Raw genomic sequence first — 131,448 nt, 5'->3', positions numbered from 1 at the left:
TCGAGCCTTGGGCTTTGCTGAGACTCCTCCAGGACTCAGTCCGCGGTGAGAGCGCCTGCTGTGTTCTGCAAGCCGCGAGGGGCACAGGAGCCTCAGGGCTGTGCTGGGGCGTGAGGAATGAGAGCTGAGGAAGAGCCACCGTGGAAAGCCGGGCGAGGAGTTCTGATTTAAGCTGAGAAGTCTTTGCTCACTTGACTTCTTCGACAAGGAAAGTGCATGCTGCACGTGGCTTCTGTGAAGTGAGGAAAACGTGGGAGAACTGGAAAGAGCCTTCCGAGCTGTGTGGACAGGGAGACGTCTGCCCCAGAGGGCCTTGCAGTCTGTGTCCGGGCCTGGAACCCCAGCTTCTGGCTCAGTCCAGGCTGCTCTGGACCCAGAGTTCAGCTTCTGCCGGCAGCTGGAGATGTCTGCTGTCCTTACGCACACGGCTCCAGGCACATCTGAGAGAATCACTGCATTTGCCTCCTGAAGTCTGTTCTCGTGGCATTGTGGCACTTACAGTCCAGTCTCCCACGAGAGTTCATTCTGCATGCCTTATGGCCGTCCTCCTAAAGAAAACTGCTGCCGGGCACAGTAGCTCACACCTGTAATCCCAGCGAGCTCTGGGAGGCAGAGATGGGAAGATCACTTGAAGTCAGGAGTTTGAGACCAGCCTGAGCAACGTAGCAAGACCCTGTCTCTACAAAAAATTAAAATAAAAAAATTAGCAGGGTGTGGTGGTGCACCTGTAGTCCTAGTGTTTGGGAGGCTGAGGCAGGAGGATCGTTTGAGCCCAGGAGTTGGAGGCTGCAGTGAGCTATGATTATAGCACTGCACTCCAGCCTGGGCGACAGAGGGAGACCCTGCCCCCCCAAAACAAAACAAAACAATAAAACGAACAAAAAAGAAAAGTTGCTGAAAACCATTCACACCCACATTCAGAATCCTTCCACGCTATGTTGTTTCAGCCTATTCTATATTTTATGTTTTGTATGTGAGGCTTCAGTGATTCTGGGATGTCACTCAGCCAGGGCAGGCAGCCTTGTTACCTACCAGGTAGCAGATGCTGGAGGTGAGGGGGGTACAGTCTCCAGAAAGGGGTTCCCTGAGACCGTTTCTGCCTGTTAGTGGCAGCAATCTTCTCAGCCTTGGTCACAAGCCTGGGACACCACACCTGTGTACTGAAAGCAGAGCTGTCGTTAGAATGGCACAAGCAGAAACTTACTCAGTTACAGCAGCAGTGGTGCAGCGAAGGGCTGGCTGGCAATGGGAGGAAGTCGGCTTATTTCAGGACGAGGTGTTCAAAGGCACACAGACGACAGCCGTGTGACGGCTTTGTGCTTTCATTCAAGCTCCTTCCTGGCAGCAGAGTCTGGGCTTGTCCTCGCTTTCTAGGAGTGGCTGAAGCTCAGGCCACCCTGTGGGTGCCGAGGACTCACTGGCGCCAGGGAGCTGGGCGTCCCGTGAGCACACACATCCCGTGAACACAAATATCCCCTTTCTCCAATAGAGAGCTGCAGGTCTTCGGTGACTCAGACACAGCTATGTGGACCCCTTCTTGAGGCATTGGCCCTCAGGCCTCTATGAGCCCAGGCGCCATGGTAAATGTCTGTTCAAGTGCCCTCATTTTTGTTTTTCTTTAAGAGACAGGGTCTCGCTCTGTCACCCAGGCTGGAGTGCAGTGGTGTGATCACAGCTCTCTGCAATCTCAAACTCCTGGCCTCAAGTGATCCTCCCGCCTCGGCCTCCTAAAGTGCTGCGATTACAGACGTGAGCCACTGTGCCTTGCCTTAGTGCCCTGATTTCATGGTGACATTTTCAGATATAAGAAAAGGTTGCTTCCTCACTTTACCTCAGTTGGTTTTGTACTCTTATGATGAAAACATTAGAGCATTCCAGAATCTCGGCTCTGGATAGGTGCCCTGGAGGTCTCTGGTTAGCCCATGGCTGGCTGAACAGAGTCTTGATGCCACGGTTTGTTGGGTGATTGGCTGGGTGGGCACAAGAACTCTGGCAGGCTGTGGAGGGGTCTGTGCAGCTTAACGGGCAAGTTTGGGGCTGGCGTACGGCAGCATTCAGCCAACGTGGACGTGTGGCGAGGAGGCCCCGGTCTGGGGCGTGTGGAGGGAGCTCCGCGTGGAACGCAGCACGAGAGGGAGGCTGCTCTAGGCTGTGCCTGGGGGATCAGCTGGGTTTCCTGGAAACCCGCTCTTAAGACCTGTGACCTTGAGGGTGCTGTGCAGGTAGAAGTGAGGGTGTTTCCTATTCGCAGAGCGTGTGTGCAGCGTGTTTCTTCTTTAACTCTGACAGATGATTGGAAGCATTTTTCTCAGCACCACCCAGACTTAGGCATTGGATTTTCTTGTTCTTGGCTCTGTTTTTAAGTCTTTTAGAGACATCTTTAGAGAAGATACGGGATCCTTGGGTGAACATGCCCTTCTTGGTAACGAGTAGGCAGACCTTGCTGTGGGGCCACATCAGCTGGGCTATGTGACGCGCCTCAGGGTGGCCCTAGGAGGTGACTTAATGTGTGTTCTCACTTCCAGTCTGGTAGAACAGCCCTTCAGATCGGAGACAGCCTGAACACTGAGAAAGCCACGCTGATTGTCGTGCACACAGATGGGAGCATCGTGGAGACCACCGGGCTGAAAGGCCCAGCGGCTCCCCTCACCCCAGGTAAGGTGGCACGTACGCCCAGTCCTTTAGAGGATCTAGAACGCATTCTGGAGATTTACTTATCTGTTTATTTATTTTTGTGGCAAATTTAGAATGTCAAATGTTAATAGATTTAAGGAGAAAAAGTGGATTTATCCAGGCTGAGAAGGAATGATTCCGCAGTCGAAGAAGACAGTGCTGCTGCATTGGGCCGGCTGAGCAGCTCCGAGACCCAGTGTTGGCGGAGTGTGTGGTGCTTCCTGGTGACCCGGCAGCATCTCTGACCTTCAAAATACTTTCTTTGCCCAAGGTCCTCAGTCTCCTCCAACTCCTCTGGCTCCTGGCCAAGAAAAAGGTGGAACCAAATACAACTGGGACCCCTCCGTGTATGACAGCGAGCTGCCCGTGCGGTGCCGGAACATCAGTGGCACTCTGTACAAGAGCAGGCTCGGCTCAGGTGAGGGCAGTGCCAGCCGCACGCAGGCCGCTGTGGCTTGGGATTTAAAGCTATTGTTCCTTTTTGGAACCCCTACACGATCAATTTGGGGCAAAGGAAAATGATGTTGATGGCACGTACAACTAGGTAAGAAGACAGACGCAGCAGGTGACGCCCAGGCAGGGAGAGGCACGGGGCGGGGACAGCCGGAGAGGGTTAGGGGTAAACTGAGAACCCATCGTGCCCCACAGGACAGAAGTGGGAGGCAGGCAAGGCTGGAACTGTTCTCTTGGGACTTGACAAAGGATTCAGGAGAGGCAGATGCTCGGTGTGGAGCACGGTTGGGCTTGCGGTGACCGCAGGCAGCAGGCGGAGAGGCCAGCCTGGGGGAAGACGATCACACGGGCCTGGCCAGGAGCCAGAAGGGAGGCGGGAAGGGGAGGAGAAAGCCAGAGAAGGGCCTGGCCTGTGTCGGCGAGCTGGATGTGCTGGCAGGGGCGGTGCTTTCCCATGATGGGCCACCTTCGTTTCAGGAGGCCGGGGCCGATGCATCAAGCAGGGGGAGAGCTGGTACAGCCCGACCGAGTTTGAGGCCATGGCAGGCAGGGCCAGCAGCAAGGACTGGAAGAGAAGCATCCGCTACGCAGGCAGGCCGCTGCAGTGCCTCATCCAGGTACCTGCCTCCGCGCCCCACGCAGTGTCTGGGCCTTGGTCCACAGCTTGCAGGTGTCCGCACGAACCAGTGTCAGAAGGATGCGAGGACGGGCACAGACTGGGTCAGGTGGGGTGGATGACTCGGGGCACTTACCTTGTCTGTCCTCCAGGTTCCTGGCCTTCCACAGGGGGGGTGCTGACAACATGGACCCCACAGGATTGTTGTGAGGGGTGCATGAGCTCACAGTGCCTGCCATGGAATAAGCACAGAAAAGGGGAATGTCCAAGGCAAAAAAATGGAATCACAGAAGTCAAGATAATAGCAGCTCACTTTGGGCGCATGAGACTCTAGCAGGCACCTGACTCCTCTCTGTTCCAGTTTCCTCGTAAGAACGGAGGATGTCTAGTCCTTATTCCAGTTAGCTCCCTGGGTGTTGTGGAAATAATTCCTATAGAGTCTTTCACTTTTTGGAAGGAAATAGGTAGGTCCTGCCACCGGTAGTGGCATTGTGAACAAGAGAAGGCTCTGGAAATTATTGTATTTGATTTCTCAGAATTTTTGTCTGTATGAATGAATGGCAGATAAGTGGTAAAACTAGTTGAAATCTTTTAGTATTAAATGATTCACTTTTTAAGGGCTGGGGGTTTCTAATGTATCGTGGTACTTCTTACACCGCAGGACGGGATTTTAAACCCTCATGCTGCCTCCTGCACCTGTGCCGCCTGCTGTGACGACATGACCTTGGTGAGTTGCCAGCAGGTGGGGAGTGCTGGGGGGCAGAGAGGGGGGCCGTGTGGCCCCACAGCCCCTGCCTCTTGGTGCTCTCTCTCTCTTGTCCTCTGCCTTGGAGAGACACTGTCCTTACTTTTCTCCGGGGCTATTTGTCCCCTGTCCCTGACACATCACAATGACTACTGATGTCTCAACTGGGGCATGTGCCTGGCCCTGAGTGGCTATTCAAAGAATATTAAACGAAACGTTCTTAAATAATGAAAAGCTCTTATATCACCATCTTAACTCTAAAACAAACACACATGCTTCTTTAAATGGTTACAACAGGTGTGTATGTGTCATTTTATATTCTGCATTTTTAACATATCATAAAAATACTGCTGTAAACTTATTCATGTATAGAACTTTTAATGTCTTTTTAAAAATATTTCCTTATCCTGAATTGTTAACTGCTTCAAAAAGAAACAAAATCATTTTCATTGATTCTCCCCCCACCCGAGACAAGGTCTTGCTCTGTTGCCTGGGCTGGAGTGCCGTGGCGTCATCATAACTCATTGCAACCTCAAACTCCTGGGCTCAAGTGATCCTCCCACCTCAGCCTCCTGAGTAACTGGGACTACAGGCATGCACCACCATGCCTGGTTAATTTTTCTATTTTTTATAGTGATGGGGGTCTTGCTCTTGCTCAGGCTGGTCTCGAACTCCTGAGCTTGAGATATCTTCCCACCTTGGCCTCCCAGAAAATGTCCTAAGTTTCAGAACAACGAGTCAATTTGATGAGCCACAACCTGCTCCTTCCTCCTTTCTCCCCCAGCTCCCTGTGAGGCTCTGCTCTAGGTGGATGTGGCCAGGAAAACGGGGCTCCCTCTCCCCTCGGCTCCCAGTCGAGGGATGTGGTGTCTCTCTGGGGCACCACCAGCCCTTCTCAGCCCCTCCAGCTCCAAGTTGCAGCCCCCACGCAGATAGCAGAGGCTTTCCCTGGGCCTGGCAGGGTCAGCGCATGGGAGCCCCGACTTTCCTCACCCCAGGGTGTCCGTGTGTGAGAGGCAGGCCGGGAGGATCAGAGGCTCCTGTAGCAGGGGTGTCGCTCACTGGCAGAGAGCTCCGTTCCCACCGCACTCTGGAGCGGGGGCTCAGGTATTTAGCCTGCTGCAGAAGCAGGCCGTGAGAACAGAGACACAAAGCTCTGCCCAGAGGAGACTATGGGAACTCTCAAACATGGTGAAAATTTTGGTGGTAAGGATTAAAGGGGGCGGCAGCTCCGTTAGAGCAGGAGGCTCAACTGTGAGTCAGCTAGTTTGCCAGGGAACCAAGGAAAGCAGCAGCGAAGAGGAGCCCGCCAGGGGTGAGAACAAGCCTCAAAGGTTGCCTCCAAAACGGCCTCTGCAAAGAAGCCCTAATTTAATTGGCTCAGACAGTGGAGCAGTTTATGCCCCGGGGCATTGTCGGGAACAGGGGAACAGTCAGTGGGCAGTTAGTGGGCCGGACACCTGGCTAAGCCAGCAGAGAGGGAGAGACAGATAGCCAGGAGCCCCGGCAAAACCACTATCACCAAAGCTGCCTGTGCACCCCCAAGTCTGCACCCTCAGGAGAGCAGCCCAGGCTGTACCCTGCAGGGAAGAAGACATCAGCAGGACAGTCCAGCCAAGTCCCTAGAGAAATAAACACACAAACAGCCAGAAGCCCTGGAGAAAGGGGGACTCGGTGTGCACCGTTGCTATACTTTATCTCACCTAAAATGTCTAATTTTTAGCAAAAAATTATAAGACATGCAAAGAAATAGGAAAGTGTGAACCATACGTAGGAAAAAATGCAAGTAACAGAAACTGCCTGTGAGAGGCACAGGTGTTGGGTTTAGCGGACAGAGGCTGCACCATGCGGTAGAAGGGTCAACCCTTGAGGGCTTGGGGGCCTGGGGCCTCCTCGTGGGGAGGGCTTTCATACTTTACCATTTTATTCTGTCCTTATGGTCTATTCAGGTTGTTTCTTTAACAGATTATCCCAGGGCCGCCTCTTGTCCCGCGCGCTTGCCAGCAAAGCTGTGGGTGGCTCCTGTCGCTGCTGCCGGAATGTCCTTCTCTGGTTTTGGGCTGTGGTTTCTTCTCATTGCTTTACTTTGTCCCCATTTGTCTTCTGTCTCTTAGGAATTCCTAAAAATTTGATATGTTGATAATACTCTTTCTTGTTTTGCCGCACCGTTACTCATATCCTTTTTCTTTTTTTTTTTTAATTGTTTTTAGAGACAGGGTCTTGCTCCATCACCCAAGCTGGAATACAGTGGCATCATCACAGCTCACGGCAGCCTCAAACTCCTGGGGTCCAGCAATCCTCCTGTTTTAGCCTCCTGAGTAGCTGGGAGGCATGTGCCACCACACTTGGCTGATTTTTCTATTTTTTGTAGAGATGGGGTCTCGCTCTTGCTCAGGGTGTTGTCACACTCCTGGCCTCAAGAGATCCTCCCACCTTGGGGTCCCAAAGTGCCAGGATTACAGATGTGAGCCCCTGTGCCTGGCCCGGAATTTTTTGGAGGGTTTATCAGGGCACAACCATGACCCCTGCAGATGTCCACCAAGGCAGAGTGGAGACTCCCCCACCCAAGATGGGGCTGTGTCCCTCAAACCACCCCAGGGCTGGCTGTGTCCCCTGGTCTCCTTTTTTTTTTTTTTAATTTTTTTATTTCAGAATATTACAGGGGTACAAATGTTTAGGTTACATATATTGCCTTTGCCCCCACCCAAGTCAGAGCTACAAGTGTGCCTATCCCTCAGACAGTGTGGGCACCATACCCATTTGGTGTGAATATACCCATCCCCTCCTTCCCCCTCCCGCCTGCCTGACACCTGATGAATATTGCTACCATATGTGCACATAAGTATCGCTCAATTAGTACCATTTCATGGTGATCACTTTTCCATTCTTGTGATACTTCGCTTAGTAGAATGGGCTCCAGCTCCATCCAGGATAATACAAAATCTGTGAAAAATGATGTTGGTATTTTAATAGGGATTGCATTGAATCTGTAGATCACTTTGGGTAGTATAGACATTTTAACAATGTTGATTCTGCCTATCCATTGAGCATGGTATGGGTTTCCATGTGTTTATGTCCTCTGCTATTTCCTTCCTCAGTGTTTCGTAGTTCTCCCTGTAGAGGTCTTTCACCTCCTTAGGTAAATACATTCGTAGGTATTTTATTTTCTTTGTTGCTATTGTGAAAAGTGTTGAGTCTTTTATTTGGTTCTCAGTTTGACTGTCGTTGGCATATATGAATGCAACTGATTTATGTACATTAGTTTTGTAACCTGAGACTTTGCTGAATTTGTTTATCAATTCCAGTAGTCTCATGGCAGAATCTTTGGGGTTTTCTAGATGTAAGATCATGTCATCAGCAAAGAGCAATAGTTTGACCTCTTCTGCCCCCATTTGGATGTCCTTGATTTCTTTTTTTTTTTTTTGGTAGCAAAATGCTGTTTATTTTGAGCATGTGAATGCAAATGGGGAAGGCCGAAAAAGGCCTCCACCTGGATGTCCTTGATTTCCTTCTCTTGTCTGATTGGTCTGGCTAGGACTTCCAGCACTATGTTGAATAGAAGTGGTGACAGAGGGCAACCTTGTCTGGTTCCAGTTTTAAGTGGGAGTGCTTTCAATTTTTTCCCATTCAGTATGATGTTGGCTGTGGGTTTGTTGTGTATGGCTTTTATATATATATTTTCAGGCAAGTCCCATCTATGTCTGTTTTGTTGAGTGTTCTTATCATAAACAGATGCTGAATTCTGTCAAATGCTTTTTCTGCATTTATTGAGAGGATCATATGGTCTTTGTTTTTACTTCTATTTATGTGGTGAATTACATTTATAGATTTGTGTATGTTGAACCATCTTTGCATCTCTGGGATGAAGCCTACTTGGTTATGATGGATTATTTTTTTAATAAGCACCTGAATTTGGTTTGCTAGGATTTTATTGAGAATTTTTGCATCTATATTCATAAGGGGTATTGGTCTGTAGTTTTCTTTTTTTGTTGAATCCTTTCCTGGTTTTGGTATCAGGGTGGTGTTGGCATTGTAAAACGTGTTGGGGAGGATTCTTTCCTTCTCAGCGTTTTGGAATAATTTCTACAAGATAGGCACCAGTTCTTCTTTGTAGGTTTGGTAAAATTCGGGTGTGAAACCATCTGGTCTGGGACTTTTTTTTTAGGAAGGTTTTTTATTGCTGCTTCAATTTCAGTACTTGATATTGGTTTGTTCAGGAATTCTATTTCTTCCTGATTGAGCTTAGGAAGGCTGTGTATTTCTAAGAATTTGTCCATTTTCTCCACATGTTCAAGTTTATGTGCATAGACATATTTATAGTATTCATAGATGATATTTTGTATTTCCGTGGTATCAGTTGTAATTTCTCCTTTTAATTCCTGATTGAGCTTATTAGAGTCCTTTTTTTTCTTCTTCTCGTTAATCTAGTGAGAGGCATGTCAATCTTGTTTATTTTTTCAAAGAAGCAACTTTTTCTTTTATTAATTTTCTGTATCATTATCAATTTCATTTAGTTCTGCTCTGATCTTCATTATTTCTTTTTTTCTGCTGAGTTTGGGATTGGTTTGCTCATCCTTTTCCTGTTCTTTGAGACGATTCATTAGATTGTTGATTTGTGGTCTTTCTGTCTTTTGGATATAGGCATGTATAGCTATAAATTTTCCTCTCAGGACTGCTTCAGCTATGCTCCACAGATTTTGATAACTTGTGTCCCCTTTATCATTTGATTCAAAGAATCTTTTGATTTCCATCTTAATTTCCTCCTTGACCCAATAATTGTTCATCAGTAGGTTGTTTAGTTTCCATGACTTTGTGTAGAGATGAGAGTTTCTGTTGCAGTTGATTTCTAATTTTATTCCACTGTGGTCTGAGAAGATGCATGGTATAATTTCTATTTTTTTGAATTTGTTGAGACATGTTTTGTGGCCTAGGATATGGTCAATCTTAGAGAATGTCCCATGAGCTGATGGGAAAAATGTATATTCAGTGGTTTTTGGGGTAGAATGTTCTGTAAATGTCTGTCAGGCCCATGTGTTCTAGAGTTCTGTTTAAGTCCATTGTTTCTTTGTTTATTTTCTGTTTGGGGGATCTGTCTTGTTCTGTCAGTGGGCTGTTGAAGTCCCTGGTTATTATAGTGCTGCTGTCTATCATTTTGTTTAGATCAAGTAGGATTTGCTTTATGAATCTGGGTACACCTGAGTTAGGTGCATAAATATTTAGAATTGTTATATCTTCTTGTTTAATTGTTCTCTTTACCATTATATAATGATCATTGTTGTCTTTCATTACTTTTGTTGATTTGAAGAGTAATTATCTGATATGAGAACTTCCACACCAGCTTTCTTTTGGTTTCCATTTGCGTGGAATGTTGTTTTCCATCCCTTCAGCTTGACTCTGAATGCATCCTTGTGGGTTAGGTGTGTTTCCTGGAGACAGCAGATACTTGACTTGTGCATATTTATCCATTCAGCCAGTCTATGTCTCTTTAGTGGGCAGTTTAAGCCGATCACATTTATTGAAAGAATTCATAAGTGGGGCAGATTCTCTTCATCCTGTTGAGTTGAACTTTGTTTCTTTGTTTTCTCTCTTGAGCCATTGTGGTATCTGGCCTTTGACCTTTAGCTTTTGAATGATTTTACATTGGTGAGTGTGTATTGAGCTGACTGTTCTGAGTACTTCCTGGAGGGCAGGTCTTGTCTTGATGAATTCCCTTAGTCTTTACTTGTCTGAGAAGGTCTTTATTTCTCCTTCATATAAGAAACTTGGTTTTTGCAGGATACAAAATTCTAGGTTGGCCATTATTCTGTTTGAGAAGACTGAGAATGGAGCCTCCATCCCTCTGGCTGGTAAGGGCTCAGTTGAGAAGTCTGCAGTTAGTCTGATGGATTTCCCTTTGTAGATTACCTGCTGCTTTCACCTTAAGGCTTGTAGGACGGCCTCTTTCGTGGTTATTTTGGTCAGTCTGATGACTATGTGTTGTGGTGGCTTCCTCTTTGCAATGAATCTCCCAGGAGTTCTTTGAGCTTCTTGTACCTGGATATATAGATTTCTAGCAAGGCCAGGGAAATTTCCCTCTGTTATTCCCTCAAATAGATTATCCAACCCTTGTGTATTTTCTTCTTCACCCTCAGGGATACCTATGATTCTCACGATAGGCCTCTTCACATAATTCCTATTTCTTGTAGGCTTTGCTCTTTTCTCTTAGTTCTCTGCTCTGTCTCTGTCACTGACTTATTTAATTGAAAGGTATTGTCTTCAATCCTTGAGATTCATTCTTCTGCTTGATCTAACCTATTCTTGGGGCTTTCCACTGTGTTTTGTAATTCCTTGAATAAAGTTTTCATTTCCAGAAGTTCTGTTTGATTTTTCTTTAATATTTTAATTTCTTTAGTGAATTTTTCATTCATTTCCCGCATTGTTTTTGTGGTTTCTTTGTGTTGGGTTTCCATTTTCGCTTGCATTTCATTGAGTTTTCTTATAATCCATGTTCGAAATTCTTCCTCTGTCATTTCAGTGTTTTGATTTTGGTTGGTATCACTGCTAGAGAGCTGGTGCTCCCTTTGGGGGTGTCCTTTCGGTCTGATCCTTCATACTTGCGGAGTGCTTTGGCTGATTCCTTCCTATCTGGAGCAGCTGTTGCTTCTTACCTTTGGATTTCCCCCTGGTCTCCTGAGTAGCTAGGACTACAGGCATGTGCTACCATGTTCAGCTAATTTTTTGTTTCATTTTTGTAGAGACAGGGCCTCGCTATCTCTACGACCCTGCCCAGGCTGGTCTCAAACTCCTGGCCTCAAGCGATTCTTCTGCCTCAGCATCTCAGAGTGCTGGGATTACAGACATGAGCCACTGCGCCTGGCCCATATATTCTTTTTGAAACTATTTTTCTCTCATTTTCAGGAATTCGGAGCCTAGAGAGGGGTGGGCTTTGTGAGTGAGCTTAGCATCTCAGCAGTCGGCCGGGTCCTCGCGCGCTCAGAGAGTGAGGAGCAGGAGGCACGAGCGTCTTTGCACACGAGAGTGGTGCAGTCCGCCAACGCTGCCTTTCTCCCACAGAGTGGCCCGGTCAGGCTGTTCGTGCCTTACAAGAGGCGCAAGAAGGAGAATGAGCTGCCCACGGCTCCCGTGAAGAAGGATCCCCCCAAGAACATCACGTTGCTTCCAGCTACAGCTGCCACCACCTGTGAGTAGAGCAAGGCTCTATGTCACCGAGGGAGCTAAGTGCATTTCCCTTAGCGCGTCACCGCTTGGTACGTTCGACTGTGGGATTCTCTTTTCTAAAGTGCACTGTGGAGCTGGAAGGATAGTCGACACCTTCCGGGCTGCGGGGTGGGGACGGGTCCCCAGCTGAGCTCCGCCTTCCTTGCCTGGGGACATGGGTGCCAGGCGCCGTCTGCCGTGTTCTCAGCTGTTTCCCAGAGCCGAGAACAGTGGCAGGCGTGCGGCACACGCGGTGGACACCTCCTGACATGCCAGCCCTGGTCCCTTAGCGAGTGCTCAGGATGTGCCTCCCAACGGGAGGGGCGAGGGCTACCAGGGCTGCTGTTTGGGAGACATGTCCCGTCTGCCACCAGGCTTCTTCAGAGACGCCAGTGGTCGTGACACCTTCCTGCCTGAGAGTTCTTCATTATTAGTGTCAGTGGCTTTTAGGTACTCTCCTGTTCTACGTAAGCTGATGTAGTTGTCTAGGAAACGGTGATTAGGGGAACGGAGGGAAAAGTCTGCTTTTTTAAGACTATAACGGGGGGGAAGGATTTAGGGCAGGGAGAGGCGGCAGCAGGCCTCTGAGGTGACGTGGCCTGATTGTTGGCACGTGCAGAGCAGGGTCTCTAAAACACCTGCTGGCTCTCTGCGGAGGCCCTGGGTGGTCAACGGAGGGACAGTGTGGTGGCCGCAGCAGCATGCCTGCTGTGCGCACGTGGCCGCTTTATACCTTCGACTTTGATGGAAGTCAGCTTCTGAATTCAGGTTACAAAGTATTTTTAAATCATTTAAAATTTTATTATATTTTTGTTTTCTGGCTAGGTAGCATGTTTCCACGGCACACAATTCCAACAATAAATGGCAGTGATGGCCCACCCTGCCTTTCTCCCCACGGGGGGCCACGGTCATCTGTTCGCACAGGTCCTTGCGCGTACGTGGGGAATGGGGCCTTGCCCGTGCTGTGGCCTGGGCTCCCGAGGCCTTTCTGAGACCAGTGCCCCTCGAGGAGTGGCTGGTGGGGGCCCCGCGAGCCGTGGCCAAGCCACCTGGCTGAGCCCTGTGTAACATGTGCTTCTGCTCTTCCAGTCACCGTGACCCCCTCGGGACAGATTACTACCTCTGGGGCACTGACCTTTGACCGGGCATCCACCGTGGAGGCTACGGCAGTCATATCAGAGAGTCCTGCCCAGGGGGACGTCTTCGCGGGAGCCACAGGTGAGTTGCCTGAGCACCTGCCTGATGCGCCTGACCATTCCGTCGCGTCACAGCTGCTAAGTTGGGCTGGGTCGGCTGCTGACACCTCGAGAGGGGGTCTTGGGCAGGGGCGTGTTTATTGGTGGGGGCAGTGCAGGTGCCATTAGGGGCGAGTGCACCAGGCAGTTTGTGCCAGCTGGCAGGGCAGGCAGAGTGGGAGTTGGTTGATGGTGACGGAGACCGTACGGCTGGGAGAGCTAGAAATACTCCCTGTCTGCCACCTCCTGCTTTAGAGTCAGACTGGCTAATAGAAATGTGAGCCAAGCCGTGTGTGCAGTTGTAAACAGCCTGTGGCCATGTATAGGAAAGTAAATGAAATAGGTGAAATGAGTTTTTGTTATATATTTTATTTCATGTGACATCCCAAATCCCATCCAGACTCAGCACATTTCAGGGCCTCAGTAGCCACGTGTGGCCAGAAGCTGCTGTGTACAGTGAGTGCGGTAGCTGCAGGCGGTTAGGTTTAAAATCTGCCAGCACCGGGGCTGAGGCTACCTTGTCCTGTTCTCACCGACAGTCCAGGAGGCTGGTGTGCAGCCCCCGTGCCGGGTGGGCCACCCTGAGCCTCACTACCCCGGCTATCAGGACAGCTGCCAGATGGCACCTTTCCCAGAAGCTGCATTGCCAACGTCACATCCCAAAATAGGTAAGTTTGAGAGAATTCACACACATACAGGTTGTTGTCCTTAGAAAGAATTTCTAAGTGAAACAGGGTTTGTTTTGGTTTGTGTGGTGTTTTTTTCTTTTCCTGTTGATGCATTAGATCACAAAGTGTGGCCCCCTGCCTGTGTTTGTAAATAAAGTTTTATTGAAGTACAACCATGCCCATTCATTTGTGTGTTGTGGAAGCCTGCCTTGGGTACGGTGGCAGACTACTCCCATCAGCTCTGGCCCGCACAGCCTGAAGCACTTGCTGTCAGGCCCTCGTGGAGGAAGGGCGTGTTGGCTGTCATCTTCCCCACAGGGACACACACTGCCTGGTGGTGGGGTCTTGATCTCAGAGCTGGCACGGGCACTCAGTGTCTGGTGAAAGAATGAAAGCACAGGCCGGGCGCGGTGGCTCATACCTGTTATCCCAGCACTCTGGGAGGCTGAGTTGGGAGGATCACTTGAGCCCAGGAGTTTGAGACCAGCCTGAGCAACTCTGCGAGACCCCCCTCTCTACAAAAAATAATAAAAAATTAGCCAGATGTAGTGGCGCACCTGTAGTCCCAGCTACTCAGGAGGATTGCTCGAACCCAGGAGTTTGAGGCTGCAGTGAGCTACGACGACGCCTCTGCACTCCAGCCTGGGCAACAGAGAGAGAGACTTTATCTCAAAAAACAAAGTTAAATAATAATAACAATAAAGAAAGAAAGAATGAAAGCGCCAAGGTGTGCATCACATTTGACATCATACGGTATTTGCATTTAGACTTTGGTTTTCATTTAACTACACATTTTGGACATATTTCTACGTCATTAAGTTTTTTTAAAAGGTACATATAATCAACAAATGATTGATAGAACTTTTCAGTGCTGTGTTTTGTACATTTTTCACCATTATAGACAATACAGCAAGAAACTTATTCATAAGTTTAGAAAAAAACGTATCTTCTCATTCGCTTGTTTCCTTCGTCTCTTTCTTGCCTGTTTAACCTCTTTCCATCCTTGTGGCAGATCACCTCAGGTTTACCTCCTTGCCCAAGGCCCACCCTTAGTTCCAGCCCCTGGGTCTCGCGCTGTTTACCTCGTCCTGATGAATCTTGGCGGGGCCGGGGGTTAGGGGGAAAGTGTTCTGCCCTGGTCAGGGTTGTCCTTGCAGACTGCTGTTTGCTCAGGTGGCAGGAGGCCTGCAAGGTATTTTATAGAAAGTGAGTTGCAGGCCGGGTGCAGTGGCTCACACCTGTATCCCAGTAGTTTGGGAGGCCAAGGTGGGAGGATCACCTGAGGTCAGGAGTTCAGACCAGCCTGAGCAAGAGCGAGACCACATCTTTACCACAAATAGAAAAATTAGCCAGGTGTGGTGCGCACCTGTAGTCCCAGCTACTCGGTAGGCTGAGGTAGGAGGATCGCTTGTGCCCAGGAGTTTGAGGCTGCTATGGGCTGTGATGACGCCACCGCACTCTACTCAGGGCAACAGAGTGAGACTCTGCCTCAAAAAAAAAAAAAAAAAAATGAAGTTGTAAATACAGTACAAGAAACTTTTCAAAACCCTGAGCCATTTGCGAGTAAGTTCCTGACATCTCTTGGGATGCTTCAGTGTGTTTTTCCTGAAATAAAAGGCAACCAACATTAACATCAGTGAGTAAAGGTGGCCTCTGTCCTGCCGTCTGGGGCGTCGTCATTCAGAACCTTCTGGATGGTCATCTTTCATCTCCGCCAGGCCTGGCTTGGGGCCCTGATGCCTGGAAGATGGCAGGAGAGTTGTGCTGTGGCACGTCCCTCACCTCGGGGGGTGTGTCCTTGTCAGTTGCAGCAGCTGTGAGGCTGGCTCTGCCCAGGGCTCCGTGACACTGAGTTCCTCTGGTCCCATCCCTGTAAAGGTGACACAGACTGTGAGGGGAGGGTGGTGCCGGCCAGACTCCTGTGACATGGTCACCTATTTCTGTAGTCCCCATGTACCTATGAGGGGTACTGGGTGCCGCAGAGGCCCACGCCTCCTCGTCACACTTGCCACCTGTTTGTGAGTGTGGACGCCGCTTCCTGCTTTGGTCAGTGGGTGACTTGTGCCCCAGTCGCCTTGGACTTGGCCAGCAGGGCCCCTTCCTGAGCATCTGGTATGACTGGATGTTGGCGGCTCATCTCGGTTCCCTGTCTGCTGGGAGGCTAACTAACCCTTTTAGTGGGGAGTGGTACTCCCGGGCCTGGTCACCAGGGCTGGAGCCTGTTACCAGGGCTTGTGCTGACTGCGTCCCGTCCCAGCCCGTGTCCAGCCACATCCCGCTCAGCACCTCACCAGGGCACGGTGGGCTCCTTACCCCAAGAAACGGGCACCATGACACAGCTGGACTTTTCTTCACAGAGGGCTGGAGGTTACCGTCAACAGCTCGTCTCTGGGTGGGAGGCGTGCGCGCTGCCATTGTGTGCGTCTGTCCCCAGGCCCACTCACGCACTCACGCGCACATCTGTGTTCTAGATCCGTCTGTGTGTGTTGAAAGCCGTGAGTTTGCACCCTCTCTAGTTCAGTCCCAAACCACCGGGTTTGTTCTAGTTCCCTTGTTTCACTTTGTGTAACTTTCTCCTCAAACTGTGAGAAACCCGACTCCCGTTATCCTTAATAAATTCCTCCATGTGACCACAGACATCCAGGAAGATTTTCTAGGTGAGCAGAAATGAAACCAGGAGACTTTAGTTCTTTTGTCTGCTTTGCTCTTGTTGGGCCATTGTGCTGACCCCATCATCGTCCTCACAGCTGGTTCTATAAATGTTTCTTGGCCACCCCTGCACCAGGGGGACAGCTTGCTTCCCTCATCTATGGACACTCAGCTCTCAGCCTGTATTGGAGAGGGTCTGGCCTTAGCAGGTGCTTTTGGGTGGCAGCATTGGGAATTTTACAGTGTGGAGCGGGAGGGACCAGGGAGGTATAGACGTCTCCATCTCTGGAGCATGCTAGCACGTCGGACACTTTCCAACATCTGATGAGAGTTTTCATGGAGGCCAGTTTGAAGCTAGGAAATATATATTTTTTTTTTTTTTTTTTTTGAGATAGAGTCTCGCTCTGTTGCCCGGGCTAGAGTGCCGTGGCGTCAGCCTAGCTCACAGCAACCTCAAGCCCCTGGGCTCAAGCAATCCTCCTGCCTCAGCCTCCCGAGTAGCTGGGACTACAGGCATGCGCCACCATGCCCGGCTAATTTTTTTCTATATATATTTTTAGTTGTCCATATAATTTCTTTCAATTTTTAATAGAGATGGGGTCTCACTCTTGCCCAGGCTGGTCTCGAACCCGTGAGCTCAAGTGATCCTTCCGCCACGGCCTCCCAGAGTGCTAGGATTACATAGGAAATGTATTAATTTCTGGTTTATTTTGCTTTCCAAATGTTCTAGTGCTGACATCCCTGCCTGCCCTGGCTGTCCCACCCCCCACCCCCACCAAAGCTGCGTCCCCCGCAGTGGTCAGTGGGCTGGAGATGTCGGAGCAGCGGAGCTGGCTGTACCTGGAGGAGATGGTCAATTCTCTGCTCAGCACGGCGCAGCAGCTGAAGGTGCTGTTCGAACAGGCCAAGCAGGCCAGCTCCTACCGAGACGCCGCCGTGACCCAGGCCAAAGTTCAGGCGGACGCAGAGCGGAAAGAGGTAACATTTGCATGCGCAGAGACCCAGAGCCGCGGCCAGGCCCACCTGTGCCTTCTAGTGGCTCTGAGGCCAGTGCTGTGGCCTCTGCATGGCTCATGAAGCCCGCTGTGCCCCAGAGTCATTTGCACGTGCAGCCTTTCTTGTAGCAAAGTGACAGCTGTTGTTGGTAAGCTGTTTTTGGTTTGTATGAATAAGATGGGTTTATTTCAAAATTTTTATTTTTGAACACTCACCTTGTACAGACACTGTTTATACCCCCGGGTTATCCTCATGTAGTGAAAGCTGCCATATGTTTTATTAAATGTGGAGAAGCATCATTTGGCATGTTTCTGCGTGCGGGCGCTGGCAGGGTGCTCGGGTGCCCCTGCCTGGCAGCTGAGCTCTTTCCACCTGCTGTCACAAGGCGCCACTGTGGGCTGTCCTGGGCATTCTGCTCCTACCTTCTGGCACATTCTTCAAAGGGCGGGCCCTGTGCATGGCGTGGAGCATCAGAGGCATCCTGCCAGCAGGGTTTCCTGCAGTTTCCCCCTACTGCAGCACGGGCAAAAAGTCACTTGGGCCCCTTCGGCTTCTTTTGTGCGAGCCTTTAGATTCCTTGGGGCTAGAAACGTCCAGGTAATGTAAGGGCTGGGGTGGGGCCAACGCTGATCTGCCAAACACAAGTTACTGGGGTCAGTAACTTGGAGAGAAGGTATTGGTATTCAGCGCCTCTTCATAGCTTCACCCCAGCAGGACAGATAGCGTGCGCCCCAGGGTGTCGGGGACTGACGGTGAGGGTGGCGGAGTGTCTGCTCGGCAGTCAGGAGCTCCCCCCGGGGATGCTGAAGCCTGTGGAAGAGGCTGGGGCAGTGGCCCTCGCCTGGAGTCCCAGCTCTCCGGGAGGCCGAGGCAGGAGGACCCCTGTGGCCAGGAATTCGAGACCCCATCTCTACGAGAAAAAAAGAAAGAATGGGAATGTATTTTTTAATAGCTGCTTTTCTAGTGTTCATAAATGTGCACTTTGGTTTATAAACAAAAGTCAAATTGATTTTTTCCTATCAAATCTATAGGAAACTTTTTTTCCCTATTTCTTTCTACTTTTTATAGACCAGAGGAAAGAAGAGCTTTTCAGGTTCTTAGTTTTCTAAATGATTTCTCAGTATGTGATTAATGCGCTTTCAAGAAAGAGAAATGTTTCTACACCTGAAGATAGGAGATAATTTAAAAATACTTTTAAAAAAAGTATAGTCCCAAACTAATACATACTTATGCTGAAATTTATAGAAGACTAGAAGGCTTAAGGGCAAAAAGAATTCTATAGCCCTGTACAGAGTGTCTGTTTGGTCTTTTTTTTTTTTTTTTTTTTAAGTTGGGGTGAAATGTATGTACAGTGAAATGCTTAGATCTTAGACATAGAGCTCAGTGAGTTTCTATGAGTGTACACACCCAGTCCCAGTCAAGAACATTTACAGCCCTCCAGAAAGTTCCTCATGTTATCTCCCACTGGTGCCCACCCTGTAGACAGCCACTGTTCTGACTGCTGTCATCAGAGATTCAGCTGTTGTAGAACTTCCTGCAAATGGCGTTGTACCATCTGTACCCTTTCACGTCTTGCTTCCTTTGTTCAGCATAACTTTTTTGAGATTCAGTGTTCATTTTCTTCTAGTTGTTCCAGCAACATTTGTAAGAAAGACTTTCCTTTCCCCATTGAGTGGCTTTGGGAGATTTGTTGAAAACCAATTGACAGTTTAAATATAGGTCTGCTTTTGTACTTTGACCTGGATTATTTAGAAGCGTGTGTGAGGATTTTCTAGACGTTTTGCCATAACTGACTTCTAATTCAGTTCCAATATGGGTAGAGAATATACTCTATCAGATTTCAGTTCTTTTAAATTTATGATGATTTATTTTATGACCAGTATATGCAGGCTCAGTGAGCATTGCATATGCACTTGAAAAGAAAGTGTTTTATTCAGGCATTAGTTTTTTTTGTTTTTTTTTTTTAAGGCTGATAACATTAGTTTAATTCAACTGGACAGGGTGCAGGGGCTCACGCCTGTAATCCTAGCACTCTGGGAGGCCGAGGTGGGAGGATCACTTGAGCTCAGGAGTTTGAGACCAGCCTGAGCAAGAGCGAGACCCCATCTCTACTAAAAATAGATAAATTAGCTAGGTGAGGTGGTACACACGTGTAGTCCCAGCTACTCGGGAGGCTGAGGCAAGAGGATCACTTGAGCCCAAGAGTTTGAGGTTGCTGTGAGCTAGGCTGACACCACTGCACTCTACTCAAGGCAACAAAGCAAGACCCTGTCTCAAAAAAAAAAAAAAAACTTCAGCTGGACAGCTTGTGTGTAAAGGTTACATTTGTTGAGAATTGAAAGTTAGAACAAAGAACAAGAGACACGAGGCTTAAAGAAAGAGGTAGGGTCTTTTTGATACCTAGATACAGCTACTAATAAGTTATGTTCCACTTTACGTCCATACTCACAAAAATGCACCACAGGATTCACTTCAGTTGTGATACAAGAAAATGTCACACCGTGGAGATGTTAGTCCGTGAGTCTATTTTTTCAGGAGCGTTAGTCTTTTGCTTTATATGTCCTTCTTTCTTGTTTTGAGTGTTGGTTCATGTCTTTCCTACTTTCCAGTCCGGCTCATAAGTCTTTCATTCTGCCATTTTTATCCCTTAAGTAGATGGATTGTAGGATTTTGTTTCATTATGTGTATTTCATGTTTTCTACCCACTTGACTAATTTTGAATTAGTACATTTTCTTTCTCTCAACAGATATATATAAACTGGTTACTTTCTCTTTTTTTTTTGAGACAGAATCTCTCTCTGTTGCCCGGCCTAGAGTGCCGTGGCGTCAGCCTAGCTCACAGCAACCTGAAACTCCTGGGCTCAAGTGATCCTCCTGCCTCAGCCTCCCGAGTAACTGGGACTACAGGCGCCCGCCACCACACCCAGCTAACTTTTCTATTTTTTGTAGAGACGGGGTCTCACTCTTGCTCAGGCTGGTCTCGAACTCCTCAGCTCAAGCTATCCTCCCTCGTGGGCCTCCCAGAGTGCTAGGATTACAGGCGTTAGCCACTGTGCCTGGTCAAAACTGGTTACTTTCTCCATCTATCCTGTTTCTCAACTGAATATTTTAGTGTGAATCTTTCGATGATGACAAAGACTCTTTGCTTGGTCAAAGTTCATTCAGGCCCAGGCCTGTCTGTGCACTTAGTTGTAAAATCCAGTTTTAGCAAGCACCCCCATCCTTGCTATCTGATCAGGTTCCTCATCCTCTGCCATCTCTTGATCATGTCTTCAGTAAGAATTCTGTTAGGTCACTTAGGCAGGTTCTCCCTTACCCCTGTTTTATTGTTAGTAATTTTCCATCCACTGACCCCCCCATCCTTGCTCCTTGGCTATAAATTCCCATGTGCCCCTGCTGTTTTCAGAGTTGAGTGCAGTCCCTCTCCCCTACAGCAAAATCCCACTGCAGTGGTCCCGGCACCTGCTGTGACATCCTGAATAAAATCTGCCTACCATACCTTAACAAGTGCCGTTATGTGATTTTCTTCTTTACAGGACAGGGAGATGCTGTGTGTCCTGCGTGCTGGCTCAGAGGTGTGCACCATCCAGCCCACTGTCTTGTTAATGTTACAAACATTCGAGTACTGTGAGCAAGAACTGTGCTGTGCAGACAATGGAATAGTGAACACTTGCGAGGAGACTTCAAAAGTTAGAGAAATGATCTGAAACGTCCCAATTTTTCTTAATGACAGATAGGATAAAACATGTCAATAACAAATTTATCCACAACGTTTAAAAACTTACATATGTTTTCAACAAGTTCATCCTGTGGGGAGAGACTGCAACGTAAAATGGCTACTTATTGTGTAAAGTTGGCAACTAGTGTTAATATTATCTCCTTGGACTCGAAAGAGCTCCTCCCAGCTCTGGGGTACAGGTCCACACTATATCTGTAGTTCTCTGTTTTCATCTCTAAACATCTTCTAGATTTCAATCATAATTTCCTTCTTTCCATTAAAACAGAGAACAATCATTTGTCATAAAGATTGTCTACATGCCCCAACTTCTTGACTTTTATCTAGAAAGTAAGTGTAATGGAAAGACCAGACTTTGGGTCTGCAGACAGATAGCTGAGTAATTTTTGCACAAGTCAGTTCCCTTGGCCACCTGAATCTCATTCTCCCCCTTTCTGAAGCATGCCATAGTACCATCTCATAACATTTTTCTAGAGGCAGAAGGAGATAGAGCATCGCCATTACCCAGCACAGCACTTGGCATGAAATGGTGTCCCAGCAAAGCAGGAGGTTCTCAGCTTCTCAGCGCCCTGAAAGTCAGAGCACGTGTTTGCTTCCATCCTGCCCTCACACAGCCAGCGTGACAGCCCCACACGGCACACACTCGTGACTCCAGGGGGCTGCCGCAGGAGGAAGTTTCTAGCATTTTGGCAGATACTTCACTTCCAGTGCTTTTTGTGAGATGTCCCATGCTCCACAGGTGTATTCTAGTTTCAGATATACCAGGGGTTTATACAGAAGTGTTTTAATGATATTTTTATTCTTTTAATTAACCTTTCAACAGCTTTCCATGGTTCCTATAGAATGCAACTTCTTTGTGATTGAATTGGTCCCAGCTTCTTTTCCCCCTAAGATGTTCTAGCCACACCTGCCCTCTGGCTGCTCCCTGAATACCCTAAACTTCTTCCAGTTTGGAAGCCTATTTTCCTCTAACTGGAATGCCCCTCTCCCCCCTTCACAGGCTGGGCTGCTGCTCGAGCCCGGCCTCCTGAGGCAGCCCCTCCATGGACTCCTCTGCCTCCCCCGCTACTCTGTTCTAGTCACGTGACAGCACTTACCACCACCCCCACATTCTCTGTTTCCGAGTGAGTTATCGCCTCTGGACTGTGAGCTTCTTGAGGACAGGAACTGGGTCTGTTCTGTTTCTAGGCGTTTCCCTGTTGCCAGCTCTGTCCCTGGCATAGAGCAGGGCAGTGACCCCTGCACTAGTAACTCATCCAAAGCTCCACATTGGCTTTGAAGCCGGGGGAGCATTCACTGTGACGGCGCTAATGTCCTCCCAGAACAGACCCTTTTCTGGGTCTCAAGGGCAAGTCCCCAAAAGAGACTTCGTCATGAGTGTTGGACGCTCACCCTGTTGAGTCGAGTGTGAGATTCTGGATTCTCGGGCAGGAGTGGGTTTAGGTTTTGGGAAGTTCAAGTGGCCGCAGCTGCTGCCCCTCGAAAGGTGAGTGCTGGTCAGGCGGCTGCACTCACAAGGCTTCTGTTCAAGGCTTCTGGAACACCCATGAGAGCCGTGAAACAGGTCGATGCATCCTTGTGCGGAATCTGAGCTAACAGGGCTGGGGAGCATAACAGGACCCAGCTCATCAGCCTCCAGACCCCGTCAGGAGTCTTTAATACCGACTTCAGGAGTGAGGTGTCGGTCAAGAACGTGGGCCCCTTCTCAGAGTAGCGAGAGAGAGTTGAGAACTCATCACCACTAAACAGCTTCCAGGGAACCAACTAGAAAACTCACTGGAAAGCGTTGGCTGCACACGCACCCCGAGGGACTCAGGCTCCACACACGAGCCAGTCATTAGTTTTAATATTCTGTGATACTGTAAGTCGAGGTGGTTAATAGTGTTTTTCAAATCTAGTTTTTCTTCAGCCTAAAGAGCTCCTTTAGCATTCTAGTAGTTCTGGTCTGCTGGCCATGAATTCTCTCAGCCTTTGTTTATCTGTAAGCGTCTCTATTTCATCTTGATTTTTGAGGGACATTTTTGGGTGACAACCCAGAATTCATTCTGCACTTTGAAGATGCCATTCCATCGTCTTCTGGCCACAGTAGTTTCTGATGAGAAGTCGGCTGTGCTTGTGTTGTTCAGCTTCTGTGTGTCACATGTCTTTACTCTGGCTGCTTTCAAGAATTTCTCTTCCTCTTTGGGTTTAGCAGTCTGGCTATGACGTACGTAAGTATGGTTTTCTTCATATTTAACCTTTCTGGGGTCAGCTGATGTTCTAAGCATACCTGGGACTTTTCTTACTCAGGCATGGTAAGACATGAGACATGGCAGTAGCTGTCACACGAAGTTTGTGCTCGTAGATCCCTAGAAACAGGAGCCCGGCACACCATGCAGGCTCCCACGGGGAAGCACCAGGGTCGGTCAGGAGGCGGGGGGTGGGGGCTGTGGGCAGCAGCCTGTATTGTGCTTTCCGTGGGAAGGAACAGGCGAGGCAGAGTAAGCAGCCTTAGGATTGGCTGGTTTGAATCACTTTCGAGGCCTCTGGGACATAGGTGCTGTTCCTTGTCTGCTACCTGTGTCTGAAGTGATTTGGGCACATGGCTGGTGGCCTGGAGGTGGTGGGTGGGCTCTGGAGCAGTGGGTTTGCAGCAGGCAGGCAGTTCACTATCCCTAGGGATTAGCTGGCGCAGGGAAGGGCTGTTCGTCCACGGTCAGCAGGGCCCCAGATGCCAAAGCTTCAGCACACAGGAAGTAAAAGTCGTGGTCGATACAGCCGAGCTCGGATCTCTAAGTTGGTTTCCACCAGTGTGGAAGATTTTCAGTTCCTATTTCTTTAAATACTTTTTATGCTGCATTTTTTCTTCTCTACTCCTGCCAGTATGTATTGGCTGCTTGATATTTTCTTGTAGGTCGGGAGACTCTGGACTTTTTTTTCCCCCAGTTTTTTCCTTTCTGTTTTTCGTGTTGGTTAATTTACGTCGCTCCACGTTCAGCCGCCCAGGTCCTTTCTTTTGCTGTCCCCAGTGTACCACTCAGCTCTAGTGAATTGTGCATTTCCGTTATTGTGCTTTCTAGACTTAGAATTTCACATTTTAAATTTCCGTTTGGCTCTTATAGCAGTAGTCTAAGTCCAACCAAGAGATAGGAACAATAGGTGAAACAGGAGTTTAATATAAAGAGTTATTAACTATGACAAGAGAGTGACTATAAGATATAAGGAAACTATATGGTACCTAATTCTGATAGGAAATACCCAGGGAAGAACAGATTTGGAAGGCAACCCCTGCTCCAAGGCTTGGATTCAGACCTTGTCGGAGAAGGTGTGGTTCAGCTCACAGGATATCAGAGAAATTCACTGGTTTTGTCAGGTCCGAGCTGGTCTGGAGTTTCTGGGCAAGTAGGAGGAAGCCCTCCAGGGTGTAGCCTGGGAAGCAGGTGAGCAGAAGTTGGTGGCATGGCATACAGAGGGCGTCTGGGCACCGACACGGGCAGGGGCCGTCAGGGCGTGCAGGGGCTCTGGGCTCAGGATTGGGACGGCTGCAGGGTGGCAGAGCAATCATGTCCTGGGCCCAGAGCAGGCAGAGCCCAGCTGGGTGTCCTGACACCCACGTGACCCCTGGCCTGTGCTGCAAACTGCAGGAGAGGCGCTTCCCTCTGCATCGTCCCTGTAGTTCCTCTGTGGAGAAGCTTGGTTGGCATCATGCTCACTTTGAAGGAGAAATGTTTGAGGGAATCCTGTTATCCCAGAGTGTGTATTGCAGGGTGCTTCATTGTTGAGAGGCAATAAATTGAACACTAGACAGTTATCTTATATAGTTTCTGTTTCTCTACTTATATTCGTCAGCTGTTCACTCATTATGATCACCCTTTAGTTGATTGGACATTTCCTAATAGCTTCTTTAAAATCTTAGCTAATTGCAACATTTGGGCCATCTCAGGATCTGTTTCTTTTGTCTACTTTTTCTCTTCACCATGGATCCTACGATCCTCTCTTTACATGTGCGGTAATTTGTGGTTTTTTTATTGGACATCGTGATGTGTATGTGGTAGAGATTCTGAATTCCGTTGGATTCTGTTATCTGCCTGAAAAGTATTGGATTTTGGATTTCTAGCAGGCGGTTAAATTCCTGGCTGACCATCTATCTTGGAGACGCTCAGTTTTTGTACTTTGTCGGGGCAGGTCTGTCTGGCTTTTTCTTCTGACACATCCTTAGTCTTGGATCTGGGAAGATGTGGTTTTTCTGAATTTTGCTGGGCAGCCTGAAGTGTTTACCAAGCCTCTCTGACTTGTTAAGACTCAGACTCTTCCTGGTGGTGAACAGCAGCTGCATCCTCTGTCTTTCAGCGGCTGCTTTGCGCTGGGCTCCCAGGGCTGCTTCCCTCATACCGTGCAGGTGGTAGGGGCCTGGCGAGGACTTGAGGAGTTCATGTGCCGTGTGGGGCGTTCTCGCTCCCTGGCTCTCCTTTCTGGGGTTCCTCCCCTCAATTTCCAGCCACTGGCTCAGCCGGGCTGAGATGACTGCAGCCCCTCGGGAGACAGAGCTACCCATACCTGTGGGCAGGGGGCCGTCAGTGGAGGAGCCATCCTGGTTCCATTGCCCTGAGCTGTCACAGGTGGCCTCTTGCCCTGTGTGCTATAGGGCTCTGGCACCTGTGTCCCTTAGATCAGCTGAAGGGACTGCCTACTGCTGCTGGGTTGGCTGAGTCCCCCACCGCCCGAAAGGCTGGGCTTTGTGTTTTATTTGTAATTTTATGTATTTCTAAGAAAGAAATGTGGCATGAAATCCCTTTATCCATAAAATCCCGTTTGGCAGAAGAACGCTAAGCCTTTCAGTTAGCAAGGGCTGCGCCTCTCTCCACTGCAAGCAGGTTGCGTTCAGCGTCCTGTGCTTCGGAAAATGCCAGCAGCCGTTGCCGGCCACGCTCGCCCTTTCTCTCAAGTGGAGCGTGGGCCGCGCTGTGTTGAATCGCTGAGCGTACAGCTTCGATGAAGCCAAGTGAGAGGCCTCTGTCCCCACTTCAGCGTCATGGAAGGGGTGGACTTGCTTACACACCCTGCCATGTGGCTCAGACACGCTGAGTTTCATTTTCTGAAGTTTTTTTTCTTGATGGTATAAAAGCAAACTTTTATGGTTTATAGGAAAAAGACAAATTCCAAATTCTAAACTTCACTAGAATGGAGGGAAATTATCATTTTTTTTTTTTTTCTTAGAGTCAGGGTCTTGCTTTGTCACCCAGGTTGGAGTGCAGCGGTCATTCAGAGGTGTGATCACAGCTCACTGCAGCCTCGACCTCCCAGGCTCGAGCAATCCTCCCACCTCAGCCCCCGGAGTGGCCGGGACTACAGGCGCCCACCATGATGTGCTACATTGTGTATGTTTGTTGAATGTCTGGGACTTATTGAAGCTCTTTTTATCTAAGGAAGTGCAGAAATTTTCTATTTTTTCTGTTTTCTGAGATGTTTTAAATAACTCCCAGCTAGGAAGCCCGTCTCACAGTGTGGAGACCTGTTAGAGTCCAGCAGGCCAGGCCCTTGCGGGGAGACGGAGCCGGAGGGATCAAAGCCTGCTACTGGCTCAGAGGTGTTCTTTGTATGTAATCAAGGAAAGGTTGGATTTTTATGGACATCGTAGCCGGAAGGAGCCCATTTTAGTCGTAGCAGGAGCTCTTGGGTCCTGGGAAGCGTGAGTGCCTGTGAGGCTGACGGTGTGAATTTGAGCCTTGCCCCCAGCCAGTGGTCAGGCCCAAGCCTGGAAAAGTAACCCATTATGGAGTATCAAGGTGGCGGCTGGTCCCGGTGGGGCTGGGGGCTCTGGGTGGGCTGTCTGTGCCCCTGGTGACGTGGCGGGTGGCTGCTTGGCTGGGGAGACGTTCACTGTGCAGAAGGGACTCGGGCCAGGGTGAAGAGCCCACCACCACTCCGCCCCTCGGGGTGGCCTGACAAACAGCCACAAGCACCTCCAGACGTGGTGTCCACCTTCGGTAGCAGGTGCCTTTGGCCTTTCCAATGTCACTTTGACCCCTGCGGTGACGTGATGGCCATAGTACACAGACAGGGGCAGGGTGGCCAGGCCCTTGTGATGTGTGATGGTGACTCTGAATTAGAATTGCGGACCCTTTCAGCGTCTCCCTCCAGGTATCCTGTGGGGTGAGGCCTCAGGCCCTGGAAGGCCAGCCTGGATTGGGGCGGGAGGGAGTCGGGAGGACAGAGAGGTGGGGGGACGGTGGCCACAGTGGAGGGCACGTGTTGCAGGACGGTGCCAGGTGCCTCCTTTTCACCTGCAGAAAGGCCTGAATGGTTTTATGTCGAGGCGTTTCTGTAATGCTAATGTTGAAACATCCACTGGGATTAAAATGAATTTTCATTCCCTGAGCCACTGGGTGACAGGAAGGTTTGTGCCATTCACGTGTTATTTGCAAGTAGTGCCCTTGCTTGACCAAGATGGGGCAAGTCGGGGTCTGACAGGCAAACCCTGATAACTGGCCCTTTCCACATGGGCGACGCGAGAATAAGAGCAGCTTGCAGGGGCCTCACTCAAGAGCCCCTGAGAACACAGGTACTTACAGCAGAGGGAGGGGGCCTGAGGCCACCTGGCATTTTACCTGAAACTTTAAAAAAAATCAAATTTAGCCAGCTGAAACTATTAAGAGAGTTTTTGCCAATTTTAACCTTGGAAAATCTGCATCCGTGTGTACGTAATTGGCTCTGCAGAGATTAAACAAGGCAGAAGAGCACATGCCCTCGGCTGTCACGGGCACAGTGTCCAGCAGAGGCCGGCCAAGCGCCGCAGGGTCTTGGGCTGACTGCCATGGCCCCTGCTGGGGTCGGCCACGCCGCCCCGGTCTGACCCCTGCTCCTCCAGCCTGGCCCTGTTTCTTTTAGCGCTTTCTCGGCCTTTCTCCAGTCTTCCTAACTTCCTTTTTAAGGGTTAAATACAGCATAGCGTACTAGTGCACAAAAGGAAGAGGAATATGTAAATTTAGGATGAATTGCCACGTGGGTGGCTCCTAGAAAGCTCAGCAGTGGGTCTGTGCTTTGTCTGGACGCTGGTCCAGTGCCCAGCCCGCCGGTGCCAGGAGCAGCGTGCCGAGGGGGGCTTCCTTGCTCGGATGGTGCCTCCTTCAAATCCAGGCACAGGGGTTCTGAAAAGAAGGGCTTTTGCCTTTTTCTTTAGTGTAAACCTGGTGTTCGCGTGAGCCAAATTGGCCCAGGCAGACCAGCGACACGTGCGTCGCCTGTTTTGTATCAAAGCTGGATTTCATCGCCAAGCCAGCCTCCCTCGGTGGCCAAGGGAGCGTGACGGTTTGCTAGCGTCAGTGTCGGGACACTTGGGGGTTGATGGTTGAATAGTCTGATGCCCGCTGCTGCACCAACGTCCCCCCCAGAAATGCTGCCTCTGGCGGGAGCCTGCAGCAGGTGCACTGCCGGGGACAGCTGGCCACCAGCGCTGAGTTGGGCAAGGGCCACGCATGCTTTCTCAGTTCCCTCAGGGCTCTCACAGGGACATTGCTGCTGCTGTTGGTGGCCCGTCTGCGGCCCCACGTCAGCCAGACCCAGCCTGGCCGGCTGGACGAGATGCTGCAGGAGCTTCCGTCTCCAGTGGGTTTGTGACTTGGTTTTTGTCCACTGCCACCTCCATGATCCCCACTGTGGCGGTTTCATAGAAACAACAAACTCTGGCCCTAGCCCAGAAAGATGCTATTAGACTAATCCTTTCATCTACTTATGTGCTTGCATTCGGTTCAGCTTTCAGATAAACCTGCCTGATTTTCTGAGGGTTTCTTCGTATTTCGATTGCTTCCTCTCAGGAAGACAATCCAGCCTAATTTGCGCTTCTCATCTTTGGGCTGAGCTGCTGCGGCCCTCGCAGAAGCGCACTTCGGTCACCCCAGGGACAGCCCTGCGAGGAGTGCTCTGGGGAGGGCGGCCCCAGAGCCGGCCATGCCAGCAAACAGGAGGGGACGAGGGAGTGGAGACGACCCTCAGAGCTGGCAGACCTGGGCAGGCCAGTGCTAGTGACACCAGTAGCTACGACCACCTGGAATCATTTCCATGTGCTGTGTCGGGGCGACCACCCGGCACCACCACTTGCCAGGTCCCTGGGGAGGGCGGGTGGTCAGAGCAGCCCGTGGGAGCACAGCGGTGGCTGCTGGCCACAGCCCACCCCGACCAGAGCCCTGGGCCTGGTGGCCTCTCAGCACCGTGTGGCCCAAGAGTCCCAACCCCACTCACACCTCCCTTCAGCTCGGGAAGGTGGGTGTGGCACTCGCACATGGACACAGGCACACGCCCATGCGCTCCTAGCAGGTGAGGAGACGAAGCCCAGGATGGGACCTGGCCAAGGCCTCGGTGCTGGGAGACGCTGCCGCCTCCCTCTGGAGCTCAGGCTGCGGCTGCGGCTGTTTGATTCTTCTCCACCCGCTGCTCCCGCCGCTGCGCCCCGGGAGGGCTGCACCCCGAGAGCTTGCGTCCAACACCCTGAGGACTGATTAGATCCAGCGTCCTTCCTCCAAACTTATGTCGGTAAGAGAGCCGTCCTCAGGGAGGAAGATGCTCCTGGAGGCACATGGCGCCCACTTCCCTCCCAGCGCCTTATCGTGGGGGCAGCTCAGCCCCGTGGCAGGTCACAGTCATTGGGGACAGGCGGGGCCTGGAGCGCAGAGGCCAGGATGCTGGGTGTGCACTGACCGGAAGCATCCTGGAGATTCCAGAGGGAGGCAGGGCCGGCGGCAGATTCGGGGCAGTGAGGCCAGACGGGCACTCTGGGCAGTTGTCCGGGCTGGGTGTCTGGTGAGCACAGCTCTGCCTACTCGGGGTCATCCACGGCGCTGCTCGGTTCCTGTAAGGTCATGGGGTTCAGGGACTGACCGCGGGGTCTGATGCTCTCAGAAATGATGGGCTTTCCCGGAGACCACAGCCTTGAACCTGCCCGCGAGTTTCCAAGTTAGACTTTTTAGTTTATTTGCAGAAAGAATAACAAATATTAAAATATATTATTAATGTATTCCTTGATAGTCAAAGAATTAATGGGCATTTTATAAGTGATTCCATGGTCTTATTATTCTTGGTTGGCTCTTTTCGGAGAAATTGCTTTTTCAGTTACCTGTCATACATGGTTTGTAGAGTCTAAAACCAGCGATAATGAACTTGCTCAGGTACTTACAGGCTTTTCTCCAGATGGGTCCCGCGTATGAGGGTGGTGTTCTGACTCGGCGTCCCTGCTGTGTGATGTGCAGGGGGACGGCCCCTTCAGCGAGGGCACCAGGTCTGGAGGCCACTTCTCATCTCAGTCCTTGTTCCCTTGCCAATCGCTCAACATCTAAGCTGCAGTGGGCCTTGGGGGTCGGGGGCTGCAGCCTCGTGAGCAGGTGTGGTCCCTGTGCTGAGGGGCTGCCCTGGCGGGTCTGTCCTCCGTGTGGTCCTCAGGCTTTTGGAAAGCAGAGTGGGGTTCATTGATGCCATCCCGGCACTAACCTTCTGCAGTGCGCACATTCCTCTTCCATGGTGCGAAAGGCTGTTTGAAAGAAGAAACTTACTTGGGGAAACTTTCAGGTTTACACAGAAGTTGCAGAGCTAACAGAGGTTCTTCCTCCACCTGGTCGGCCTCCCGCTGTGATGTCTCTCAGCACAGGGCGTGGGTGTCACATCTCGGTCTCAGCTCCAGACTGTGTTTGGATTTCACTGACAACGTCCTCTTCCTGCTCTGGGCATTCCTTGCGGCGTCTCCCCAGCACCCTCCGGTCTGTGAGGCTTTCTTGGTCTTCCCTTGTTTTTCATGCCCTGCAGCTCGGAGGGGAGGGAGTCTGGCCGGGCTCCTGTGGACGTCTCTCCACTTGGGCCTATCCGGGTTTCCTCATGGGGAGGCGGGAGGACAGGCCTCGGGAAGGAGAACACATCCCGTGGGTTCCTGACATACAGGTGACATCACAGGCAACCTTGACACCCCTCTGCAGAGGGGTTCCTTCCGCACATTTAGTCACCAAGCAAGTCTACATGGGGGTGCTCCCCCTGCACGGGGCGGGCCTGGGTGCAGGGCAGCAGTTCTCCTGGCCAGAGGTGCATTTCCCATCCCCGCTGGCTTCTCCCAGGATGGGCTCCCTTATATGCGGGATCCACCTGGTACTCTGGGATTTTTGCTCACGTTGTTCCGTCTGTGGCCACGGGGAGCTCCTCCGCTCGGCTCCTGCGTCCCTCTGACGTGCCCGTCAGTGGACCTTCCCTGTGGCAGCACTTCCGACTCTCTGGTACGTGGGGTGCTCCAGGCTCCTTGTGGGACCCCCGCCCGGGCCCCAGGTCAGCCACTTCTCCAAGGAGCCCTGGTCCTCACTGGAGGGGGAGCCAGAGACCAAGGCCTGGCGGGGGACGCTCGCTGCTCCTGGGTGCCGTGGCTGCTGGCCCTCAGCTCACGGCAGGGACGCGTGTGCAGATGTCTCTACAGCTGTCTCTTACCCATGTGCTAAGTGAACCTGAGTCCATGCTGATGTTTTTGACTTGAACTCAGTATCATGGGCTCTGTCCAGCTGCCTAAAAGGTCATTGGTAATGACCTTACCTGAAAACCATTTCAGGTAAATGGTTTTCGGTGCACTTAGAAAGGCCGAGAGGTGAAAGCACTCGCAGCGAAGAGGCGCCAGCGGAGTCAGGTGCAGTTTGTCGGTGGCTCCCGCGGTGACGGGGCTCCCTCAGCACAGAGCTGAGCCGCACTGGCACCCAGCCCAGGAAGCCGGAGCGCGGCCCTAGGTCGGTGTCCTCGGCTCACGTAGCCCGTGGGCCCGGCACGTGCACCGCTGTCCCGAGAGCCCCGCCTCGGCCTCACGTGTGAGGAGCTGGCCGTCCGGGGCCTCAGGATCAAGTCTGTAAAGCCTTTGTTCTCCCTGAGGAAGTTCTCTATGTGGTTTTAGATTGTTTGTCGTTTAAGTGTTTGTCATTTAAAGTGGAGGCAGGGCACATGACAGTGGCACCTGAGACCCCCTCGGATGCTCATGTTTTCTGAGTGAATGTGGGGGTGGTAATGTTTACCAGTGGTACAGTGGCAGTAATGGTAAAGATAACGTTTTGCAAAGAAGGAAGCGGAAATTCAGACCAGAAATGGTGTTTTGCACATATACGCAAGAATAGTGTCAGGTTGGGGTTCCGTAGCTTTACGCGCACGGCGGTGTGTGGCTTGCTCTGTGTGCCGGAGCCGAGACCCTGCTGCGGGTGCGTGGCGGCGGCACTGAGGCCTCTGGGGTCTGTGACCTTCTCCTTCTCAGAGGGTTTATCACAACTGCCAAGCACCGTAATTAGCCTTTTATTTATTTATTTGTTTGAGACAGATTGTCACTCTGTTGCCCTGGGTAGAGTGCAGTGGCATCATCACAGCTTGCTGCAGCCTCAAACTCCTGGGCACAAGTGATCCTCCCGCCTCAGCCTCCTAAGTAGCTGGTACTACAGTCTCACACCACCACGCCTGGCTAGTTTTTCCATTTTTAGTAGGGATGGGGTCTCGCTCTTGCTCAGGCTGGTCTTGAACTGCTGACCTCAAGTGATCCCCCCGCCTCAGCCTCCCGAGTAGCTGGGACTACAGGCGTGAGCCCCCGTACGCGGCTTTCAATTAGTTATTGACAAGGATGTTGACCCATGTGCCGTACCTGGCTTGACTGAGGGCAAATGCACAGAATGCCTGATGTGTCACGTCCGTAAACTACACGAACCAGCTCAGAACGGAGCGGTCACACTCCAGCCTGCTCAGGGAGCCCCTGACGCAGCCGTGTGTCCCCTTGAGTTTGGTTTTCTGTACCTGCGTGGCTGGCGTGCAGTTCCTTGGTGTGGGGCAAGGGGAACACGGCTCTGAGCAGCCTGGGGGTGGGGGGCGGCACCCCTCCCTCGCACTGACGGCTTCTGTGTGCTTCTTGCAGCAGTCCTGCGTCAACTGCGGCCGGGAGGCCCTGAGCGAGTGCACGGGCTGCCACAAGGTCAACTACTGCTCCACCTTCTGCCAGCGCAAGGTAGGGCCTCCCCGCCCCGCCCCTCGTGCCCCCACTGCCCCTCCACCAGGCCAGGAGTCTCAGGTCCCCAGAGCCACCGCCCAGCTCTGCAGGAGGTGACACCTCCGCCCTCACTCCTGGCCTCCCCCTTGTGCACCGCAGCTCCGCCCTTGCCCTGGTGTCAGCGCTTCCCAGACGGTGTGCACCGCACCCATTAGGTGTGAATATACCCGTCCCCTCCTCCCCTCACCTGCCCGCCACCGATGACTGTTCCCGCTGTGTGTGCACCTAAGTGGTGATCGGTTAGTGCCAGTTTGATGGTGGTGCCCGTGCTGCCTGTTTCTCTATTCTCGCGATACGTCACTTGGTAGAACGGGCGCCAGCTCCCTCCAGGGTAACACAAGAGGTGTGGGCACCGCTGTTTTTTGTGGCTGGGCACTGCTCCTGTTTCTGTGTCTCTTATTCAGCTCTGGGCTCTAAGGAAATTCAGGAGAGTTTTTCTAGACTAGCAAGTGCTAGTTCAAGATTTTATAACTTTTCCACCCTTAGAGTACTTCGGGGCATTTAGTCATCCTATTATTTTTATTAAAGACAAGTCTTACTGCGGCGTTGTTGGTCCCAGTGTCCTAGGAGCGTCCTGCGGTGTGTCACTGTTCGGCCTCCCATTCTGGGCTGCAGGAGGCCACTAGGGAACGTTCTCCGGGGCTAGTTTCTGTCCCTTGTCACCTGTTGAGCAGGTTATGTTTTCTGCAAGATGCCAGAATTTTCCCCACTACAGTCATTTTAGAGAGGTGCGGCTGTGAGCGTCCTGAGAGCAGAGGCCGAGTTTTGTCCGTCCTGGTGTTGGCAGCGTCGAGGAGACAGTTCGGTGAGCGGCGGATGCTGGACAGAGCTTTCTGGGCTGCAGGAGGGTTTCAGACCTTGGTCTCTGACTCGTCTGTGCACAGTGATAGCAGCATCTCCTGTTCTTCATAGAATATGTTTCTAAGGAATACTCATGTTTTAAAAGTAACAGTTTATCGGGTTATTTTCTCCATCTGGTTTTCACTTTGGGCTGAGGAGACTGGTGCCGAGGTGACGTGCTGGCCCCAGGGCTGGGGCCGAGGTCCAGTGTGCGGTCAGTCCGGAGACGGCCAGGGCTGCAGAGCGGCGGCAGTGGGCACATCAGGGACCTCCTTCCCGGCACCACTGGAGCAAGGCGGGTGGGCTGGTGGTGGCCCTCGCTGAGCCGCGGGGCGGGGGGTGGTCTCCACTTTGTGCCAAGCTGGAACTCTGCACAGTCGTGAATGGTGCTGCGCTGGGCGGCTGAGTTGGAAAACAAATCTGAGGACCCGCCCTGTCTGCTCACAGCGCCCTGCGGCTGGGCACTCGCGAAGTGGTGGCTTCCTGAAGTTGCTGCGACGGGAGCAGGAGCGGGAGGGAGCCGCCGAGGAGGCCCAGCCTGCGTGGGGTGTGGGCGGGCCCGGGTCTGCAGAGCCCAGAGAGGGAGGAGGCCGCACAGCAAGGAGAGGAAAACAGACCCCCAGGACTGCCCTGTTGGGGCCTTCCTGGGGGCACAGGAGCCGCAGCACCCCGCAGGCTCGCGGCCTGAGGCTTGAGACTGAGTGTGTGGTGGGGGTGCGACCTGCGTCCCCTGCTGTCTCTGCGGCCCCGCTCGTCCCCAGGGCGCCAGAGGCTTGGGAAATAGAACCAGAGTCTGCTTTTCTCGCAGGTCTCGGTGACAAGCTTTTGCACTGAGGAAAGGGCATCCAAAGTTGTTTCACTCCACTTTGGGACGCTGTGACATGTGCCTAGGGCCTCTGGGAGGACCAGCTGAAAGCAGGTGGCCACCAGGGACAGTGGCAGTGGCTTCGTACTGGCTTTTTGATCTGGGAAAGGGGGCATTGGTGTGTGAATCTTCCCTGACTGAGTCTTCACAGGGAAGACTCCTGGGGTTCTTGGTGGTGTAGTTGCAGCCAGAGGACGTTTGGCTGAGGCGAGCCACAGGCCTGTACCTCACTCAGTTCATGAACTGGGCAGGCTAAGTTCCAGGGGTGATCCCGACAGAGAGTCCATTGCTTACACCGACCGTGTTGTTTGTCCTCTCGTGACATGCTGTGTTGAGAAAGACAAAGGCTCTGGTCTTTTTCAGTTGATGCAGAGTGAATTCCAAACGCCATAATTCTCTTGTGCATGCTCTAGACAGGCAGGTGCCCAGCTGCTTGTGACAATGACAGGCGCTCGTGGTGGGTCTTCCTGTCCTGTCCTGTCCTGTCCGGCGTGACTTCCTTGGTAATTTTCTGTGCTACTGCAAGCGCTTGGAGGGGTAGTTAGCGTTGCTTGTCCCTCATGGGTTGGACGACAGCATGGCTTGTGTTTGCTTTAAACTTGCGCAGAGTTTATTTTCTTCCCGAACCCACGTGAGGGGTGTGTGAGTGTTTTACATCTTTACTGAGGTATAACTCACATACCATGAGATTTACCCCTTTTAGGTGTACAGTTCAGTGATTTTTAGTAAATTATAGAGTTGTGCAAACACCAGGACTCAGTTTTAGAACATCGTCCCCCTCAGAAGGTCCCTTGTGCGGCCTTTCCTCACTGTGCCGCGTCTGCCCTGTCACTGAAGATTTGCCTTTTCCGCATGTCTCACGTGACCAGGGTCACCCACCACGTGATCTCCATCTGTGTTGTAGCAGGTGTCAGCGCTGGGTAATGTCCCGCTGCGTGGTGCGTGTGTTTTGTTACATGCTCGGCAGGGGGGCATCTGGGTTTCCTGACCGGCCGCTGTGGGTGGCATGCGGTAACATCCCACGCACGTGTGCGGTGGACGGATGTTTCTGTTTGTCTTGGGGAGACACCTGAGGGGGGCCTTGCTGAGTCATAGAGTAAATTTATGTTTAAATTTTTCAGGAAACCATTTTTTAAAGTAACTGTACCATTAAACACATTCCCACCAACAGCGTACCTGGGCTCTAGTTTCTCCACATCCTTGCCAGTACTTGCTATGTCTTTTTAAGTTAAAAAAATTTTATTTTATTTTTGAGACAAGGTCTCGCTGTGTCGGCCAGGCTGGAGCGCAGTGGCATCATCACAGCTCCCTGCAACCTCCAGCTCCTGGGCTCAGCCATCCTCCCGCCTGGGCCTCCCGAGCGCCGGGACCGCAGGCCTGAGCCTCCGCGCTGGTCTGACCTGAGCTTTTTCTTTTGCCATTTGAAAACAACAATGTATTGCTTTTCCTTCCACAGCTTTATAAATTTGCAAAAAAAGATCAAAGCTTACAGACAGCCTAGTTCAGAATAAGAATGCAAGAGATGAGACCCTCCTATGTGGCCGCCGGTGGCAGCTGTGCACTGACGCTTAAAACGAGGCCCCGCCTCACAGCGCGGCCCACAGAGGGCTCCACGCACAGTGTGACGCGCTCGGGTCCTTAGTCCAGTCGCTGGAATAGTGCAGAGGTTCTATGGTTTGGGGTGGCGGCTTTTTTTTTTTTTTTTTGCCTTCCTACTATAAAAGTGAAATCTTCAGTTCATTTCTGAAAAATAAATTGGTCAACAAATTCATTTTGTTCTGCTTCCACTTGACACAAAGCTACATATTCAACCCGATGCCTTTCTAGCTGCATTTTCTGTTCTCCCGTGGGCGAAGTCGCTGCCGCTGCTGGGCTCTCTGCTCTGCCGGAGGTGCCGGCAAGTTCCGAGCCCCCACGGCCCTCACCTTGCATTTGCTGCTGCTTTGGCAAGTCGGTCAGCAAGCTGCATGAAACTACCAACTGTTTTCTGAAACTGGCCAATTTTGTCCCCAAAGTCCTTGCACTCCTCCTTGAGCCCTGTGGTCTGCTGGGTGCCCGCTGGGTCCAACGCCGCAGCTGTTCAGCTCCTCCGTGCGCAGCCCTGCCTCGCCCGGGCTGGCCTTAGGCCTGGGGGTGCTGCCGGCTGCGCCCACGCGGCCAGACCCTTCCTCCCTCAGACCCCGCTCCCGCCGCCGGTTTGCCTTTGCTCGCTGGGCTCTGTGCGCTGCGCTCCGGGCTGAGCGTGCCGAAGCCCCAGACAGAATTTTCATCCTCGAGGCCTGGATCATTTTAAGTCGGATTTGGATTCTTTCTTAATTGGATTTTTTTAGTCATTGTTTTTAAGGTCTATGATGTTGGGTTTTGTCATTTATTTGTTTCAAGCATTTTTATTGTTAGTGTTTAATGAATTTAGCCAGTTTCCTTCCATCTTTCCAAAACTAAAAGACTAATTTCCAATTCTGGCTTTTCAGATAATGGTGTTTAAGATGGAAAAGTTTGCTTGAAAAAAAATTCAGAACTTGAGATTTTAAAAGTCGGCCTTGGGCACCTGCCTTTTGGCTGCTGTTGCTCAGACTCAGTGCTGACGGCACACTGGCATCTGTGGGCTGGAGACAGAAGCATCTAGAACTCATGGGGGACCTTGTCCAGGGCCCTCATCCTCCAAGTGGGGGCAGAGGTGTGCCCAGGGTGGAAGCGGGGGCGGCGGGGCGGGGGCGGCGGGGCAGGGGCTGCGTTTGCACCTGACTCACACGGCTGCAGCGCGCGTCTGCAGAGCTGTGTAGGTTGATAGTCTGTGTCCAGGCAATTTCAGATTGAAACTTTATTCTTTTGATATAGTTATTTCAATTTTTCTTCTTTAGTATAATCAGCTGGAGTTCTGCCATCTAGGGAATAACCCCTGTTACCATTTGGATGTATTCGTTTCTGTTCTTGTGTGTGTTTATGTACACACGTACACATACATCCCTAGTGTGTTACCAGACCCTAACCGCCCGCGTTCGGGGTCGCGCCTGCCCGCCTAACGCCAGCTCGCCCGTCTCCCCCGCGCCGAGCGTTGCCCAGAGCCTGCCGTGCGCGGCGGCGGCTCAGCACCTGGCGGTGGCCAGCCCTGGGGGAACACAGCCCTCCCCTGCCGCACACGGGCTGGCTGCGTGGGTCCCTCCATCTTCGCAGTTGTAAACAACACTGTGGACAGCAACATTGTATGTGAATATTCTTCTGCATGTATCATTTATTTCTTTTTTATTTGTTTATTGTCTTTTTTTCAGTCCCAGTATGATCTGCAAGAATATTTCTTTTGCTTAAATTCGTAACACAAAACAACTGGATCAAATATGAACATATTTTCACCCTGGTTTATCGTTTGCCTTAAACCAGGAAAACGTGGGGAAGGCCAGATTCGGAGCAGAGGCCTCCAGGGGAATTGGGGGGACGTTCTCACAGCCCCCCAGTGGAGCCCACATAGGGTGATGGCCCCAGGGAGCCCACCCAGCTCTGCTCCTGTGTGGGGCCCCCAGCGGCCCTGTTGACGTGTGTCCTTCCCTGCAGGACTGGAAAGACCACCAGCAGGTGTGCGGGCAGGCGGCAGCCGTCACCGTCCAGGCGGACGACGTCCATGTCGCCGAAAGCGTGATGGAGAAAGTGCCCGTCTGAGGGACGGAGGTGCTCTGCGAGCGGGGCCTCTGCACTGCCGCGCGGCCGGCGCGGGCCGAGGACCCCGCTAAGGACTCTGGGGGGACGTGGAGGAGAAGAGGTGGGAAGGTGAAGAAACTTGCTGGCCAAGTTGTTGATGGACTTTATGTGAACTGTGTCCCAGGGAGTGGCTCCTCCTCGGAAGCCCAGGGGGGGCTGACGGCTCCCTGAGGCCGCCCGGAGCCGCCCCTGCCCCTCACGGTGCTTCTTATCCCGGGCGGGCTCCGAGTGTCCCGTCCGGCCCACGGGTGCGCCCTGCCCTGTGACGCTTGTACATACGTGTTGTGTCTGTCAATAAAGTTGTAAATAAAGTCTCCCTGCCCCGATTCCAGCTCCGGCCCTGGGGCTCTCTGCTCCGTGTGTCCTGAAGGCAGCGGGCAGGGGCGGCCACAGGCAGGAGCGCCAACACCTGCCTCTGCCGCCAGCACCTGGCAAGGGCCTCGTAAGCTCCAAGAGGAGTTGTCATCCCTCTGTCCTTTAATACGAGATTGTTCCACAAGGACTTGACGGCCACTCCGCGATGAGGCCAGTTCCAGGCAGCGAGTGACCCGGGCAGGGGCTTCCACATGCAGGGTCTTTGTCCCCATCCCTGTTCCTTCCCGTTGCCAGATGCCAGGAGCTGGCTGGAGCGAGGGGAAGGGCCGGGCGCCTGTGGGGGCTCAGCCAGCTCGTTTGGGCATCCGGCTGGGCTGGCCCTGGACACAGAACTGGCCTTCCCTGCTGGCCAGGAGTGCCACCGAAGGAGCAGTCACCCGTGTTCTGGAAGCTTCCACCTGTTTCCAGCAATGCCCGCACTGCCCATGTTCTCTGCACTCAGGAGGTTCACAGCTGGAGCTGCACTGGGGAGAGAAGGTGCAGGTTCAGCTGGAGGTGACAGAGCCCACCAGTGTTAGGATAAACCTACAAACTCATCTGATGTGCTTTTTGTGAGATGTGAGATATGTCTGCACAGTTCACACCACCTGCACCCGCACTGGGCCGGGAACAGCCCCCTCCTGCCCAGTCCACACCACCTGCACCCCCACCGGGCCGGGAACAGCCCCCTCCTGCCCAGTTCACACCACCTACACCCCCACCGGGCCGGGAATAGCCCCCTCCTGCCCAGTTCACACCACCTACACCCGCACCAGGCCGGGACCAGCCCCCTCCTGCCCAGTTCACACCACCTGCACCCGTACCAGGCCGGGAACAGCCCCCTCCTGCCCAGTTCACACCACCTGCACCCCCACCAGGCCAAGAACAGCCCCCTCCTGCCCAGTTCACACTACCTGCACCCGCCCCGGGCCGGGAACAGCCCCCTCCTGCCCAGTTCACACTACCTGCACCCGCCCCGGGCCAGGAACAGCCCCCTCCTGCCCAGTTCACACCACCTGCACCCCCACCGGGCCAAGAACAGCCCCCTCCTGCCCAGTTCACACTACCTGCACCCGCACTGGGCCAGGAACAGCCCCCTCCTGCCCAGTTCACACCACCTGCACCCCCACCGGGCCAAGAACAGCCCCCTCCTGCCCAGTTCACACTACCTGCACCCGCACCGGGCTAGGAACAGCCCCTCCTGCCAGCGCCCCCGGAAGTCTATCTCTGGCTCCGGCCGGCACGGCCTGGCCCTGCTCCCCAGACCCTGTTGTGGGAGCTGCTTTTCCTGGCTCAGGTCAGCAAGTGCTGCACAGTCCCTGCCCTGACACAGCTGGGCCGCCCTGTGGCACTTCACAAGTGCCCGTTTCATCTTCCTGCCTGGCCAGTGGCCTCAGTGTTGCCCTGTCACGGAGAGTGGAGGCGGGAAGAGCCCACATACCTGGTGCAGATGCAGCTGAGACGCCGTCCCTCCGCCCCCCTTGCCACGCCGGGGGCCTTCCGCTGGGACGCCATGTCGAGTGCAAGATGAATACAGCGACCACCCCTCGAGTGGCGGCAGGAACGGGCGGGGTGGGAGTGCTTCCTGGAATGGTGGGGCCACCTCCCCTCCCCTTTCCTCTGAAGTGCAAACCTGAAGTCCAAAGTCTCCAAAGCTCCCTCTTTGGGTCCGTCCCTGAGACCCTGTGGTGTGTCGAGCCTGCGACGGCCTCTGTCCCGCTCACATGTGTCCCGGCCTCACCTCATGTCTGCGGAGCTTTTCCTGTGGTCAGCGGGGGCTGGGCACGTTTGAGGTACCCTGTCTCAGGGCCAAACCTGGAGGGAACCCCTCCCCCGACTCCCATGTGGACCAGACCCTGCCCAGGGACACGCAGGAAGCCTGGAATCCATGGTGACTCAGGGGGCTCCCTGAGGATAAGATTCCCTGAGGGGGTGGCTGGGGCAGGCTGGTCCTGGGAGTGGGTAGTCAGGGGAGGCTTCTCGGAGGAGGCAGTGGCTGAGGCCATGAGCAGGAGTGCCTGAGCACCCGGGGGTACTGGCCGTGGCTCCCTCTCCAGGGAATATTTTAACCTGCTGATGTGCCTGATGCCATAGACCTCACAGCCCATAATTTCTCTATGACCAGAAGGGAATTTGGCACCTCGCACAGTGGTCTTCCTCACAGGTGCAGCGTCCCCAGTGCAGGACTGGGCTGCAGAGGGCCCCGCCCCCTTTCTCCCATGACCCTGGACTGGGAGCGTCCAGGGTGGGCTGCCCCTGGACGGAGGGGCCCGGGGGCTGCCCCTTCTCTCCCAGGTCGGGGCTGGGCTGTGGTTAGCTCCCTGCCGCCCCCTGCCCGCCCCAGTGCCAAGGCCTGAGCGGGGAGCACCCTCCAGGGAGGCCCCTTGGTGGCCCCACCCAGTGCCCCAGGCCCCTCTCCGTGGGGCTTCGCACATCTTCTGGGGGCTGGTGGGACGCTGGGCTCTGATCTCAAGGCAGCTTCCAAAATGGTGGGTGCGTCAGCTCGGCTGGGTTTTGCAGGGTCGGGGACAGCCGAGCTGGGAGCCCACTTTGGTCCTCCAGAGGCAGGAGTTGGTCTGCTCAGGCCTGGCCGCTGACCACCCACGGGTGGTGGTCTTCCCACTGGGACGGGGCGGCCCCAGTAAACTCCTCCCGACACCCGTAGGGTGAGCAAAGGCTCCACTCCCTGCAGCGCAGCTGTCCACACTCTCCCGTTGTCCGGGGGGAAACTGAGCCCGGGGCGGCTGTGGCTCTGCCTGTCTTTGGGCAGAGCTGGATGGGCCCCCTCCGTCCTCCATCCCTGGTGGTCTCACCTCACCCCAAGCGGCTTCCCTGCAGGGCAGGAAGGGGCTCACTGTTGGGGGGTGCCGGGGCAGAAGCCCCTCCCCTCCACCCCAGGATCCTTCACAGCCGTTTAGGAAGGAATTTGTTGAATTAGACGCACAAAACCGCCCCTCCCCGGGCGGGGCTCAGCAGCAAACACGCAGGGCCTTGCGGAAGACGTTCCGGAACTCGGCGTTGAAGATGGTGTAGATGACGGGGTTGAGGGCGCTGTTGACGTAGCCCAGCCAGGTGACGGCGCTGACCAGCCGCGCGGGCACGGAGCAGGCGGGACACAGCGCCCGTGTGATGTGCACCACGAAGAACGGCGTCCAGCACACCAGGAAGGCCCCTGCGCGTCCCGGGAGGCGGGTCAGGTCCCCTCCCGGCCGTCACGGCCCCTCCCCCGGCCCGCCGCAGGACGGGAACCCACCGACCACCACCGGCAGGACCCTCATGGCCTTGCGCTCCCGGCCGGTGATCTTGGCACGTCTCCTCCTGCGGGCCTGCGGTGGGAGCCCCGCGGCCGCGGCCGAGATGGCATCGGGGGGCTGGCAGTCGGGGCCGCAGGGTCCCTGGGGCAGGCCGGGCGCGGGGGGCTGGCAGTCGGCGCCGCAGGGTCCCTGGGGCAGGCCGGGCGCGGGGGTCGGGGGGCCGGGGCCGCTGGGCCTGCGGGGCGCCCGGCCATGCAGCTTGGCGCGACGCGCCACCTCCCAGCGCCGCAGGCCGCGGAAGGTGGCCCAGTACAGCAGCAGCATGAGCGGGCAGGGCAGGAAGAAGGAACACACGGACGAGTAGACCACGTAGTCGCGGTCCTCCAGGCGGCACACCGCGGGGTCGCGGCCGCGCACGTCGTTGAGGCCGCACAGCACCGGCGCTGCCACCGCCGCCGACAGCAGCCACGTGGCACCGATGAGCAGCAGCTGTCGCCGTCCCCCGCCCTGGCGGTTGTAGCTTAGCGGCACGGCCACGGCCACGAACCTGCGGGGAGCACAGACGGGGCGCGGGGCGGGAAGGGAGCGCGCGGTGAGGGCGGCGCGGCCGGCAGGGGCGCGGGAGGCGGGGCGGGGGCGGGGCGCCCACCTGTCCACGCTGATGGCGCACAGGTTGAAGATGGAGGCGGTGCACAGCATCACGTCCATGGCCATGAGCGCGTCGCAGAGGCCGGGGCTCAGCAGCCATGCGCCGCCCTGCACCTGGGCGGCCACACGGAGCCCAGCAACAAGAGAAGACCGGCTGAGGTCTCCCCAGCCACCGCTGCTCTTTGGTACCCCCACTTTTTGGGCAGCGGCGGCTGGGTGTCAGAAGGGAAGGGAGCCCACTGTGAGCTAGAGGCCCCTGGGGGGACCCTGCCCCGCCCACTTGTCTAAGCAGTCATCGGACCCAGCTGGGCGCCCAGAGGTGGGGGAGGGGCAGACAAACACCACCTGGGGCTCAGGTCTCCTTTTCGTTAGAACTTCAGAAAGGCCTGGGGAAGAGGGTTGGGGGTGGAGCCCTAGCAGGGTGGGCAGGGACCTGCTGGGCCTGGAGCCTGCAGCAGAGGCAGCCTGTGTCGCTAAGCCCTGGCATAGTTGGAGACTTTGGAGCGGTTACTTTGCTCATCTGTAAGATGAGGGGGATCATACTATCCACATCATGATTGTCTTGAGGATGAGTTACTTTACAAAATATAAAGGCCTGGCACCATGCTAGCACAGGCTGACGCGTGAAGGTAGCCCTCTCCAAGGGCAAAGGGGCAGACAGCCCCCTCTAATCCCTTCCCATGATTTGGGACGATTAGGAGCTTAAGAATCGTCACTGTGACGTCTGTCAGGCATGCCCTTTCGTGGCGGGCCTCTGCCCCAGCCAGCCAGCACTCACTCTGTCCACCTTACATACCGAGAGTCCCCTCCCCCACAGTCCAGGACACCCTGTCCCCAGACCTAAGCTGCTTTTCTCCGGCCAAACCTCAAACAGAGGGGTTGGTACCAAGGTGGACCCACCCCAGGGCCAGATCTGGTCTGTGGTGGAGGGTCCAGGGTCCAGGGCTCTTGGGGCTCTGCCCACCCCCACCCCGGGGTCTGTCCTGCCCAGGCCTCCCTCCCCCACCCCGGCAGCTGAGCCTCTGCATGGTTGGGCTTCCTTTCCGTGGGGTGCTCAGTGTGCTGGTCGGAGGGGCCGCCCTGTGCAGTGGTTGCGTGTGTGTCCCTGCCGCCCGGGCTAAGCCTGCGTCCGCCTGTCTGTCCAGGTGGCTCCCCTGCGGGGTAGGCAGGGGCCCGCGGGGCCTAGGGAGGGGGTCAGGGCTTTACTGGCAAAGTCGTCTGTTCCCAGGGTCCCTGGCTCGAAGGACAGAAGCGTCTCTGGGGTAACAGATGCCAAGACAGGGGGAGTTGGGGGCGACGGCCCCCGCCGGAGGTTTACGAGAAGCCGGGCTTCCGGTCGCGCCGGGTCCTCGCTAGGGACACGGATAGGGACAGGGACAGAGAATGGGCGGGCAGGCGAGGATGCGCGTGCGGCCGGGGACGCGGCTCACCTCGGAGTAGACGAAGAGCGGCAGCACCAGGACCGCGAGGAGGAGGTCGGCGGCCGCCAGGCTCACGATAAAGTAGTTGGTGGGCGTCTGCAGGGCGCGCTCGGCGGCCACGCTCACGCACACCAGCGAGTTCCCCGCGAGCACCGCGCCGATGAGCAGCACGCCGCCCGCCAGCGCCGCCGCGCCGGGCCCCGCCAGCCCCGCAGCCGCCCCCGGGGGTCCCGCGCCCGGCCCGCGCCCTGCCAGCAGCCCGCCCGCATCCGCAGCGCTGCGGTTCCCCATGGCGCGCCCGCCCCACGCGCCCCGGCGGGCGCAGATCTCCGCGGGCTGGGACGGGCTGCGCACCCCGGGGGCCCCGCCCCGGCCCCGGCCCCGGCCCGCCTCCGCCCCGCCCCCGGGCCCCTCGGCGCTCCACGCTGCGCCCGGGCTTTGCCCTCCTCGGACTCCTGCGCTGGGGGAGACAGGCAGGCCGGAAAATGCAACGGCCCAAAGGGATGGGAGTTAAGCGAGGTGGTTGGTACCGGCAGGCCCCGCACCGCCGTGTGCAGCGCACGGTCGGAGGGGCCCGCGTGGCTCGGCGCCCCGAGAAGCACATGGGATGGAGGGTCGGCCGGATCAGACCCCGGAGGGCCGTCCCGCCGCCCCCTGCACGCGCCCCGACTGGGGACTGGCGCGTCGAGGCGGACGCGGGGCTACTCCTCCACCTGGGCCTCTTTCCTAGGCCGCTCGCCGGACGCGCGGAAACCTCCGCCTCGCAGCGACTACGAGCTGCCGCCTCCCCGCAGACCCGCCTTGGCTCCGCGGTGCGACCCAGCCCGGCGCGCACGCCCCACGCCGACACCCAGCCGACCCAGTACGGGCCCTGCACCCCACCCCCACCCGCGGCGCCTCTGTCCTCGGCCAGCCACCGTCCACAGGCAGCTGCGGTCTGACCCGTCGCAGGGGGTTGCCGGCCGCATTCGCCTCCCAAGCTGGGCAGACACCTCCTTCCTGACCCTCCGTCCGTGGCAAGCAGCCACCGCGTCACCTCCGAGCCTGTGACCCCAGCAAGTCACTCCCCCTCTGACCCGCGGATGCCTTCCTTGCCTGTGATACCGGCAGCCCAAGGCCAAGGCTCCCTCCCGAGGGCGGTCCCTGCTGCCGGAGACCCCAGGCTGCCAACGCAGGACTGTTGGAACGTCGCAGGCTCCCGCGGGAGGGGACGGACCCACGCGGGGAGACGCGCTGCGAGAGGTGGCCGGAGAAGGGAGGGAGGACAGCCCCTGGCATGCAAAGAAAATACATGGAAAACATGTTAGAGAGAGAATTTTCTTTACAGACTTAATAAAATCGGGATGACACATGACCTGAGAGATATTTTCCGCAGCCCTGTCATCAAAGGCCCTCAGGTGGGCATGCAGCTGCACTGCTGGGGCGCGGGTCGCACACTCCGCCCAGCATGTCCCTTCCTGGGCGGGGGCGGGCTCGGGAGGGGCCTGTGGCTCAGGATCCTGCCTCCAAAGGTATCGGGGGACACAGGGCCCACCTGACAGGCTGACAGCGTGTGTATTAAACAGAAAACAAGGACTCAGAGATGACTCAGACACGATGACACTCACAGTCACACTACAAGGTGTGTAGGGGAAAGCTGTGTGCCAGAGGAGGGTGCAGATAGGCCGGCAGCCACCAGCTGCCTCAGCACCGAAGCCCCTCTGCTGCGCGGCTGCGTGGGACACGAGCCCTTCCTCCCTGTGAGCCTTGAGCAAGAGAAAGGGGACGAGGGCAACGGAAGTTTCTTGTCTCACAGGACAGAGTCTGGGCAGGGCTGGGAGCCCAGTGGTGACTCCAGCCCAGCCTCTGGTCTGCCAGGAATTCCTTTAAGTTGTCCCCACGATGGGACTGCCACCATTAAGACGGTGCGGTGCAAAGCACACTCGACTGGGAAATGACGCCACTCTGCTTGAACAAAAACAAAGGTCTTAAGTGGGCACCTCACAGAAGAGGGTTAATGCGCATGTGAGAGAAGTGATTACTGCTGTGAGCCACCATGAAAATCAAAATAAAAATCACACTGACAGGCCACTGCATGCTAAAGTGGGAGGAAACATTGTTGCAGATATGTGACTTACAGACACTCCGCCCCCCCAGCCTGCACCGTGTCTTTTCATTCTCCTAATAGCATATTTGAGTTCATTTTTAAATGTGTAAGGTATGAGTTGAGGTCCTCTTTAAAATTTTTAAAACTTTTCAGGATGGGCGTGGTGGCTCACTACTGTAATCCCAGCACTTTGGGAGGCCAAGGTGGGAGAATTAGTTGTTGGAGGCCAGGAGTTCAAGACGAGCCTGAGCGACATAGTGAGACCCTATCTCTACAAAAAATAATAACAGAAAAATCGGCTGGTTGTAGTGGTGCCCACCTGTAGTCCCGGCCACTTGGGAGGCTGAGGCAGGAGGATCGCTTGAGCCCAGGAGTTGGAGGCTGCTGTGAGCTATGATCATGCCACTGCAGTCCAGACTGGGTGACAGAGAGAGCCTGTCTCTAAAAAAACAACTTTGTTTCCACTTATTCACTGATAAGTGTATAGAAACACAACTTTTGTGTGTTGACCTTGTATCATTTGATGATGCTAAACTCTATTAATTCAAGGATTTTTTTTAGGTAACTTCGGAAGTTCTACATAGACAATTATCTTGTTCATGAACAGACGGATTTATTTCCTGCTAGCTGCATTCCACAAACTTTTGTGTTTTCATTTATGTTCAATCCAAAACATTTTCTTTTTTTTTGAGGCACCCCCCACCCTCATTCCCCCAAAACACTTTCTACTTTACTCAGAGATGACTTCCATGGCCCACAGAATCGTGTTGTTGAATTTCCAAATTTCTGGAGATTTTCCTGTTATCTTTCTGTTACTCATTTTTAGTTTGATCCCATGACAGTGAGAATATGCTTTGTATGATCTCAATTGTTTTTAATTTGTTAAGGTATGTTTTATGACCCAGAATGTGGCCTACCTTGACAAACGTTCCGCCTGCACGTGAGGAGAGTGTGTATTCTGTCGTTACTGACGGGAGCTCTGTAAATGCCAACCGGGTCAGAACGCTGCTGTCCAGATGGAGCCTCTGTGTCCTTGCTAATTTCCTGTCAATTCTGCTCACTAGTGACAGAGGATTATTGACGTCTCCAAGTGCAGCTCTGGGTTTTGCAATTTCCCTTTGCGGTTCTGTCTTTGTGTCCCGTGTTTGGAAGATCTGTTGTGCGGTGCCTGTGCATGTCGGACTGTGGCTGCTGGGGCCAGGAGTCGGAACTGGCAGTAAAGGGGCTCGGGGGATTTGGGGGACTGAGGGTACTGCAGGTGCTTACAGGCCTGAGCACATTTTTCAAAACTCATAGGGCTGGCCGTGCGTGGTGGCACCTGCAGTCCCAGCGACGGGGGAGGCTGAGGCAGGAGGATCGCTTGAGCCCAGGAGTGTGAGGTTGCTGTGAGCGAGGCTGATGCCACGGCACTCTAGGCTGGGCAACAGAGTGAGACTCTGTCTCAAGAAAAAGAAAAAAGAAAAAAGATTAAACCTCACACTTTATATAAAAATGAACACAAATGAATCACAGGTTTAAATGTAAAACTTAAAACTATAAAAATTTTGGAAGAAGAGAGGGGAAAAGATCCCTGTGACCTGGGATCAGGCAGAGTTTTTCGACGTGATAACAAAAGCACAAGCTACAAATGGAGAAAACAGAGAAACTGGACTTCATCAAAACTAAAACCTTCCAGCCACAGAATGAAAGAAAATATTAGCAAATCATATATCCAGCAAATGGCTTGGATATAAAATATATGAAGAACTCTCAAAATTCAACAGTAATGATACCAAAAAATAAAACTGCAGAGGAATATCCCTTGTGAATATAGTTATAAAAATTCTCAACAAAATATGAGCAAACAGAATCCTTTTTAAAATACTACAAAAAAGCAGTGCTCTTTAAAGGATTACAACCATGACCCAGTGGGATTCATCCCGGGAATGCAGGTGTGATTCAGCATACGAAACTCAATCAGTGTCAGGAACCACGGTAACAGGATGGAGAAAAACTCACGATATCTCAACTGCTGCAGAAAAAGCACTTGACAAAATTCAACACCGTTTCATGACAATAACACTCAAAAAACTGGGAGCAGAAACTTCATCCACGTGATAAAGGCCATGTATGAACACACAGCCAACCCACACCCAGCGGCAAGACATGGAAAGCTTTTTCCGAAGATCAGGCACGAGATGCCCACGTTTGCTGCTTCTGTCCAACACGGTTCTGGAAGCTCTGGCCAGAGCAATTAGGCAAGAAGAAGAAATTAAAGGCATGTAAAATTGGAAAGAATAAAGTAAAACTATATTTCCGGATGACATAATCTTAGGTATAGAAAATCCTATTTTAAAAAAACCTGTTAGAGCTAACAAATTCAGCAAAGTTGCAGGACACAAGGTCAGCAGATAAGAATCAGTTATATTTCTACACATTAGCAACAGACAATCCAAAAATGAAAATAAGAAATGATTCCATTTACAATAGCGTTAAAAAGAATAAAATACTTAGGAATAGATCTAACCAAGAAGGTTAAAGACTTGTACACTGACAACTACAAAAATTGCCGAGAGAAATTAAAGACCTAAATAGATAAATCCAACGTTCACGGCCTAGAAGCCTTGATAGTGTTGAGGCGAGCCTTACTTGCCGAACAGGTCCACAGATTTGATGAACTCTCCATCCAAACCCCAAAAGCCTTTATTTGCATACATAGATAAAGACCAATCCTAAAATTCACGTGGGATTGTAAGGAACCCCAAGTAACCAACAATCTCGAAAAAGAAAACCAAAGTTTTTTCAAAATGTCAAAACTCACGGCAGAGCCTCGGGCATCGGCACGGGGTGGTAGTGGGCGTAAGGAGGGACGGCTCAATGGGACTGAGTCTCGGGAACCCGAGTGTCTCTCGGCCATTGATTTTCAGCAGGGGTGCCAAGGCCGATAGATAGGAAGGCGGGGCCTCTTCAACAAGGGGCGCGGGGACGACTGAACACCCACATGCCGAGGACCGGAGTCGGACTCTTACTTCACATGCTGCGGTGGAAATCATTTTTATGTTTCCTCAAAGTGTTTAAAATAGGACTGCCACGTGACCCAGCAATTCCGCTCCTAATGCGAGACCCAGAAGAGTGAAAAGAGGATCTCCAAGAGCTATGTGCACACCCGTGTTACCCACAGCAGGGGTGGCAGCACCTGGTGTCCGAGGACAGACGGGTGGTGACTCAATGTGGTCTGTCCACACGATGGAGCATCACTCAGCCAGGAACAGGCATGAAACGCTGACAATGCCACACGTGGATGAACCTTGAGGACACTGCTCAGGGAAATGAGCCAGAGAGGGGAGAACGCTGTGACTCTACCTGCAGGGTGCCGGGGGTAGCCGGTTCACGGAGACAGACAGGAGAATGGTGGGTGCCAGGCTGGGCACCTGGTGTTCAATGGGAAACGCACAGCCCGGCAAAGTGACAGAGCTCAGGCCTGCCTTAGGTCGCAGGTGCTCTCTGCGGCTCTGGAAGAAGCAGGCTGCCACCCCAACCTCTCCAGGGCCACCTCCCCCTTCTCCCAGCCGGCCTTGGGGTGCGCAGTCCCAGCGCCTTCAGTAGCCCACCTCTCCCTGCCCAAGGCCCCCTCCGAGGTGCCTGGCCCCGTGGCACCTACCCTGGCCCTGGGACAGTCTGGCCCGTCTCCAACGCAGGGTCGGGGCTCTGAGGCTTTGCACGTGCTGTTCCCTCCGCTTGTCCTGAACTGCCACGCCCTTCGCCCCGGGGCCAGGATGCCCCTCTCCGCGCTCCCCAGCCCTTCCTGAGCCCGGCCCGCGCCCAGCTGGGCCCCCACCCCTCCCCAGCCCGAGGGGCGCCAACGCGGCGGTGGGATCCGGAGGCTGACCAGTGACAGCTGGGGGGGCGGCCCTGACCTTCCCGAAATCGATGGGGAGCGGCCGGCCGCCTGGAGCCGGGGCGGTGCTGAGCGCCCCCGGCCGCCCCCCTTCCCGGGCGTCGCTATAAAGGGGCCGCGGGCTCAGCTGGCCGCGAGCGCTTGGCACCCGCCCCGCCATGGCCTCCCGGGCCCCGTCGCCGCCTCCGCCGCCGCCGCTGCTGCTGCTGCTGCTGCTCCTCGGGGCCGCGGCACACCCCGCGCCCCCCAGGTGAGCCCGCGTCCCGGACCCCGCTCCTCCGCCCGCCCCACCCGGCCCCCGCTGTCCGCGCCCCCCACCCCCGGCGTGGCCCCCACCCGTCCGGTCCGCCGCCCCCAGGGCCCGCAGACACTCGGACGGGACGTTCACCAGCGAGCTGAGCCGCCTGCGGGAGGGCGCGCGGCTGCAGCGGCTGCTCCAGGGCCTGGTGGGGAAGCGCAGGTGAGGGGCGTGGGTGGGCGTCGGGCTGCACCGGAGGGTAGGGAGAGACCTGCCGGGTGTGGGGCCCCACTGAGTGGGACAGGCCAGCGTAGTGTCCCCCGTGGGCAGCTCCAGGACTAATTCTGATTTGGGGGCGCAGCCAGCTGGGCACAGAGAACATCACAGCCTGGTCCACGCCCACGGAGCCCCGGCTCTTCCTGCTGTGGTCCTACCCGCCCCCCATGCAGGCGCGGTGAGCACCCCATGGCGCACCCCACCCCACCCCACCTGGGAGTCCCTTTCCCAAACCCTCCCCCCATCCCCTGGGACCCCCTGGGTCAGCGCTGGTGACGGGAGAAGCCCCCTCTCAGCAGGTGGGCCAGGTCCCCAGCTCCAGTGCCAGCCCCTGACGCTGCTTGTCCCCGCAGGATGCCCCAGACGGCCCCCCTGGGGCGGACCTGGTCTCCCTGGCTGCCCTCCGGGCTGAGGTCTGCGGTTAGGGTTTCGGGACCGGCCACCACTGCCGCTGAAGGACGCCGGCCGCCCAGATGAGGCCCTGAGGAGGGAGGAGCCTCCTCACCACCCACGGGGTGAAGGAGCCTGGACAGGGGAAAAGGAGGGGGGAGGAGGGGACTTGTACTTGGCACCAATAAAGGAAGAATTCAGACCTGGCCCCATTCGCCCGCAGTGCGATCCACCTCCGCCCGGCCGGCTGGGGGGGGGCTGTCAGGTGGAAGGGCCCCATGGTCCCATGCAAGGGCCGTGACCACTCCCAGCCGCCCTTTAAACCTGAGAGGCCAGCGAGTGCCTCAGCCTTATCTTCGGCATCAGGGCCACCTCCTGTCCACGGACTGAGCTCCCAGCGCCCCGTGCCAGCCCTTGTCATCCACTTCGCAAACATGCAGGGACTCAGGACACCCCTTGGCTCCTGCCCCGGGGGCCACATGGGCAGTGTTAGTGGAGGGGGATGGGGACAGCGTGAGGGGCGTGGAGGGTCAGGTGGGCAGGACGAGGTGGCAGGTGGGGGCACCACCCAGGATCCCAGGAGCCCCCTCCAGAGCGAGGACTCCAGGCTGAAAGTCCTAGGCCAGCATGTCCTAGCTCTGCGGTCTTGGGCCAGGGGGTTGACCATTTGGAGCCGGTGGAGCAGGGACGGCAATGACCCTGAGTGGGTGGGGCTGCAGGGGACCCTGTGGCACCGCAGGTCTGGGACCCGAGCGTGTAGCTGAGCACCGGCAGAGAGAGGCCGGCAGCTTCAGGGGAGGTGTTTCAGGCACACCAAGCCCAGGTGCCAACAGGGGTCAGACAGCCCCTCCTCCCTCCTGACCCTGCCCAGTGGCCTCTCCCCAGCTGCTGGGGGGGTGGGGTTTGGGGGCCAACACAAGGGGCAGGTGGGGAGCCTCGCCAGACTTCCCCTCTCTGTTGGGCACCCCCAGGAGCCCCCAGCTGCCCCTCACAGCCGTGGTCCTGCCCAGCTCCACCCTCCAGGACAGGCATTGGTGTCCCCAGGACACAAATAAGAGAGCCCTTCCCCTTGGGACCTGGCTGGGCAGGGCAGGGAGGGGAAGTGGGCCCGGAAGGGAGCACCTGGGGTCTGAACTGCAAGGGGTGGCCTTAGGGACTGTGCCTAAAGGCGACTCTAGGGGGAAGAGCAGAGCCGAGGGCAGCCTGGGTTGAGGGCAGGAAATCCAGACAGAAGGCTGAGCCCCCTCCCCTGCCTTCTCTCCCCAGCAACCCCTCCCGGCCCCGCCCACCCTGTGCCCCCACCCCCAGGCTTTACCGCCAGCCCCTGGCCGAGCACTCTGAGCAGCCGCAGCTGCTTGCTGGTGCCTGCCGGCCGAGTCCCCTGCTGACCCCACACAGGGCCCGGCCTGGGCCAAAGGACCACACCTCGTCCTTTTGCTGATGGAGCTGGACCGGGCCGGCTAGCGGGAGCCCCCTTGGTGGAGGCCAGCCATGAGGGTCATAAATCGGGGCGGTGCCTGGCAAGGACGAAGGTCGCTGAGGCAGGAACTGCGCCAGTCCTGGGGCCAGACTGGCTGACACCCTCCTGCCAGGTGCCGGCAGCCAAGATGGGGGCTTGGGCCCAGCTGTGGCCCCCCCTGCTGCTCATGGGGCTGCTTGGTCGACCCCCGGGGGCCGAGGCACAGGCCCAGGGTACGTGCTGGGAGGGGGAGACGGGGCGGGGCGGGGGGGGCGGGGCTGGAGGCACCCACCCTCCTCTCCCGCTCCGCAGTCTGCTCTGTGAGCAAGACCTTCTTCGAAGTGGAAGAGAACACGAACCTCACCGAGCCCCTGGTTGACATCGACGTCCCGGACGGCCAGCAGGTGACCCTCGGAGCCTCGTCCACCCTCTTCGCGTTTCGGATCGTGGGGAACCAGCTGTTTCTCAACGTGACTCCGGATTACGAGGTGGGGCTGCAGGTGGGGTGGGGTGTGCCCCCCCAGGGACCAGGTGGGACCCACACCGCTTCCCTGGAGAAGGGCTCCCTGGGGATCTTTGGGTCACACTTTTCCAGAAGGGCCTAAGGGCTCTGTGCCCCCAGGCAGTGGCTGACCCCTCTCAGGCCCTGACAGGGGCAGGGGTGGGGGGGCCGTTGGGGAATGGAGCAGCCAGGGCCCTCAGGCCCGAGCAAGAGATGACGGGGACCCTGGGCCAGCACCTGCCCCCTCGACTTCAGTCTCCTCACTTGTGAAGTGGGGACAGGGGCTGTGGCTGCTGGCAGGTGACTCCCAAGGCCCATGTGCCTCCACAGGAGAACGCGCTGCTGCAGGCCCACCTGGAGTGCAAAAGTGGGGACACAGTGGTGAGTCCTGCCCCGCCCCCTCCCGCCCCCGCGGGGGCTCTGGGCTCTGCTCTGCCTGTCAGGGGCCACACCTTGGTGACCTCATCCAGGCTGCTTTCAAATGTCACACTGCCTCCAGGCAGACTCTGTCCTGAGCTGCAGACTCAGGACCCTGCTGTGGACGCCCTGTCCCTGACATCAGTGGCCCCTGCCCAGCGGCCCTGAGATTCCCACTCCCTCCCCTACGCCCCCCGCAAGGGAGGCACCGTGGGTATTGCCCTCCCTGCCTGAGCCGGCCCCAGAACCCCCACTTCTCCCGCCTCCAACCCCCACCAGGCTCTCGGCACCTGCACCCCTTTCAGGGGACCTTCCAGCGGTCCACTTGCTACCTTTGCCCTGTGCACCCGACCCACTCTCCACACGCACAGCAGTCCCCGGGGGGCCTGGCGAGCCCTGCCCTGCCCGGAATCTCCAGGCTCTTCCCTCACTCGGAGTCAAAGCTGAACTTGCTGCCCCGCAGCTGGGCCCGTGTGCACGCTCCTCGCGCCTGCTCACGCCTGTGCTCACGCATGACCACTTCGGGGGACTCCCAAGCCCCCTGTGCTGCGCTGCACCCACCCTCACCCACGCCGCCCGCCCCCCTTTCGCTGGTCCAGCCTTTCCCTGGGGACACCTGCAGAGGAGAGCTTGGCGCCCTCGCAGCACCTCACCCACAAACGCTTAGGACAGGTCTCTAAAGGATAAGGACACTTCTTTTCTAAACATAGCAGCACACCGCGGCCACACCTGGGAAGGGCAGCGGCCCCTCATGCTGCACGCCAGGAAGCAGCTGCGGCTTCCCCTTGTCTCAGAGGGTCTTTTGAAGATTTTTGTCTGAATCAAGATCCAAGCGAGGTCCATATAATGCAACTGGTCGATATTTCTCTTAAGTTTCTTTCTTTCTTTCTTTTTTTTTTGGTTTTGAAACATGGTCTTGCTCTGTGGCCAGCCTAGAGCGCAGAGGCGTGATCACAGCTCACCGCAACCTTGAATTCCTGGGCTCAAGCCATCCTCCCGCCTCAGCCTCCCGAGTAGCTGGGACCACAAGCACGTCACCACACCCAGATAATTTAAAAATTTTTTTTGTAGAGACAGGGTCTTGCTATGTTGCCCAGGCTGGTCTCCAACTGCTGGGCTCAAGCCGTCCTCCTGCCTCGGCCTCCCAAAGTGCTGGGGTCACAGGGGTGAGCCATGCACGGCGCTGGCTTTTTAAGTTTCTTTTAGTCTATAGGTTCTCTGCTCTGGTCTTTTTTCTTGGAGACTTATTTTTGAAGAAACTCAATTGTTTTGCGGTTTTTCTCACTTGAGATTTTGCTGGTTGCACCACCAAGTTCCTGTGTCCTTTTTCTTCAGAACACTTTACAAATGACTTCTTGCTGGTGCTGGCGCGGGCGCCACGGGGAGGGGCTGTCCCTCCTGGCCGCTGCGTCTGGCACCGAGGGCTGTGTCGCTGCACTGCAGGCCCTCCCCGCATCTGCTGGGTGAACAAATGAATGACTAGCTGGGGAGGGGCCGGCAGGAAAAGGCTAATGACGCCCTCCCCAGGTGACCCAGCTGAGGGTGTTCGTGGCGGTGCTGGACGTCAATGACAACGCCCCCGTGTTTCCCTTCACAACCAAAGAGACAGCCGTGGAGGAGGTGGGCGTGGAGCCTGCGGGGGGCTTGGCCTCCAGGAGGGTCCACAGGGGTATGCGCGTGGCTGGACCAAGCCCCTCTTCACCCCCAGGACACCAAAGTGAACTCTACTGTCATCGCTGAGACAGAACTGGAGGCCACGGACGAAGACCAAGATGACATCTTGTTCTATACCCTCCAAGAAGTGACCCTGGTCAGTGCTGCCCCACCCGTCCCGGGCCGGGCCTCTGGCTCTGCAGCTGCACCCTCCTCGCAGAGTCTCAGGATGTGCCCTCCCCCACCCTCCCCAGGGCGCCAGTGACTTCTTCTCCCTGGCGGGTGTAAACCGCCCCGCGCTGAGACTGGACCGGTCCCTGGACGTCTACAAGTGGCCAAACATGACCTTCCGGCTGCTGGTGCGGGTGAGCAGCTCGCTCTGCCCCGAGTCCCGGGCACTCGAGGCCCCCCAGGCTGTGCCGAGGCCTGAGCGAGCAGGGCGGGCTGTTGCAGGACACTGAGGAGGAGAACGCAGAGCCCAGCCACACGGCCACCGCCACCCTGGTGCTGACGGTGCTGCCAGCCGACCTGCGGCCCCCGTGGTTCCTGCCCTGCACCTTCTCGGATGGCTACGTCTGCCTCGAGGCCCAGTACCACGGGGCTGTTCCCATGGGACACAAGCTGGTACCCGGGGTGACGCGGGGGAAGCCCAGGCTCAGGAGAGGGGCGGGGCCAGTCCACGGCTGCAGTCAGGCTCAGGCTGGGTCCACGAGGTGCAGGGTCGGGACGGGGGTCTGGGCTCCCTGATGGAGCTGTCGCCAATTTTGGTTGTGATTTTGAAACAAACGTGAACATTCCTGGCAAGTGAACCTTCCAAGCCGCATGGTGGTGAGATGGACAGACCCAGCCCGAGGTCACAGTGAGGAGCAGGGGCCCCGCGTCCTGGGGGCAGAGCCAGGCTGGTGACGCTGGTGCTCCCAAGGCACGGCTGCATCTCTGCCCAGCCGACAGCCCTGCTGGGGCCGCACAGGCCACCTGCAGACCCTCAGGGCCCCCCTGGTGCACAACAGGCGGAGACCGGGGTCTCCCTACAAATCCCGCATCCCAAACGTTTGCTCGCCTGTCAAGACAAGCGTTGTTCAAACTGAACACAATGTCGCTGGGCAACCTGCCTCGTTAGGGAGTCCAGGGGGCGTCACTGACCGTGGTGCTGGGACAACAGGACTGGCCTGGCAGGCAGGGACGGGATGACACCCACTCCCCAGCCCTGGAGGCTGCACCCCCGCTGACCTGGAGGGGCACAGGTGCCGGGCCACCTGCAGCAGCCCCACAGTGCTCCTCCCTCCTCCCTCCGCAGCCGTCCCCGCTTGTCCTGCGTCCTGGGCCCATCTACGCTGAGGATGGGGACCGGGCCATCAACCAGCGCATCATCTATAGCATCATTAGGGGTGAGTGCAGACTGGCCCCGGCCCCCACCACAGCCCGGAACCCTCCCTGTTCCCACCTTGGGCAGAGCCAGCTGGGACATGGGGACCAGGGGCCAAACACCACCATCCTTCTAGGAAACGTGAATGACACATTTGCCCTCAGCCCAGAATCGGGCAACCTCACCATGGCCCAGAGCGTTCCCAGCCCGACGACCTTCCTCTTGGTGGTGAAGGTGAGTCCCAGCGGGGGCGGGCGGGCCTTCCTGAGCCCCAGCCGGCCGCAGAACAGCTCAACCCTCAGCGCCCTCCTGTCACTGCTGCCTCCCCCAACCCCCAGGCCGAGCAGGCCGACCTCGCCCGCTACTCCGTGACCCAAGTCACCGTGGAGGTCCTTGCTGCCACCGGGAGCCTGCCCCGCTTCCCCCAGAGCCTGTACCGTGGCACCCTGGCGCCAGGCTCTGGAGTGGGTGTTGCTGTCCAGGACGCAGCCGCCCCCTCTGAGGTCCTGAGGATCCAGGCTGAGGACCCGGACTTCCCGGTGAGCAGCACATCCAAGCGCTGCCCCCACCCGGCCAGCAGCCCCCTCCTGCCTGCCCAGGAACCCAGACCCTGCCTGGCCCCTGGGTCCGCCTGGCCTGCCCTCTGTGTGGGTGGGTTTGGGATGGGCCTTAGCCTGCGCCCAGGACTCACCGGAGCTGTCCCAGGACTTCAACTCGGCCATCACGTATCGAGTCACCAACCACTCTGACTTCCGGATGGACGGAGAGTTCCTGCTGACCACCACTTCGCTGGCACAGCTGGGGGTCTTCTATGCAGAGGTGAAGGGCAGGGCAGGTGGGTGTCTCCAAGGGTGTGGGCCCATAGGGCGTTAAAGAGGGGCCTAGGAGGAACAGGTCCCTTTCCTACCCCAGGTGGAGGCCAACAACACAGTGACCTTGGGCACAGCAACCACGGTTGTTGAAATACAAGTCTCCGAACAGGAGCCCCCGTCCACAGGTAAGCCTCCAGGGGAAATCTGGGGTCCCCCCAGGCAAGGTGGCTCCCTCCCTGGGGCAGGTTTGCCAGGGGGTCCGGGGCAAGCCCAAGTGCTGTCCTTGGCCCCCCAGGTCCCCCAGGGGCTGGAGGAACAACTGAGCCCTCGAACAATACCACTGTGGAAACCCCCAGGCCCACCGGGCCCTCTCAGGGACCCTCTACAACCAGCTCTGGGGGAAGCACAGGCCCTCGCCCACTCTCAGGTACCACTCTGAGGCCAACTGCCTCACCCACGCCTGAGGGGCCCCCCAGTGTGGGAAACAGCACCTCCTCCCAGCCAGCCACACCCGGCGGGGGCTCAGCACAGACCCCCAAGCCAGGAACCTCTCAGACGACGCCCCCCAGTGTGGGAAACAGCACCTTCTCCCAGCCAGCCTCACCCGGTGGGGGCTCAGCACAGACCCCAAAGCCAGGAACCTCTCGGACGACGCCCCCCAGTGTGGGAAACAGCACCTTCTCCCAGCCAGCCACACCCGGCGGGGGCTCAGCACAGACCCCCAAGCCAGGAACCTCTCAGACGACGCCCCCCGGGCCCAGCAGGAGCTCCCTGCCCTCAGGTACTGCCCCAACCCATTTGCCTGGCATGTGCCCTTCCCCTCCCTTACTCAGGGCTCTGGGTGGTCCCAGGAAATGCTATAGGGCAGGGTCCACCCCAGTGGATGGATTTCACCCCATGCAACCCCAAGGAGGGGTCCGTTCTGGTCTGACAGAGACAGGTCCAGGGGCCCAGTGAGGCAAGCAGGGACGTGTGGAGGACGGGCAGAGACCACATCTCGGGGCCAGGGTATCCCACAATCCCCAGGGGCATCTGCCCCACGACCCGGGTGCTGCCCTCACGGCCCTTCCTACTGTGTGGGACCCCTGCCTCCCACCAGGAGCTGGCAGCACCCACCTCATCCCTGCCCTGCCCTTCAGCAGCCTGGCTTCCCGGGGTCACACAGGGCCTCGCTGGGATGCACAGCTCCCTAGCGGGGGTGCAGTAGAGCCCACTCCCCAGAACCTCAGCTCTGGGGGGTGGCCCAGGCCTGGATGGTGTCCAGGGTGCCCTGAGCCTGGCACAGGTTGGTGGGAGCTGCCTGGGTGCTCTAGCGGTGAGTGGGAGGTGGTGTTTCCGGCAGGGATTTCAGGTGGTGGCCTCGCTGAGGACAAGCGCTTCTCCGTGGGGGACATGGCGACCCTGGGCGGGGTGCTGGGCGTGCTGCTGCTGCTGGCCCTATTGGGACTGGCGGTCCTGGTCCATAAGCACTACGGCCAGCGACTCAAGTGCTGCTCCCGCTTGGCTCTGGTGAGGCTCTTGGGGGGCTGGGGGGTCAGGACAGGGTAGGAGAAGGGGGAAGGAGAGGGACAGGTGTAGATGGATGGAGAGACCCAGGGTCAGAAAGACTGGGAGGCGCCTGCCGGGGAGTCACAGCCCAGGCCTGGGGGCTCCGCCCACACCCTCGCTCCACCCTCCCCCACCCAGGATCACCAGCCCGGCGACTTTGACAACCAGGCCTTCCTCGATGGCCATGATGGCCATGAGGCCAACTGGGCACCCGCCCCCAGCCCTGGGCACAGCCCCAAGACTGCGGAGGCACCGCCCAGGGCCACGGAACCCGCGCCCCGCGAACCTCCTGCGCCCCCCAGCCCCGCACCCCGCAGCCGTGCCCCGGGGTCGCCTGCGGTCCCGGCTGGGGGAAGCCCCACCGCCGTGAGATCCATCCTGACCAAGGAGCGGCGGCCAGAGGGCGGCTACAAGGCGGTGTGGTTCGGTGAGGGCATCGGAGCCGAGGCCAACGTGGTCGTCAACGCGCCCAGCACTGACGCGGACCGCGCCGGCGACTCGGGCAACGAGGGCAGCGGAGACGAGGACGCGGAGGCGGACTCGGGCCGGGGCGGGAGTCCCCACGACGGGAGTCTCCACGACGGGAGTCCCTACGACGGGAGTCTCCACGACGAGCCCGGCGCCGGTTCCACCTACATCTAGCGCGCGCTTGGCCGCACTCCCCCGCCCTTCATTGCGCAGAATAAAGTGACACTTTCGAATCTCCGGGCGAGACGTCAGGCGGGTGCGCGAGAGTCCGCAGGGGAGGGGGTTCCCACCGGCCCGCTGGCTCTCGGGGGCGCGGGGCAGGGGCGGGCCGGTGGCCCTGCACCCTGAGAGCGCGGGCAGCACTTCCCGTAAGCCATGTGTGCTGCGCCTCCCGGCCGCTGAGCTTCCTGCGGCTTCGTGCCAGCTGGCGGACGGGAAGTTCCTTTCCTGGTCTAACCACGGCCCCTGCCCTGGGAAATCGCAGGCAGCCCCTCGGCTTCGGTTTGCCCCTCCAGACCCAACATGCAGAGCCTTTTCCTGGGGGTGTTGAGGAGTCCACACAACCCCCCCCGGAAGAAGGAGGGTCGTTTGGGACCTCTCAGGGGTGACGGTCCCTTCTGAAGCCCGATGCCCGTGGGCGGGGACGCGGCAGTGAGCACCCTGCGCGCCGGGCGCTTAAGGTCCCCGCGGAGACTCCTGGACGGAGACATGGGCGCGTCCGAGTGTGGCCGGAGCGCGGCGCGGGTCGCAGGCCGTGGGCGCGGGAAGGGGTACGGGGAGGGAGGCGCGCGGTGGTGCCAGGACGTGTGCGGGGCCCAAGGCTGCGGGCGGGGGGGGGGGGTGGGAGCCGCGGATGGGAGGCAGACCTCCCTCCGCTGACTTCCTCAGGGCAGATCCTAGGCCGGACCTCCACCCCAAGGCCATCAAACTGTCCCCTGTGGGTCACCAGCATTTTTCCTTGTGAAAAGGCACCACGAATTCCTTTCCAAATGTTTTAATTTCGAGAATATGTGAATATTCTTGTCTGAACAACTCCCAAGGTTAAGAATGCAAACCGGACGGCTGCCGCTCCGCCGGGCACACCCGCCTCCCGTCACCCTATTAAAAAGCGCAAAAAGGGCCTGGTTTTGTCTGGGGTCCGGTTTTACTTCTAGGTCCGCGGAGTACCCGGTTCGTCCCAACGTACCGCCCAGTCCCATTAATCGCCCGCGACTCCGACCCCTGGCGCGTACGGGCGCTTCCCGAGGAGCGGGCGCGCGGGACCCCTCTCCGAGCTGCCGGGGCGCGGGCGGCGCCCGCGAAACTGTCTGCCCGGGCGCGTGACCTCGGCCGCCGCACCTGCAGCCTCCAGGCCCCGCCCCCGGCGCGCCCGCCCCCGCCCGGCACCCATAAAAGCGCCGGCCACCCGCGGCTCCGCGAGAAGAAACTTCCGTCCAGGCGGCTCCGGCGCCCAGGTACGCGGGGCCCCGACCCACGCGAGCGAGAGGCCGAGCTGGAGCCCACGGCGGGGCTCCCTGCGCTGCAGAGCGGGGCCGGGGGCGGGGGCGCGTCCGAGCAGCTGGGGACGGGCGGGCGCGTCGGGGCGAGCGGGCGCGCGCGGCGGCTGCTTAGGTTTCGCTTTCCCGCGACGCGCGGTTTCGGTTTCGCTTTCCCGGGGAGCCTCCGGGCGCGCCCCCTCCACGAGGCCACTCCCGTTGTGTCTCCGCAGGGTCCAGCCTGCACCTGCCTGTCCAGGCCAGGACGCTGGGTCAACACCTGTGACTTCATGTGTTTGCCACACCTGCAGTCACACCGATAGCCACCTTTACCAAGAATCCACATCTAGACAACCTTGGTAGCTACAAGTCGTCTATCCACACACGTGACCACTAACGCCTGTTAATACCTGGGTCCCACTTGACACCTGGCCACACTACCGGACACCTGTAGTGACAAAGAGCCCCTACCTCAGCTGCTGTAGTACCTGGCTGCCACCCCTGCCACACAACCTGACTCTCCCCAGACCGTCCTTGTAGAGGGAGCGATGGCCTTGGTTCCTGAGAGGTGAGAGGCTGGCCTGCCACCCCAACATCCCCAAGTGCCTTGCAGCCCACGGCCCTAAGTCCACCTGGCCACCCCACCTGCAGGGGGGCTCCTCGTGTGCTGTTTGGAGAGTGGCTTCTGCACCAGATCAGCAGTGGCTGCTACGAGGGGCTGCAGTGGCTGGACACGGCCCACACGCGCTTCCGCGTCCCCTGGAAGCACTTTGCACGCAAAGACCTGGGCGAGGCCGACGCGCGCATCTTCAAGGTGAGACACTAGCCGCCCCCCACGAGAGGACCCGTGGGCCCCACCCCGGGCCCACGTTCTCTGTCCTCCTCCCCAGGCTTGGGCAGTGGCCCGTGGCAGGTGGCCACCCAGCAGCAACAGAGGTGACCAGCCGCCCCCCGAGGCTGCAGAGCGCGCAGGCTGGAAAACCAACTTCCGCTGTGCACTGCACAGCACGCGGCGCTTCGTGATGCTACAAGACAACTCCTGGGACCCCGCCGACCCTCACAAGGTGTATGCGCTCTGCTCTGAGCTGGGCGGGAGAGGTGAGGACTGCCACCGGTGGGTGGGGGCCAGGGAGGCAGGCAGATCCGGGCAGAGCAGCCCTGCAGGAGTGCGGGGGGGGGGGGGGGGGGGGGGAGGGGAGGGCGCCCTCTCCTGACCGGTGGTTTTAGAAACTGGCCTGGGCCAGCTGCCTGGTGGTCGGGTGTGGGGTAGTTAGCAAGTAAGTTCAAGGTGCTCTTGGGCTGAGTGGATCCACGGGGCTACTCAGGCCATCACAGCCAGGGCCTAACACGCCCACCCCATTCTCAGAAGGCCCAGGCATCGACCACAGCGAGGAAGATGCCCTCGGGGGTGCCCCAAGCACACAGGTAGTCTCTGCTTGCTTCCCCTGGGTGCTGGTGTCTGCCACCTCCTGCTGGACCTGGGGCGGTGTGGGGGACAGGAGTGCTTCTGCCAACCCTATCTTTGCCCTGCAGGGTGGGCCCCCAGGGCCACTCCTGGCAAGAGGAGGCTCTGAGCTGCAAGGCCCGTGCCCCGTTCCAGCTGGTGACGCGGGGGACCTCTTGCTCCAGGCCATGCAGCAGAGTTGCCTTGGGGACCATCTGAAAGCTGTGCGTGGGGTAGCGCTGGACCCCCCCCAGGCTCTTGGAGAGGGCCACGAGGGGCTGGCCCTGAGCGGGGGCTGTGTTGGAGGTGAGTGGGGGGTCTCTGCCCAGCAGGAGGCAGTGCCAGAGGGAGGGGTAGGCAGGATTAACAGAGCCCTGGGGAGAGCGGGAGGAACCCCACTGTACCAGCACTGACACTCGTGAAGGATGCTGGCGCAGGGTCCCCGGAGCAGTAGCTGCAGGCCCCAGGGGTGGGGAGTGGGGAGCTGCGAACCAGGCAGGACAGGGGTGGTCCAGCAGAAACGGTTCTGGCAGAGGGGGGCCAGTGTGGCAGTTCCACGTCTCCTCCGCAGGCCCAGGGCTCCCTGCTGGGGAGCTGCACTCAGCGTGGGCGGTGGAAGCTGCCCCCATCTCCGAGCCCCGGCCCCCCGACCTAACGACAAGATGCCAGTTCAGGCAGCCCCCTCCAGATGCAGGCCTGGGTGTGGCTCCAGAGCCCCCGCGTGAGGCAGAGACTCACCCGGCCCCCGGCCCCAGCATCCACGCCGCATCGGGAGGTAAGTGCCCGGGCTGGGGGTGGGCACATCCCTTCCCTGCCCGTCCCTGCCGCTCACACAGCTTACTCTGTGCAGAGCCGAGCCTGGGGGTGCTGGATGTGACCATCATGTATAAAGGCCGAGCAGTGCTGCAGGAGATAGTGGGGCGCCCAAGCTGCTTGCTCCTGTACGGCCCCCCAGGCCCGGCTGTCCAGGCTGCAGAGCCCCAGCACGTGGCGTTCCCCAGCCCTGTGGAGCTCCCTGACCAGAAGCAGCTCCGCTACACAGAGGAGCTGCTGCGGCACGTGGCCCCCGGGCTGCAGCTGGAAATGCGGGGGCTGTGGCTGTGGGCCCGGCGCATGGGCAAGTGCAAGGTGTACTGGGAGGTGGGCGGCCCCCTGGGCTCTGCCAGCCCCTCTACCCCTGCCCGCCTGCTGCCACGGAACTGTGACACCCCCATCTTCAACTTTGGCACCTTCTTCCAAGGTCAGTGAGGGACCTGCCTTGGGGGCTGTCTCCAGGTGGTTCTCTGGGAGCACCTGCCTGCCAGGTACTCAACAGAGCCCCTCCTTTAGAGCTGGTAGAATTCCGGGCTCGGCAGCGCCGGGGCTCCCCCCACTACACTATCTACCTGGGCTTCGGGCAGGACCTGTCTGCGGGGAGGCCCAAGGAGAAGAGCCTGGTCCTGGTGAAGGTGAGACCAAGCCCCGGGCGGGGGAGGCTCGCAGCCCCATAAGTGCCCAGCCCTGACAGACGCCCTCCCGCAGCTGGAGCCGTGGCTGTGCCGGGCCTACCTGGAGGGTGTGCAGCGCGAAGGCGTGTCCTCCCTCGACAGCAGCCTCAGCCTCTGCCTGTCCAGCACCAACAGCCTCTACGATGACATCGAGCGCTTCCTCATGGAGCTGGAGCAACCCGCCTAGGGCTGGACCCCAACCCTCCCCAGTCTAATAAAAAGAGCCCCAGAACCAGTGCTGGTGTCCTGACTGGGGTGGGCTTCGTGTCCCCTTGGCTGTGGGGACCACCAGGCTTGCTCCCCCTCCCTGGAAGCCAGGACTTGCTGGCAGTGCCCCAGCTGCCTGCCACCTGCCCATGTGAGCTGCCAGGGCCCAGGGAGGGAGATGACACTGCACCCACGCACACGGTGGCCCTTCCTGCACACCCACACTGCTTGTCTTCAGTGCAGGAACTCCAGCCAGACGCGTCCGAGCCAACAAACTGCTCAGAGAACACCAGGCCCTTGAGAGGCAGGTGTTGGGAGGAAGCTGCTCCCACCAGGTGTGCTGGGGAGGGCGGCCATACCTGGACTCCCCATGGCCCCATGAATGGCCAGCTCTGATCTGCACCCAGTGGCTGTCCCCAGTCTTTGGGTTCCACCAAAACTGGCCTGCCTCATGGGAGGCGGGTGAGTTGAGCGCAAACTTGAGCAATTATTTACAGGAGCACAACATAATTGGCAAAGAGAAGGGAACTCCCAATTCAGACACTGATACACGAATGGCTGCTGGCAGGAGGCCGTCCCAAGATTTATCAGTCACCCCCACCAACCAGGAGACCCCTTATCACCAAAGGCTTTACCTTCAAGTATTAAGTCAATCAAGAAGTTTCTAAAGATAATGCATTTTTGATAAATTAGAACACAATGGAAACTGTGTGTCTATAATACACATATAAAAAGGTCCAGTTTAAACTGTGAGCAAGACAGGTGCAGACACCAGGTACCATCACGGGAACCTGAAGGCAGGAGATGGTATCCCCAGTTTTCTGCCACTCAAGACACGGCAATGCCACCAGCCCCAGGGTCATTGCCCACAGCTTCCCGGCCTCAGGCCTCGGCCCCCTGGGTCGGTGGCTCCTCCCCGACCTCGGGCTTCTTATGCCTGCGCATGTGCCTGTACTTGTCCACGTAGGCCTTCACCAGGTTGGCCACCTTCACGGGGTTGATCTCCCCACTCTTGCTGTGGCAGATCTGGAGAAAGAGGTACAGTTACCCAGACGTCCTTTCACAGCAAACACCCTCGGTGAGGACCCGCCCTCCCTGTGAGCAGGCCCTGGGTGCCAGCATCCAGACAGCGAGGCAGGGGCCGCTCCCCCACTGCAAACCCCTGTCCCATTGCGCTGCCACCTCCCAGGGCTGCTGAGGGACCCACAGGTGCCACGGGCCGGGAGGAGGCAGGACCCAAGCCCAGACCCTGGTGGGAGATGCGCTGAGCCTGCTGTACACCGTGGACTGGGCGATGTTAGTATCGTCTGTTTAACAAGCCGTGCAAGTCAGGGTCCCGGTGCAGATGCTAACACGCGTCTCCCTGCGCAGCTACGAGAGGCGGCTCCAGGCAGAGGTGGTGGACTGCAACCCGCAGCCAGCACGAGGCAGCATGGCCCCCGTGCATCTGGCTGGGCCCCATGGGCTGCACTCGGACACCTCAGTCTGTGTCAACAAGAGTGCACCAATCTGCCACACTCGTGACTGACCACCCTGTGTAGCCACGTGCTGCCCCTGACCTCAGGGGTTCCTGAACACACGCTTGTGCAGCCCCGCTTGCCCACTCGAGGCCCACCTTCTGCACGGCCTTGCGCAGGATGTCCTTGTATTCCTCCTTGGTCACCTCCCTCTTCTGGTAGAAGGGCTTGATGGCCAGCTTCACCTCCTCCACGGCCCGCTCCTGCATGTGCAGCTTCTTCATGTACTAGGAGCAAGGATGTGCACATGACCCCACTGGGCAGGACCAGGGCAGAGGCCTGGGGGCCCGTTGGTGAGGGCATCGTGGTTCCCCAAAGGCACCAGGGGCAAATCTGTCTGTTCTCCGAGGTCCTGACTGAGGCCCACCTAGGCTGGCTTCTACCCAGAAACCCAGCCCCGGGAGGCTGGAGGGGCGGGACTCACCTCCTCCTTCTTGGTCTTCTCTGCAGCTGGCCTGGGGGCCAGGGTCCTCTCCTCCAAGTTGCTGGCTACGGTGGCTTGGCTGGCTGGCTCCGGGGCTGAGGTCAGGACAGGCAGCACGGGGGCCAGGCTCTGTGCCGGCCCACAGCCCGCCACCGGCAAGGCCCCCTGCAGGATAGGCTGGAGTGGGGGCTGGCCGGCCGGCACGCAGGGCGGGAAGCCTGTGGGCAGCTGGGCTGGGGTAGCAGGCGTGTCAGGGCTATAGACCTGCAAAGGACACCGCTGCTGAGTTGCTGAGCCCTGGCCAAGCCCTGTGGCCTCAGTGCCAGCCGGGCACAGCCCATGCCGCCAGCCCAGGCACCCACCTGAGAGGGGTCTGGGTCCAGGAACCCGGGCTCCGGAAGCACGTGACCGGGAGGAGGCAACTCGGAGAATGTCGCCTGCCTGACGCCCGCGGGGGCCACGTCCTCCACATCCCAGGCTCCTTCCCGGGGCTTCTGCGGCCTGTGAAGGGGCGTCCCTGAGGGCCAGACGTCGGAGGTGAGTGCTCCAGAAAAAGTGCCCCACGAGGAAGGCCTACAGGCTAACCCACGACCTGTCCCTTCCTGGGGGTGGAGCCCAGCGCTGAGGAGGCAGAGAAGGTGTGAGCTCACTCTCAGGTCACTGCCTCCCTGCCCCGCAACCCGCACCTGCCAGACCCCAGGGAGACACCCGCCTGCAGCCCAGCATGTGCCCTGGCGGCAGCTGGCAGTGCTACTCACTCGGGGCTCTGTCTTCCGCCAGGGTGCTGCCCTCCGACTCCTGCAGGTTCCAGGTGACTCTCTTCACCAGGGCTCTGGAGCGCAGCAGGGGGGGCTGCAGGACGGCCTCCTCAGGCCCCGCCACCTCCTGCACCTGCCCACTCTCCGAGGGGCCGTCCTCCTTCCCCACGGGCACCACACCCAGAACAACCGGCACCACGGAGGCCTCAGCCACGTCCTGCCCAAGTGCGTGCTGCTCCGGGGGGCCCTCTGCCCGCGGCGGGGGCTGTGTGTCTTCACCATGGATCAGGGACACCTCCCTCTGGATGGCAGCCATGGCCACACTGGCTGGAGGCAACCCAGGCTTTGGCAGGAAGTCTCGCTCTGGGGAGGAGTCTGTACTTTCGGGAGAAGGTGGGGAGCTCATGTCGTCAAGCTGGATGAAGACAGTGTCACCTGAAAAGTCCTCAAAGATGTGCCCCGCCTCCACGGAGTCACCGTAATCCAGGTCATCGGGCACACACTCAGCCGGCACCTCCAGGGCAGGGGGGACCTCTGAGGGGGCCTCGGGGGCCACGGCCACAGCCAGCTCTGGAGGGACGCCTGCTTCTGCCAGGGCTGGCGGCCTGTGGTCTCCATCCTGCCTGGGCTCCCCCGGTGGACGGGGGCCTGGGGAAGCTTCCCGCACAGCCGCCTTCCGCTCTGGGGAGCGGGACCAGGTCCGGGGCCGCTTCTCACGGGAACGTGGCCGCCGGGGCTCCCGCATTCTGTGCTCTGAGCTGGGTGACCGAGACCTCCGCTTTCTCTCTCGCGGCCGCGCCACGCTCCCCTTCTTGTCTGGCCGCTCACGGCTCCTCTCGCGGCTCCTCTCCCGCTGGTGCCTGTGCCTGTGCGGCCTCTCCAGGCTGCTGTGGGGGGAGCACTCTCTCCCCCGAGCGCGGGACCCCGACCGCCGTTTCTTCTTCTTCCTGCTCTCGTAGTGCTCATAGGAGGAGCTGCCGGGGCTCCCAGAGCCCGACCGGGACGGCCTGCGCCCGTGGCCCCAGGGCCCTCGCCGCCACTCCTTGCTCCTGTCCTTGTCCTTCCTCCTCTTAGCTCTCTCGCGGCTGCTGGAGCGGTCGTGGTCGCTGGAAGACCTGCGGCTCTTGCCCTTGGACCGGTGCCTCCTGGTGTGGTCCTCGGCCACTGACGGGGACACTGACCGAGAGCTCCTGTCCCTGGAGCCGGAGCGGGTCCCAGAGCGCGTCCTCTGATGCTCCCTGGCCGCCCTCTTCCTCTTGGCCTTCTTCCTGCCGCGGGAGCTGGACGTGGAGCGGGACCGGGAAGGTGACCGCAGCTCCACGACCCTGTGGGTGGCTGCCTGTGGCACGTCCGGGCTGGGGGGGGAGTCTGGCTCCACGACAGTCACACAGGTCACCGTCCGCTCCTCAGAGCCAAAGAAGGTGCCGCAAGACGCCCTGTCCTCCTCGTCCCAAGACTCCGGGGGGCACGGCCTCAGCACCCGGGCAGCAGTGCCCTGGCTCTCCGCAGACCCCTCCTCATCCAGCCCCTCCCGCTCCGTGTCAGAGGACCCCTTGGCGGCCCCCTCGCCCTGGAGTTGGAGCACACCGGAGGGCGGCCTGCGAGTGGGCACAGCCTCCACGCCAAAGACGTTTTCCACCGTGTAGGAGGTGACGCAGCGCACAGCCTGCAAGGCCGGGGCCTTCGGGCTATCGATGGAGATGGTCCGCGTGATCTCGGACGGCAGCAGGCTGGAGCCCAGACTTTCAGGGCTGCTGCTGGCGGGGCTTGAGTCAGAGCCGGTGGGGTCGAACGGGTCATAGATCTCGCTTTTGAGCTGCTTTGTCTTTTTGAGGGAGAAGAGGGGCGAAGGGTTTTCCTTCCTCTGCACCTTGCTGTCCACAGGCCGGAATGTGTTACAAAAGCCGGGGTTGGAGAGTCTGCCGGCATGTGCTGTGTTCCCAGGAATATTGATCCTGAAGCTCTCGAAGGTCGACCCAACACCCTTCCCTCGTGAGGGCCCCAGAGGGGTCAGGCTGCCGTGGGAGCTGGGGGCCGGGGGCCGGGAGCTGCCTGTGTGCCTGCTGGGCTCCTGGGGGGCCCTGCTGCTGGGCTCGCTCTCTGCCTGGGCACCTCGCCCTGGCTGCCCGGGGCCCTCCCTGCCTGTCAGTCGGCTGATGCAGGCGCTCGGGATCTCAATGCTCTGCCCGTGGGCGGGGGCTGCATCTTGTCTGCTGCCACCCTCGTTTCTTCTGATCTTTGGTATCCGGGGTAGCTCAGAGATGTCCGCTCTCCTGGGGGCTGGTTTCAGGGCATGCCCTAGGACTGCGCTTTTAGATGGATGGTTAGGACGACCGCTGGCGATCTTAGATGAGGTGGAGCCCAGAGGCAGCGCGTGCCTGCTGGTGCCGTTGAAGCGCGGGCTGGCACTCTGTCCTAAGCCAGGCCCGCTCCCATTCGACAAGTTCTGAGCCTGACCTGGCCCAGGAGCTGCCGATGAGTCCAGCCTCACAGGTGCCCCTGACGTGCGGGCAGGGGTGTAGGATGGGGCCAACCTGCCCTGACAGCTCAACCCCGAGCTCTGCGGCCCGCTCCCCCAAACACAATGAGCCGGGCTCCCTGAGGGCGGTACTCCAGGCTGCAGGTAGTCCTGGGACCTGGACCCTTCTTCCACTTTGGATAGAACGACTGAGTTTTGCTGAAAAGAAACTGGAGCTAAAAAACAAAAAGTCAAATGGCAATCATTTCCCACCCACTCTTTAAGTTTTACCAGAACTTTGTTTTAAATCATCCCCCCCGCCTTTTTTTTTGAGACAGGGCTTCACTCTGTTGTCCAGTATGATCATAGCTCATTGCAGCCTTGAACTCTTGGGTTCCATTGATCCTCCCGCCCCAGGCTTCCCAGTGGCTGGGACAACAGGCACAGCCACCACTGACTTTTCTTATGGTTTCAGAGATGGGGTCTCACCCAGGCTGGTCTTAAACTCCTGGCCTCAAGCAATCCTTCTGTCTCAGCCTACCAAAGCACCTTAAACTCCCACTTGCTTGTTGAGTGGGACAGTTCCACACCCTTTCCACGCCTGGGGAGTGCCGTGGGTGAGGGGGGCGGGGCGCCTGGGCTGTCTCGAATGCCCTGCCGCTGTTGCCAATCGTCTTTCTGTTCTGCTTCAACAGTTATGAATCACCCAATCCAGTCACGGGCCCTTAACGAGGGGGCAGGACAGGAGGGGCTGCCAGACCTACCCCACACCCTGCCAGGCCCTCAGGGTCTACAGACAGGGTCTTCCTGAGGCCGCCGTGGTTCTGTGAGCATCTGGCTGACCTGGAAACTCCGCCATCATCCCCCCTCCCCTGGCAGGGCGCTGGGAAATCAGTGGAGAGAACTGAGGAAATCGCGACCCTCAGCCCTGCTTGCTGGGTGAAAAATGCGTTTCAACACCTCAGCTCTCCCCCACCACTCGGAAGCCACCTGGAAGGCGACAGGTCCCAGGACTGTTCTGCACGGCGGGGTTGGGGCCTCACCTGCCCTCTTGGCGCTGAGGGAGCCGTCCCGGTGGATGACGACGTCGGCGCCACTCATCATCAGGAGGCTCTGCTCCGACAGGATACTCCCCAGCAGGTCAGGCACGGGGGCCTCCTCCACATGTGGCTCCGGCGCCGAGGCAGGGAGACCCCTCCTGTGGGCACAGACCCGAGGCTGGGCCCTGCCATCGTGTCCCTGCCTGCGCCCCTGGAGCCGGGCATCCCCGCCGAGCCCAGCCGTAGGCAGGTGCCAGAAGAGCAGGGCCAGGCCCCCGCTCCCCGGGGGGAAAGAGGGAGGCCCACCAAGTAGCTCCCACTACAGGGAAACCAGGTGTTTGGGGCAAAGTCATCTCTGATGCTTCTGCCAGCCCTGGCTGCACCGAAAGGCAGGGGCTGGCAGACGAACATCTTTACGCATCCGGGCGGCTTGGCCAGTTCTTTTTCTTAAGGGTCCACAAGAGAAAAGACTGGCCAAGGGGTGACTGTGGCCCTGACAACAGCCTGGTTCACCAGGGTTGCCACCCCCTGCCTGAGCCCTTTCCCTTGGCAGAGCTCACGGAGCTGTGGCTCTTCCACCGAGCCCTGGTGGGCGGGCCCGCAGCTTCTCTGCCACGCCCTGGCGCGGGCGGCTGCAGCATCCCACACCCCAAGAGCTGCCTGCACCTGTGTCAAAGCCAAGGGGAGGTGCTGGGGCCACCGAGAGTCACAGAGTGCCAGCCAGGCCAATGTGGCCACCCCGGGACCACCATCCCCTGTGCTCTGCCACCCACCAATGCCAGAAACCCCTGCTCTCACGCACCTGGAGAGCCCCACGGAAACAGGCCTGGCCACGGGCTGGTGAGACTGCAGGGCAGACCGGGACAGAGCCCGTCTCTTGGCACTCAGAGGGGAAGGAGGGTTTGCAGAAAGTTCTTCACTGCTGAGGGGAGAACACAGGCCAAGGGGGACAGGTGACCCCTCGGCCCCCAGGTCCCCTGGCCCAGAGACAGAGTGCTATGGAGGACAGGCCAAGCACTGGTTGTGAGTGGTGCTTGTGACTCAACAATGGACACGCAGGGTAGGCAGGCTGCCCAGACACACCCCCAGACAACCCTCGGGCCATGCCCCAGGCTTCTGCTGTGCCGCCCAACTGCCTCTGAGGATGACTGCGGGACGGGGACTGCCACCTGAGTTTTACAAACGTGACACCTGAGGCTCACGCATACACGACAGGTGCCCACAGCCCCAGGCAGTCACGAGGCGGTGCCCCACAGGACATCACCCCATGCAGTCACCTATCAAAGGAGTCCAGCTCGTAGGGGTCTCCAAACACGGACAGAGAGGCCGCGCCAATCTCCGCTCGCATCAGCCCCAGCGAAGGGTCCACTGTCTTGCACACCGACGGGATACAGGTTCCACGCACCGGCCTGCAGAGGCCCAGCGTCCTCGCGATTCGAGAACGAGCAGTGACTTCACTCTGAACCCAAGTAACAAAGAGAAAGAACGACTGATAAGGAATAAAATGTAAAGGTTCCACGATGCCCCACGAGGTGTTAACGAGCAGCATCACACACCAGGCTCAGTAAATACTGAACCAAAGCCAAAGGGCTCTGTATACGTTAATCATAAAATTTTACAGGTTTTACTGAACCACAAAGAATGAATGAGTGTGCCTAACATCTACACCTGTAAGCCACACTTGCTGCAGACTATCAGGTGGCACTTCAGTGTCACTGTCACCATGCGGTATTTTGTATGAAGTGAGATCTCACAAAGAGGGAGCCGACAGGTGCCAGTTAAAAGCCACGTGGGGAGCAGTCCCGGGTGTCAAACATCATCTCAGTTGTAATCATTCCCGAATTACTAAACGTCCCAAGAGGATTACATGCTACAGCTTCTGATTCTAGCCACGAAGGGCTGGGACCAGTGTCTGCAAGGCCTGAGGCAGGCGCTGCCCCTCCCAGGGCTGCGCACCCTCCTTCTGCCACTGCATGCCATGGGGCAGTGGTCCCAGAACCCTGGAACATTCTGGAACCTGCTAGGCACAGGGATAGAGGCAGGGACACACAGACAGGTCCCACCCTAGTCTCAGGGCACCGTGGAAAGGGAAGGGCGTCCTGGTGACCAGAGAACTGGGAAACAAGAGGTATGTGCCCCACGAACACCTACATGTGGTCATAGCTTTAGTTTCTACTTGGGGAATTTTGTCCAAATGAGTAACCAAGCCAGATGTTCAAATACTTCATTTATAACTAAAATATAATTTTATATAAATATATACTATATACATTTATATTTATTAGGAAATGGATAATGATCTTGAATATAAATTCACACAAAGATTGAGCAAGCACTCCAACGCTGGCTGCAACTCAGCCTGTTATGCTGTACATATAAAAACGTTTCACGCGACCAGGCTGTACGCGCATGAGGTGATGGGTATGCTAGATATCCTGATTTGATTATTATGCAATACATGCATGTGTCAAGACATCACACTGTTCCCCATAAACATGCATAATTGTTCTGTGTCAAGTAAAAATAAATAGATGTCCACTGAGAATTTTCAGTGGGGATGAGGTACTGGGAAAAGGCCCACGACTACACAGTCCCCTCGCAAACATGGAGGCGCCACCCCAGGCCCAGGCTGCGGTGGCCCTGAGGAAGGGGACAGAGCCCTGCCAACACGTGCTGGTAGCACCTCGGCTGGGCCTCCCCAGAGGCCTCGTGCCCAGCCTGGCTCTCACAGGGCGCCCCAGCCTGCTGATGACCCCAGGAAGGTGGCTCGGTGCTCCGGCCCTGGGGGCCCAGCCCTGGCCAGGAGGAGTCACACCGCCCTCAGTGTGCCCAGCCCCAGGGGCCCCGGGGAACCTCTGTCTCAAGCCCGTCTTCAATCTACAGCACACACACGTTCACTTTTACTCGCGAGTCCTTAAGTAAATACAGAAAAGAAGCTATTACCGTGACCCCTACTACTTAAGTACAGGAAGGAATTAAAACTGGCAAAAAGTTTGAACACTACTCTCAAAGTGTTACCTTTGTCTGTTTCCCTTTTCTCTTCCTCATGCGACGCTGGCGCTTCTTAGGTCTTGTCGCTGGGCGCTTACTTTTCACAGATGCCCTGGACGGGGTTTTCTTTCTTCCCTGCCCTTTCTTCCGTCTTCCTAAAAAGAGGACATTGAAAGTCTGTGCTTCCCTCTGTGCTGGGCCCTCCCCACCTCCGAGCTGTGAGTCCTGGCCTGAGGGCACAGCGCCCTGCGGGACCAGGACCGAGAGTACTGGCTTGGGCTTTTTAAATGGAGAAGTAAACCGTAATTTAAGAAATAATGCTTCCCAAAGGGAGAAGGGAACAAGGTAGCATTTAAGGACAGAGCTCGACTTCCCTGAACATATTCTAGACTTGACTGTAAGTTAGGAAAAAACAAGCGTCAATAAAGACAAGTCAAATAAACCAACAACCCTGCTCTGCGCCTCTGGGTACGACCAGACAGAGGACCTCTCCTTAGAGACTTTAAAACAACTGAGCTCGGTGCACATTTTTAGTAACATACCCCAAAGACTGAAAACGTTTTTAACTGTAAAAACATCCAGTATTTCAGTCCAAATCCCTTATCTTGGGTGTGCTGCTATGGACAACCACGGGGTACCCTAATTCTACAATCCCAACACCCCCAGGAAAATGACCAGGAATCTCAGCATGGAAGGGAGGTGCCCATTAAGACAGTTTCACACTCAAGATGTCTGTTATTTTATTTTTTGAGACAGTCTGTTATTTATTTTTCTGTCTCCCAGGCTGGAGTGTGGTAGCACAATCACAGCTCACTGCAGCCTCCAACTCCTGGGCTCAAGCCATCCTCCTGCCTCAGCCTCCTGAGGAGCTGAGACTAGAGGCGCCAGCACCATGCAGCACTAGAGATGTAGGTTATTAAAATACATCAAAAATATTTAAATTCATGAGTTTATCAGAGATCAATTAAAAACCCTAACTGATCTCTGTTGGAGAGTGCTGCTAAGCAACTCAATTACTTGAAAACTGGTAAATAAAGGAAAACAAACCAAAGTGTTACCCTGCTTAGTCTGTCTAAACTACGCCACTGCAAAGCCAGCAGTGGGTGAGGGCAAGTCCCTCCTCGTGGGCTACTGTCCGGCCAACCCAAACAGCAACGATGCACGTTGTTCTAACATCGATGAACTCAGGGTGCCCGAGCACCTGCAGCTGCTGTGGGCGCCAACAGCCCAGGGCCCTGGCAGACAAACTGCACTCACGCCTGAACCAGAGAAGCCCCTGAGCTCCGACCAGCCACCTGCAGACAGGAGCCAAGGACGGGGAACCTGTGGACCAGCCACGGCGCAGCCTCCACGCGACAGAGGACTGGTCTCCCCCACGGACCACGGGCAGCAAGGGGATGGGCACCCGGCAGACGCTGTCACCAGTCCCAGCAGGGGTCTGATTTGGATCTTGACACAAACTACTTTTTTTAAAACCATATTTATGACACAATTAGAACCTTCAGTGCTGACTGGCTATTCCCTGGTGTTAAGGAATTACCGTCCGTTTTCTCCGGTGTAACAGTGGTGATGCAGTTATGTCTGACAATTCATTACCCTCCCTTTAGGACCACATTGCAAAATAGCTGCAGGTGACACGATGATGGCAGGAAGAGGCAGACACGCTTCACAACCATGGCGGGGGGAGGCAGAGACAAGCAAGCCAGCCCGTGAGCGGCAGAAGTTGGGTGAGGGGTGGTTAAGTGGGGGTTCACGACTTTCTTCTCCCCACACTTACACAGGCTTGGCATACGTCTATAAAAAGTGTAAAAAATCACTAGCAAGCAAAACAAAAAATAACTCAAGGAAAATAAAACAAATGATACATGTTTGTCTTAATAAAAGAACTCTTCCAAGTTATCTTAGAAGTACTTTGACTACACATGCCTAGGGGGATACATGTTAGGGACAAAAAGAAAAACAATCTTAAACTCCTGTCTCTAATCACACTGTGGGTAGCAATTCGCTATCACCATTGTTCCGAGACTGTCGTCTATGTACCGGGATGAGATAAACAAGTCCTCACGCTGTCAGCACTGACAAGGGGATTTCTGACATGAGAAAACGGAGACGCAGATGTTCATACCAGAAGTGAAATAAAAACCCTGTAAGCCTGAATTTTAACTGCACGTAACACGGTGACCTGAGGCGGTCATCTCCTCCCTCTGCTCGTGGAAAAGGCCTAGAAACATCGACCCGCCACCGCACAGAGCTCAGACTCGGGCTCTGAGTTCCGACTCTCGCTGAGAGGAAAACGCGCTTTTTTCCTAAAGCGCCTGAGCCGCAGACCAGACCACACTGGCGGCATGAAGACGCCTGGCGCCTGTCACCGCACCCAACAGCAGTGACGCCGGCACAGCAGCATCGATGTCCAGGACACAGGGCCCGGCAGGGCATATGCCTGAAGGCCGTCTCGACCAGCCCGCTGCTACGACGAAACCAAGCCTGACCATTCTGAGAGTGAAGGGACAGTCCGTGGGAACTGCCACCCTCATACCTTGCGAATGGGAACATAAAGTGGCACAGTCGCCTTGAGAAAAGACCTGGCAATTTCCACATTTACCCGATGATCCAGGTGTTCTGCTCCACATTACCCAAGAGAAATCAAGGCAACTGCCCACAAAAGGATGTGTGCTACAATATTCACAGCAGCTTTATGCTTAATGGCCTCAAAATGACACAAGCCAGTGCCCAAGAGGCACATGGGCAAGCAAACTGCGGCATATTCACGCAAGGGAACACCCCTCCACGGTGAGGAAGCCTGAATGGAACTGAACCGAAACCAGACGAGACGCTCAACTAGTGACCTCAACTCTCCCCACAGGCCCAGGCAGAGGGCCTCACTGGAGTATCCTGTCACACATTTATAGAAAAAGTAACAGCAATTCTTCCCCAGACTCTTCCATAAAGCAGAGGCAGTGTGGCTGCAGAAGGCCCACGCCCGTTACTCGAGCACGAGGGCCAGAGGCAGCACAGACTAGTAGACCAGCCCTGGGCCTGGATGGCCTCCGCATGGCATCTTTGGCTGAGAAAATTAAGTTGCAGAAAGAAAGCATGGAAATGACCACGGCCCTGGCCTGCAGGGCGGAACTGCTGAGGGGGGTGCGCACGTGCAGCTGGGCTCAGCACGCCCGTGGGGACCCAGGCAGCCACCCTGCCAGCTTACCTGTCTTCCTTTTCCGCTTGGCTGGGGCTCGCGGTGCCAGAGGGCACTGACACACTGTAGTGCTCAGCCCAGTTGCCACGGCCTCGATGGTCTCATCCAGCAGAGAAGACATGAGGTACCTCGGCACGTGCTACACGGCAAAGGGACACCCGGTCAGCAGGGCCCCCGCAGCACGGCAGCGACAGGGCTGGGCCAGCACACACCCACGAGGGAGCCTGGAGAGCCCTGGGCGCAGCCGCCACCCCCACACCACCTCCCTCTCCCTTCTCAACAGGTGCAGTGCGCCCCACGGTGAGCGCCAGTGGCCAGAACACAGGGAAGGGAGTGACAAACACTGCCATACAGGGAAGGAGTGAGGAGCCAGAGGGACAGCAGGGGTCTGTGGTGGGGCCCCGGGCCCCACAGCCTTCCCAATCCATTCTGCACGCAGCATGAAGCAGGTCAAGGGCGACCCCTGACACCGGAGAGGAAGAGCATGCCCCTCCACCCGCCCTCCCAGCCTCTCCTGCCGGTGCCCTGTCTGGGGGCAGGTGGGAACAGCTGTGGCGGAGGAGTCCCCAGAGAACATCTGAAATGGCGCCAGGAACCGCGTGAGGAAGGTGCACTCAGGTGCTGGCAGAGGGCGGGGAGCTGGCGCTGGGCCATGCAGGGGATTTTCATGAGCCCCAGCCCCTTCATGCCTGGGACCAGCTCAGAGCTGTGCCTGGCCTGAGCGCCTGGCTCCTGCTGCTGTGTGACACGGCCCCGCCTCAGCCCACGCCCACAGGGGACAACACAGCACGCATGGTGCTCGCCTGCTCCCCAGGAGGCTGGCTGCCAGAGCCACCGGGGCTGGCGCACAGGGGTGGCCCTCGATCCCGCATTGCTGATGCACCCCTTGGTCCCAGCCCTTCCCACAGGCCCGCTGCGATCAGTGCCGGCACCAGGACAGGCCTCGGTGCTGGCCCACCCACCTGGGCCCTGCTGGCCGTGGAGATGCGGTTCCGGTTCACAGTTGCTCTCACTCTCTCACTCTGCCGTGTCCTAGCAATCGCCCGGGTCCTCCCTGTGCGAGGCCGAAGCCGGCTGGTGGTGGGCACCACGTCGGCCAAGAGCAGGGAGACCTCCTCCTCACTCACGGGGCCTGCGTCTGGGAAGAGAAACACACACGTCACAACCCTCACCCTGCGGGCTGCCCACCGCTCAGAAGCCCTGGCCAGGGTGGGCTCTGCACAGCAGGACGGGGGCTTCTCACCAGAGGCTGGTCCCCCACACCTTGAGGACTGGAAGCCCCCAGTCAACCGATCCCACACAGCCTGGCCAAACCAAGCTCCTCCACCCCCGCGCAGGAGCTCGACAGAAGCCGTCTCCCAGGAAGCCCTGGCAGTCTTCCTCACCCCACAGCCACCCCACCCCACAGTCCTGCCGCAGGACCGCAGACTCAGCCACCAGAGGGAGGGGGCAGCGCACTACCTGTGGCAGGGGGCACGCCAGGGGCGGCACATTCTGGACAGAACCACTCGTCCACCGGCACCTCCTGGAGCGGGGGGTCCAAACATTCCATGTGGTACCTACAGGAAAAAGAGGGCGCAGGAGTGTCTGGGGTGCTGGTCACACAAATACCCCCAGTCCCAGTTCCCGAGCCTCGCAACCCAGCACACTGCAGAGCAGGTGCCCATGTTCGTGATCCACGAGGCACCCCATTACAGACTGAACTGCCACCCCCAAAATTCATAAGCTGAAGGTCTAACCCCCGTGTGACAGTATTTGGAGATGGGGCCCTTAGGAGCCAAGGTTAACAGGTTGGATGGGCCCTGATCCCACAGGACTGGCGTCCCTATGGAAAGAGACGCTGGAATTGTGCACAGAGGAAAGACCGTGGCTGGAAGCAGGACGGGGCCTCTCAGGAACCAGCCCTGCTGGCACCTTGGACTTCCAGCCTTCCAGACCGAGGAAATGAAGACGTGCCCTGCCCGGGGCCTTCTGTGACGGGGCGAGCTGACCAGCACTCCCAGACCGAATGGAGCCGGCTGGGGCCCAGCAAGTGAGTCTCCTGCCTGTGCTCTTGAGGCTGACTGCAGTGGGCACCCTGTGACACCCACCTCCCCAGGAGGCCTGTCCCTGACCCTGGGAGACGTCACTCATGCGTACACACCTCCCACACCTACTGCCTCACACCGAGCTGGTGAAGAAAGAAGAGGGTTTTCTGCTGACGGCCAGCTGGAATCTTGCCTATCCGTGGTCTCACTCGCAACTCTTTCTGCCAAGCCTCCAAGAAAGCAGTTTAGGAAGAGTTGCCGCGAGTGTGAGCTACCTGCACCCTTTCATGCTGCCAGGACTCGGAAGTCTGTGCCAGAATTCTTGAATTTCACCCCGAAGACCCCAGACAGCCCTTAGCTAGGCACAAATAAACAAGGGAGCAAGCCCAGCTAAGACGGCCCGAAAACAGCCCAAATTCAACTCAGCCCTCACTAATCAGTGTCGAGCTGTTCTAGGGTCCGAGACAGAGGCTTGAACAAGAGAAAACCCAATCTGCCTCGAATCCCACACCTATGCGAAGCTGTCCACCGTGTGGCCCTCGCCGGGACCTCACACAAGAAAGATGGGAGGCGCCTGTGATCCTAGCACTCTGGGAGGCCAAGGCGGGAGGATCGCTTGAGGTCAGGAGTTCGAGACCAGCCTGAGCAAGAGCGAGACCCCGTCTCTACTAAAAAAATTGAAAGAAATTAGCTGGACAGCTAAAAATACATACAGAAAAAATTAGCTAGGAATGGGGGCACATGCCTGTAGTCCCAGCTACTCGGGAGGCTGAGGCAGGAGGATCATTTAAGCCCAGGAGATTGAGGTTGCTGTGAGCCAGGCTGACGCCACGGCACTCTAGCCCAGGCAACAGCAAGACTGTGTCTCCAAAAACTAAAAAAATGAAAGATGGGAGATGGAGCACAACATACCGGGCCAGGTCAGCACTGTGTGCTGAGTGAGCCTCAAAGAGCCCTAAGTAGATTCCAGTCTGACATCTTCCCATACACGCTCTCCGGGGGGAAAAAATCAAGAACTGAGCTATAACTTCATTCAAAGGATTCCAAGGGTCCAACATGGTTCATCCAATCTTCTCTTCAGAGCTCAGAGCGAGCTGCTGTCTGACACCAGGGACCCAAGCAAAGGACCCCGTGTGACAGGCACTCACCGACAGCTAGGCCAGCCCTGTGTCCACCAAAACCCATCCCACAGAAGAGGAAACTGGGGAAGTTCAGATACGAGTAGGTGGAAGAGGAGAGCGTGGGGACCACAGCTCAGCCTGCACAGGGAGCTCGACGGCTCTCCTGTGAGTGTGGAACTGGCCTCCCACCCACGGTGGTGGACGGCCACAACTTGCAGGGCAGAGAAGAAAGAAGTCTAGAAATAATCTGTACTTATCTCATGCAATATCAGTGTATCTACAGACAGCCTTATGATTTTTAAGTTAACTGTAAGAAAATCTGCCAGGCTGCAGGTATGAACAGTACGGGGATACTTGGAAGTACAGGCAGATCCCAGGGTACGGACAACCCGACGTATGGCTTCCGTACTTACGAACAGGCTCCACAGCTCCCCGCAAGGATGACTGATGATTAAATTATTAAATTAGTAATGCAGGAGCTGGTTTCTTCCATGTGTGTAAACAAACCACCTGGCGTAAGCGGACTGCCGGCGCAGCGGCCGTTCTCAGTGTTGACACGGTGCTTGTGCACAACACCACTGTGGTCTGTGGTCTGCGTTTGCCCCGCGACCCTGCCTCCAAAGCACACGTCCACTGCAAGTCCAGGTGAGCCCACAGCAAAGAGAAAGGGGACTACGGTGGAAAGGGAAGTGGAAATCATCAAGCGTCTGGAGAAGGGCCAGACGCATCACTCATCGGGAAAGTACCAACTGTCGGGACGGTTTAAGGGATAAAGTGACAATGACGGACACGTGCAAGGCTGTGCTCCAGGGAAGCAGCACCTACTCCTAAGTAGTGGAGGGATTAATTATCACAATGGAAAGGTCCCCACTGATGTGGTTAGAAGATCAAAACAAGTGCAACACTACTGTTAGCCTAGTGTCGATGCAACATCAGGTGTTAACCTGTCATATTCTTTTTTGAAATTTCTCCTATCTAAACTTTTTATATGAGTTTGTATGTTCTGTGTGAAATGCAAGAACACGAGAGTTTCCGTAACGCATCATCGCAGCACAGGGTGTCACCGCCATGACCACACACGAGCCAGGCGGTTTTGCTGTTCCGCCACCATCACAGCGTACGTGCTGTGCACCAGGCATCTCAGTCACACGCAAATCCGACCTAGAGACGTTCTCAGGATTGCAGCTCATCCACACCCAGGGGCTGCCCGTGTGAGAATAGCAGTATTTATCGGTTTTCATGTTTTACTTTATTTAGGTAATTTTTAGAGGTGCGGTCTTGCTCTGTCGCCGGGTTGGAGTGCTGTGGCACGATCACAGCTCACTGCACCCTCCAACTCCTGGGCTCAAGCCATCCTCCCACATGCTGGGACCACAGGCGTGAGCCCCTGCCCAGCCTCCAGAATCCTCTTGCTGCAATTTTACAGAAGAAAAATTCTTCAAATCAACAGCAAAGGCCCCATAAGCAGGGGGCTTATGAGAAGGGGGTGGTCTGCCTAAACCCAGCAAGACAAAACAGCACTGGAGAGACACCACCACGCGGCTCCCCAGGAAGCCAGTGTCACTCGCGCAGAGCAGGGCTCCCAACTGTCTCCTGCTGTGCCAGGGCGACAGGAGGACCCACAGTCACTGGGAGCACACCCAGGGGGACGACCACGAGCTTGGAAGACGAAGGGACAAAGACGGAAGGACGGCGCAGGCCCACAGCCTCCCTTCCCATCTCTCCCACCTTGATGTGTTACGTGCGTCTCTGTGAGCAGCCTCCAAATATTTTTTGGAAAAAGGCAGAGGCGTAAATGGCAGTAATGAGAACAGCCTGCAGGGCAGGTCAACTCAGCTCCAGGTGCAGGGACTCCAAGGTCACCACGATGGACAGAGGAGACTCTGGGACCCTCTCCCCACCCGGCCCACCCATGTGCAGGCCCCGACTGCCCCTTACCCCGCGTCACACCCATCGCAGAGCAGGAGCCTGTCCTCATGGTCGCTCCTGCCGCACACCTCACAGAAGGTCGGGTCCTCCTCCTCTTCCTCTCGAGCTCTGGTGCTCTCCACAGGAACCTAGAGACAGAACTGCCGATCACACACCCAGCGGAGCCCAGAATCCAATGGCCAAGTCCTATCAGGATGGGCAGTTAATCTGGAGCAGATCTACGGGCCTAGGATTTACACGGGCTCCACGGGGCCAGAGATTCCGAATCAACACGCATACGGTGGTTTTTGTTTTCCACCATTTCAGGGTAGTTATCGAAGAGGAAAAGTTGCTCCAACAGAGAACACAGCTATGGCCCCTGGAAAGGAGTGAGGAGGCCCTGTGGCCCCAAAGCAGGATAATCCCGCAGTCGGAGACCAAGCTGGCACCGGAGGGCGTGTCCCCGCGCTGCAGAACGCCACAGCGGACAGGCGTGGAGCGGCAGCATGCAGGGAGCGAGCCACGGACATCTCAGAAGCTGTCACAACCATCATGTAACTAAGCAGAGACCCAGAAACATACCTGCCCCAAACTGACACTTAGGTGCACTGCTCTACAGGGCCTGTCACGGCCCCGCCTTGAGACAGTGACAGCGGTGACACATCCAATCTTACAGCTACTCTCAGGCATGACCGGGCTTCAGTGATTCAAGCCTTGAAATACGAAAGGTCTGTGGACAGGCCCCATCTCTCCACCCTGGCTCCCCCCAGAACGCAGCCCCTCTTCTGTCCCTAGCACCGGTGCCCCTACGAGGGTGACGTGGGGACCAAGCCCTGCTTCGAGCCAGCATTTCCTGCTGCTGTGTCCAGAGTCGGGCTCGTCACAGAGCTCCCGGCCCGCATCACGCGGCCTTGGCGGCTCGCCTGAGCCTCCCTCCACACAGGAAGAGTTCAGGGTCCGCACTGCACTGGCAGCTATTTCAGGGAGATGAAGATTACCTACTGTACGTAACAGAAACACTTTTCAAAGTGCCAACACACCCCAGGCTTCCAGCTGCCCAGGCAGAGCTCCAGGGGCAGGCAAGGGAAGCCGTGGGACCAAAGCTGCTGCTGCTGGCGCACACGCCCAGCTCTGATGTAAACGTGCACGCAGAAGAGCCAAAGGCTCTGGCAACCACAGCTTCAGGCACAGTGTAACAAGGCAGGTCTGCAGCTGCAAAATCACACCCAGCCTTTCACAGCATGAAGACCCCAGGCACATACACCCCTCCAGGGCCTTCCCTCCACTGGCCATCAACAGACTGCTCAATTCCCTAAAATGCAAGTACACAAATGCAGCATACAGAGCAAAAGACACACCTTCTTACGTCCAGCCCTGATGGTAAATAATTTTGCCAAGTATTTCCTGAAATGTGGCCCGAAGAGAACTGGCCTCCTCTCCCCTCCCCTGTGCCTGCTGCAGCTCAAGAACTCTGAGCGGGCCAGGCACGGTGGCTCACACCTGTGATCCTAGCACTCTGGGAGGCCAAGGCGGGAGGATCCCTTGAGCTCAGGAGTTCGAGACCAGCCTGAGCAAGAGTGAGACTCCGTCTCTACTAAAAATAGAAAAATTAGCCAGGTGTGTTGGTGTGCCCCTATAGTCCCAGCTACTTGGGAGGCTGAGGCAGGAGGATCATTTGAGCCCACAAGATTGAGGCTGCTGTGAGCTAGGCTGACGCCACAGCACTCCAGCCCGGGTGACAGAGCGAGACACTGCCTCAAAAAAAAAAAAGAAAAGAGAAAGAAAAGAACTCTGAGCGGATGGGTCAGAAAGAGGCTCCCAGAGGTGGGGCAGGGGTCCAGGGGACATCCCAGGGGCTACCAACATCTCTACCACCCGCAGTTACCCAGAACCCACGGCCCCTGAGACACAGCAGCCACTGGAGCTCGGGCTTCATGCCCATGGCTACAAAGCGCATTTTAGTTGATTCTTAAAGAGCACTTAACCAACACTCACCCATTTCAGGGGAGCAAACAACTGAAAGCCTCTCCTTCCCACAGGACAGGGCCACGCACGGCCAGGGCTTCCCCACTCACCTTCTTTAAGACTTTACCACCAAACTGAGCTCGAACACAGATACATTTAAACATAGTTCGATCAACTGGACAGGAATTGGCATTCTGTAAGAAATAAAAATTGTATCAGAATCCTGTAGAATCACTTCCACTGTAAATACTGTATTCGAAATAGAGAATTCACTTAGAGGTCAAAAATTCCTTTTATGCTAGAAATCAAATATTTACTGAATGCCTGCAGGGCCCAGGCCCCATGCTAAGGTGCTGGGACACAGCAGTGAAGAAAACAGAATCCCCTGCCTGTGATCTGCCACCCCAGCGGGACAGGGCAGCCGGTGACTGTCCACGGGCACCCGCGGTGTCTCGGTGCCAAGCACCAGGAAAAGCAAAAGGAAGGAGGGAGGGGCGGTGGGGCTGGATTTCAGCTGGGACGGCTCATGCTCAGGGCCTCCCAGGCCCCCACCGGGAGCCTCCGTTCACAGCCTCCACCACCTTTCCATGATTGCTGGACGTGTCCCACTAAGTTTTCAGAATTTCTCTTCATACTGTGAATACCAATCAAATGTGTGTTAAAAATGTTTTTTGTCTTTATTAGTCGTTTTGACGCACATAAATTGTTCTAAATTGACTAGGTGGAGGTATCCTGTAGATAATAAATACACTCACTATAACTGCACCACCACTCCCAAGTCTCGTCCCGTGGCTATTTCCTGTCACCATGGGTGGTGGGGCCTTTCTCCTAAGTATAGTCACACAGCTCAGTCCTCTTCACCATGGAGCAGAGGACAGAGACCGTCCACATGGCCGTCCGCTCACCTGCCGTGCACATCTGAGGGTGAGTTTGTGTGGACATGCTTCTGTTCCTCTTAGGTAAATGCCCGGGAGTATGTTCAATTTTGTGGCCATACGTGTGACATCCCTACCTGTGGGAGTCAGGGGGCTCCCATCCTCCCCACTCGAGGCACGGTCTGTCTTCACCAGTGGGGTTCCAGGGCATGCAGAGTCTCCCTGGCGTGACCGGAGCTCCCTCGTGCTCATCACCCGCCGTGACTCCTCTCCATTTTCCAGGAGACCCTTCCCTACCCTCGGGACACACCTGCTCTATCTCCTTCTGAAAGCTCCAGTTGCTTTCTCACCCCAGACCTTGAATCCATCTGGCACTGTGTGTGGTGTGACTTGCCGACAGTACCTGTCTCACACACGCCATGTATGGAGGAGCCCCACCTTCTCCGCATGAGATGCTGCCTGTCACTGTGTATGTGCGTCCGGGTCCCCGTAGGCCCCCAGCACACTCCCCAGGTCTGAGTTCCATTCTGGGACCAATTCCAGCTTAATCACTACAGTTTTATAAACCATACCATCCAGCAGACGATGTGTCTCTTCTTCAAAACTATCGTGGCAATCCGTGCTGCTTTCTGGCCCTTGTGGATGAACTTCACACCCATCAGGTGCCCGGAACACCCCTGCTGGGGCTGTGACGGGACCTGCACCACCTCTGTGGAGCAAGACTTCTCTTCCGGAAAGTGGTCTGTCTTTATTCGGTTTCAAATGTTTTAGAAAAGCTGTTTAAATGTCTTAAGTATTTCTTATGATTTATTTCTAAGTATAATTTTTAGTCTTTATATCCAGCAATCTTGCTAAGCTTAGCATTCCAACAGTTTGTGTGTAAAATTTCCAGACTGATAAACTTATTTGCAAATGCCTTCTCGTACCCAATACCTCTGCCTCTACAGTTTTTTTCTATTAAACTAATAAATACAAAACAGAAGACACACAGCAAACACCCTGTCTTGTTCCTCAATTTAAACCAGGGTTTTGCTTGCTAAAGACAAGTCTAAGCCTTCTGGGCTACAGGTCCACCAAACCGGCAGAAGGACAGAAAAGGGAGGAACCAGACACGGACAAGGTGGCGTGGCACCACCAGCCAGATCAGCCTGAGCCACACCCAGGCCCCACGGTGAACTAACTAACCATGAGGGACAGTTTCAAGCTGTCTGGGGAAATGGAACAGAAGAGGACTGGGCACCAGAGAACATAGTCACTGGGAACCGTGGGCAAGGCCATGGCCTGGTAGAGACTTAATGCCCCATGCTGCTGGCACAGGTATGGGGAGGGGAGGGCCGAGAGCTGTCGGTGTCTGAAGCCAGGTGAAGCGTCCAGTGGGTACTCATCACTCAACCTTCTACTTCTTTGAAATTATTCAGAATAACAAGTTTAAAAAGCGTGCGGGGGGCTGATGGCTTCTCAGGGCTGGGAGGTGGAGGGCACACCGCATCTCTGTGGCAACCCTTCCCTGCTTTAGGGGCACCCCCTTGGATGTTGGGGTGCCATAACCCAGTGCTGAGTCCCGTCTCGAGTTTTCCTGCGCCCACTAACACGACCGTCTGCTAAGCAGCAGACTGCGCACTGCCACAGCACAGCTGCATGCCAACCGCCCGTGGGCCCACCGGCCTGCTCGATACACAGCTCGCCTCAGACGGCCCGACGCCATTTAGGGTCTCTGTGGCCAGGGCCCAGGGGAAGCCCGTGGCTCCTCTCATCCCAGTTCCCAGACACGCGGCCACAGGGAGCTGCGCGGACGACGGCGCAGAACAGAAGAAAGGCCAGGCTGGGACTAAAGCTCGGGCCTGGCTTCCTCTGCGGAGCAGGAGCCCAACCACGGGTGGGTCATCGTCAGTGACGGGCCATCCCGAAGGACAAAGAACCCAGGGAGAAGGGAACGCACCTTGGACCACTCGAGGATACAGTCCAGGCAGAAGTAGTGGGCGCAGTTCTCTGGGGTGCCCACGGCCTGGTCTCGGAACACGTTGAGGCAGATCGGGCAGCTCTCCGCGTCGTCGTCAGACGTGAACGCACCGCCGGCCTCCGGCTTCTGCTGAGGGTCGGCGACCACCACCAGCGCCTCTGTGTCGTCCTCGGAATCTTCAGACCCTCGAGAAAGAGGAAACGTCAACAACCTTAAGGACAAGAAGAAGTGGCTGCGCAAACGGGAACACGGGAAGTGAGCAGGCCCAAGCTCTGCTGGGGACACAGGTCCCCACTTCAGAGTGGGCACGCACCACGCTGTCCACCTGCAAGGCCACGCCCATGGCACACCTTCGACCCTGAGGAGTCCCAGCCCTGCCAGGTGCGGCCGCCACCGCACCACACCCAACTGCAACTGCTTCCCAGCGGGGACAGGACACCCGCCTCCGGAGTAGCCGGACCAGCTTTCAAAGCCGTGGACAGACCTCGTGAGTCAGGACGGTCCCCAGGGGCTGGCACAGGCCTCAGGGAGGATCAGGTCAGTGGCTGAGCCCCCACGCAGGCCTCCCTCAGCACAGCAGCCCCCGGGCGGCCACTCGGATTTCCAACACCCCTGCCCACGGTGGGGTGGCAACGAGCCGCCTGCCTTCAGACAACACGTCCTGTCTAGCTGGCCTGCTCCTCCTCCCCACGGGACGCAGAGAGCAGAGTCCGAACTCGGCCACTGGCCATAACACTTTCAGCCAGTTTCTTAGTGGTTCTGGGGCTGGGGCATGACCGGCAGAAAAGTCAGGCACGGCACAGTCAATATATACATTTATTTTCTCTTCCTATGAAATGCTGCTAAAGCAACACTAAAATAACAAGGAAAGCAGGTCACACGGACAAGGGACATGGCATGGTAGGCAGGTTCCTACTCAGCCCCCACGACTCTTGGCCCTTTTAGTCCCGAGTGTGGACAGGACCAGTCAAAATGCTGGGACGTCACTCCCAGGCCCCTGTGGTTACCTGGCAGGGGAAAATGCACACACAGAACAGTAATTTACACTGCTGGCGAGGCTGGGAAAGTGAGAGCTGGGAGCCAGACAGCAGGTAAGAGTCCCAAGTTCTCGTCCTTTATGGTGAGATTTTAACAGAGTGTCTAGAGCTGGAAATGCAACGAACAGCTGCATAAATGATTTTCACCTTCAACACCAGGGTGGGGAAAGCGGCAGGGGTAGAAAGCGGCCCCTGTGGGAAGGGGACCGTGGAAAGTACCGGGCCTCCAAATGGGCAGGCAGCGCCCTCTGAACATCGACTCTATTTCCCACTGGCTAAAGAGACACTGGCTACTTTTTTTTTTTTTTTTTTTGAGACAGAGTCTCACTCTGTTGCCCGGGCTAGAGTGACGTGGCGTCAGCCTAGCTCACAGCAACCTCAAACTCCTGGGCTCAAGCGATCCTCCTGCCTCAGCCTCCCAAGTAGCTGGGACTACAGGCATGCGCCACCATGCCCGGCTAATTTTTTCTATATATATTTTTAGCTGTCCAAATCATTTCTTTCTATTTTTAGTAGAGACGGGGTCTCGCTCTTGCTCAAGCTGGTCTCGAACTCCTGAGCTCAAACGATCCGCCCGCCTCGGCCTCCCAGAGTGCTGGGATTACAGGCGTGAGCCACCGCGCCTGGCCGACAATGGCTACTTTTTTACGTTTCAAAAACTAGTGCTGGAGGTATGAAGCATGTGCTCAGTAAGGTTCTGCGCACGCGTGGGCTGCAGCCAACACCTCTCCAGCGCCGGGAGCTCTCTGAGGCCCCAAGTCTCTGCGAACCATCTGCCTCTGAACGGGACTCCATCCTGGCCCCAGGTCCACCATCACCCAGCCAGCTCTCCTACCCCTCAGACTGCGGCTAAAGTGTGCCTTTTTCTAGAAGCTTCTCCCTGCCCCTTCCTCAGATGTCTGCCCGCTCTCAGCGTCTACGACCCGGCACCCTAGTGGCTGCTTTCTGCCACTGTTTTTGCTGCTAAAGGTGAGCTCAGGTCCAGCAGGTACCCGGTGAGCTGGCTCCCACGCTCACTCCAGCCCCCAGCTGAGTCTCTGGCAGCAAGTGGGCCCTTCAGACTCTCAGGGAAAGAATGGCCGCAAGTCACCTGACAGCACCCAACACCCAATGCCTTCAGCCCTGGCAGCAACAGTGCCCAAGCCAAAACCAGCTGCAGATAAGCCAAAGCCCTGACTCTGGTGCGAAGCAAGGCCAGGGCCACATCTGTGACCTGTCAACCTGGGAGAGAATCCCAATCCTTCAGAATTAAAATCTAACTCTGGAAGAACATGCAGCCAACACACACCAAGTCGCAAACTCACTGACACATGCCGCCGATCCTGTTCTTTCACCAGCATGGTCCTGAACATGGGGCCACCTCTCTACAACATTCTAGTGCTGCTAACCACAGGGTTCTCTTGAAAGGCTGTGATACACAGATCATGGCAAATGCTTCAGGACCATGTCAGAGGGAAAGCAGTGGTGTGCCAAACCTCCAAAGTGGAGTCCAGCCCTCCCTCGGAGGAAAGTGCCCACAGTTGGGCTGGGACAGGGCAGCCAGCCCAGGGACCTCATAGGCTGTGCACCACCCAGAGTTGCAAGAGGGCACAGGGAAGGAGGTGCCACCAGTGCACCCAAAGCAGACCTGCCCTTTAAGGCACTGTTCCCTGCAAACAGGTTCAGGGGCACAACGTTAACCAGTGTAAATGAGCTGGGAAGTCTTTAATAAAATCACGTGAGGCATTTGCCACCTCTCAGGAGTTCTGGTCAGAAAGACAACAAACCACAGGATGGAGCAGCTGACACACGCCAGTCCTGGCCAGGAGGTCCCGGGCTAGAGCAAATCTCGGGTCAAGCTAAACCTGTCCTGTACCTACGAGATGATGACAACATGCCCTTGTAGGGGTGCAGGGGCAGGGGTTGCCAAGACCTTTCAGTTCACTCTGCTAGAAATCCCAATCTGGTTACACTCTGCCTAGAAACACCACAGTTCATACCATTCACTGTTCTTAGACACTTTACTTTTCCGCCCTCACCAGAGAAGAGACCTAGTGAACTGTGTTGTCCCAGTGGGTTTCGGAACGCAGGACTAGCACAAGGGTAAGCCTCCGTCCCACTGCGTGAGACTGCGGGGGTGTGAGCCAGGGTGTGGCCCGTGAGCAGAGGGGTTTCTCCCCACCTCTGCCCACACCTCGGCGAGGCCAGCTGTGGATAAGACAATAATTTCACTGACGATATCACGTTTTATAAAAGGCTGTCCCCGTCACAGCAAGAAGAGACCCAGGGAGGCCGTGCTCGGGAGCCAGCAATCTCACCAGATCTGTCTTCCAGGTCTTCCTGCTCGGATCCCGCCTCATCTTCCAGGTCTGTGTCATCTCCGAGCTCACTGTCTGTGTCACCTCCAGAGTCCCCACTGCTACCATCGCTGCTTTCTTCTAGACCACCAGAGGGAAAAACAGGCCCCAACAGGTCACAACTGAGGCGGCAGAGAGCTCAGGAGGACACCTGCCACAGGGCCACAGTGGCTGCCCGAGGGCTGGGGACAGCAGACGTGGGGAAAAGCGGCATCCTTTTATTCTATGTTATTTACATTAAAAATAGGACAAAAGAAATGAACATACTACTTCTACAATTTAAAATCAAAGAATAATTACAAACATTTTTTAAAAAGTTTGAAAGCTGACGATCGACCCACACAGACAATCTCCGAAGGGGAGTTAACAACCTGGAGAAAGCACCAGGCACCCCAGACACTGCCCTCCCCGGGACACCCCTGGTGCCGAGGGGCTCACCAAAATCACTGGCCATGTCCCTGGGGCCAACGCACGGGCGTCCATCCGACACTGGGCTCCAGGCCACAGGCTCATCCAGGTTGTCGTCGTCCATTGCTGCACATTGGAGTTTAGCTCTGAAAGAAACCGGAGCCAGCTAATTTCCCCACTGTCCCGGGCTGCAGAAACCCCTCTGAAAGACTGACAATCACTCCCTACATATCGTATCCCTGTGCTATGTCCATTTCCGTCGCACAGGGAGGTGGAGCCACGAGATGTAACACACACAGAACAACCTCAACCATTAAGTCGTGCACAAATTAAAAAACACACACTGATTCCTACTTATAGATAAATTCAAAGCCAGAGATTTGTAATGACTAGGACGTTTTTGTACAAATGGGCACCTGCAGCACTTCCACAGACACAAACGCAAGGGATTTATCCCGAGCTGAGACAGAGCAGGGCTTTCAACTGAGGGCTAGTCACCACAGGGCCCAGGTGACGAGCAGGGCCCTCTCCCTGCCACACCATGCTCAGCCAAGGCTGGCCACTGTCAGGACACAAGGCTCAGCTGAGGCTCTCCTGCCCTCGCCCTGAGCACACCCACGAGGGCACTGTCCAGTGCATGTGGCCTCCAGAGCCAGGCAGGCAGGAGCAGAGGGCGGGCCCTTCCTCTGGAGACCACTTGCTCTTGGGCTCCGATCTGTCGGTGTGGACACCTGTCCTGGCCACCCTGCAAGGTGTAATAGAGAACACCTTTATAAACACCCTAGAAACGTAGCTTCACACGATCCTCCTTCTACACCAGGGCCTCAAACTTTGGCCCCCAACTAAGGAACAATCCACGCACGTGGCTCCTTTCTCACCGGTGCTACACACCTCATTTCCCAGGTAACCCCGGAGGAAACACCTCTCATAAGGGAGTCACTCAGAAATTCAGAGCGGCACAGTGAAGCCCACCCTGCAGCACTCTGTGCTTCCCGACAGGCCTAGTCTCCATCCAGGTCAGAGGAAAGAGCACCACATGACAGACTGGTAGGGTGGGGTGCGGCAAGAACGGGGAAAGGCCCTCTGGCTCAGCACCTCACTGCACAGTAGGGGTCATCACGGGCCTCCCACTGCAAGCTTCACGTCTCACAGCCACTAGGGAAGGGGCTACGACCCCCACTGTCGCACAGATGCTCCCAGAGAACAACCCCTGACGGGGCTGAGGCCAGCTCAGAGACCAGGACTGCCTCACTCCCCACCTGACAACACGGCACTACACAGCCCCAGATTCTAAGATGATGTTTTCTAAGTCAATTCAATGAAATTGTCAACTACCAAATGTTGCTGCTACCTGGAAATAGTGAACTGAAAACTGGTTTTGCCAAATTATTAATTAACCTTTCCTCTACCTGCTGCTCCAAGGTTAAGATAATTGGCCACGATCCCTGCTCAGCTGAGTCTGCACCCGCTGCCTAGTGGACCCAGCAGGGACACCCAGCTTGTCCTGTGCCTGAGTCCTGGCCACAGCTCCTGCTGGAGACACTGACTCTGGGAGTACTCAGAGACAGACGACTCCACCCCTCCTGCGGGCCACCAAGATGAGACCTAGCAATGGCCACAGCTCTCAGGTAAGAGGCCTTTAACTCTCTGGCCACAGCTGTGCCAGTTCCCACAACTGGACCCCGTGTCACCCAGGGACACTTGCTCCAGCACCTACCCTGCCCCTGCTGTGCGCAGTGCCAGGGGAACACAGTTCCTGACCTGGAGAGAGGGAAGGAGGTAGATACTCACACGCACGAATCTACCATAGAACATTTCAAAAACACAAGGAAATGTAACCTAGGAGACCCACCCAGGAGACAACAGAGCAGAGCTAGGGGGAGTTCCAGGGTCTGACTGCCCCAAGCACAAATCCTCACTTTGATGATGCGTTTCACACACTCAAGGTCAAAACATGAACAAGTAACTCCTGGATTCTCCCTTGATGCACCAAGCCCAAGGGCTACCTAGAAAGGGGGCAGTGGCGGGGTCCGCCTCTGAGGGCTGCCAGGACAGATCAGTGAGCAGTGGTGGTATTTGGCCACGGGAGCTTGTCAGAAACGCCAGTTCGGGCAAGAGGCTCCCTGAGGCCGTGCATCTGCGGGATTGAGTCCTGAGGACCTTTGTACTCCCCCCCACTGCTGGCAGGGGAAACCTCCAAAGGCCTCTTTATACTACTCTACTGCAGCAGTGGGAAGGCTCAGATTATGTAAGGCTGAACAACATCACTTCCCAGATAATCAAACAGTAACTGCTGGTGGTAACCAGGAACCTTTCTGCTGGAAAGGAGGAAAAAACGCAGGTAGCCACTGAAGGATCTTTCCGGAGCAAGCACCAAGGACAAGACCACAATTTGGGACCACCGGCACCCCAAGCCCCCACCAGGAACCCCCGGTTAATGGGGAACCCTAAGTCAGGACCTCCCGATCTCACCAGCAGCCCCAGCTCAGAAATGTCTGCCCTGATTCACCGTCCCCACCTCTGCCACATGTCTCAGGCCACAGTCCAAGAGACCATTTCTGCAGGAACGTCCACAGCCCTTCCCAGGGACTGCTGTGGCTCTCCTGCTCCCTGCTCACGTATGGGGGGACAGAAGGGAGAAAAATCAAAACCAGAAAAGGTATTTCTCCTTTCAAATTCAAGGAAACCAATGCACTTGCAATTCCAACTGTTACTAAGGAACCAGAAGGGACCCTGGTGTGGTAGCTGCAACTGTGCCAGGCCCAGCACCTGAGTGCCCCTCCCAGGCACCAACCACGCCTGCAGCAGGTCCAACGCCTCAGTTTGGGCCAAGCTGTCACTCTAGTCACCATGTGCCATACGAGCTACGAGACCTCAAGGTTGTGAACTGTAAACGGCAGTCAAAGAACAGGGGCCCGACTGGGACGAGTGCCACGTGGCAGCGCTGCTGGGAGGACTAAGGCCAGCTTGCTGTGACACCTGCAATAGTACCATGCCGAAAGGAGCCCCTACTGTTATTGTGACTCCACGTTCTTCCCATGAAAAAGAAAATCAAGCGGTCCAGGAGAGAGGTAAGGTACGCCAAGTCCCAAGTCAAACCGTACCTCGGCCTCAAAGTCTGTCCAGGCGACCACCGGCCAAAAGGTAGTTCACCCAACGGATTAACCACTCTGCTGTCACACAAAAAGAAGAGAACATAACTCCAAAGTGGATGATAATATAACACAAGCCTCATTAAGAAGAGCAGAGATAGAAATGTGGTCAGTGTGAATAAAAAAAGAAACAATAGAGCAGAGCTGGAGGGCTTGAGTTAACACAGCCCGCTGGCTGTCACTCAGTAGCTGTGTGACGCTGGCAAGTTACTTAACCTCTCTGGGCTCCGACATCCTCATCTGCAAAACAGGGACAATACCTACTCCTGAGAGGCCGCTGTGGAGACTACGTGGGGTAAGGAGGAAGAAAACCACCCGTCAGCCGCAAAGGCCCGTGGACATGCACACAAAGCCCGAAGCCGCCGAAGCCGCCGCCGCCGGCGACCGGGAGCCGGAAACAAGCTAGCAGAGCTGCAGCCTTCCACGAACGCCGCGGGGCGGAACCGCAGCGGCGCGGGCGTCACAGCCGAGGCGGGCGGACTCCTGCGTGTGCCCGCAAGCCCGGGGCGGGCGGCCCCGACACCCACCGCGGGTCAAGGCCCCCCAGCGTCGGCGGGGCCTCCCGGCCGCCCGCGCCGCTCCCCGCGGCCAGGCCTCACGCCGCCGCGCAGGCCGCAGACAAAGCGCGCGGCGCCCACGGGCGGCCCGCGCGGCCGGGACGCGGCAGGAACCCCGAGGCCGGCGCGGCCGCACGTACCGGGAACCGCGCGCCGCCGCCGCTCCTGGCGCCGCCGCCGCCGCAGCCCCACCACCAGCCGCGACTAGGCCCCGCCGCGCCGCCGCCGCCGCGCGCCTCGACCCGGAAGTGCACCGCGCCAGCTTCCGGGCCCGCCCCGCCCGTTGGCCGGAACCACTGGGACCGGGGCGGGGAAGAAAGGTTTCCGGCGCCTGGGCCTCGGGCGTTGGAACGGCCCTTCTGCTCTGGAAACACTGTTCCACTCAGGACTGCCGCCGGGGCCAGGGTCCCGGAGAGCTCTCACTGTCCGGCCTCCGGCCAGCGCACTGGTCCCGGGCGTCCCCCCCCGGGCCGGGCCGCTGGTACGGACCCCTGCCGGCCCGGAGCCCCGCCCCCAGACGGGCCCCGCCCCCAGTCGGCCCGGCCCGCCCCCAGCCCAGGCCACGCCCTCGCGGAGCTCCAGCCGCGGCCGGCGCCTAGGCCCGAGGGCGCGGCGCGGAGACCGCAAGACGAGGGCCTCCCGGTCCCCTGCCACCGGCAGCTGGGCTCCGTCCCTCCGTGCACTGACCAGACGCTGTGCGCGGGCCCTCCCGGGAGCAGAGAGGACGCCCCAGCGCGGGTCCCCTGCAGTCCTCCAGGCAGGCCCAGTAAACACCGAACTCCGTAAATGACCGCACCACGTGTTGTGTGCGCTAATAAAAAGACAAAGCGGTGTCGGGCAGGAGGTCTGGCGGCTGGGACGACTGGCCAGTGCCAATTAGCTGCGGAGGATGGCCCTGGGGACAGAGGGCCGCGCGCCTGCAGCCCAGCGTGGGAGGCTTGAGGGCGCCGCGTGGGGTCCCGCATTAGCCGCCCTGGCGCACTGGCCCCCAGGTTGCGGGGGGTCCACAGTGGCCCGCCCTGGCGCACGGGCGCCCAGGCTGCCGCGGGGAGCGCGGGCTGGGAAGTGGCCAGGGTGGACGCCCGAGACCAGTTCGGAGGCGGCTGCAGTGACATTCGTTCAGGGCCCACGGTGGCTTGGCCCGGGTGGGTCGGCGCAGGTGTGGGAAGTGGTGGCGCCCGGTAGATTCTGAAGACAGAATGTCAGGAGTTACTGAGGAGCTGGTACGAGGTGGGGGACGAGAGGGGAAGGAAGAACGTGAGAAGGAAAAGACGGGCGCCTTCCCGGGGGAGACGGGAGGCAGGGAGCCCTGGGGAACGGGACATGCCGAGAAGTTGAGTGGGCAGAGACTGCACTGGACAAAAAAATGCTGGACTCGCAACATGGGGTCAGTGGCTGAGGACAATGCCTGAACCCCAGGACTCCAACTTTAAGAGGTCCAGAACCTGCAGAGGAGACCAAGAAGGAGCTTGGGGGTGGGAGGGAGTGGGCGAATAAAGGAAAAACCAGGCGAGGGGCCTGGGCAGGGGGCCGGCTGGAGGGACTTAGAGAGGAGAGTAAGAAGGGACAGTGAGCACCAAAAACTCTCTCGAGGGGAGCAAAAACCCCGGGGTAGGAGGAGCAGGGCAAGAGAGGTTTTGTTTTTTCTGTTTGCAACAGGAGAAAGAACCAGGCACTTAAGGGCTCTGGAACGGCCCCTGCAGGAAGGAAGAGTGGATGGTGCTGAGAGATGGGCGCACTGGAGCAATTCCTCCAGTATCAGTGGGCTGGAGGGGCAGGAGCATCCCCCAAGCCAGGCCTCTGAACCCTGGCACTGCAGTCTCCGTCCTGTGACCTCAGATGAGTTTCTCACCTTCTCTGCGCCTAAGGCTATAAAGGCTCTAAAGTCTGGATGTTGATGATCATGCCTGATCTCTGGGGCGTGCTCAGGTGGGATCCAGCATGGTGAACAGGGGCCGGGGGCCGCCTCTACCCTGAGTCAGGCACCTCCCCCCCAGCTTGGAGCTTTGCGTGTGTGTGCTGGCCCTGCAGTGCACATGGGCCTTCCTGTGGAAGGCCATCAGATAAAGGGCCCCAATGGCACACATGCTGAGGCTCCTGGAAAGCAGGATGATAGGCAGCCAATGGTCACCTTGGAGCTCCTTGAAGAGGGGCCGGCCCCTCCCACCTCCATCTTCTCCTGCTCCTGGCAGGCTGCTGATAATTGTCATAATAAGCACATGCACCTGTGATGAGACATGGAGAACACTTCCTCAGTGAGCATCCTTGGGCACTGTGCAACCTACTCAGCCATGCCAACCTGTGTTTAGATGTGAGAGGTGTCCCCAGGAGCTGCCTAGAGCCAGACTGGGCCCAAACTGAGCATAGGTGGCACCTCTTGAGGGCATTTTGTGGCCGTATCACTCCAGTCTCTGCCTGTCCTCACATGGCCTTCTCCTCTATTTGTCTTGTGTTTTTTGTCACTCATAAGGACACTTGTCATTGGATTTGGGACCCACCCAGGTAGTCTGGGATGATCTCATTTCAAGATCCTTCACTTAGGCTGGGTGCAGTGGCTCACGCCTGTAATCCTAGCACTCTGGGAGGCCGAAGCAGGAGGATCGCTTGAGCTCAGGAGTTTGAGGTTGCTGTGAGCTAGGCTGATGCCATGGCACTCTAGCCTGGGCGACAGAATGAGACTCTGACTCAAAAAAAAAAAAAAAGAAAAGAAAAAGAAAGAAGATCCTTCACTTAATCACATCTGCAAAGACCCTTTTTCCAAATAAGGTAACATTTACAGGGCATTAAGGTTTTAGGATATGGACATAACCTTTTTTTAGGGGGGACACCATTCAACCCAACACAAATGGTGAGAAGGGGTACATTCGTGACAGCAGGGAGGACAGGAGCTCAAAGTCACCTTGTCCTCTTGCCTCCCCTGTCCCTAGTCCCTGACTTGTTTCCCCAAACCTTGGCCCTGTCTGTTCACCTCCCACTTGTGCCTGCCCTGAAGGTGTGGGCCTCCTCAGGGATCCCACTGGCTCCCAGGGGTTTCTTCCAGACCCCTGTGATCCAGGCCTTGTGGACCCCTGACTTCTGACACCAGTGGAACTGAGCTGGCTCTTAACTCCCCTGTGCTTCTTCTTCATCCACAGGTGACCACACCCCACAACACTCAGCACTGGAATTTCTGTCCCCAGGCTACCAGCTCCTGAGGTCGTGGGCTAGGTCAGCGCCTTCCTGGGGCCCCAGCACAAGGCCCAGGCTGGGGTTGTGGCAGCTGGCAGGCCCCAGCTCAGGCAGGCATGGATGCAGGGAGGCCAAGGGGCTGGGGCTGAGGCTGAGGGGAGAAGACCCTGTGCCAAGGACTGCCGCGGGTGACAGTGGGGGGCAGAGGGGTCCTTTGGAGGTTCCTGGAACAAGGAGGAGGGGTCCCTCAAGGAGGGCCAGGCTCTGAGGCAGGGATGGGGACTCTGGTTGATTTGAGGGAGGTGGGGGGAGGGGGCCCTTCCCTGCCACCCAGGCTGACCCAGACGTCCTCAGGGACCCCCAGGCCGCCTTCGCGGGCGGGGCAGCGGAGGCAGTACGTGAGTCCCGAGGGCGCCGTGTCTGGGGCCCAAGCAGGCCCCTCCCGGGTCACGGCCGGGGCTAGGACTACGTGCGCCAGGAGCCCAGCGGGTTCCCGGGGTGGGGCGGTCCTCCCACGGGGGATGGGGGCCAGCAGTCGGCCGGGCCGTACCACCGCGCTGAGGGAGGGACGGCCTCTGCCGCCGGGCAGTCGGGCCACAGGGGTACGGCCCCGCCCCGCGGCCGGACCGCGCACCGGCGAGCGGGGGAGAGGGCTGCCAGGCCGAACCCCCCGCGGGGCCAGTGCGCGCAGCTGGCTGGGCCGTACCACAGCGAGGGGGCAGGGGAGCGCCCGGGGCCGTACCACCGCCGGCCGCCGCGCCCCGCAGCCCCGCCCGGCAGGTGGCGGCCCCTCCCCGGGCCGACGTGCAGAAAGGAACGCGCCGGCCTCGCCCGCAGAGGGCCGCGCGGCGGTGGGCGGGGCGCCCCGCCCCCTCTCGCGCCCACTGGCTGCGGCGCGGCAGGGCGGGCCCGGCCCGGCCGGCCATTGGCTGCGAAATCTGTTCATTTGCATACGGGGCGGGGCGCGGAGCGGCGGGGCCCCGGCCAGGGCGGGCCGGGGGCGCGAGGGTGGCAGCGCTGCAGCCGAAGTTGGGCCGAGAGCCGGCGACGACCCTGCGCCGGGGTCGCAGGTGACACGCAAGGGGTCCCAGGTTGGCGGGCGGGCGCTCACCCCGGAGCCGCCCTCCGGGGGCGCTGCGGGGGCTCGGGCTGGGCAGGGGCGGCGTGGCTCGGACGCCGAAGTTGGAGGGGACAGGACTTCAGGGGGCGACCCCTCCACCCCACCCGCTCGGCCGTTCCTCCAGGCGCAGGGCAGCCACTGCCCACCGCACACTGCGCTGCTCCGGACCCACTGTGCGTGTGACAGCGGCTGATCTGTCCCTGGGCAGCACGACCCCCCCCCCCCCCCGCCCCTCCGTGACCTGGGTCTGGCGGGCAGGCTAGCGGCCACGCGGGGGCGGAGGCCGCTCCAAGGCCCTGGGAGGCAAGGGCGGCTGGCCACTGTAGGGTAGGAAGTGCCGCTATGGACAGGGTCTGGCCGTCTGCCCAGCAGGGACGGTCAGGGTCGGGTTGGGGAGGGGGGACATCAGTGGCTGCACTGCCCTTCTCTTGCCAGGGCTTAGGTTGGGCTAGAGGCCCTCTTGGAGGGAACTTTCTTGTTCTTGTGTGTCCCAGGGTGCCAGGCAGTGCGGAGTTCCTGGAACAGCCTTCTTCATGTCACCAAGCTGGGGGCAGCCTGGGCAGGCACAGTGTTGTGGTCAGATCTTCAGCCAACAGGACCAGAGCCTACAGGACCAGCCTAAGGACCAGCTCTGGGGACTTCCTACAGAAAGACAGTGACCAATTTGGCTCTGTTTCTACCACCTCAGTGAGGCCACTGAGGGAGTCAGGACCCTGTGGACCTATTTGTGGGGCCCAGGACAGGCCACTCCTGGAGGCCTGTCTGCTCAGCCTGCCTCCTCTACTGGGCCTTCTCAAGTCCACTGTGAAAATCGGGACTGGGAGTGTGTCCAGAGGAGCCTGCAGGCCTGTGGGGCCAGGACACCTGTGGCAGGCCCTGTTTTCTCTCCCCGGCCGGAGCCCGGTTGGCAGAAAGGAAGAGGCAAACTTAGTCAAGGCCTCATGTGAACTTGGACTGGCCTTTGGAGAGACCCTATATTAATGGGGTTATCTCTGTCACCACAGTGTGGTGAGGCTTGGCAGGTGAGGGAAGGCTGTGTGTGGACTTGGGTTCAGAACCTGCAGAGCACCGTCTCCCAGCAGGACCTGGCTCTGCCCTGACCCCGTACACCAGGGGGGATCCAGCCTCATCAGTGTCAGCCAGGTGGCCTGGCCTGGCTTGGCCCTGCCTTGCTGTGGACCTGGATATTTTGGGGAGCTCAGCCCTTCCTTACTTCAGCACAGCTCACACCATTTTTTTCAAAGTACAGTTTAAAACTCAGAATAAACTTCTCAGCAACCCAAAGGTTTGCTCAGTGATTTGAAGCACTCTGGCAACTTTTCTGAGCCATGAGATTTTGCCCCCAAGGAGGACGGCTCTACCCCCTTTCCCACCCCAGAGCACAGTGGGGACCCCTTTCTTGGTGGAGAAGAGGGCTCATTAGCTTCTTCAGAGCCGGTAACAGCAGACCAGAGATGGGTACCTGGGCAGTGGCTTCAAAAGGAACAGGTGGTCCTTGAAAACAGACACAGGAGGATGTAGCATGTGCTCTGCCAGCTCTGTGCCTGCCTTCCCTTGAGAGGCTAGGGGATATCAGTGGGGCTCATGGCTCTGGGGAGCCCTGCCTTGTGTAGGGTGGTCTCTGGACGGCACCTGGCATTGCCCCCTGCGCACTTATTTCGGAAGATGAACCCATCCTAGGGTTTAGGCTGGTGCCCAGAGGTATGCCCAGCCCTCCCAAGTGCCAGGAAGTGGGGAAGCAAGTCCCCCCCACCGAGAGCACACCCAGCCCAATTGACCTTTGTGCTCAAGGCTCTGCCCCATGTGACCCTGTGCTTAGCCCTGTCTGGGGCCACAGGTCCAGGCTCCCAAGCACCTCCCAGGACAGGTGGCTGTGAGCCGGCCAGTGAGCTCAGGCAGGAATGTGGACAGGAGTGGGTTGGGCTGGGGGTTCTGGCCTGCAGACAGCAGGATCAGAAGCCTCCTCCTGCTGCTTGGCCTCTCCCATCCCCTTCTTCCTACTCAGCCAGGAATACTCAGTTCCAGTTGCTCCCCACAGTAGTGGGCTTCTGCTCAACTGGCCTCTCAGGAGTGCCTTCCCCCAGCACCCATGGGTGGCTTCCTTGCTCCTCCAGCTCAGTACTTCCATGTCCCCTATGGTCTGCCCCAGAGGAAATAGTAGCACCAGATCCAGCTTAGGGGCCACCCCAAGAGAAAGCTGAGTTCATCCTAAACTTGCCCACCCTTCAAACCCCACACAAAGTCCCCCGTGATCTAGGGCATCTCCATTCTCTGTCCCCCAATAACACCTATGGCTACACCCAAGCATCAGAGCCTCCCAGGTTCTGCTCATCACAAAGATTTCTTCTCCAACTCCAGCCATGGCCCAAGGAGCTAGGAATGTGTGGCCCATCCTGAGGACCAGGGCTCTGCAGGGGCTGGGCCCAGGCAGGGGCTGGGCTGGGATGTGGATGCCACCCTGCCCCAATTTCAAAGCTGCAGGCTTGCAGCAGAGGCTTCATGCCCACCTGGGGAGGCAGGGACAGCCCCTTCCCGCTGGTACCTAACACCCATCCTGGGCCTGCTGTGGGTGAAGCTCCCTGGGCCTGGCTGATCTAGGAATCTGGGACCCGCCCCCATGAGTTTAGCTCTCAGTAAACCTGACAGGCGGGTCTAGCTTGTCCTGGCATCCTCAGTTCCTGCTGCTGGTGGGGCACAGGCCAGGTGAGGGGGAAGAGGGGTCCAGACAGCGACCCACACCAGGGCTGAACCAGCTGGCACCACCAGGCTGGGGCCCTCAAAGGAGAGCCCCAGGGAGGGTGGGGCCCTGCAAGCCCCAGCCTTGGACCTTACTGAGCATGGGTCCCTGAGGGATGCCATTCTAAGGAGCCCCAGCTGTGGCCAGACCCGACCCGGGGCACTCCCCAGCACCCCCAGTGTGGATCGTCAAGTTCTAGACCCCACAGACCCCGCCCAGTTCAGCCTCAGCACACATGCAAGCTATTTTGGGCAGTTTATTGAGGTTTCAGTGTCAGGGTAGGGGAGGCGGCACACAGGTTCTTCCACGTACATACACACATACACACAGTCAAAGACACCTCCCACAGGCAAGCACATATCCATAGGTTGCGCCCACTATCCAAGCAGCTCCCATCCGCAACATGGAGTTATGGCCTTTGAGGCCTGGCAAGTTTTCTGGGGAGCTTTTCAGACTTGGAAGTCACTGGGATGATCCTCCCAGCACCCCTCAGGCCCCTGAAGCAGCAACCTCAGGGCTTCCCACTCCACAGGGGAGAAGCCTCTGTGACCACCCACGCTCCTTTCAGGGTCCAGGCTGGCTTGTCTCAGCTGTCCTCACTACTCTGTCACCAGAGCCTGGGGCTGGGCTGCCGTGGACACCACGCTGGGGCAGGAGCTGCTACCTCCAGGAATTCTGCCTCATGGGGGCAACTGTGGGGAGGACACAGGCTGAGTAGGCGCAGGCCAGAGAATGGAACGGGGTTAAGGGGAGGGGGCAGACGTACCCTCGGGGCTCAGACCAGGCTTGAGGGCAGAACTCAGAGGGGGTCCTGGCAGGGGCTCTTCTCTTCCTGGAGCCATAAGGTCCTGTGGGGAGGGCAGATCAGCTTGAAGTTGGGCCAGGGCTTCACCTCCCAGTCTCCCCCGAGAACTGCTCTAACCTGTGGGGGGGCCCCGTCGGGCCGTGGGGGGGGCGGTAGTGCAGCCCCCGTCTGCTGGATGAACTGCTGCAGGTTGCACTGACGGAGCTCACGGTTCAGCTCCTCGAGCTCCTGGGCCTGGGCCTGTGAGTACATGAGACCCTCAGGGGGCATGGCCAGGGGTTTCCGTGGCCCTTGTGCCCCACACAGAGCACTCTTCCTAGTCTGATCCCGTGACCAACCCCCAAATCTGTCCCATGTCAGGGGTGGGGAGCAGTCAGGGGATCAGCTCTGGCTCACCTGCAGGGCATGCTCTGCAGCCTCCAGAGCCCGGCTCACCAGGGCCAGGCTGCCTTGCAACTCTGCGCTGTGCCGCTCCTGGATAGCCAGGTCCTGGCGCAGGCGCTCGGTGGCAGATGCCGTGGGTGAGAGGGGTCCAGGGGCCTCTGCAGCCAGCTGCAGTGCGGCCTCCAGGGTGCGGGCCTGGGCGTCCAGGGCCTGCAGCCGGGCAGCATGCTCTGCAGTGGCCTCGCTCAGTGCTTGCAGACGAGCCTGCCCCTCTCGCTCTCGAGCCTGCTCCCGATGCAGCTCCTGCTCCCAGAAGGCCTCGTGGCCCAGCTCCTCTGCGTTCCTCTGCACCCTGAGCTCCAGGCCCTGCAGGTCTGCCCAGCAGCCTGGTGTGGGTGCAGTGGGGGCCACAAGCTCGGGTGGTGAAGGGCTGGGTGCCAGCCTGGGACACCTTGGGCTGCAGGTCAGTGCTTTGCGGGGCTCACGGCCTGGTGCTGTTCGTGGCTTTGAGGGGAGACTGGCACGAACTGGACAGCGCTCTGGGGGTGGGCAGCTGTCCGAGGAGGGTCTTCCAGCCAGGCTAGGCCCTGTGCGCCTCAAGACAAACTGCACATCATTGGCAAACTGTCCGCAGGTAGCCTGGGCGCCCACTGGACACTCCTGTGGCAGCAGCTGCCGCTCCTTCTCCCTCAGACGCTGCACAAGCACAAAGCGGCCCGTCTGGCCTGGGGGGAAAGGGGAGAGGATCACCTACGTGGCCCCACTTGGCTGGGGGAGCTGGGGAGTACAAGAGGGATGGGCACCAGCCCCACTCACCTTGTGGGAAAAATGGGGCTGGACCACTGGGCCCTCCCAGCTCTGCCTGTCCGGCCTGGCTAGCCAGCAGGGGACTCACCTATTGCCTGAGCTAGTGCAATGACCACTTCCTGGCAGGTGGTCTGCTCCGAGACGCCACAGACTACACGCTGGATGCCATCCACCCACACCTTCAGCTCCATGACCGTCAGCCCCAAGGGCATCCCGGTCCTGGGAAGAGGGCACAGGCCACAGGGTCAGGCCACAGAGTCGAAGCCTGGCCCCAGAAACAGTTCAGGGCTTCAGCCCCTCAGCGTGGGCCCCAGGCTCCCGCGCTCAGCTCCGCCCACAGGCCACGCGTTCCTGAGGTGGCCGGGAGGGCCGTGGTACAACCCTCCAGGGCACTTCGAGGCCCCCACCCCTCCCATCCCCGACCTCCAGCTCCTCCGCAGCGCCCCGCTCCCGGAACAGGGCGAATCATTAACCAGCCGGGACTTCCTGTTCCCCACCGGCTCAGAGCGCACCGCCTCCCCCGCGGGCGGCGGCCGGCTGCCGTCCTGGGCACCCCCTCGCGGGCCTCGCCGCCGGGCGTCCCCCGGGAGGCATCTTCCCGGGCCGCAGCCGAGACCCCTCCCGACCTCCCGCTCCCGACCTCCGCGCAGCCAGCGCGCAGCCCGTCCGTCCCGGCCCGCAGCCCCGGGCACCGCACGCGTCTTGTCCGCTCCCGCAGAACGCAGCGCGTCGGATCTGGCGCCAGCCGGAGCTCGGGAGGCTCGGGACCCGCGCGGCTCACCTGGGCGCTCGCCGGCCTCCGGGCCTGGGGCGCTTCGGCGCCGCCGCAACCTGCCACCCCCAGCGCCGCGGCGCGCCCCGGCCCCGTGCCCCCATTGGCCCGCAGCCTGCTCGCCCCGCCCCGCCGCGCCCCCATTAGCTCCCGGCGTGTGCCTCCCGCCCCCGCCCATTGGCTGCCTCCGCCCCGCCCCGCCCCGCCCCATTGGCTCGCCGCCGCGCCCCGCCCCCAGCAGTAGCCAGGTGAGGGCGGGGCCAGTGGGCGCGCCGGGGCGGGGCCGGCGGCGAGGGGGACGGGGCCGGCAATCGCCGGGGGCGGAGCCGGCGGCCGCAGAGGGCAGGGCCGGCGAGCTCGGGGGGCTCAGCCGGCGGCTCGCGGGGCGGAGACGGCGGCGCACCTCTTGGCCGAGCCTGCCAACCGCGTGGAAGTGAGTCGGTAGCCGCGGTCCGCAGGCGGCGCCTCGAGCAGGTGTCTGGCCCTGCTCCGAGGCCGACTTCCTCAGCAGCCTTCCAGGGTGACGGGTTCCCGCCCAGGGAGGGATCGCGGGGCTGGGGCCCCAACCCCCGAACTTCCCTGACCAGCCCGAGGGGCAGGGCCCGCGGCGGCAACCCCGGTGCGGAGGGCCGCCCAGACTGCCGGGACACACTCCCGGCTCTTTGCCTCAGGCTCCCCTCACCCCTCCTCCCAGGCGGGGTCCGGGGTCCTTCTGAGGTTTGGTCGCCCAAGCCAGGCCTCGCGCACAGGGAGGCAGCTTTAAGCCGCTCCTCCACCCTCCCTGCTGTCGCAGGTAGCAGGACCTGAGCCAGCTGGGCCGCCGGGGCGTTCAAGGCCTGTTCTGTCCCACTCAGATGCAGCTGAGGGCATGGGAGGTCCTCCTGCTGCCTGTCCCCTGTGCCTGCATGGGCGACCCCACAGAACCGAAAATCGCAGGTCTGAATGATGAATAGATGTAGGAGTCATGGGGGCGAAGGCTGGGGTGCTTGGGTCTTGTGAGTCAGGTCTGGCACGCACTTTTGTCCTGGGGCAGAGGGAGTAGTTGCCACGGTTATGGGAATGTCCCCAGGGCTCCCTGGGGGTGGCCCAGGTGGTGGTCAGAGGCTGTGGAGAGGGGCTGGGAAAGGTGAGGCTTCCAGCTTGCAGGTCAGGTGGGTGAGCGCCAGTCACTCGGGCACAGAGGCTGTGTGTGTGGGACCACTGCTGCTTAGGGTTCAGCACAGCCCTCAGCTTCTCACTGCTCCCTGCTGCCTCCCACCCTCACATCCATGCTGGGCGCACTCCAGGGCCACAGGCCCCCATACCCACCCATCGCCACCCTCAGACTGGGGAGGGGCTTCAGGCACCTCAGGGTTGAGGTTTTGGCCAGTCTGTGGCCCAGGGACCTGCTCAGCTAGCTGAGCAGTGGCTCAGCCTCTCCCCATTTCCTCCAGTCCAGGCTGGCTTGGAACTCACCCAGGGCCCTAGTCTGGGGTCTCCCTGGAGGCTCCTGGTAACAAATAGCCCCTCCCCTTCCAAGTGCTGGTAACCATGGCAACGGTATAAAGCCCTTCTCTCTCCAGGCCTGCTTGGAGCTCAGGCCTCAGGTGAGTGTTGGGAGTGGGGCCTTGGGTTGGCACCTCTGGGTCATTTGCTCTAGGTTAAGGGCAAGGGTAGTAGGGAGGACACAACAGGGAAACTTTCCCTGGTGGGTGACCTGCTGGCCTAGCCTGGTCAGAAACCCACAGGTGTGGACTCCCGTGTGACCACATGACCACAGCCTGGTGTCCTGTCAGGTAGACATGCCCACATATGGGCCTCCTCTGAGAGTGATGCCCTGTGAACTGGCAGTGCTGCCTGGATCTCTCCACCGTGTGCGTGTGTGTGTGTGGGGGGGCACCACGCAAGGAACACAGGGCAGACTCAGCCCCATCACCCCTCCCAGCTTCCCAGGAACACCAAGAATGGCCCTTGAGTCTGGCCAGGAGGCTGAGGGAGCCAAGGAGGAGGCACTCCCCTCCCTGGCAGATCGAGAGCCGGTCAGCGGAGACCTGGGGTCTCCAGCTGGGACACCTGCAGACCCCACAGTTCCCATGTGCCCACAGGACACTAAGCCCCACCCCACATGGGTGGTCTGTCCTGTCAACTTGCGGTAAGGAGGGGAGGGAAGGGTGGTCAGCCTCCTGGGCAGGGAGGCCTGGTCATGCAGCAGGGGTGCTGGTATTGCAGGTTGGCCCCAGAGTCCCTGGACCCCTGCACCCTCCGGCTGCTGTGGGGACAGCGAGAACTGGAAATCCAGGCCTTGCGGTGGGCAATCCAGAATGGCCAGAGTGCCCGGCACTGTCGCATCCTGCAGGAGGTGCTCGGCCTCCCCACCACTGCTGAGAGGTCAGCAGCAAAGCCCCCAGCCCAACCTGGCCCCTGTCCTGGCCCTAGCTCCTGGTTCCTCTCTGATCCCAACCCCAGCGTGAGCCTGAGCCTGAGCCAGGGCCTGAGCCTGGGTAAGTTAACATGCCCTGACCCTAACTCCAGCCCCAACTCTGCCCCTGCCCCCCGAGCGTGACCCCTGCCCAGAGCTGGCAGAGCCTGCCCTGGCCTTCAGTACTGTGTGCCCACAGGTCAAGATGACAGTGGAGCCCATCCTTGCCCCCTTCTTGGCCACTGATCTGCCCTCAGGAGCCCTTGCTTGACCCAGAGGCAGGCTGCTGAGATTGCCCCTCTCCCAGGAGTTCCTGCAGTCAGGAAAAGTTCCTGCAGAACCAGGTCCGGAAGCTGACCCTGGAGCTAAAAGAGCAGAAGGAACAGGCCCAGCGGGTGAGGCAGGTGGGGTAAAGGAGTTGGGCAGGGCACCGCTGGCTTGGGGTTAGCCAGGCTGGGGCCGGCCCGGGGTGGGGTCTGCAGAAGGCCCTGCGCCCCCCCAACCCATGCCCCCCCCACCTGGGAGCAGGAGAAGGAGGACCTGGAGGAGCGGCTGCTGCAGACCACCAACACGCTGCAGCAGCTGGAGGCCGAGCTGCAAACCTTCCAGAAATCTTGCCTCCTACGGCTGGCTCAGTCCTCATGGGTGGGCCGAATGCTGCGATCCCAGACTGGCAGTGTGGAGGTGAACCCACCCTTTTCTCCCTCCTGCCTCCCAACCCCCTCCATCCCTCCTTGGACCTCCCTTGGGCTGGGCAGCCAGCGTGTCCCCACTTGCATCAGGTGCCTCTGCTGGGGCACCCTAGCCTGCCTGGAGGCCTGCCCCCCATCACACTGCCTCTGGGACCCTGGCCTCTGGCAGGGAAGAATCATGTGGTCTGTGGGCACACCCACCTGACACACAGGGCTGGTGAGGTCAAAGGGGAGAGGTGCTTTGGGGGAGGGGTGCCCTTCCCCCCAGCCCCTGCCCACTGGCTTCCAGTCCACTCTTGCAGGTGGTGACGGCAGAGACCCTGATGGACTCCAGTGACTTCTCTGATGACCAGACCCCCCCTGCTGGGGAGGTGAGCTAGGCCTTCCACCAGTGTGGTCAGGGCTCTGGATCCCTACAGGAGGGGAGGGCCACGTGCCTGTTATTTCCTGGCCAGAGTTTCCGGCTGGAGGATGTGGACTGGAACAGCATTGCCCATCGGTACCCCAACCTCTTCACCAACATGGAATCCACTTCAGGGCACAAGTAACTGCACTGGGCAGGGACTCCCTAGGGGCCAGGGGAAGGGAGGACTTGCCTTGGCAGATGTAGACCACGTCCAAGTTGTCCCTGGACAAGTCACGTAAATCACCCATGCCTCAGTTCTCTGATCTGTAAAATGGGTTAGGGATGAAGGGAAAGGGGTCTGGGCACACGCCAGGGTGCCCCACTGCCCTGGGGAGGCTGGCGGGGGCAGGGCTAGGGGCTGGGAGCAGGAGCAGCCAGCCAGCAGATCATGGCCCACAGGCAGCCTCGGTTACCCCCACTGCTGGACACATGGAGCTCGGAGTCCCCTAGCAAGCCCACGGAGGGGTGCCACAAGAGGGTCGAGTGGAGCACCCTGCCCTGCATGGGCACCAGCAGCTCAGGGGGTGCAGACTCGGACTCCAGCAGCGGCCAGCTGGGTGTGCCTTTCCGTGTGCAGAAGGTGACAGGGCACCCACCCCAGTCGAGGAGCTTTGCTTCTGATCAGACCCAGGCTCATTTGAGGAACTTCAGCAGAGACTCGTCCTTGGGGCTGGAAGGTGGAGTAAAGCAGGTCTCCCCTGTGACCCTTCGCCCACCCTCCAGGTCTCCACCCAGAGTCCTGTAGAACTGTTCTTTGACTGGCAGGGTCCAGCCACCCCTCTGCCGGGGATCTGACCTGTGACCCTGCTCCCTTCCCAGGATGACCCGCAGGGGTTGCAGGTCTGCTCTGGCCTCGTGTGGGACATCCCCGTTGCACATACCATATGGGGATCCCCTCTCCTAAAGGACTCCTTTCCCTAGATTTGCAGAAAACCCACTCTGACCAGCCTAGCAAGACTGTCCTGGCGCCCGAGCCCAGCTCAGACCCCGACCAGCAGCGTTTCGGGCCTGGACCGAGGTGAGGGGGCGACCCCAGCCTGGTCTTCCTAGCGGGCCAGGAGTGTCAGCTGTTCTGGGGTGTGGACCGCGCATCTCGGCACAGCGCTCCCCTCCCTGCCCCAGCCTGACTGGCTGCCGCCTGAAGATCATGGAGGTTAGCCACCGAGAGAAGTTCGTTCGCATCCTCAACCAGTCTTCGGAGGACACGGCCGACCTGGGCGGCTTGGTGCTGAAGCAACTGGTGCGGGACTTCCCGGTGTGCACTTACCGCTTCCCGCCTGGCACGCTGCTGGCGCCGCAGCACCACATCACGGTGCGCCCCGCTCCCCCAGCTGGCGTGGCCCGCCCGCCAGCCCGGGCACCTCTCACCCGCCACCCTCGCCGTTCCAGGTTTGGGGCGAGGGTCCTGGCAGCGCCAAGCATCGGCCACGCCTGTCCTCGGGCCACCAGCGCGTGCACTTACGTGGGGACAGCTGCCGCGTGACGCTCCTCCTAAGCCCCGGGGGCGAGGTCAGTGCAGGCCCACCTGGGGGGGGCCTGGGTAGCCTGGGCGGTGAGCGCGACCCACTCGCCCTTGCAGATCCTCAGTGAGCACCAGGTTCCGCGCTGCGTGGCCCCAGTCTCGGAGACCTTTGCCGACAACACTGACCTGTCCATCGACTGCTTCCCGCTCTCTGATACGTGCGAGCAGCCGCACCGGCCTCGACCCCCGCGAAAGGCCCGGGTGCGGGGAGCCCGAGGCGGTCGCCGAAGGCCAGGGTGGGGACCCCGGGTCCCTCGGTCCCCGCCTCCTCTCCAGGCCCCACCCCGCCCCGGACTCCCTCCCTAGGCCTCCGCTCCGCCAGGACCGCTGCCCCGGCTCGGTGCTGTCCAGGACCACCATCTCCCCCCAGGTCCCGCCGGGCCGGTGCCCGCGCCCCAGTTGTCCGGGACGCCCCTCCCGCCCTCCTCCTCCCCATGCCCGGTATTGCCAGGACCGCCTTTCGTGGGCTGGCTGCGGCCCTCATGACGCCCTCGTCCCAGCAGGACGCGGGGCACCTTGCCACTTCTGAGCGCCCGCAAGTTCTTCCCCCCACGGAAGGTACCGGCGCCACCCGAGGGCGCAGAGCCCCGGACGCCGGAGCCGCTGCCCGCCATCCCGGGTGAGCGCGGAGACGCGGAGGGAGGCGCGGGCCGGCGGGGAGGCGCGGGCGGGACTGACCCACCCCACCACTGCCCCGCGCAGGGGACCCTGCCCCTGGCGAGGACCGCCAGGTCCGGAAGGAGACCAAGGTCCGGGTGAGTGAGCGCGCGGGGCTGCGGGCCACGGGGTGCTCCTCCCCGCCCCTCCCCACCCACCTGGGGTCTTCGCCCTGCCCCCTCCTGCCCCTCCCCACCCACCTGGGGTCTTTGCCCTGCCCCCTCCCGCCCCTCCCCACCCACCTGGGGTCTTCGCCCTGTCCCCTCCCGCCCCTCCTCTCCCGCCCCCAGGTGTGCCGGAAGAGGGTGGACCCCGGCTGCCCGATGGTGGCGCTGTCCGTGCAGACCACGGCCGAGAGCAGATACGGCTTCCGCTTCCTAAGCTGCCCGCCGGTCACCGCGGACAAGTGCCGGCGGGCCTAGGCGCGCGGGAGGCGCGGGAGGCGCGGGCTGGGCGGGCAGCGCTAGCTGCAAGCTTTATTGAACCAACGTTGCCCACAAAGTAAACTGCACTTAAGCACACCTGAGAGTCGGAAATGATTCGCTTGGTTTCTGGCCATCCCTACATGGGAACCCCACAAATCCCCTAAGGACCAAGTCCTGGCCGCACCCCGGGCGGTCTAAGGCAAGCACTTCGGAGTCAGGGGCAACTGGAGGGCCCTAAAGCAGAGGATGGACTCCCAGCCCCAGCGCGGGCCACCTGGGCCCTGGCCCAGCCCCAGCAGGGGGGATCTCAGGCCTGGCCCCAGGCCAGTCCTCCTGGGAAATCTTGGCCCCATGGAAGGGTGGGGATTGGACCCTCCCTACCCAGGCTAAAGCCAAGCCTGGGCCCTAACCTGGGCTCTGGCTCTGTGGTCCGTGGGGTCCTCTTCAGGGCCTGGTTCAGGCCCACCTCCTATCCCCCAACACAGCAGCCCAGATGCTCTGGTCTGTGAGGCCAGAGTCCCTTTGGGGCCACAGGACCACATGGGGGGCTCCTTGGCCCCAGTCCAGGCAAGCTTGGCAGTGAGGGTGGGGTGCACGTTAAGGGTGGGATTGAGTAATAGGGTTCAGGTGCCACCGGCACAGGAGGCCTGGGGGTCTTGCTGCTGGATCCGGGGGTCCGGTGCTGGCTTTGGGCCTGGACATCCCTGGGCTCCAGGGCTCAGGCCTGAGGCCACCTCCAGGGCTCTCAGGGCAGTCACTGCAGCTACCCCATGGCCCAGGCCAGGCCCCAGGCTGTCCAGGGCTCTGAGCTGACGCCCCCTGAACAGGTCTGCAGACCTCCAGGGGGAGCTGCTACCTGAATCAGGTGGCATTGGGCATTTGGGTAGGGAAGGAGTCAGGTGGAAGCTCAAGGTTCTGGAATGCTCTAGAAAGCAAAGACAGGGACAGCATGTCCTAAAGGCTGCCAGACAAAGGACTTGCCAGGTGGAGGGGGTCTGCAGCCTGGGGAGGTGGCGCTGCAGGCAGAAAGGGCTGCAGGGCCACTGTGGCTCCCTAACCCCAGCCCACTTCTGGACCAGGCAAAGAGGCCACAAGGCCTGCGCTCTGCCTTTGGGCCACCTGGGTCCTGTCCCTGAGGGCCTGCTCACAGGCTGGTGGCCCCTGGCCAGTTCCTAAACCTCTGATAGAGAGCGAGGCTCCACCAGCACAGGGCAGCTGGTCCTGGCCCTCCGGTGCCCACCTGGACTGGCATCTGGAGTAGGAGCCCGAGCCCCACCTCACCACCACTCTGGCCGCTCCTCCTCCTCCTGGCTGCCCTGCTGCAGCTGCCCTGCCTGCCCGCTCTCAGCCCCTGCAGCCCTTGTCCACTAGACAGCCAGCGCTACGCCCTCTGGACTCTCTGAGGGCCCGCTCCTCTCTCTGCCCCCTCCCCAGATACCAGCCAGCACGTGGAAGGGCAGGGGCTCGGCCTGCCGTATCCTGTCTGTCCTGCTGCCCCTGCTGCCCCACCCCAGGCTTGCCCACCAGGCCGGGCGAGGGCCCTCTCTGCCTTGCAGCTATGTTCAGTCTTGCACCAACGTCCTCCAGAGAGGGCTCTGCCTGCTTAATCCTATACCCCCAAGCCCAGACAGGTCCCGTCTTCAGGTGAGGGGGGGTGCCCTCCCTCCTTGGTCTAAAGTGGACCTGGCGGCCTCCCTCCACCTGGTGCCTGCCCCTGACAACTGCCCAGCGGGCACGTCCTGCTTGCTGGCACCCTGGCCTTGGCTTGCTCACACACCTGGCTTGTTCCCTTTTCTGGAATGCCCTGTCTCTCTGGTGTCCAGGCCAGGTGGTCTCCAGGTCCATGGCTCGGGGACGGGAGACCTGGGATTGCCTTCCCAGGTTGTGAACCCCTGACCCCCAGGGGAGCACCTTTCTGTCAGCCCCTCTCAGAGCCAGCTGAGGAAGGGGGGCCAGGCTGACTCCTGCCGGTCTGAGGTGGGGGCCCTGCATTGCAGAGGGATGTGGGGTCACTCTCAGGCACTGGGGTCGGGCGGGCAGGCTTAGTACCTGAGGCCAGGCTCTGGGGGCTGCAGGGAGTCTTGGGCTCAGCCTGGTCGTCTTGCTCTTCAGGGGCCCTTCGTGGGCCCCAGGGGGCTGTGGCCCCTTCCTGCTGGGACCCCAGGTGCCTATAGGAGAGGGGTCAGGGTGGGGGGAGGAGAAGCTGCAGCTCTGACCCTTCTTGGAACCAATCCCATATGAGTGAGGGACCCTAGGAGGGCCCACCAGCCTTAGGCTCCCACGACCAACTCCTCTGGCCATCCTAGGGACCAGCGATAGCTCAGCCAAGGCACCCCTAGTCCCAATCCCCTGACACCAGACAGGACACACAGGGCGGGGGAGCAGGGGCACCCACCCTAGGCCCAGCTCCCGCCAGGCCCAAAGCCTGGCCAAGTCCAGAAGGTCACAGCTGTCTGCAGGGTCAGGCCTTAAGGTAGAGGTGCTAGTGGCCAGATCTCCTGGCCTGCGTGGGGGCAGCTGCTCCGGGGGCACCCAGGCCTGAGGAGGAAGAGGATGGCTTGGAACCCCCAACCCTGGAATGGCTACAGGGCAGATGCTGTCAGGGCAGGAGCCCTGGGCCCTGGCCTGCCATGGGGGCTGGAGCCCGGGCCTACTTCGGGGGGTGGCAGGGAGGGCATACCTGGCACTGGTGCCTACGCTCCCGCAGGCCTTTGGTGGGGTTCCCGCAGAGGACTTGGCCAGCACCTGAGGAAGACGGTGTGGCTGGGCCTGGGTTGGGGTCAAGGGGCTACAGGGTCAGCTTCAGGCGCGGGGAGGGGGGGTCAGTTACCATGAGTGAGATTGCTGGCGTTGTCTGCCGGGGCTGGGTCCTCAGGAAGCAGGCCTTGAGGCAAGGGGCCCCCAGGGACCAGCAGGGAGAAGGGCCAGGGCCTGGGGGCCCGGGGCTGGGTCTCAGGCAGGGACAGCTCGGGGTCGAGTCTCTGCATGGGGGCTCCGCGGAGACAATCTGCCGGAGGGTCAGAATCAGAGGTCACCGATCCCACCCCAGACTGTCCACAGACCAGGGCCTGGACACCCAAGCTGTGTACCCCAAGGCTGGCCTGTGACGTCCCTTCCTTCCAGAGTGACCCTCGTGTTCAGAGCCTCCTTACCCCCGGGCGCTGCTTACAGGGACAGTGTCCTGGCCTGGGGGCGACGGGCACAGCTCTGCAGACCACGGGTTAAGGCTGGAGACCAGTGAGAGATGTGGCCCCCTCACCTCTGAAAGGCCTGGGGGCTGGGGTGGTGATCTCTCCCCGGGGGCTGGGTGGAGACCTCCTCTGCAGTGGGGTGGGGGTGGGCGGGCTCAGCGGGAGCTGCCGGCCTACCCAGCCAGGGGAGGACGCTGCCCTTCTGGATGGCCTCCTTCACCACAAGCCAGTCCTGGGTCAGCGTCAGGGTGGCGGGCGGGCCTGGGCGCGTGGCTGGCACCTCGTCTAGCACCTGCAGCTGGGGCACAAGCTTCTTCACCTCTGCCCTGTAGTTATAGTCCCTGGGCGCCTGCAGAGTGGAGGGTAAGGGATGGCGTGCCCGGGGCTCCCTCCCCCAGGCCCACCCTGGGGGAGGGCGGGGGGAGGCCTGTGCAGGGGCGTGTGGGTCCGTGTGCTGCACAGGGGCCTGGAGCGTGCCTGTGTGCCAGCCCCGAGCAGGGCACGCGCAGGCCTGTGATGCTGCATGTGAGTGCATTCCCACATAGGGTGTGTACAGGCCTGCAGGGGCTGGAGGTGGTTTTGGACAGGGCATTCACAGGCATGTCTGTATGTGTGTGCACATGTGTACGTGATTCTGTGGGTTGCACGTGGCACATGTGTCGACCTCACGGGGTGCATGCCTGGGCAGAGGGACGTGGCATGTGTGCATGCAGCCCCGTGGGGGTGGTGGGCTGGCCCAGGAGGACGTGCTGGCAGTCAGACATCCAAAGACAGAAAGGAGGAACTCACGGTGAACAAGCCACAGGGCACAAGTGGGCACAGAGGTCCCCGGCCCGTGGGAGGGCCCAGGGGCCAGAGCCACAGGTGTCTCCCCATCCTGTGCGCCTGCTGGCTGGGTGCTCAGAACACACACCTTGTTGGAGGGGTCAGGGGCCGGCCGCAGGCACACCAGGTTCCCCTCCAGGGTGAGCGTGGCCAGCCGTGGGCACAGCTGCAGGTAGCGCACCTGCCCCAGGTCCTCCACACTGTTGCCCTCCAGGTCCAGCACCTCCAGCTGCTCCAGCAGGCACAGCGGGCTTAGGTCGGAGATGTTGTTGTAGGAGACGTAGAGTTCCTGGGAGGCAAGGGCCTCTCAGCCTGGGCCCAGCCCGGCCCAGCCCCCCAGCCCAGGGCGGCCAGACCCACCTTCAGTGCTGGGAAGGAGCCGATGCCATCCAGGTCATTCAGGCCGCAGCGAGCCAGCCATAGCACCTGCAGGCGGCCCAGAGAGGTGCCCAGGTCTCTGCAGAAGGCAGGGTATGGAGGTCAGTGCGGGGCTGGGGGGAGGCCTCTGCCAAGCCCTGAGCCCAGCCACCACCGGCACACAGCTGCCTCCAGGTGCAGGTCCCATGGTGGCCTCTAGGCTGAGAAGGGCTCTCTGCCTTTTCCTCCCCGCTGCGCCTCCCGGCCTCTGGCATGGGGAGAATGCTCTCCACCTTTGCCACCCCCTTGGAGGGCCTGGCCTGGGAGCCGCCCTCTGGCTCTGCAGGTGTCACAGCGTCTGTCACTGTGCTGTCGAGGCGTGCTGGGCAATCCGCTTGGCAGTGCGCATCTGACAGCCTGGAAGCCTGAGCCACGGGGACGCTGGCGTGGAGGCGCTTGGTGGGGGGGTCAGGCAGTGAGCCGGCTGGTTTGGCGGGGCTGGTAGCTGGAGCTGGCGGTGGATCTGGGCAGCTTGACATCCCTGTGTGCAGGGACGTGTTGATCCTGCTGGGCCCACCGTGTCTCTCCCGTGTGACCCCGCTGCAGCCACACCGACCCCCGCGGGTCCCTGAAGCACACAACGTGCACTGCCACGCCTGGGGCCTGCGCTTGCTGTGCGGGCTGCCTGTCTGTCAGACGCCGCCACGCTTGTTCCCGCGCTTCCTCCTAGTGAAAACACACGCAGCTTCAGGCTTTCCACGAGCAGCCACAGGTCTCTCCAGGGCTGGGCAACTCGCTCACGTCCGTCTCCAGGCTGAGAACCCCTCGGCTCCCGTCCCGTCCGCTCTGCAGCCCGTCCGTTGAGGTTTTACGTTTCATTCCAGCCTCATCCCCACCTCTGCTTCAGTCTGTCCTTCCGATACGCAGATTCGATGTTTACCCCAGTCTGCTGCCTTACATGGCTTTTTCGGCCATCTCTTAATTGCCTGGAATTGACGTGCAGCGATTTCTCCCAGAGCAGCTAAAGGAAACCCCTTGATCTCCAGCTCACTCTGCGCTTAGGCAGCCATCCGGCTGGGTGTGAAGTTCTTGGTTAAGCCTCACTCTCGCCTAGCTGTGCAGGCATTGTTTACTGTCTTCTCCCGCCCAGTGTTTCTGTCAAGTCTGAGGAGAGCTTCACTTTTTTTGTCCTTAAAAGACAACTTGACAGCCTGAGCAAGAGCGAGACCCCGTCTCTGCTAAAAAAAAATAGAAAGAAATTATCTGGCCAACTAAAATATATATAGAAAAAATTAGCCAGGCATGGTGGCACATGTTTGTAGTCCCAGCTACCCAGGAGGCTGAGGCAGTAGGATCGCTGAAGCCCAGGAGTCTGAGGTTGCTGTGAGCGAGGCTGACGCCACGGCACTCACTCTAGCCTGGGCAACAGAGTGAGACTCTGTCTCAAAAAAAAAAAAAAAAAAAGACAACTTGAGAGCCGGGCCTGGTGGCACGGGCCTGCAGTCCCAGCTACTCGGGAGGCTGAGGCAGGAGGATCACTTGAGCCTCGGAGTTTGAGGCCGCAGTGAGCTGTGATGATGCCCCTGCACTCCAGCCAGGGCCACAGAGTGAGACCCTGTCACTAAAAAAATAAAATAAAAAACAAAACCCAACAAACCATTGTAAAAACTCAAGTGCAGGAATTTGGACGTGTTCAGAAACAGCCAGGTCAGTTTGGGAAAACGACGGTGAGTATGAGGGAATCAGATACGAACACGCGTGGCAGAACTGAGCAGGCGCAGACAGGGCTGGTGCGAAGCGGACCTGCTGCAGGGAGGGGGCTCGTGCACATATGCATAGGCACGCGGGGGCCTGGCGAGCCACAGAGACCTGACCCTTGTTGGTGGGGAAGTGACGGCAGGCTCGGTCACTGTGTGGCAGAAAGTAAACCCAGGTCCCACCCTCGTGTGCCAATCAAAGGTGACTTGGCAGGTAGGTTGGGCTGGAGGCCTGACAGGTCAGAAGTGACACCGTAAAGCAAATAGAAGAAAAGGGAGAATATCCCTGTGGCCTGGGGGTGTGGACCAGCTTCCTAAACAACACCCAAAGTGTCAGCGGGCACTGACGGACTGAGACCAAAACGAAGGGTCTGTTTAGGTGAAGGACACCTGAGGTGGACAGGAGGAGACCGAGCAGAGAGTCTCGCAACGTCTAAAAGGCACCCAGAATATACGAAGAACTCCTGGAAATCAGAAAGGACAGGATCCCCCGAAAAATGAGCACAGGTTGTACGGTACGAGGCTCGACATCCCTGGTAACAAGAGAGATGCGGGCAGTTGAGTTGTACGGGACTTGCCCATTCAACTATGTGAACAGTTGCCAGATTAGAGTGATTTTCTGCGCTGGAGGCCTGGCCCAAGGGGTCGGAGGCACTCTCACCCTGGGATGCACTCTGACCCTCGGTGCCTTCTCCCGCTGAGCCAGGGGGTGCTGGAACTCCAGCCCGCGGGCTAGGACGTTTCTCTTCACATCAGTGATGTCTTCAGGGGCCCAGTTCTCTCGGCTTTTGATGCACTGACAGCCACCACGTCAAAATGATCTCCCAGCCTTCATGATACTGCCTGAGATTTTAATATATTTAATAGCTCTGTGATAAGCTAAGGAGTTTACTGGATTGTCCCGTTTAATTAGATAGTTTCCTTTGACAAATTTTTGTTCATTTTCAACCCACGGAGGTTTGTAAACATCATTTGCCCAAATCTCGGGATTCAATAACAGAAAGAACTTAAAAATTCTTTACATCTTTTGCTGTCAGTTACTAAAAACTGAATATGCTTTTATAAAATTTATGATCTAATCATCTTCCCTTGGAAGTATTTTGTTTTGTTATAAATAGCGCATCATATTTCTTACTTTTTTTATTTTTTATTTTTGAGACAGAGTCTCACTCTGTTGCCCGGGCTAGAGTGAGTGCCGTGGCGTCAGCCTAGCTCACAGCAACCTCAGACTCCTGGGCTTCAGCGATCCTACTGCCTCAGCCTCCCGGTAGCTGGGACTACAGGCATGCATCACCATGCCCGGCTAATTTTTTGTATATATATTTTAGTTGGCCAGATAATTTCTTTCTATTTTTTTAGTAGAGACGGGGTCTTGCTCTTGCTCAGGCTGGTCTCGAACTCCTGACCTTGAGCGATCCTCCCACCTCGGCCTCCCAGAGTGCTAGGATTACAGGCGTGAGCCACCGCGCCCGGCCCATATTTCTTACTTTTATAATTACTTCTCTTTTATATTTTAATTCTTAATTTATATGGTTTTTATATACTTTTATTGTTCTCTGGGCTAATTTGTTGGCCTTAACAATGGAAGTTTCTCCCCTTGGTGAAGTTAAAGAAAGTACAGTCGCTTCTGTTAGAAGGTCACGTGTCACCTTGTGTCCACAGGGTGCACCTTCTCTGTGCTGGTCCTGTGGCTGTCCCGGGGCCAGCGCATCTCCCCATGGTCTTTACTTCCACTTCCAGATCTTCATGTTTTATGAAATCCTCGTGATGTTTGTTGGATAAACAGAAGCATAAATAAGGAAAATCACGAGAACATTTAAGGTGAGGTTGCTTGACGAATACCCTCATCCTCACCTGGAAATAACCGGATACGGCACGTGGAGCCCAATTCAAACAGCTGGGGAACTTGCTAGAATTTTGACCCGACTTCCCCTGCCTTACACTGCCAGGCCTGGGCCACAGAAAATCATCGGTGTTTCCATGAAACCCACTTTTCTCAAACCCCACAACAAAGTCTGATCGTCCTTCAGCTTTGTTCTTTCCAGTCCGATGAGAGAAACAAAAACCATTAACCTGCTCCAGTGTTGAACATTGTCTCTTAAGTTAATTATTAAGATGATCTGGCACGACAGCACCGAGCCTTCTCAGCAGTGAATCCGTTTCAGGAGACTCCAGTTTTACACGGCGTCCGGGGTTGGCCTCTGTTCCGTAGGGAGGTTCAGCTTGGAGGTGGTGCCCACCTGTTCCTCTCGCCGGGGGGGCACCTGCCCGGCCCCCCAGCTTCCAGGCCTCACGGGGCAGCCCACAGCCTGGGCTGCAGTGAGAGGTGCAGGGACGCCAGGAGCCCCCTGAGCCTTGGCTGGTCTTGGAGTGTCCACCGGAGACCCCTCCCCGGTTGGGGTCTCTTTGCCAGAGGTCAGTGAGCCCCTTTCAGTCTCGGCGGCCACACAACCTGGTGGCCTGGCCCTGACCCCACCTCTGGGTGATGCGCGTTACCTGCAGCAGGTGCCTCCCACTGATGGGCGGGACAAGAGGGGCAGGTGCTGAGTCAGGCTGCTTGGGGGTGGGGAGGCGGTAGGGCGGAGGCCAGAGGCTTCAGGACACCAGGTCAGGACGGCCTGAGGCCCAGGCTGGCCCAGGACCTCATCCTCTCAACAAAGCCCCACCCAGCAGGGAGCCCGCCCCAGCGAGACACCCCCCATACCTGGGAGGGAATCCACGCCTGCCTGACCATCCCACCCGCCCTCCACAGGGTCACGTGGGTCAGGCCAGACTCCCCCAGGGGCAGCCAGCAGGATGCCATGGAGCTCTCTGGGCCCTAGGGACCCTCACCCCACACGCGGAGCACTCCCCTTCACCCCACCTGGAGCACTCACCTGAGGGAGCCCAGGCGGCTGCCGTTCAGCTTCAGCTGGTTCAGGTTGGGCAGGTGCACCCCTGTGGGCCGCAGCGGGGAGGGGGCTTCATTCACACCCTCCCCAGGCCTCAGTGCCCCTTGGCCCCTGTTGCTCGCGGGGCAGCCTCTGGGGAGAAGCCTCTCTCCACAGCAGGGCAGTACCGCAGGGACTGGGTGGCTCCCTGGGCTGCTGCAGGGGCCACCGATGGGCCTGGTTCTGCAGGGCCCTCACGGCCACACGCCACACGTCTGCAGCCCAGCCCAAATGAAGCAGGGTGTGGAAGGGGCACCGAGCGGCAGGGCAGCACAGGCTGTCCCTGAAGCCCGTGAGGCCACTGGACTGCACGTGTCAGCTTGAAGGGGGGAGCAGGCTGGCTGCGTGGGGCCCCCTTGGGCCTGAAGCCTGGACCCTGCCCCTGAGCTGCATCCCATGAGCACCGCAGGCACCCTGTCCCTGGGCTGCATGGGTGCCAAGTCACTGGAACACACCAGCCAGTGTCTCTGTGTGGCCCCAAGCCCCAGGGAAAGGCTCTGAGTTCTGAGTCCTTTGAAGGTCGGGGCACTGCCCTACGAGACAGAGTCCCTGGACAGGGAAAGGAAGAGGCACAGGCGGCTGTGGGGTGAGGTGGCCCGGGGACCAGGCCTGACGGGAAGGGCTCAAGTGACCTCATGGGTGCACAGAGTGGCCAAACTAAGTGGTCAAGGACTTAACAGCAATTGCAAAACAGAAAACAAGACCAACCAAGATGGCCTGTTTAACCTCACTCGTAATCAGAGAAATACAAACAGCCCACAATGACCCTGGACAGGAAGGATCCTCCCTGCCGCAAAGGACACCGGCGGGACAGTTGGTGAAATTGGAATGAGGCCAGCGGCACGGGCACGTCCTGCGTTGGTGTAGTGTCCTGACTTGGACGGTGGCACTGAGTGTTTGGGAGAACGTCTGCCCTCTCGGGAAAGACACGATGACATGTCAGTGCACAGAGGGCCTTATGTCTGCAACTCTCGAGTAGCTCAGGAAGTAACAGTTGTCGAGAGGGAGAGAGAGAGAGAGAGAGAGAGAGAGAGGGAGAGGGAACGATGGTGACGTGGCAGTCGTGCCTGACGCCGTCGGGTGAAGGGGCCTTGGAGCCCTTTGCACTGTTCTACAGTGTTTCTGTACGTTCAAAACTATTTCAAAACAAGTTTCGGGAGCACCGCATTCTGAGATGTCACGTTCAGGGGTCAACTGTAAGGAAACAGACACAGGGCCCTGGGACATGCAGACAGTACTCTCTCTAGAACTAGAAAGACGCGGGTTGTTCCACAGGGGCCTGGGGGTGGCAGTGGCGGGGTGTGGGTGGGGGCTCACCGAAGTTCCCCAGGCTGCCCTCACGGGTGTCCACACACATCTCCAGCACCCGCACCAGCTGCAGGTCGTCCACCCGGGCCAGGGCCTGCTGCAGAAACCAGCCGGGGGTCAGCCCTGGGCCCGGCCGTCAACCCTCCCGGGCAGGTCCGGCCTCCATGGGAGCAGGGGATGGAGGATTCCCTGCCTCATCCACCTGGTGGACCCTGAGTGCATGGGACATGAGCAGAGGTTGTGGCTGTGCTTGGTTGGTGGGGCCATTGCCAAAGAAGGACCTGCCCTGGGTCATGGAGCAGACCCATTATGCCCGGAACCTAGAGCCAGCCCCGTGGGCAGCGCTGAGCCCGCAGGACTGAGGAGGACAGGCACACGCATGCAGCAACCCACGGCGTGAAGCCTGCTGCTCTGTTTGCCTGCCCGGGCCTCCCGGAAAAATCCTCCGGCATGTGTGAAATGCAAACATTTTCTCCCGGGATCCACCCCCCACCTCCCCATCAGCAGAAACTTAGCTGGGCCATGCGAGCAAAGTGGCTGGTGGGGCCATTCACTTGGAGGGAGGGCCTGGGCAGTACGGGTACCCGACGGGGTCCTCTCCCCCAGAGCGGCCAAGGGTGGGCAGGCAGGGCCCTGACTCGGGAGGTGCAGGGTTGTCCCGGGTGGGAACCTGCAGTCAAGATGTCTCTGTAGCACCTTCTGGGCCGCAGGGTCGGGGTGGGGGGAACAGGAGCTCCCTCAGCAGATTTGGGAGAAAGCCCTCGCCTGCAGCCCAGACATGGTCAGCGCCAACCGAGTACAGCCCAGCCCCACCTTGGCCCAAGGGCCTAGTGAGTTGGTGGGGGGCATAGGGGCACAGGAGCCCCTGGCCCAGGGAGGGGCTGGATCCAGACCCTGCTGGTGGGAGGCACATGGGGGGGCCCTGCAGGCCTGGGCTCCTTCCTCACTGGAGGTTTCCTTCCTCCCCCCCGCACTTGGTGCTTCCGTGGCCCTAAGCCTCCATGGTGGGCACCCTGCAGAGAAGGGCCTCTCTCTGTCTGAGGACCGTGTGCTCAGCAGACACTTGTGGCATCCTGGCCTGGCTCAATCCTGTCTGTGCCCAAATGCCTGGGGACATCTGTGCCCTCAAGAACCTGGGGCTGCTGGTGCTTTGGGGCCTGGCCTGAGGGTGGCCCCGAGGACACCAGGTGTGGTGGGGACCGAGGACAGACTGGACGTCACTCCTCACAGGCACTTACCAGCCGGGCAGGGGACAGGTAGTGCTCCACCAGCTGTTCTCTGCGGCTGCCCCCATGGCTGCCCAGGCCCTTGCTTTGCGGGCAGGGGTTGCGCAGGCCCTGCCAGCTCAGCTCCCGTACCCGGATGCTGGCCGTGCTTGGCCGAGGCCCCCGGGATCTGTCCCAGGCTGGGTCCATTCAAGACTAACCTGCCGGCAGAGGCAGAGGACAAAGGTTCTGAGCATTTGCTCCTCCTCTGATCTGCGGCCCAGCCATGACCCTGGCCCAGCCCTCAGCCTGCAGGTCCCTGCACACAGCAGCAGGCTGCTGGGACCCACCCCTGAGCCCAGAGAAGGCTCCTGGCCTGGCCTGGCCTGATGGTGCCCTTGTCCGCTTAGCTCAGCCCGGAGGGCCTCATGGCCCCCACAGCCTTGGCTGGGACCCCTCTGCCTGGGCAGGATACCTCTCCGGGTTTCTCCTCATCCGTCAGCAGTGCTGGCTGTAGGCCTCCTCCTCTGAGGCCCATGAGGGCTGGGAGCTGGGGGTGCTGGGTTGGCCACCTGCAGTGACCAGTAGCAAGCTGCCGCTGGTGGGCTCCCTGGGTGTGGGTCCTTCTCCACCCGATGGTCTCTGAGCCTAGCAAACCCCAGGTACTCCCACCCCTGCACCAGCTGAGCCCCTCACCTGCAGGCAACTGCCTTCTCCTGCTGTGGGTCAAACATCTGGGCAAAGAGGCAGCATGTGTCCCCAGGTGGCACCTGCAAGAGAGAGTCAAGTTGGCCTCCTGGCCAGGTCACTGTGCCCAGGGTCACCTGGGACAGGCCAGGCTGAGGTCACAGCACCCAGAAGTGAGCAAGTACAACAGTGGGTGGTGGGGGGCTGTCCTTCTGGGGCCTGACCATCCTGACTAGGGACTCAGCCCAGCTGACGAGGAAGGAGACAGAGCCAGGTATGTGTCTGATGCTGGGTCCCTCCGGGTCCCCCTTGGTGCTCACCCAAAGCCTACTTCCCTGTCTTTGAAAGGGGTCTGGGCTTTGCCATTCCTACCACCTCCATGGACCTGGCCTCTCTGGCACCTGTGTCCCTCCAGAGCCCCTCCCTAGGCCCCTGGAGGTTGTCCAGTGTGTCCCTGGGCCACCTGCAACAGGCTCACCTGGTGTTGGTCCTTAAAGACAAAGATGTTTGCACCTGGCCCTGGACTCTGGCATCATGATCCCTGGGGGTAGAGCCACAAGTCTGCGCGGAACATCCAGCACCCTCCTCCCCAGCTCCCCCTCCTTCATCCTTAGGCTGGGCCCCTGCCCCCCTCCCTCCTGCACCCCCTCCCTTCCCAGGTCTCTTTTCCAGATCAGACTGAGCCTCTTCCACGGCCCCCCGGGTCTCACACGTGTGGGGTTGAGCACGTGCCTCGCCCCACCAGGTGTGGGCTGCGTGTGAGCAGGGCTCGGTTGCGAGAGGGGCGCTAAAATATCTGCTGAAGGCGCCCTGGAATGTAGCAAATGCACATGTCACCACTTAGAGCATTCGGGCCACGCTGGGCCAAGGGAGCATCAGCTGAGTTTGATGGAGGTGGTGACGGGGAGTGATGGCCCCTGGACAAGCCACTTGAGACCTGTGCCTGCTCCGGAAAGTGACCCATGCATGGGGACCAAAGGAAGTTAAGGCCCAAGGTAAAGTCTTGCGGAGTTTCCAGCCAAGGTCTCCCGTGCTGCTCACCTTTCTCCAACCAGTCCAAGGCCCCCAGCCTCACCAGAGAACCCCCCCCACGGTGTCCCCCAGGAAGGGGCTGGCCACTTCCACCCCAGGCCTGCCAACCTCAGAGGGGGTGTGAGCTGGTTCGGGTGACAGGTAACCCCTGGATGTCCATCCCCCTGGCCCCCCTAGCCCTGCCCGAGAGCAGCTGGCCCAAGGTCCTGCCCAGAGCTGGGCCTACAACATCCCAGTGGTCTGAGCGCAAAGGCCCTGGGGTCCAAGGACCTGGGGTTGGAGGCTGCGTGCACCACAGCCCCCATCAGACCCCCCCCAGACACTGCCCTTGGGGTCCACAGCCTGGCCTGGGCCCATCTGCACACTGCACGGCTCTGCTCCCACCTGGAATGCCCTGCCTTTGTTTCGCCCAGGAGCAGGGCTTAGGCCTCTCCCAGACTCAGCCCCTGAGAGCAGGGCGGGGTTGTAGGCCGGGTCTCCAGGGGGCCAGACCTGACACTTGGGGCCAGTTCTGGCTTCCCACTGGCTCCGCCACTCAGTCCCCGCGCCGGCCCAGGTCACCCCGCACGAGGGAGAGGTTGAGGCCTGCGGCCCAACCCGAGGGTGCGCTCGGCCCTCACCTGCGGGTGTGGCCCGGGGTCCGCCCGGGTCCGGCCCTGGGGACTGCACCGTCGCCTGGCGCTCTCTCGGACGCAGGGCTGTTCTTCCGGCCGCGTGGATGCGGGCCCGAGTGCCATGGCAACGTAGGCGGGGCCTTATTTGAACGCCCAAATATTCATAAGCTTGGGACATTCCACCTGGCGGGGCTGAGCCACGCCCCTTGGTTACGGTTGCGAGGGAGGGAAGCGGGGGGGGGGTGTCCCGGCGCCCGCGGCAGGGGAAGGGCGCGCGGGGTCGTGAATCACGTGCCGCTTGTCCCCGCGACTCGGGTGCTTCCCGCGGGGGCCCGCGGACGCAGCGCAGTTTTCTGGGTGGGAGTGTCGCCCGGGACCCGCGCCTGCGGCAGCGACCTCCACCCGGGCAGCGCAGGCCGCGAAGTGCAGCCTGACGCCCGGCGGGTCGCAGCGCCTGCCCGGGAGCACAACCAGCTGTGCCCGCCTCGTGGCCGCCCGAGCCAGCTGCGAGCGGGACGCGGCGACGGGACCGGCACCGGGCCAACGGCGGACCGAGCCCGGCCGCCGCGCGCTTCTCTGAACGGGGGCTGCATTCGCGCCACTCTGGCGTCTGGGACGTTTGCGACGCGCCTTTGCGAGGGCGGGGGGACAGACTTGCGTGTTCGCGCTCGGCCGGGTGCGGCTTCCACCTCAACCGCAGGCTGGACCAGCGGGCCAGTTTGCCCACCGGGCCACGCCGAGCGGCCGGGTCGGAACCTGGGTCCGGAGGAGCGGGGCAGTTTGCCCATCGGGCCACGCCGAGCGGCGGGCCGGATCCTCCGTCCGGGAGCAGCGTGCGGGGTGGCCTGGCCCGCCGCCCGAGCTGGGGGAGCTAGGGGAGGGGCCGCAGGCTGCGCGCGGGCTGGGGAGCGAGGAGCGGGGCCGAGGGCGCCCAGCACTACCCGCCGCCCGGGACCCCGCCGGAACTGCAGGGCGTCTGGGGTGCGGTGCCTGGGTACCGTCCCGGGCCAGGCCGCTCCGCCTGCGCTACTCCTGCGGGGAACGGGGGGCAGCAGGGCGGCCGGCCCCGGCAGCCACCTGGGGGCCTGCAACTCCCGGCGTCTGGCCCGCGACCCAGCGGACCCTCCGCTATCCGCGGCCCCCAGGCGGGGGCGTCCGCGGAGGGCTGCGCTGCGCAACCCCGCCCGGGAAGGCCGGGGGCGCGGGCGCAGGCGTGCAGGGCTCCCGAGCCGGCCTGACGAGTCCGGCGGGTTCCAGGGCAGTCCTGGGCCTCGCCCGGAGAAGCCGCGGCCACGGTCCCCAGGCACCTGCCGGGCGCTTCCCTCGCGCGCCCGGGAGCTCGGTCCCCGCCCCCAGCGGGCCAGCCCCTCCCGGCCGCGGCTCCGACTGACGGGCCGCTCGGCCAACCGGAGCGAGGCGGGGCGGGGCGGCGCCGGGGCGGGGCCTGGCCGAGAGCGGCCAGTAGGAGGCCGCGCCGGGCTGACGGACGGCCGAGGGCGGGGCGTGCGCGGGCCCGGCCGAGTCCTCGCCGTCCGCGCCCTGCGGCCGCAGCTCGAGCCGCGCCCGCTGCGCTGAGCCCATGCGTGGGGCGAGCAGCGCGCCCCGGCGCCCGCCCCCGCCCCGGCCCCGGCCCCTGGGGCAGTCGCGCCCGTGAGCGGTGAGTGCGGGCGGGGTCGGCGGGCCGGGCCGGGGGTGGGCCGGGACGGAGGGGGTGGGCGCGGGCTGGGCCGGGGCCGGGCCGGGGCGCGGGGGCGCAGGTGAGCCGCGCCGGGCGGGGCGCTGCGGCGGCGGGCGGGGGCGGGCGTCCTCGGCCGGCCCAGCCCGGGCCGCGTCCCCAGCCGTCCGCGGGTCCCGCGAGTGTCCTCGGTGGCGGCGCCCGGCCCAGGCCCGGCCAGAGCCCGGCGCCCCGGGAAGCGCGGCGGCCATCGCGGCGGGGCGCGGCGGGGCGGAGGGTCGCGGCCCAGCGTGCGACGGGCACCGTGACGGCGTCACTGGTCGGGGGTCCGCCTCTCCGGCTGCCCCGTTTCCTGCGCCTCCTCCGAGTCTTTTCTGTCGGCCAGCTTCTTCCCGGGAGCCGCTGTCCCTTCATTTTCTCCTGATTTATTCTGGCCGGAGGGTGCCCTGGGCCCCCTTACCATAAGGACCTCTGGGGTGCAGGCTGAGCCAGGGAGGGCGGGGGCTCTGCCTCGGTCTGCTCTGCCCCATGCCCCGGAACAGCACCTGGCATTCGGTAGGCACTTGGTGAATGCTTGTGGGTGCACCAGCCTGCCCTGCGGGGCCCAGAGCCGGTTGTTGGCTGGCGCTGGCCTGCCTGGGCACGCCGTGGCACGCTCCTCCACGGCAGGGCCTGTTCTGTGGGGGGACCGGCAACCTCAGCCCTTGGGTGCCTCCAGTTTAGGCTTTCTGCCTACCCAGCAACTTCTAATTTGGGTGCACGGTTGGGAGGAGCTCTCAGCTGTCAGCCCTGCCTTTGGGGGCTGGCTCCTGACTTCTTGCACAGGCATTAAGTGCAGTTGGGGGGGGAGTCAGGGCCCCCTACAACCCCCTAGATTGGAGGTGCCACAGGTAAGCAGCTGGGCCACCACCCCTGCTGCCTGGATACTGGGCCCCAGGGAGCTGGGTGGGCCTGCCCCCTGGGCCTGGGCCTGGCTGAGCACGGGCCTCCTTGGCAGGTGGGGCAGGAGTCCCTGCAGTGCCGGCTGCGGCCCTTGCGGAGCCATGACGGAGTACAAGCTCGTGGTGGTGGGCGCCGGGGGCGTGGGGAAGAGCGCCCTGACCATTCAGCTGATCCAGAACCACTTTGTGGACGAGTACGACCCCACCATAGAGGTGAGCCCCCAGCTCCCAGGCTCTGGGCAGACCAGGGCAGGCCCCAGGTGGTCAGGCATCCACATAGCCAGGCCCGCATGGCAGTGTGGTTCTGTCCCCTGCCTCTGTCGGGTGAGGAGTCCCCTCATCCTTGTACCCCAGGAGAAGGGGCAGAGAGGTTCAGGGGAGGGGTTGGCAGTATGAACTCTCCATCGAGGAGGATGGGGTCCCTGAGCCGTGTCCTCCTGCAGGACTCGTACCGGAAGCAGGTGGTCATCGATGGAGAGACATGTCTGCTGGACATCCTGGACACAGCGGGCCAGGAGGAGTACAGCGCCATGCGGGACCAGTACATGCGCACTGGAGAGGGCTTCCTCTGCGTGTTTGCCATCAACAACACTAAGTCTTTTGAGGACATCCATCAGTACAGGTGAGCCACCTGTGCGGCTGGCCCAGGAGCCCATGGCACAGGTGGGGCAGGGAGGCCACTGTGCCCGGACAGGAGCCTCCTGTCCTCTCTCTCTGCATGTCCTGGATGCAGCCATGCCTGCAGCCCGCCAGCCAGCTCACACCTTCCCCCTCTCAGGGAGCAGATCAAGCGGGTTAAGGATTCGGACGATGTGCCCATGGTGCTGGTGGGGAATAAGTGTGACCTGGCTGTGCGCACCGTGGAGTCTCGGCAGGCCCAGGATCTCGCCCGCAGCTACAGCATCCCCTACATTGAGACGTCAGCCAAGACCCGGCAGGTGAGCCGGCTCCCCACCCCCCGGCTAGCCAGGGACTCGCCCCACCCCGCCCCAGGCAGGGAGCAGCGCTCATTGCCCCCTCTCCCTCGACACAGGGCAGCCGCTCTGGCTCTGGCTCCAGCTCCGGGACCCTCTGGGACCCCCCGGGACCCATGTGACCCAGCGGCCCCTTGCGCTGTAAGTCTCCCCAGACGGCAGGGCAGTGAGGGAGGCGAGGGCCGGGGTCTGGGCTCACGCCCTGCAGTCCTGGGCTGACACAGCTCCAGGGGAGGTGGAGGTCCCTGGAGAGAGCTGCCCTGAGCCAGGCCGGAGCGGTGACCCTGGGGCCTGGCCCCTCCTGTCCCAAGAGCATCCCATGGGTATCTGTTGGTCCTGAGCCCTTAGTGGGGTTACTGGGAACAGACAAGATCGGAGCCCTAGGTCAGACAAGAGCTGGGTGCAGGGTGGTCAGTCCTGAGCCAGAGCTGGAGTTTGGGAGGGTCCCGAGCCACCCTGACCCCTGAGGGGCTGCTGCTGCTGCAGAGTGAGCCTGCCCAGTGGGGGTGGCCCCCGGTATGTCAAGATGAGCAGGGCCTAGCTCCCTGATCTGCAGCTGGGGGCCCAGGGAAGGGGCTAGTGGAGTATAGGAGCTTCAGCGGCCGGGATTCTGCCTGGGCCAGCAGCAGGGATCCTCTCACCCAGGTGGGGGACCTCAGGTCTCCTTCCCTGCTGGGCCCCCGGCTGGTCGCCACTGATCCAGTCTCTCCTCTCCCAGGGCGTGGAGGACGCCTTCTATACGCTGGTGCGTGAGATACGGCAGCACAAGGTGCGGAAGCTGAATCCGCCCGACGAGAGCGGCCCGGGCTGCATGAGCTGCAAGTGTGTGCTGTCCTGACAGCAGGTGAGGCGTGCACCTGGCAGGCGGCTCCCAGGGCAGCTGTCCCTGGCCGGCCAGATGAACCACCATGTCCACTCTGACGACCCCAGGATCCCCTGACCCTCCTGGTACCCTGGCCTGCAGTCAACGGTGTCCTTTGTGCCCTGCCTGGCACAGGCTCAGGACATGGAGGTGCCGGATGCAGGGAGGAAGCGCAGATGGAAGGAAGGAGAAGGGAAGGAAGGAAGGAAGTGTCGCTGGAGCCCGGCCAACCAGGGACGGTGGACAGAGGGGTGATACAGACCCTCCCAGGGACGCTTTGCAGAGACTGCTGTGAACAGCCCAGATGCCACCGGATCCCAGCCCTCTGCCCCTTCCCCGCCCTCTGCAGGCCTGTCAGGCCCAGATTGAATCCAGTAAATTATTGGATGGTGGACCCCGGTGTCTGCTGAGAGCGGGAGGCGGGTGTGTGTGGCGAGAGGAAGGCAGGTGGGAAGCCAGGCTCTGTCCTGCCCCCGGCCCCGCTGCGGCCTTTTCCGAGAGTGGCCGGTCAGGGGCCTGGGCCGAGCCCCTCCACCCCCTGCCCCGGGGTGTCCAGTGCGTCCTGCAGACAGCTTTGGGTGCTAAAGGGACAGGCAGGAAATAATAACAAATTTATTTTTTTAACCAAGTGGGGGGACTTTAGGACATGGCGGGGGAGAGTCCTTGTTCCCAGAGGGAGGCCTAAGGGACTGCTGGTGGCTCTGGCCCCTGCCTTGCAGGCTCTTTGTTTGGAGCGAGGCCACCTTCCCTGGGTGTTTCCTTCTAAGACACGCTCAAGCCTGGGTGGGAAGACCTCAGGGCCCGGCCATTTTGTCCCATCCTAGGGAGGGGAGCACTTCTCCTACTCAAAGGGCAGGGCCCCATCGATGGTCAGGAGGAGGCGACTCGGGTGCAGGAGCCTGTCCACTGCCTGGCTCAGGGCTGCTGTGCTGACTGACGCCTTGGAGGGGCTCAGGAGTGAGGGGCTTCTGCTCTCCGGGGCTGGTGCTGCTCCAGGCCTGGGCATGGGCCCCACAGTCCCACCCGTCCTGTGCCCTTCAGGGCACCCTCAAGGGTGGGAGTGGGAGGGTCCTGGAGGGGTCCTGCCCACATGGCTTCCTTGTCCCCCGAGGCGTGAGGCACGGCCAGTGAACTCACAGTATCTGCCCTGGAGGCTTCTGAGAATAGAGGAGGAGGAGGAGGAAGGCCAGGGAGCAGGGCTATGGTGGCTGGGCCCTCCTCAGTGTTCACTGGCCTGGTGACTCGGGAGGGGACCTGGTGCTGGAGCCCACCTGGAGGGGGCAGGCCTCAGTGCTTCCTCCCGAGCTCTGCTGAGGATGCCCCAGGGGTCCTGAGCACCCCGTTGTCTGGGACAGCCCAGGCCTGGGACAAGGAGTCCCCCAGGAACTCCCACATTGCAAATACAGAGAGGTTGGGCAGACGTTCTAGTTGGGGGGAGCATCAGCCAAGAGGGGTTCCCTGGGAGGGGTCAGGACTGCACCCTGCACAGGAGGCCCTGGCTAGAGAGAGGTCCCAGTAAGGATGTGCTGACTGCTGTCCCACCTTCTGGGAGTGTCACGTCTTGGGTGTGCTCAGTGCCGGGAGGACTCCTGCTGCCCAGCCCACCACGCCTGGCCGGGCCCTCCCTGACCGGGGCGGGGCAGAGGCCCAGGTGGGCAGTGTGGGCGCTGCCCTGGGGCCGGCCGCATCTGTCCTGTGTGCTCCCCTCGGGCTCAGGGGACCTGCCTTTGTGTAACTTGAGTGTTGCAAACGCCATGCTGACCAGCATGCGGCCACCCTCCAGGATATACGGGTCCCACGTCCTCAGGGTGAGTGGGAAGGGGGTCCGTGGGGACAGCAGGGGCAGGAAGACGGTTCTTCCAGGCTGGGGGCAGTGGCTGAGTGGGGCCCACTGGGGCCTCAGTCTGCAGCTGGGGTCCCCTCTGCATGGGACGAGACCCCTGAGGCTGAGTCAGACAAGGCCCTGCAGCCCCTTGGGGGTGGGGTGGGGGTAGGGGGAGGCTCCTGGAAGAAGGGGCTCCCTGAGGGCAGGGGGTTCCCTGGGTTTCCCAAGGTGGGTCCTGTCAGGGTCTGCCCACCATGCTGGACTGAGCCCTGGCCTCCGCTGTGGGCTGCTCCCTCTCAGGTAGGGCCTGGCTCGTCTGCCCTGCAGGGACCTGCCCGGGCTTCCTGTGGGGTGGGGTGAGCTGGGCCCTCCCCTGGGATGGGGAGCCGGGCACTGTGGGGCAGGAGGGGCCCTGGTCTGGGGGCTCCCCGTGCATCCCCACCACCTCAGTGGGACAGTGTGGGAGCCAGGCCATGGTGTGCAGCCCCTAGAGATGCCCTCCTTGTGCTGATGGAAGCAGCAGAAGTGCTCAGGATCCCCTCCCTGCTCCAGGACCCCCTCCCTGCTCCAGGACCCCCTCCCTGCTCCAGGACTCAGGGACACCAGTGGACACGCCTCCTGAGCCCTCCTCAGCCAGAGCTCGGCCCTGAGCCCAGAGCTCTGTCCTCTCCAGGGAAGGAAGGGGACACCCAGCTGCAAACCCATGGAGAACCCCACATCCCAGGTCAGGCCCCGGCTGGGGCTTGGGCCTCCCCTCTGTCCCTGTCCCCATGGGACCCTCACCTCTGGGGAGGAGCCGCGGGTCCCATCCACTCACCGCATGTTGCATTAGGTCTGCAAAAATCTGAGCATCAGCTCCTGAAGCCCTGGGATCCTCTGGCACTTAGGATGGGTGGGCAGCCAGGGCCCTGGGGAGCCCCCACCCCAGGAAGTCAGTCTTCCCCCTGATGTGGAGCTGGAAGAGCTCAGGGGGCAGGCGCCCCTGATCCTGAGGCTACCCACCCTCCCATCCAGTGACCCCACCATGGGGCCTGGGCCCCGGGAGTGGGGGAGGGAACGTGCCCTGGAGCCTGGCTGGACCTGCTGCCCAGGGACGTCTGGGGCCAAGGTTCCCGAAGGGCAGGCCGGTGCGGGAGGATGATGCAGAGGGGACGGCTGTGCGAGGGGCTGTGTGGCTGTCGGGGTGACCAGGGTGGACGATGAGGGTGCGTGGCCATCTCCTGCATGGGGCCCAAGCTGGGGACACAGGATGAGGAGACACTGCTATGTGGGCTCTGTCTGGCCCTGGGCCAGGAGGGTGGCCACAGACATGAGGCGGAAGGAGCAGCAGGGAGGGAAGAGTCACTGGATGAGCCAGGCCAGAGGGCCGTGGCTGCAGGACACACAGGGTGGCCACAGAGCGGCTGCAGTACCCTTTGCTGATGGGGACAAGGGCCATCTGGCTTGAGGTGTGGGGGACCCTGGCCAGCCCTGGGGCCCCTGGGGGCCGCTCAACAGGGGACTATCCAGGTCAAAACCTGTTTGGGGCTGACACGTTGCCCAGGAGTCAGGATCGCCTGGCAGTGTGGGGTCCGTGGGCAGCGGCCACCTCCCTCGCGTCACATAGTTCTCGTGGCACGTCCGCTGTGCCAGGACCCAGACGCGTCCTCTGTGTTTAGGTGGATGAGCAGGACAGCTGTGACGTGGTTCACACCCTGGCAGTAGCCCACGTCTTGAAAGGGTCAAGGTCACTGTGAAAGGGGGCCATCTGAGAGGGCAGAGGTCACCTGGAAGGGCAGAAGTCGCCTGGGAGGGCTGACGACATCTGGGAGGGCAGAGGTCGCCTGGGAGGGCTGATGACATCTGGGAGTGCTGAGGTCACTAGGGTGGCATACCTACCAC

General features: G+C 58.9%; 10 protein-coding genes across 35 annotated transcripts in view; 6 read left to right on the top strand and 4 right to left on the bottom strand.

The window, feature by feature from the left end:
- Nucleotides 1-38,693, top strand: part of DEAF1 (DEAF1 transcription factor) — a 42,041-nt gene extending 3,348 nt beyond the window's left edge. For 3 of the 4 annotated variants that reach the window (XM_045558517.1, XM_045558518.1, XM_045558516.1), the window contains exons 3-12: nucleotides 2,526-2,655; nucleotides 2,945-3,091; nucleotides 3,604-3,743; nucleotides 4,404-4,469; nucleotides 11,541-11,667; nucleotides 12,774-12,902; nucleotides 13,459-13,587; nucleotides 16,967-17,214; nucleotides 32,850-32,939; nucleotides 38,236-38,693. In XM_045558517.1, coding sequence (XP_045414473.1) covers nucleotides 3,666-3,743; nucleotides 4,404-4,469; nucleotides 11,541-11,667; nucleotides 12,774-12,902; nucleotides 13,459-13,587; nucleotides 16,967-17,214; nucleotides 32,850-32,939; nucleotides 38,236-38,340 — 972 coding nt within the window. In that variant the 5' untranslated portion in view covers nucleotides 2,526-2,655; nucleotides 2,945-3,091; nucleotides 3,604-3,665 and the 3' untranslated portion in view covers nucleotides 38,341-38,693. Of the gene's footprint in view, nucleotides 1-2,525; nucleotides 2,656-2,944; nucleotides 3,118-3,603; nucleotides 3,744-4,403; nucleotides 4,470-11,540; nucleotides 11,668-12,773; nucleotides 12,903-13,458; nucleotides 13,588-16,966; nucleotides 17,215-32,849; nucleotides 32,940-38,235 lie in introns of all 4 variants that reach the window. The other variant, XM_045558519.1, reaches the window with a different exon arrangement.
- A 2,957-nt stretch (nucleotides 38,694-41,650) lies between these two features.
- Nucleotides 41,651-44,351, bottom strand: DRD4 (dopamine receptor D4). Its single transcript, XM_045556866.1, has 4 exons — nucleotides 44,066-44,351; nucleotides 42,637-42,749; nucleotides 41,987-42,534; nucleotides 41,651-41,905 (listed from the first exon to the last, which is right to left on the bottom strand). Exons 1-4 carry the CDS (start codon nucleotides 44,345-44,347, stop codon nucleotides 41,703-41,705), a joined length of 1,146 nt encoding a protein of 381 aa, XP_045412822.1. The 5' UTR covers nucleotides 44,348-44,351; the 3' UTR covers nucleotides 41,651-41,702.
- An 8,104-nt stretch (nucleotides 44,352-52,455) lies between these two features.
- Nucleotides 52,456-59,383, top strand: CDHR5 (cadherin related family member 5). 2 transcript variants are annotated; one of them, XM_045558508.1, is made up of 15 exons: nucleotides 52,456-52,615; nucleotides 52,695-52,870; nucleotides 53,215-53,265; nucleotides 54,829-54,921; nucleotides 55,010-55,111; nucleotides 55,209-55,319; nucleotides 55,408-55,578; nucleotides 56,252-56,342; nucleotides 56,457-56,554; nucleotides 56,659-56,859; nucleotides 57,026-57,139; nucleotides 57,233-57,317; nucleotides 57,428-57,913; nucleotides 58,475-58,641; nucleotides 58,819-59,383. In XM_045558508.1, the coding sequence occupies exons 1-15, from the start codon at nucleotides 52,531-52,533 to the stop codon at nucleotides 59,320-59,322; spliced, it is 2,535 nt and encodes an 844-aa protein (XP_045414464.1). In that variant the 5' UTR covers nucleotides 52,456-52,530; the 3' UTR covers nucleotides 59,323-59,383. The 2 variants fall into 2 exon arrangements, with proteins under 2 accessions (XP_045414464.1, XP_045414466.1); XM_045558510.1 differs by lacking the exon at nucleotides 55,408-55,578.
- Nucleotides 59,384-60,509: 1,126 nt separating this feature from the next.
- Nucleotides 60,510-63,789, top strand: IRF7 (interferon regulatory factor 7). 2 transcript variants are annotated; one of them, XM_045558507.1, is made up of 10 exons: nucleotides 60,510-60,602; nucleotides 60,857-61,191; nucleotides 61,275-61,437; nucleotides 61,514-61,721; nucleotides 61,990-62,048; nucleotides 62,253-62,373; nucleotides 62,639-62,842; nucleotides 62,918-63,307; nucleotides 63,397-63,515; nucleotides 63,589-63,789. In XM_045558507.1, the coding sequence occupies exons 2-10, from the start codon at nucleotides 61,172-61,174 to the stop codon at nucleotides 63,739-63,741; spliced, it is 1,437 nt and encodes a 478-aa protein (XP_045414463.1). In that variant the 5' UTR covers nucleotides 60,510-60,602; nucleotides 60,857-61,171; the 3' UTR covers nucleotides 63,742-63,789. The 2 variants fall into 2 exon arrangements, with proteins under 2 accessions (XP_045414463.1, XP_045414462.1); XM_045558506.1 differs by having other exon boundaries at nucleotides 62,157-62,373.
- A 630-nt stretch (nucleotides 63,790-64,419) lies between these two features.
- Nucleotides 64,420-93,699, bottom strand: PHRF1 (PHD and ring finger domains 1). Of its 3 annotated transcripts, none has more exons than XM_045558503.1 (18): nucleotides 93,632-93,699; nucleotides 89,813-89,928; nucleotides 89,336-89,455; nucleotides 85,981-86,186; nucleotides 83,277-83,360; nucleotides 81,232-81,350; nucleotides 77,607-77,704; nucleotides 77,108-77,283; nucleotides 76,155-76,284; nucleotides 72,977-73,104; nucleotides 71,236-71,417; nucleotides 70,761-70,880; nucleotides 69,962-70,116; nucleotides 66,461-69,154; nucleotides 66,065-66,219; nucleotides 65,703-65,966; nucleotides 65,377-65,505; nucleotides 64,420-64,787 (listed from the first exon to the last, which is right to left on the bottom strand). In XM_045558503.1, the coding sequence occupies exons 2-18, from the start codon at nucleotides 89,904-89,906 to the stop codon at nucleotides 64,644-64,646; spliced, it is 4,998 nt and encodes a 1,665-aa protein (XP_045414459.1). In that variant the 5' UTR covers nucleotides 89,907-89,928; nucleotides 93,632-93,699; the 3' UTR covers nucleotides 64,420-64,643. The 3 variants fall into 3 exon arrangements, with proteins under 3 accessions (XP_045414459.1, XP_045414460.1, XP_045414461.1); XM_045558504.1 differs by having other exon boundaries at nucleotides 70,761-70,877; XM_045558505.1 differs by having other exon boundaries at nucleotides 85,981-86,177.
- Nucleotides 93,700-100,759: 7,060 nt separating this feature from the next.
- Nucleotides 100,760-108,685, bottom strand: RASSF7 (Ras association domain family member 7). Of its 6 annotated transcripts, none has more exons than XM_045558490.1 (8): nucleotides 107,194-108,685; nucleotides 106,971-107,044; nucleotides 106,576-106,787; nucleotides 102,601-102,731; nucleotides 101,718-102,430; nucleotides 101,439-101,561; nucleotides 101,283-101,364; nucleotides 100,760-101,208 (listed from the first exon to the last, which is right to left on the bottom strand). In XM_045558490.1, the coding sequence occupies exons 1-8, from the start codon at nucleotides 107,282-107,284 to the stop codon at nucleotides 101,177-101,179; spliced, it is 1,458 nt and encodes a 485-aa protein (XP_045414446.1). In that variant the 5' UTR covers nucleotides 107,285-108,685; the 3' UTR covers nucleotides 100,760-101,176. The 6 variants fall into 6 exon arrangements, with proteins under 6 accessions (XP_045414446.1, XP_045414451.1, XP_045414448.1 ...); XM_045558495.1 differs by having other exon boundaries at nucleotides 107,377-107,380; XM_045558492.1 differs by lacking the exons at nucleotides 106,971-107,044; nucleotides 107,194-108,685 and adding exons at nucleotides 104,088-106,047; nucleotides 106,201-106,339 and having other exon boundaries at nucleotides 106,576-106,668.
- LOC123642935 (lamin tail domain-containing protein 2-like) lies at nucleotides 103,617-106,881 on the top strand. Its single transcript, XM_045558496.1, has 4 exons — nucleotides 103,617-105,415; nucleotides 105,493-105,651; nucleotides 105,990-106,086; nucleotides 106,211-106,881. Exons 1-4 carry the CDS (start codon nucleotides 105,066-105,068, stop codon nucleotides 106,577-106,579), a joined length of 975 nt encoding a protein of 324 aa, XP_045414452.1. The 5' UTR covers nucleotides 103,617-105,065; the 3' UTR covers nucleotides 106,580-106,881.
- Nucleotides 107,532-109,480, top strand: LOC123642936 (lamin tail domain-containing protein 2-like). The gene is made up of 7 exons (XM_045558497.1): nucleotides 107,532-107,798; nucleotides 107,903-108,092; nucleotides 108,170-108,289; nucleotides 108,360-108,538; nucleotides 108,806-108,921; nucleotides 109,005-109,057; nucleotides 109,250-109,480. The coding sequence occupies exons 1-7, from the start codon at nucleotides 107,665-107,667 to the stop codon at nucleotides 109,379-109,381; spliced, it is 924 nt and encodes a 307-aa protein (XP_045414453.1). The 5' UTR covers nucleotides 107,532-107,664; the 3' UTR covers nucleotides 109,382-109,480.
- On the bottom strand, nucleotides 109,410-124,464 carry LRRC56 (leucine rich repeat containing 56). 10 transcript variants are annotated; one of them, XM_045558487.1, is made up of 14 exons: nucleotides 123,297-123,995; nucleotides 122,123-122,185; nucleotides 121,654-121,727; nucleotides 120,991-121,178; nucleotides 119,762-119,849; nucleotides 118,391-118,451; nucleotides 113,761-113,857; nucleotides 113,489-113,689; nucleotides 112,753-112,924; nucleotides 112,215-112,394; nucleotides 112,065-112,129; nucleotides 111,780-111,922; nucleotides 111,434-111,552; nucleotides 109,410-110,309 (listed from the first exon to the last, which is right to left on the bottom strand). In XM_045558487.1, the coding sequence occupies exons 4-14, from the start codon at nucleotides 121,165-121,167 to the stop codon at nucleotides 110,008-110,010; spliced, it is 1,605 nt and encodes a 534-aa protein (XP_045414443.1). In that variant the 5' UTR covers nucleotides 121,168-121,178; nucleotides 121,654-121,727; nucleotides 122,123-122,185; nucleotides 123,297-123,995; the 3' UTR covers nucleotides 109,410-110,007. The 10 variants fall into 10 exon arrangements, with proteins under 10 accessions (XP_045414443.1, XP_045414444.1, XP_045414445.1 ...); XM_045558488.1 differs by having other exon boundaries at nucleotides 112,215-112,391; XM_045558489.1 differs by lacking the exons at nucleotides 111,780-111,922; nucleotides 112,753-112,924 and having other exon boundaries at nucleotides 112,215-112,391; nucleotides 123,297-123,994.
- A 351-nt stretch (nucleotides 124,465-124,815) lies between these two features.
- On the top strand, nucleotides 124,816-128,136 carry HRAS (HRas proto-oncogene, GTPase). Of its 5 annotated transcripts, none has more exons than XM_045558501.1 (5): nucleotides 124,816-124,947; nucleotides 125,963-126,119; nucleotides 126,350-126,528; nucleotides 126,685-126,844; nucleotides 127,599-128,136. In XM_045558501.1, the coding sequence occupies exons 2-5, from the start codon at nucleotides 126,009-126,011 to the stop codon at nucleotides 127,716-127,718; spliced, it is 570 nt and encodes a 189-aa protein (XP_045414457.1). In that variant the 5' UTR covers nucleotides 124,816-124,947; nucleotides 125,963-126,008; the 3' UTR covers nucleotides 127,719-128,136. The 5 variants fall into 5 exon arrangements, with proteins under 5 accessions (XP_045414457.1, XP_045414458.1, XP_045414454.1 ...); XM_045558502.1 differs by lacking the exon at nucleotides 124,816-124,947 and adding an exon at nucleotides 125,222-125,520; XM_045558498.1 differs by lacking the exon at nucleotides 124,816-124,947 and having other exon boundaries at nucleotides 125,281-126,119; nucleotides 127,599-127,724; nucleotides 127,878-128,136.
- Nucleotides 128,137-131,448: the final 3,312 nt, after the last annotated feature.

This window comes from Lemur catta, chromosome 7 (genome assembly GCF_020740605.2).
Source record: "Lemur catta isolate mLemCat1 chromosome 7, mLemCat1.pri, whole genome shotgun sequence".
NCBI lineage: Eukaryota > Metazoa > Chordata > Mammalia > Primates > Lemuridae > Lemur > Lemur catta.
The sequence above is the reverse complement of the archived record's forward strand: the minus strand, read 5'-3'. Positions and strand labels throughout refer to the sequence as shown.

Excerpts from the sequence above, each read along its gene's own strand:
- DRD4 (XM_045556866.1), bottom strand. The coding sequence starts at position 44,347 with ATGGGGAACCGCAGCGCTGCGGATGCGGGCGGGCTGCTGGCAGGGCGC. Across the intron at positions 42,750-44,065 it reads CGCTCTTCGTCTACTCCGAG|GTGCAGGGCGGCGCATGGCT; the intron begins GTGAGCCGCGTC and ends GTGGCCGCCCAG. Across the intron at positions 41,906-41,986 it reads GGTCCTGCCGGTGGTGGTCG|GGGCCTTCCTGGTGTGCTGG; the intron begins GTGGGTTCCCGT and ends CGGGACGCGCAG.
- CDHR5 (XM_045558508.1), top strand. The coding sequence starts at position 52,531 with ATGGGGGCTTGGGCCCAGCTGTGGCCCCCCCTGCTGCTCATGGGGCTG. Across the intron at positions 52,616-52,694 it reads GGCCGAGGCACAGGCCCAGG|TCTGCTCTGTGAGCAAGACC; the intron begins GTACGTGCTGGG and ends CCCGCTCCGCAG. Across the intron at positions 58,642-58,818 it reads GCTGCTCCCGCTTGGCTCTG|GATCACCAGCCCGGCGACTT; the intron begins GTGAGGCTCTTG and ends TCCCCCACCCAG.
- IRF7 (XM_045558506.1), top strand. The coding sequence starts at position 61,172 with ATGGCCTTGGTTCCTGAGAG. Across the intron at positions 61,192-61,274 it reads ATGGCCTTGGTTCCTGAGAG|GGGGGCTCCTCGTGTGCTGT; the intron begins GTGAGAGGCTGG and ends CCCCACCTGCAG. Across the intron at positions 61,722-61,989 it reads CTCTGAGCTGGGCGGGAGAG|AAGGCCCAGGCATCGACCAC; the intron begins GTGAGGACTGCC and ends CCCCATTCTCAG.
- PHRF1 (XM_045558503.1), bottom strand. The coding sequence starts at position 89,906 with ATGGACGACGACAACCTGGATGAGCCTGTGGCCTGGAGCCCAGTGTCG. Across the intron at positions 71,418-72,976 it reads GAAAAGGGAAACAGACAAAG|AGTGAAGTCACTGCTCGTTC; the intron begins GTAACACTTTGA and ends ACTTGGGTTCAG. Across the intron at positions 69,155-69,961 it reads CCTCAGCGCCAAGAGGGCAG|CTCCAGTTTCTTTTCAGCAA; the intron begins GTGAGGCCCCAA and ends TTTGTTTTTTAG.
- LOC123642935 (XM_045558496.1), top strand. The coding sequence starts at position 105,066 with ATGCCCACATATGGGCCTCCTCTGAGAGTGATGCCCTGTGAACTGGCA. Across the intron at positions 105,652-105,989 it reads CTCCCCACCACTGCTGAGAG|GAGTTCCTGCAGTCAGGAAA; the intron begins GTCAGCAGCAAA and ends CCCCTCTCCCAG. Across the intron at positions 106,087-106,210 it reads AGGCCCAGCGGGTGAGGCAG|GAGAAGGAGGACCTGGAGGA; the intron begins GTGGGGTAAAGG and ends ACCTGGGAGCAG.
- RASSF7 (XM_045558490.1), bottom strand. The coding sequence starts at position 107,284 with ATGCAGGGCAGGGTGCTCCACTCGACCCTCTTGTGGCACCCCTCCGTG. Across the intron at positions 106,788-106,970 it reads CGTGGTCTACATCTGCCAAG|GGATCCAGAGCCCTGACCAC; the intron begins GCAAGTCCTCCC and ends CCCCTCCTGTAG. Across the intron at positions 101,365-101,438 it reads CCGACGGGGCCCCCCCACAG|GACCTTATGGCTCCAGGAAG; the intron begins GTTAGAGCAGTT and ends CCCTCCCCACAG.
- LOC123642936 (XM_045558497.1), top strand. The coding sequence starts at position 107,665 with ATGGGGATCCCCTCTCCTAAAGGACTCCTTTCCCTAGATTTGCAGAAA. Across the intron at positions 107,799-107,902 it reads CGTTTCGGGCCTGGACCGAG|CCTGACTGGCTGCCGCCTGA; the intron begins GTGAGGGGGCGA and ends TCCCTGCCCCAG. Across the intron at positions 108,290-108,359 it reads TCCTAAGCCCCGGGGGCGAG|ATCCTCAGTGAGCACCAGGT; the intron begins GTCAGTGCAGGC and ends TCGCCCTTGCAG.
- LRRC56 (XM_045558481.1), bottom strand. The coding sequence starts at position 121,167 with ATGGACCCAGCCTGGGACAGATCCCGGGGGCCTCGGCCAAGCACGGCC. Across the intron at positions 118,452-119,761 it reads GGGCAGCCTGGGGAACTTCG|GGGTGCACCTGCCCAACCTG; the intron begins GTGAGCCCCCAC and ends TGCGGCCCACAG. Across the intron at positions 112,925-113,488 it reads CCCCTGACCCCTCCAACAAG|GCGCCCAGGGACTATAACTA; the intron begins GTGTGTGTTCTG and ends TCCACTCTGCAG.
- HRAS (XM_045558501.1), top strand. The coding sequence starts at position 126,009 with ATGACGGAGTACAAGCTCGTGGTGGTGGGCGCCGGGGGCGTGGGGAAG. Across the intron at positions 126,120-126,349 it reads AGTACGACCCCACCATAGAG|GACTCGTACCGGAAGCAGGT; the intron begins GTGAGCCCCCAG and ends GTCCTCCTGCAG. Across the intron at positions 126,845-127,598 it reads CGTCAGCCAAGACCCGGCAG|GGCGTGGAGGACGCCTTCTA; the intron begins GTGAGCCGGCTC and ends CTCCTCTCCCAG.